Raw genomic sequence first — 144,179 nt, 5'->3', positions numbered from 1 at the left:
TCATTCCACCTGTAGACATACCAGAGAGTCAGACGCAGGAAAGTATGGACACTTGATTTTGTGGATGGAAGCAGTAGTAAGCATTTAGTATGCATTAAAATTCGAAAGACAGGATATCAGCTGGTGATCTCTCTGCGGGGGTCATTTCCCTCTGTTTGGCAAGAGATTTAAAAACCTTTAAAAATATTCATGTTCAATATTTTACAACGGAAGATTGTGCCTAAAACCCCAACTTCTAAGTCTCTTTGGGGAAAAGTAAGAGTAGCTGGCCACCCTGAACTAGAGTCCGTGGGTGCTGGGGCCGCAGTGTCCTTTTGGATCGATGGGCTTTCTCGTCTTCTCAAGCCCATCCGTTCTCCACAGTCTCACACAGGCCCAGCTCATAGACTTTATCACCCGCTCCTCACCAGCCCACTCTGTTAACAACCGTGACAATAGGGGAGTCCAGCAGCGTCTACGCCTCCATCTGATCGGGGTCCCTTGGGTGGTGGCAGTATTACTAGGCAGTGTGGGACCTTTAGGAGTGGGAGGTACTTTGGTTATTTGGGGGTGGGTCGCTGTGACCTTGAATGGAATTATGGACACTGGCTCCTTCCTCTCTTGTTTTCTGCCCATGCAGTAAACAGCCAACGACAGGTGGTACGTCCACCAGAGTCTCCTAGCAATGGGCCCATCTGATCAAAACCGTGAACCAAAGTGAACCTTCTCTCTGTAGAGTTGATTATCACGGGTGTTTCATTATACTGATGGAAAGCTACAAGCTCTGACAGCTCCCATCAGCCTTGCCCCTCCTCGAAGACTCTTCTTGTAGGCTTAGGAGATGTAGCCCAGGCTGACCTCAGTCTCACCGTATTCCTGCCTCAGCCCCTCCAGCACTGGGGTTCCAGGCATGTGTCTCTAGGCCCAGCTTTTGAGGTCTTGAAAAGGCACCAGGAACTCAGGCTCCTTCCTTCCCGCTCCATCCTAGGGTCTGCCCTGGGGTCCTAGGGATGCGTTGGCATTTGTTTATTAGGTGCTTACATTATGTCATAGCTGGACACAAAAGTCCCTTGTACTCTCACAGCCTCCCGGCCGCACACCTCAGTGGGCCCACTTCTGTTTCCATTCAGCTAATATCTAAGACCTAATCTTCCTTTGGAAAGATTATATGCTATCATGATGTGGTACATACCAGGAGCCCGTCAAGGAGAGGAGGAAAAGCTGGTGACAAGGGTGAGTAGAAGGATGGATGGAGAGAGGGAGGGAGGGAGGGAAGGAAGACATGTTGATGATGCTTGTCACCCTGTAGAATGCATTCAAAGCCTCTTTCTTTAGACCCCAGGATCTTCTCTGTTTTCCCCACCGTGGCACCCTCCTATTCTTATATAGTGTACAGGCTGGTGCAGATCAAGAAATGTCACTAAGAAAGGCAAGAATGAGCAGGTCTTAAAAGCATCCCTGTGCACCCGCTGGCCCTGTTAGTCCTTTGAGAACGGGGATGTATGGAATCATTCATGGCTCTAAGTCTCCCCCATCACCGTCCTCATCACGCCTGACAGGGTCAATCTGCACAAGCATTGCTTTGCTCTGAAAACAACGTTGTTCAGTGGCCTTAAAAGTAAGTCAATAGAAAGAGAAGCCTGCCCGCTTTATTACAGCTCTGGATCTCTTTTTCTTAAATAATGTTCAGGGAGGTCAGATTTCCCCAACAAAGATGGTTATCAGTTTTTAGCAGTCGCTCTTTTATAGGTTAAAATGTGTTTCCCAGAAACATTTGTTGAAATCCTGGACTTCAGCTCCTCCAAGTATGGCTTATTCGGTCATGGAGCATAATTCGTTAAGATGAGGTCACACTGGAGTAGGTGGGCCCTTAATCCAATCTGATTGGTGTATTGTAAGACAAGATGAGTCCTGGACACGTGGACACGAAGGCAGGGTGCTCTGGGACAACTGAGGCAGTGGGCAGACAGCATTGCAGCCCAGAAACCACAAGATTGGCAACTGCCACCAGAAGCCAGCAAGAGGCAAGGAGGTATTGACTGGTGTTGGGGGGAACATGGCCCACCTTGACCGGAGACTTCTGGCTGCCGGAAGTGGGAGGGAATGTTTCTGTTGTTTTCAGGTTTGTGGTTCTTTGCTGTAGCTACCTGATACAACTTCACCTTTGGATTTACAAAAGTCTTTCAAAGGGAATCAAATAAACCAGATAATTGATTTCAACCTGGGAGAGTTTGAATAAGAGTATTAGAAGCAAATACATACTCTTGGGAGATTCTAGAAAAGGTCTGATTTCTTCTAAGTTATCTTTTTCTTATCTAAAACTAAACCAGTACTAGTGGAGTCTGACAGGGTGGGAGGGCAAAATGACGTGGACTGTGGGCAGATATGTCATGTGGCCAAGGCCCACCCCATGACCAGTCCCATGGCCTCTCACAAGACTTCCAGAGGAAGAAGTCCCACTGCAGATGGTTTAGAGAAAGGAAACACGTAAGGAGTACAGTGAGGGTGAGGGGAGAACCAAGGAGGGTGGTGCTGGAAGCGAGCCTGCGAGAGAGACACTGATCCAGGAGGGACACAGAGAGGGGCACGCACGTGACACCAGCCGGGCAGGACAGAGAACAACCTTCGACCTCTGTCTTCCCATGCCAGGGCCTCCCATTGGCTGAACTGGCAGGGAGCCCAGAGGACACAGTAGCCTGGAACAGAGAGAGGGCAAAGGGTGGGGAGAGGATCCAGGGAAGCAAATGAGAATTTCCAGGGCAGCCAGGGATTCTTCCTTCTCAGCTTAGCATTCTCCTCCTCTCTGCCACTGGATGATGAGCACAGCAACCTGAGAGGGGCTGGGGGAGGGGAGGGACACTAGCTTGGTGATGAGTTGTAAGACCCAGAGGTAACTCCTCACAAACATCGAGCAAATAAACAATCGACTGACTGAACCAGCTTTCATAAGGCCCGCACGATATTTTGTTTTCTCTTGAAGTCTCCAATGATAGACTTGGATAAATTATGCCTCGGCTCCATGTCATAAAAGGCACAGAGGGAATTGTACAGCATATTAGAGATAATTAACTCCAAGCCAAACCAGGGCTGCCAGAATTCAGGAAGGATTCGAGTCAATCTTATCCGAAACAGGCACCGAGGCCCACGTACAGGAAGGAAAACAGAAGGCAATTGATTCAAAACATTCTGTACCTTGCTGCCTCAGGAGGTTTGGATGGAGGCATTAGTGCCTGCAACTAAAATAGCAGGTTCATCTGGCGGCATGTGACAGACGAGGGGTGGGGGGGGGTGGGGAGGGACACGACATTTCCTCTGCCCTGTGTAGTGGTCTAAAGTGGTGTCCATTATCTCCAGACTGTTAACGCAGAGGCAGCAAGATGGAGCTGGGTTCTGAAGGGGAGTTGGGACAAGGCTGGCTTCTAGCATCTCTAAGGGGTGCTATGTCTCAGCTCTCCTCTATCAGCAAGAGGGAAAGGATGGACCGACGGCACACCCGCCATGGTGGGCTGACAGGGTCGGAGGCCCCTGTGCTCCACTGCATTGCATCCTCAGCAAGCAGCAGAGACAGGGGAGCAAACAGACTCAAGGAGCGAGCACTGCATGCTTTCTTAACAGGAGGCTGAAAGAAATTCAGCATCCCACCATGAGTCAAACACACCAGCCAGGCTCTCAAGGCTTGGTCTTGATAAGCCTTAAAGAAATAGTGTTGCCATACCAGTACAAAGATGAACATTATCTGTGGGTGGTTGGGGGCTGGGCTGGTGAGGGTGAAGGACACTGGAGAAATCCACTCCTTCACAAAAGGCACCGAAGACTCTCTTCTTTCCCTTTGACACAGGTCCCCACGTGCCTGACACCACAGTACCCCGAGGGGACTCAGCCTTGGGGTGCTGCTCGAGTCTGAAGGGCGGTGGCACAAGAGGATCCTAGAACCATGATGTCAGGGCTGAGCTGTGTCCTCCCACTGCCCACCTTTCCACGGGAGCACTCCCAGCTCGGTAAGATGAAGGTGGCCTTCTTAGGGAAGCCATCTCGAGTTTGACATTTCCGCTCCTTTCAGTGGGGGATGTCCTAGCTGGAACTCTGCTTCAGGGCTGCCTCGTGCTTTCTCTGCAGGACTCCTACCGATCCCATGGCATCCTTCAGGTCCAGCAGCTCAAAAACCACTCCTCCCTGTTAACTGTGGCCCTGCCCTCACTCTGTCCCATCTTATCTGTCTCCTGCAGAGCCCCTGGGTCTCATTTGTGCCTCTTAGTTGGAAACAGTAACCCTTTCCCGAACTAGAGCACGGGCCTGGGGCAGGGGTGTGCCTGACTTCTTCACTCCACACCTCCAGGACTTAGCTCAGTACCTAGCATACAGAGGGCACGAAATAAGTCATTTCCAAACCATAGGCAGACAGCTGGGGTTCTAATGCAACCTAGATGCTTCTCAGATCTCTTTGTCTGCCTCCTTTGGGATTCAGGTTCCTTGACTCCTGATTCTGTGGCTCATGGATGTAACTTCCCTGGCAAGGTCCCCACTCCATCAGCGTGCTTTTTTTTTTTTTTTTTTTGCAGATGAACTCCTAAAACACAGACAAGCAGCACTTCTGCAGCAGCCTGGTCTGTCTCTCATTTCTTGGCTCAGGATTGGTGACTATGTTCTCTAGGCCAAGATCCTGGACACAGACCTGGAAGGGCCTTATCATCTCCCTCGGCCATCTCCCCTCCCCCACCAATGCTCCTACCCAATCTGATCCTAAAGGAGTAAACCAGTGTGGCAATGCTATCATAGTGCCCAAGAATTACCCAGAAAATGGAAACTGGGGCTCAGATGGAGCAGTGACCTTGCTATAGGCAGTAAGTGGATGATAGAAGAAAAACTGCGTTTCCTTTGTCTTCGTAGTCCAAGCTCTTTCCAGTAACCTATGCGGTGGGGACAGAGAACACTAGGCCAGATTTGGTGGGGACAGAAAACACTAGGCCAAATTTGAAAGTTTTCATTACCTCCTCGGGTGATCCAGAGTTCATCAGGTTAACTCTGTCTCAGTTTTCCCACCAGCAGATTGGGGTGCTTGGCCAATTTCTATAGCGTGTGTGTGTGTGCGTGCCTCTGTGTGTGTGTGTGTGTGTGTGTGTGTGTGTGTGTGTGTGTGTGTGTGTGTGTGTGTGCCTCTATGTGTGTGTGTGTGTGTGTGTGTGTGCGTGCCTCTATGTGTGTGTGTGTGTGTGTGTGTGTGTGTGTGTGTGTGTGTACAGGTTCATACTCCTTAAAAGACTGTGTGGAGGAAGTTGATATAAGGATAATAAAAAGCACCTAAGTAGCTTTTCCTTGACATCTAGGTTCAAAGATCCACCTAAATTGAGAATTTTGTAATTTGATCACTGTAAATACACAGACGTGTCCTTCACAAGAAGCCTAGTGTAAAGCACCCACTGTCCATTTGCTTCTCCACTGGGCCATCTATCTGTCCCCAGCTCCAGGACATCTGGTGCCTGTGGCTGATCCATTAGCAGCCTTGCCTGGCCCCAGAGAAGAGCAATCCAGGACACCATGAAATATTAAGCAGTCTTGACAGCAGAGAGCTTCCTTTAACTGGATTCTGTTAGGGTTGTGGGTTGGGTTACAGATGAGAGGCCTGACGAGCCAAGGCTTGGAAGTCAAAGGGCTAGCGCAGGGTTGACCACCACGGTGGGGATGCACACAGAGAAGCAGGCAGCAGCTTAAGGTTCTCTCCAGTGAAAGAGATGTAGAGTTGGGGAGCTCATAAGTCCTGCAGACCCCTAATGGAGAGGCCAGGCCTTGTGAATCTACTCCAGATCATAGAAAATCTCAGTCCTGAGTCAGATCTGGGCTCCAGTCCAGCCTGGCCAATTTATAGTTCCTATAATGAATTACTACAGTATGCTAAGACTCAGTTTCTCAGACAGCAAGTTGGGGAGAATCCACCCCACCTTCCAAGAACGCCATGAGACTTAACTGTTGTAAGGTGTTTGGAGGCATGTGGCAGGCATTCACGTCTATTATGTGTGTTCCCTCCTTCCATGTAATCAGGGGCTTCTTACTGTGTTAGAAGGTACAGCCAGGCATGGCCTGGTAGGTGGAAATGACTGTGTTCAAGGTCACCTGCACCGGAACCAAATCCATTTGCACTAGTCCCGTTTTAGTGCAAAGCAGGGTACTGTCTGACTAGACCTTTGACTTGGCAGTGAACTTTTAACTCCCATGGGTGCACAAGGGGTCTTTCAGCCTCAGTGTGAAAATAACCAATGTATTTGGAGGCCCCTCCCCACCACGGTGCCAAATCCACCTACATGCATGGACTTCCTCTCGTGGAATCTGGAGCATCAGATCATACTAAGTGTGTTATATGAAAAGAGTCAGAATAAGAGCTAATGCTTAGAACTGTGGGTAGGGTACTGTGTTAAGTGCTCCATCCACATTGCTTTTCTCAAGGACAAAACGGCCCACAGCATTCTGGCAACCAGAAAGAGCATATCTGCTAAGCGCTGATGGTCCTCACTGGCTTTATAGGCAGAGCAACCCTGACTTCAGGTTCACAGCTATAAAATAAATTGTTTCAACGGGACTGGGGAAAACTGGTCGGGGAGTACATGAGAGTGCTTTTAAGTCACAATAATGAAAATGATTTTTCCTGTAGGAATGCCAACACTGAAAGTGTTTTTATAGCTGGGCGTTCAGGACCATAAAATCCAAATTCTCCCAGCTCTCTCAGTGTTACATCACATTGCACCTTCCTTATCACCACCAGCTCTGACACTGGAGAAACATGCTATGTGTCCTCTTTTCCTCCTGTCAGCTTTCCTAGCATACTGTGATAAAGTCTCTCCGGTGAGGCATATGTTCACCGCAGCAAAGTCTTCCAATCTGTTGCTCTTGTGGTTTGGTGAGAGGGAGGGGGACCGTATAAAGCCAGTTGTAAAGTGTTTGTATAATGGACATCAGAATGCAGGAGAAGAGGAGCTTAGAGTTAAGTGGCAATGGTCTCTCTGAGCAACCTGGCAGCCACTGCCAAAGAAAAACTCTGAAGTCAGCAAACCCTCTGGGCACTAGTCCCGTTTTAGTGCAAAGCAGGGTACTGTCTGACTAGACTTCTGACTTGGCGGTGAACTTTTAACTCCCATGGGTGCACAAGGGGTCTTTCAGCCTCAGTGTGAAAATAACCAATGTGTTTGAAGGCCCCTCCCCACCACGGTGCCAAATCCACCTGCATGCATGGACTTCCTCTCATGGAATCTGGATGATTCCATCTCCATTTAAGAGCCCAGGGAAAGGAGGTGAGAGCCTTCCCAAACTCACACAGCAGGAAGCAGTGGAGCTGAGATCTCAGAGCAGGATTGAAGCCCAGCACACACTCCACTCTACCACACAGCCTGCTGGCTCCTGCCACATACCGAGAGTTAGTAAAGATACTAGGATATAGCTGTAATTAAGAGGGATAGACCTGAACCCCAAGGGATTCACTTTGAGACAGAGACTAAGAAAGCAAGCGAGCAGGTTCTGCTGGAGATGAGCCTTGTGGTAAAAATATTCAGGCTCCATCAGACAGAAGAGATGAAAAGATGAAGTGACTAACAGGGAAAGTTCCTCTGAGGTGGTGATAGTACCTGAAAACTGTGTGACACGTAGGAGTCAGCCACGGCAAAGAAAACAAGCGCAAAACCCAAAGGTTAGACCTCGCTCACCCTGGGACAGTAGAAACAGGAGCAGCATGGCCAGAGGTCATGAAGGAATACCAGAAGGGCTTAGCATAATGATGGACAGACGTGGACCACAGGTCTTGAGGACAGAGCAGTGAGACTGAACATTTGAAAACAGTGTGTATATGTCTGCATGCATGTGCATCTGTGTGGGTGTACGTGCTGTGCGTGTTGAAGTGGAACATGGAGAAGGTTACATGGAGATCAGGGAAGCAAAGTGATACTGTTCTAGACACCAAGGCATGCCTGGATGAGATCTGTTGTACTGAGATGGGGGAAGATGGGGGATCCATTCGAAACAAAGTCATCTGGATTTGAAGGCTTGAGAATGAGCAGCAAGGGACTCAGAATGATTGCCTTGAGCACAACAACTGCCTTGAGTTAGGTACAGGGCTGTCCTTCTGAGGCTGTTGTAGCAGGATGTGGGAGCATGGAAGAGCCCTGTTTCAAGGCAGGCATACCCCGCCTCTGCCCACATAGTAGGCAAGACACCCTCGGATAACACTCCTCTCTGCCCAGCGTCTTCCTGGAACACCAGCCAGCCAGGCCCTGCAGCAGCCAGGACACTGCGCTCTCTAGATTGGGTTCCTGGAAAAACTGTTCCATTATTGATAAGGAGCCCTCCTGACATCATGACAATATGAAGAGGCGTTTCCTTGCTGCCCTGCAGATCTGGGTTCTCTGGCTCAGCAGCTGGAGTGTGGGGGAGGCTGGGGAAGGGACAGTACAACCATGACATATAGCCAGAGGAAAACACCACAGAGGAACATGGCATTGTAACGACGCACACTTGCTGAACACTTGTTTCACATCTCCTTCCAAGGGACCACAGTCATCTAAGAACTCTAAGAAAAAGGTCCAAGTTCTCCCCCACCTCACAGAGGAGAACACTGAGGCAAAGAGAGGTTAGGCAAGTTGCTCCAGGCTACCCAACCTGCAACGGGAAGAGGCAGGTTTAAGCTCTCCCCATCTGGCTCCAGTTTGCAGCACCCACTCTGCTGAATAGTAGTACCAGGTGTTGGGGCTCAAGTCAGGAGTTGGGTCAGGAGCAAAAGACACTCTCTGCCCTTCCTTACTAAATGAATTCACTCCTAACTAATGAATTAGTTAGAGCTGGGTGGTACTCAGTGGTAGAGCCTTAACATGGCACGGGCAAAGCCCGGGTTCCATTCCAATCCCACATAAGTGTGAACTAGTGAGATGAGGTGATATGGGAAACACTAAGGCTGCCAGGCTTCGATATTAAGGGCTTAACTGTTTGCTCCAATCCTCTGAGTAAGGAATCTTGCCCTAAACCTGCAGCTAGGAAGCAGTAGTGCTGGGATGGGGACATGAGTCCTAACTCCACTGCACATACTCACGGATGCATATTGTATATAAAATGTCCAAGTTCACGGCACAGAATAGTAGTGTCTCAGTGAAGAGCACACACTGCTCCCACCCTCACAACAGCCAATAGAAAAAGTCACGCCGTGAGTAAGCGTCTCATCCTCTGACCTTGGGTGAGTGACTTTCTTCTTGCAACCTCACAAGAGAGGAAACGAGACCCTAGATCCGTTCCTTTAATCTTCTACCAGCTTGCTGCTTGGAAAGACTTGATTGTTTCTTCATAGTTGGCTGGATTCCACACTTTCCAATCCTCTCTTCTCTGCATGTCCTTCCCCGATCCGTCTACTGACTTTGGCTGAGCACCTGCTGGCCTGTGGGAGGCTGCAGAAAGATCTTTAGAGAAGAGAGGCAGGCCCACTCTCAAGCCAGCCCCCTTTGCTATCTCTGTGGCCTGGGGCAAGTTCTCTCACCCCTCTCTGCTCACTTATGGTCTACACCATCTAAACTGTCCCAGAGAAGAAGCAGTCACAGCTCTGAACATGTATGATATGCGGCTTTCTCCTCAGCTAGCTCAGGAAATACATGGTGGACTTTGAGAGCCTGGAAGGGTCCAAAGAAGGATTCCATGCAGACCTGCCTTTAACTTGCCTCCTGCCTAGAAAGGAAGATAAGGGGCAGCCTGGGACAAGGGTCACATAAAAGTGCAGGGAGACTGTCCTAGAGCCTAGCAGGAAAAAGAAACACTTGTCATGGTAGGTTATACAGAGCAGCCTAGAAGTAGCTTTTCCCTCCCTGTCTCCCTGCTCCAATCCTGCACCACCTACCAAAGGTTAGGAAAACATTTTTTCTAGATCAGGTCCAAACCTTCTCTGAATCCTTAGTAAAACAGGGCAGAAGACAATGAGTCTAGGGTTGGTCCCATCTGATGACAAGAGCCAGACATGCAGGTACGCCCTGTGGATCACCGCTGTAACACCCCCAAACCTCTGGCCCATTGTCTCCCAAACACAACTAACAATATTCCCCACCTTCAGAGTTGAAGAAACTATACGCAAGTACGGGGCATGTGGATTGTGTACAATAAGGATCAACTTTTAATATTTATTCTCTCTTTAAAAATTGTTAAGTTTATTATTAGTGGGGGGGGGCGTGCAGTACAGGTATGTGCATGCCACTGCTCCTGTGTGGAAGTCAGAGAATAATTGTTGGGAGTTGGCTCTTCCTCTAGGGATCCGACTAAGGTCGTCAGGCTTACACGACAAGCACTTTTACCTGCTCAGCCGTCTTACCTACCCTGTTCCCCCCCCTTCCCTCTCCGTGTGTGTGTGTGTGTGTGTGTGTGTGTGTGTGTGTGTGTGTGTGAGATTCTTCTAAGACAGGTGGATGTTACTGGCCAATATGTTGGCTGCTCCATTTCAGTACACTGACACGGGAGGCAGTTGACAATTATATTTCAACCGTTCCCCGAAGAAACTGCCAGCAGTGTGTGTGTTCTGCATAAATGGGAGAAAGCCAACCATGACAGCGCCAGGCTCCTTGCATCTAATGTAGAGCCAGCGTCCACCTTGACGCTGATCTCAAGCTCATGCTGCATAATGGGTTCTGTTGGGCGGACACTATCAATGCCCTTGTTGGCAGCACACATCAGAGGGGACAGCAGTTTGGGCATCAAAGACACTGAGACAGAGGAATAAGTGCTAGTGTTCTGCAGCAGGGGATGGCTGCACCTCACAATGATCCATTATCTGGTGTATGAATAACTAGTGGAGAGGAGCTCAAAGGCTCCAAACAAAATAATGATGGGAAAGGAAACAGGAACTCCTTGATTTGGCCAGGCCGCATTGTATACATGTATCGAAATATCACGCCACAGCCCACAGTCAAGTCTAACTATGCTAACGGAAATTATTTCAACTGCTCTTTAAAAAGTAGGCCTACAACTGCCAGCCGGCCAGCACACTCAATGATGGGCTCAGAGATGCACAAAGCATACATGCACAGAGGCTCTGGGGGCTCATTCATGCTGTCAGCCCATGCATATGCATGAAGTAACTGTTCAGTGACCAATCCAGAGACAGCTTCTGAGCAGAAAAGGACCTAACATTTGAGCAGGGAAGCGACCAGAAAACTTATTAAAACCACGTTCTGCCTCTTTTGTCTCTTAGAAGCTTGGTTCCTTTATTCGTAAAAGTGAAGGTGATAAAACTAGAGTGATTGGGAATATTAAATTAGAATACTGAAGTGAGAATGGCCTGAGACAATGCTTGAGAAGTAGTAAGGGCTTAATAAATGCCACCTAATTGGGAATCTGAGGACCACAGAGACATACAAACTTAACAAATACTTATTGGTATTCTACAATATGTCAGCCTTGTGCCAGGTTCTGGGCATATGGAGACAAATAAAACATGTCATTGTGTGTGTGTGTGTGGCGGGCGGGGGGGGGTTTCACAGTTTAACTGGACACACTCATCCCTCTCTATGATTCCTGAATCAATGGATTCAACCCAATGTCAAGAATATATGAAAAAAAAGCATCATTACCAAACATGTATAGACTCTTTCCTATTTTTATTTCCTAAATAATACAGTGCAATCACGATATATGCAGTATTTACATTACATTAGGTACTGTAGGGAATCTAGAAGTGACTTAACATACATGGGAAGATATATGAGGCTATATGTAGTACTGCATATACATATACATGGACTAGAGCATGTACAGATCTTGGTATGGAGGGCTCAGCACATGTCAACAACTCTCCCAAAGATACTAAAGAATGTCACATTTTATTTGTGCATATGAAATGAACATAAGTGAAGACAAGGCAGTTGTGAGGGACATGAAAGAGCTGGCAATCCTCTTAGCTGGCAATCTTGCATTGAAGAGCATGGCCATAGAGAAAGCTTGGGATCAAGACACAATTCACTTTGAGTGGGTTAACATGTAGAGGGACAGAAGACAATGTCAGACATCCAAGTTTGCCAGAAAAATATAGGCATGCCTTGGCCATCTTTCCACACAATCCAAAAAACATACCATTATCACTGGGGTTCCAAACTTATGTTTTACCTGGAAAATTTTCAGTCTCAAAGTAACAACAGCTTTCCTGGGCACCAGTGGTCCCGAGAGCTTCCCCTGCTTGTCTAGACCCTTACAACCTCTACTCTCTGTCCTCCTGCTCTGTGCCTCTGGGAAGCTGTTCCTTCTCCTGTAGGTCCTGATGAGGAAACAGGTAAGTTTGAGGAGATGGGGATGGTGGCTGGGGTATTTACACCTTATCTTCTCTCTTAAAAGGCCACAGTGTGCTGTGTGAGATCCTCTGCCAAAAGTCATACTTCCTGCCAGGTGGCTGCCTCCAGGATGCTCTCTATCCCTCTGCCCAAAGGCCCAGGGGAGGTGACAACACAGGGCTATTACCAGCCCCAGGGAATTGTCCTCTGACTCATGGGTGCCCCTCACCTTTGTAAATAGCTCCTTTATTAAACTCTCCTCACATCTTGCTTCGTTTGAATGGTACCATCTGTTTCCTCCGGGCCGCTGGCTGACACCTCTGGGTACCCAGCCTACAGGCTGCTGTGCTTTGTACATGTGTTTTCTGGACCAGTGAAAAAGAAGGCTGGAAATTTGGCCACCACAAGATTGTCCTTCCAAATCTTCTTCACACCCTGTTTGCCTGTTCAGCTGGGGCCAACCGTGGGAGCTGCTTTTTGTCCCAGTTCTTAGGAAAAGCTTTCTCCGGTCTGTTCTGGGACCAAGAACCTCGGAGGTATGTGTAGGGACAGAATTCACATGGGCCATGGAAACTATACACCTATCACACATGGTGTTTCTCAGGACTCCACAGAATCCTCTGTGCTAAAGCTCCCAGTGGAACACCCAGCACACAGTAAGGAGTTTGGGCCCTTTCTGGTTCCGTGATTGGTGTGGACGTCAGTTCCAGTGACTCCATGGATATTGCTCTAAATGCCTGCTCTGCTCTGTAGCCGCCTTGTTGTTTCTACATCTGCAATGTGTAGAAATGTAATTCGCATTTTTAAAATCTCCTACTAGTGCCAAGGTCCTCACACCATAGAGAAGACAGTGGCCATTGGCATAGTAAGCAGTCTGATTAGCCACTCGCTAACTTAAAGTTTGAACCAGTTTCTTGCCGGTTAATGCCTCAGTTTTCTCATGTGTAAATTGCATATATTACCTGCCCTTAGACTTGCCAAGATGAATCAGTGAGCAAAGCATGTGAAACACCTATGCACATGCATTATGATTACACCCATTATCCTAGCTGACCCTTAGGTCAGTCCTAGACCACATGAGATTGTCACAACTTTGCAAGTCTTCCTGACTGTGAAGCTTGGTCTCTTTCTATGGCCATGAGGCTATGCTGTGTGACAGAATTCAAGCATCAGAGTGAAATAAATCCACTAGCAATGGCTGCTGTGACCTGGATCATTACTGTGCACCAGGAACCTCAATAATGGCACTTCATATGTGGTATCCTGATTTCAGGTCAAAAACGATACCTATTTTCAACCCTATTTTCCATGAGAACCTGGGCACCCAAGGCTTGAGTTACACGCATAAGGGCATGCATAGAAAGGCCTCCAGGGGGACTGAAGGCTAGTTTCCTGACTCAGACTTCCATGCTCTTGACTACCAGGAAAAGACAGAAGCCACCTGGCTCTCCACTTCACGGATCCCCTGAATCCTTGTCTGCAATGTAAACAGTTTCCTACCATAAACCAGGCTGGCTCTCTGCTGTGACAGTGAGAAGCACAGCTTAGTTTAGTGCTGAGGCTGGCAAATGCAGCATCTGATGTAATCTACTCCATTATGGAATGTGCAGTGGCTCACATTAAAACAAAAGATGGAGAAATAGTAGGAAGACAGGGGTGCCTGGAGCTTTGGCAGCTGAAAAATGGCACTTGACATCACCAAAGCTGATCACAGCAGTCACCAAATAGGAAGCCTGAGAGGACCCAGGCCATCAGGATTGCAGCCACAGAGCATGAAAGGGCACTGACAAGGTCCCTTCAGGCTCCCACAGTCAGCCCAGCTGATGCCTCAGGGGACATCAGTGCAGTCCCCCTTTTCTATGCGTTCTGTTATCCCTACCTCTGTCTGGGCTTGTAGCATGCAGCAGAACTGGGGACATTCTCCTTTTCTCTTCAGGAAGCTTACTCACTATCCTAGTTTTCTTTCTGACAAAAAGCAACTCAGCAGGAGGAAGGATTAATCGGGCTTACACTTCCAGGTCATAGTCCATCACTGAAGGAAGTCAGGGCAGAAGACATGGAAGAACACTACTTGCTGGCTCGCTCACCAGCTGGCTTATGCTTAGCTAGACTTCTAACAGCCAGGACCACTTGCCCAGGGAATGGCACCCTCCACAGTGACCTGGGTCCATCTACAACCATTACCTATTTAGACAATCTTTTACAGACATGCCTAAAGACCAACTTGATAAGGAAAACTGCTTGATTGAAAGTCCCTTCTTGGGTGATTCTAGGCTGTGTCAAGTTGACATTTAATGCTAAGTAGGACTCTTGGATGAGGAGGGTGAAAAGTAATGGGGAAAAATGTGATGTGACTTAATCAGTTACAACAAGGTTGGAATAAGGAACAATGGTGGGTCAAACCTGGTATAAAAGATACTGAAATGAGGCTAATAAAGTAGGGCCCTTCCCGTGACAGAACACCAATAGGACCTTGAGGCAAGCAGCTACCATGATAGAGGGGCTAAAGCTTTGCTAGAACCAGCTCAACTATGCACTGGAACCTTCTGGTCCAGGGGACTTCCAGGATATGCAATCTGGATTCCACATCTGGCTCACCCCGAGGAACTGGCCTTTAGCCAGGGTCACATGACTCCCCCAAGTGATGATAGGATCAGGAAAAGAAATCAGCTGATTCAAGATAGACCAATCATAATCTCACTGGAAGTTAGAGCCCAAAAGAACCAGGATTTTTCCCTATTTTTTTCCTTTAAAAGTTTACACATGCGGGGGCCGGGCTGTGGTGGCACACGCCTTTAATCCCAGCACTCGGGAGGCAGAGCCAGGCGGATCTCTGTGAGTTCGAGGCCAGCCTGGGCTACCAAGTGAGTTCCAGGAGAGGCGCAAAGCTACACAGAGAAACCCTGTCTCGAAAAAAAAAAAAAAAGTTTACACATGCTTTGTACACTACTATAGCCCATGCCCAAAATAAGACCTGACACTAGCAGGTGCTATGTATTTGTTTTGGGCCCAAGTTGGCCAATTAGTCTCCCTAGAGAGAGCTGAAGTTCCTTTAACCCAGGAGCTGGGGCACCTATGCTGTGGAAAATGGATGGGGATGGGCAGAGGGACAAGGAGGGGGATGAATAAGGAGAGGGATGGAGGATATGACAAGCTTCCAAACCACTTTTCAATATTCTTATGATAACGTTCTTTCTCCTTCAGCTAGCTTCTAAGTCATTGCAATCACAGGAGCAATGTTTTCCTGAAAACCTTCCTCGAAGGGACTGAAGAGAATCCTGTGAACTCTACAAGTATTTTTAGCTGAGTGAACTTGGAGGCCCTAGGGGCAACTTTAGTGTATCCCCAGATACCTTGTCTGACCTGCTTCCAGGGGCAGAAGCGAGAGGGTAGCATGCCCCAGCTCCAGGGCCTGACAGCCTGCCTCCAATCCTGGTCCATCCCAGTCACCCTGCAGCGAGAGCCAGCTGATGGCAACTGCTCCTTCCTAACAAAGAGAGGCTGTCACTGAACTCTGCTCCACGACTGATTTTGAAAATACAAAGCACTTTGGACACGCCGATACTGGTTAACGTGAAGACACTGGACGAACCGGACTTCTTTTGGCTCCCACTTCCCATTGAAGGTACTCATGATGTGCCATGTCTCTTGCTCCTCAAGGAGAATACAGACATTTCCATGCACTCTCTGATCTTGGTTAGGTAATAACAATAATAAAAGGTCTGTGGTCACTTTAAGTCAGAGACAGCGCCTCAGTTCATCATGTAGCTCCTACTTGGGTCGCTGCCAGCAAGAACCTGTGGATCTGGCATTTCTGCTCTTCCACTAGCTTGGGGACTTATTTCTGGTCCCTCCAGGAATCACGTGAGGATAAGGAAGGAAGTTGGGGGGGGGATGGAAAAGCTCTTAATTGGTTGGTACTGTCAAAGGTTGGCTTTGTCCTCTCAGAGGCCAGCAGGTACTTTCAGTTGACATTCTCTTCCCTGGATGATCTACAGGGTTTATGGAGGCAGCCTGCCCTGGCCACCTGGGACACCAGCTCTGTAAATGTAGGCAGGCTTCTCATTTGACCAGCTCTTTTCATGCCCTAACATGCCTCTCCACTCAGGTACTTCCCCTAGACAAGGTACCTTCCTCCTAGAACCGAGGCCAGCATGCCTATTGCTGCTCTAAATACATGTTCTGGCCCCTGTCCCTGCTTTACCTGCCTCTGACCTGAGAATGTGGGTCATGCCCCTACTTCTACGCTGCCATCAGCCACTGTAGCTTCCATAAACAGGAAAAAAAAAACCCCTCAACTCCACCTCATGCTGCAGCTGCAGCCACAAAGCTATCCGAGAGCCTCCATGGACCAGGGCTGAGAACAAAAGAACATGCTCCTTCCTACAGCGGTCTTCACATACTCATCCCTAATCATTAACACTCCAGTTCTTATACTCAGACAAGAAGAAGCTTTGAGAAGTGTGTCACGGGTTTTTGTACTATACTTTTGAAAGTTCTGTACTCGGCTGGCCTTTCTCCTCTAACCTGTGGAGTGTAGCAGCTGTTAGAACCTGGTGCCTCTGTGGAAGCTTTCACTGAAAACTCTTCTTACATTCTTTTTTAAATGTGTGGCAGGCATGAAGCCCCAGGTTCAATCCCCAACATTAAAAATAAGAAAAACATCAGCATGCACAGCTAAGCTGGAAAGCTGAGGCAGGAGGACAACTTTATAACAGTGTTGAAGGCTGACCTGGGCAACAGAGTAAAACCTTGCTGCAAATCTATATAAAACGTTCAGAATATGTAAAGCTGAGCACCTGTCCTCACAGTCACTCTGCTGAGCTAAGGAGGGTGAGACTGTGGTCCAGCTCACCTGCGAACACACAGCTGGGAACTTGGGTCACATTTGTACCTACATCTGCCTGGCTACTTTCCATTGCTGCATATGGCCCCTCGATGAGGACAGACAGGGCCCTGCAGCCTTGCTTTGTGGGGTCTGGCATGTGGCCCCTGGCCTTGGATGGGCCCAGGGGCTCCAGTGAGTCAGAGGGTGTCCCAGAGGCCTGCTTGGAAAGACAAGTGAGACACAGAGGGAATGGAGTGTATGGAGGAGGCAGCTTGCGCCCGACTGGAGCCGGAGCCAGAGAACTGGCAGAGGAAAGCATTTCTTCCTTTGCCACACAGTCCCTTCTCAGCCATCCACACTGGCACACACTTGCAGGGCTACCAAGGCTCAATAATGAAACTCACACGAGGAAAGAGCAAGAGTTTGGCGCTCCCCCGTTTTCTGAACCCTAACCCCACATAATACAGAATACTTACACGCAATGCTCATGTGTTCGCATTTTCATAGGGAAGGCTGAGATGATAGCTTGCTAGCCTAGGACCACTTCTGCAGTGGGTAAAAGCACACCAGCTCCTTCCTTCTCCTCCCTGCCAGGTCACCAATACCTTCTAGTATCCATTCCTGGGCTAGCTAGCTACAGCACCATGAGGTAACCAACCTCCTCCCACTTATTCAGAGGCTCCAATTCCAGTGAGAAAAGCTAACGTGCAAATCCAGGCTAATAGAGCAAGGACGCATATGGTCTAGAGTCACATATTGACACCACAGTCATCCAAGGGACCACAAAGATCTTGTAAGGCTAATAGAGTGCTTGAAAGGATTCTTGTTGTCTAGTAATATCACGGGTCACATGTAGTGGACCTAGTGTGTGTGTCTGTGGTGCTGCAGGCATAAACAGATGCACTTTCAGGAACATCAGTGGGTAGTGCATTTGGTTACAGACAGTCCATAATTCCTGGTTGCATACTGGTTTATGTATTCACTGTACTATTCATTTGTCATTATTTTAGAGTGTGTTCTACTGCTTATAAAACAAGTCTTTGCTATAAAATTGGGCTGCTACCGCAGCAGCCACCCTATACCATATTTGTCTCAAGGCATCAAAAGACCACTCCAAGAACTTGACCTAGACCTACAGACACATTTCCCAGAATATCCTGCATCTCTGCTGTGGGGACAGAGTGGAGAGGAGCCAGATGAGCTCTGAGGTGATCTTGCAGATGTTTCATGACTGGTACTGACTGACCAGGCTAAAGACTGCCTGTCCATCTAAATGGATTCTAGCTCAATGTTGACAGAAGCAGTTTCATGGAAGACTGATACTCGTGCTCAGCCATGACTCATGTCCTCATTCAGCAGACACACTGAACAGGAGCTGCCCTTGCTAGGGAACCTGCAAAGGCAGAGAAGGAGAGGATGTCTACTAGGGAAATACTCAAGACCTCTTTGTTTTTAATCGCTTACAGCTGGATGCAGTCAGTAGTAGATGTCAGTTGAATTTACAAAAGAATACGAAACAAGTGAATGAAAGAAGTGGGGGAAGTGAATAGAGCCACAGTGGAGAAGGCTGAGGAGCAACAATAATGCAATAAAACAGCGTCAGTCGACTTCAGTGTTATTCCATCCTGCCTGCCATAGCAATGGCCAAGATGAGAGATATGAAGCTATAGGAATGCCTAGAATAGTCACTGATACATATTCTTCCAAAGGAATTTGTCTCACCCAGAGAAAATGACATCAGCTTGTACAGCCAGGCCTTTGTGGCCCCAAATCTCTTCTCTTAGGCCATATTCCCAGAGTGTAGTAGGGCAACTCAACTTAGGTGAATTGGGCACAGAAAGAAAGCTGTAAGGACATAGTTTGGTTTATGTGTGTATAATTTGCAAATAGCATCCTAGATGCAAATCTACTACTTCACTTAGGGTCCAAAAAAAACAATAATGAATTTGAGCCAGTTGTGGGAATCAAACAAGCCTATGCCATGCAAACTCAATACAAAAGATAGGACCCTTTGGGAGGTGTAGCAAGAGTTTTTCTCGGATTTTCTTAGACTGCCAGCCCACAAATAATGACATGGAGACTTATTATTAATTATGAAAGCTTGGCCTTTAGCTTAGGCTTGTTTCCAACCAGCTCTTATAACTTAATTAACCTATATTTTTTATTCTACATTCTGCTAGGTGGCTTGTTATATCATCTCCATACTACACATCCTGCTTCCCCTGTGTATCACTGGCAAATCCGCCTTTTTTCTTCCCAGAGTCTTCTCTCTGCCCAGAAGTCCCATCTACTCTCTCCTGTCTAGCTATTGGCCATTCGGCACTTTGTTACACCAACCACAGTGACACATCTTCGCACAGTGTAAACAAATATTCTGGAACAGAGAGACAACTTTGATAATATACAAAACAGTCCAAGCTATTTATGGAAGGTCACAGACCTGGTAAGGTGCAACCAGCTTGCCTGTAGCCTCCCAGTTGAGGGGTGGCCAGTTGGTCCATAAGCCAAAGGATCTTGGCAGCAATCTTGGTGCATTGGTGTCCTGGGGTCTTCTGATTCTCAGTGGCCAAAAACATCCAAATTTTATCTAAAATCTAATCTTTTTATTTCCAGCCCTGAGAACACAATAAAACTTAATAAACTGCTTCCTAGTTTTGTAGATGCTACTCACAGGCTCTCCACCATCCTGGTATTTCTATAATTAGCCTTCAGATCCCCAAAATGAAGGCTCTACAACAGCCTGGCTCTGAGGGTGGGACCTTCACCCTGACAGTCTGCACTTTGCAGCTCCGCCAAACAGAGTAGCCATTGCTGTGTGTGTCTCTCCTAAGACCACCAGCCCCACATGGCACCCAAATAACATTCAAATATTACCTTGTACAGAAAACAAAAAATGAAAGCAAACTGAGCTGCTAGCTACTTCATGTGTTTCTCTCAAACACATTTTATTAATATTTTCCTTCAAATGGCTGATCTGCTGAGGAATTGTAGAAAACCAGATTTGTATGCATTCATTAAGCCTCTATCTTTGAAGCATATTCTCGTACTAATTATTTTTTAACTAATTGGCATGCTTCATTCATAAATCAAGATTTATCAGTATAATACATGAAAGGAGAGAACATATTACTATTTTAACTTAGTTAATATGCAAACATTGTACTGTATATGTAATGACCTGCTTTTGTTAAGTAGCAGTAGCTGGAAAGAGCAGAGGCAGTTAGTGAGGGCACTGGCTTCCAGTCCCAGCAGCTCAGCACCAGACATTTAGTTTGCACCCTGACCTTTCAGGGCACAATGCACTCCTTCAAAAGCTAAAGCCTCCTGCTACTTCTGCACATGGAACCAGTTACACCTGCTCTGTTGGTGGGAGGTGTGGGGAGAGGTGGCAGTGAGGAAGGGTCTCCTCCCTCCCCTTTCTCTTTCTCTCTCCTTCCCATCCCCTACCTCCAGATACTGGCAAGAATAAAGCCCAAGGGAATGCAGCTCACTGGCAGAGCGCATGCTTAGCATGGATGCTGTTCTCAGCATCAAAAATGAGGGAGAAAGGGGCTGGAGAACTTATTTAAGAGCACACTCTCCTCTTGCAGAGGACAAGAGTTCCATCCCCAGCATCCACATCTGGTGGCCCACTCTCATCTGAAACTCCAGCCATAGGAGTTTATGACACCTCTGCCTTCATGGGTATCTGCACTCACATGCACATACCTATACACACACACACACACACACACACACACACACACACACACACACACATACACAAAAAAAAAAAAAAAAACAACAAAAACTAAAAATAAAATAAAGCAGGACGTGGTAGCCCAAGGCTTTAATCCCAGCTCTCGGGAGGGAGAGGCAGGTGGATCTGAGTTTGAGGACAGCCAGGGCTACAAAGAGAAACCTTGTCTTGAGAAAAAAAATTAAATAAATTAAAAAATATATATCTCCATTAATAAGGGATTCTACACTAATCTCCTGATTCTTCCCATCCTGTTGTGCCTGGTCATCACCAGAGTCCATCTGCTATGCAATAATTCCCTTGTTCTAAAATCCTCCCATAGGATTTCCTTCACATATGTCTCTTCTCACAAGTCTGACTGAAGCCATCACTCTGGGTTATCCAGTCTATAAGGAGTCTGGATTATCTCTCCAGGCCCTCTGCACACAATGTCTAGCTTAGAATTGGAGCCAAGCCAAGAGAACTGCTTTGGCCTCACCTAGAAGTGCATCATGGGGAGTGGTGGCTAGTAGAGATCACTGGTGGCCTTTCTGTGACACACTGGAACAAGGCCCAGTCACTTTCTTTCTGTCCAGCCCTGGAGCCAGACTGCTGAGGTCTCCACCCTGGGGACATCCTGATGTGGCACATTCTAGAGAGGCTTTGCTTTTGTGTTTGAAAAGAGGACATCTCCTCTTTTAAAATTTTTCACTGAAGAAGCTCTTTTTAGATTTTGGAATGCATGCTCATTGGAGAGAGACAGAAAGGGTAGAAACCTATCTTTTGTTTGTTTGTTTGTTTTGGTTTGGTTTGGTTTTGGTTTTTCGAGACAGGGTTTCTCTGTGTAGTTTAGGTGTCTGTCCTGGATCTCGCTCTGTAGACCAGGCTGGCCTCAAACTCACAGAGATCTGCCTGGCTCTGCCTCCCGAGTGCTGGGATTAAAGGCATATGCCACCACTGCCCAGAGAAACCTATCTTCTTAAAGTCTGGGGAAAAACATGGCTGGGCATGGTGGCACACACCCTTAATCAATCCCAGCACGGGGAGGCAGAGGTAGGCGGGGTCTCCGATTTCAAGGCCTGATCGCCACAGTGAGTTTTGGAACAGCCAGAGCTATGTAGAGAGAACCTGTCTCAAAAAAACCAATAATGAATAAGTGAGTAAGTAAGTCTGTAATTCCACAACCAGGAGCCAGTCAGCATGCACACTCACCTTCAGAGTAGCTGTTTCCTGTCCCCTGTGCTGTGGCAGAACAGGTCTGCTCAGCAGGAGGGGAAGCCTGGGCTTCCTCCATCTCTGAGCTAAGAAGGTTTTAGGTGAGTATGCATCACAGTCAGAGTCATGAGATAAACTTCAAGACTATGTCTGTGACTGTGATAGACTCCAGAACACCCCTCTACATTGTACAGTTACACTTAAGAGGTCATGTCAAAGTCTAAGTAAATACAGGGCCTGCTCAAATGGCTCTCCTTGGCACCCCACCACCCCAGCCCTATACATGGACTGTTGTGTGTATCTCACATCTGAGAGCACACTGTCTTCATATTTTTATATGTTTTAATTTTATTTTGTGAACCAATTCACAATTCAGTAAAAATTCTTCTATAGCAAGAGTTTAATAGCTACCCAGCAATCCACTATATCAACTTACCATTTAAGCTCTCATCCATGATTAGACAGTTTAGATGATTCTGTCCCCCTCTGTCACTGTAAATAATACTGCTTTGAACATCTTCTTGTGAATATCACTGTAAATAAATAGGGCTATCTTGTTTGGATAGATTCCTAAAAGGAAAAATTACTGGGCCATGGAGTAGGATCATTTTCTAAGTATCATGTTTCATGCTGTTCAATTTGCTTCCAAAGAGATGGTACTGAGCAATCATGGAGATTAAGGTATTTTCATTATTTTAACTAATCTTTAATTACACAAGTGATTCATGGAATACAATCTCCTTGCAAAAATATTTTAAAAGACTTAAGTCTCTTTTAGCGGCTTCTTCCAATGTCTGAAGCCTTTAGGGCTTAACAGTTTTCCATAACAAAAGACCTCTAGTGATGTACTGGCTCCATTATCCGTGTTTGAACTAATCAAAAATACAGCTCTGTAACTACAGCCATTCAGCATTTCTGTACAGGGACAGCCTCCTCAAGGGTAGCCTTCGCACAGGTGGACTCCACAAGAGGAGCATGTACATCATGTGTCGTGGTTCATGCCTTGAGCTGTGGACGAGGAGGTTTTTGCAAGGATATGAATATAGCCGATTCCTTTCCATACTTTTCCACGGGACAGACATCAGTCTCCTCAGCCATTCCCTACATGTACAGATTTGAAGCATCCTGGTCCAGTTTTCACAAACTGCTACCAACAATACCCTTTGACAGAACTGTTTTCGTTTTCTTTTCTCTGCTTGAAACTAAGCAGTAGGATTTCGGATTCATTCATGGGATAGGCACGCTTTCAATTTTAATAGATTTTGTCAGATTGTACGGGGTATTTAAAACTACTTTTATTGACGATTTAGGTGTAATTATCAAGGCTGTAACTGAAGTGTTCTGTTCTATAGGTTGCCACCTAAAGGTCTCTTCACACTTATTCAGCAGCTTTCCATCCCTATCTGCCCAGTCCCACTGTGGTCCCTGACCTGTGATGTGCAGCGAATGAATATGGGTTAGGTGCTCTTCATCCTCTTGGGGCCCCCCTGGTCATCTGAATCCTTTCAGCATCTGCCAAAGCCCTGCTCATCTTTCCAGACAGCACTCAAATGTCCATTCTTGGAAGCCTTCCTTGCAGATGAGGCTGAGAGGAAGGCAGTTAAGCTTCAGTGTCCCTGTGGCACCTGTATTCATGGGCCCTTCTTGCTCACTGCAACTTGGAATGTGGTTAACTCTATCTTAATAGTTATCTGGAGAGTTTGGGCTTTAATGGTGCATCACAATTGAGAGTCACCTTAAAAACGTGGATCACTGAAAAGGACAAGAATGTCTGTATGTGTTGAGAGGAAGGAACCAAGCACATATTGCTGTCTTCACAAGCAACACAAAAGGACCATAAAAGTTAAATAGCCGATGGCTGACTCTCAATGGTGATAATGAGTTCAACAGAAATGATGAAAAATTGGTAAGTAAGTCAGGATCTCCCACTTGCATACAAAAATTGACCAACATTCATCCCTTTGGAAAGCATCTATAACATTCTTAGTTCACCATTCCTTCAAGAAATCTAGAAGATTTTAATATGATTTATCTTTTAAAGTACACCACAGAAAATAAGACAGAAACCTGGTTAGTGCTCGGAATATGGAGAACTCATTGTCCTAAATTCCTAGCAAGGGTGTCAACTCTGAAAAGAAATGGATGAGGAAAAGAGACTAGGATTAAATAGAGCAAACATAACCGAAGTTGCCACTGTGGAGCTGGGGTGCTATGTAGGCTGCTTAGATTTGCATTTCTAAGCATCCCAGTTTATTTTGCCATGTGCATACTTTTAAATCAGAGAAATAGAAATGGCCAAAACATTTTTCAGACATTAATCGGGTTTCTAAGAAGAAAAAGTTAGATACTGTTACATGTATATGTATATAAGAGGAGAAAATTATTCCTCAATAACTTACTCCCCAAGTACTCTCTCAGATGAGATAGTCACCCATTGAGTACAGGGCAGAGGGTACGGTGGTAAACAAGTCGGGTACAGTTCCTACTGTCACAAGCTTCCAGTGCAGTGAGAGCCAGCAGTTCAAATGCCAGACAGGGTGGAGAGCAATGGGAAAGAAGGGACACCCACCAGCAGGGCAGCTCACCAGCTGCGAACATCTGAACGTTTGGGGAAAGAGGCTAATGGGAGCCCATCTCATGTGTTTAAACAGTTATCCCAATATGCAAAAGTACTACATCCAAGAAGCCTCCAAACATCAAAATCCATGGGTGGTCAAGTTCTTTATGTAAAATGGCATGGTATTTGCATGTAACCTACTCTATGGTGTGTTTCGTCACCTCTAAAGTATTAACACAATATAAATTCTGTGTAGTCTGACAAATATAATCCAGACAGTACTGCATGAAAATCTATCCATGTTCAGTGCAGTTATAGCTTTTTGTAAATATTTTTGACCAGCATTGATTGAACCCACAGATAAGGAAGGCAGTCAGCTTCTGTGTATCATGTGGGAGATCTCAGTAGAAGGAAATTAAGTATTTTATTTATATGCTGTTTGACCACTGTCTAATTTTGAAAATGGTATTCTTCAATTTTTCACAATATGTGTAAGCCTGTAAGTAAATGATAGCAGGGCTCCATGCCTGAATATTTGCTCAAACTTCATGCATCCTTTGCTGCCCAGTAGGAATTCCATGTAATTGGAATTTGATGTGTCCCCAGGAGCCATCAAGGAGGGGTCTGACATATGGATCTGCATGCTTTCTTCTCTGATGCTAACTTTGACCACGGTCTCCTTCCTCCTTCCCTGACCTGCCATCTTAACCTGGGCACATGGCTCTCACTACATCACAAATACACTGCTGTCATTATCTCTAGCCCACAGCTGTCACTTCAGAATTATCAGCATGTCTCCAGGTCCTACTAAAGAGCCTGTCAGATGGAGACACCTGGTAGATTTTGTTTGTCTTGAGGCGTAGTCATTGGTGTTTGGCATTCTCTAGTGACATGTATGTCCCCAATCAAAAAGTTAATAATAATCATGGTTGGTACACTGTTATAGCCTACAAGCTACCCTAAGAGCTTAGCATGTCTCACCTCATTTAACCCTCCAGAAAACCTCTTGAGCATCCATGTCATTGTTTTCCAGGTGTAGAAACTGAGGTCAAAGAGACAAAAGGACAGTCACAGAAGTCACTCAGCTGGTGATAGAGATGGGACTTGAACCATTACCCTATTAAAACATCTGTTTTCTTACCCAATAACCTAGTGCTTCCTGAAATGCCCCAGTCAGACACTTCACAAGGGACAGTCTCTTGCTTTGATTACAATATCTGTTGGACTCAATATGCATTTATTTCTGCATGTATTAGAAAACATGATAGATAATATATATGGTATGGCATGGCATATTGATCTTTTAAAATTAGTATCAGTGACACAAATTTTTCCTTTAGCTTATTTACTTATGTCTAAAACTTATGTTCACTTGAAAATAATGTTGAATAAGAGGCAGTAGAGTGATATAATGTAAATTATGAATCTGCCTATTTTAAAAGGAGAACTGGAAATAAACTGCCTCAAAACAACCCATATAGATTTAAAAGAAACACACACATGCATGCACATACATGCACACACACACACACACACACACACACACACACACACACACACACACACACCAGGAAACTAAATTTTAAATTCTCACCATTTATAGGATATAGAATGTCACCTAAGATTTAAACTGTATCTCAGATGTTGTCAAATGAGACTCCATATAGTCCCTAAATTTCTGCATTTGAAGAATGTTTCTTCCTTTTTTTCTCTCTATCTTTGGAGCTTAAATAGCTGAACAGATTAAAAATTGCCTCTAAATAAAAAATGAGCTAGGGACCCTGAGCTCTCCTCTGTTTCATTTCAACTCTGAGCAAATGGTGAATTACTACACCTCTGGACATGGTGGTTTCTAACTACCAAGCTGCCAGCAGCACCGAGTGTGGCCATAATGCTACCTATTTCCCTTGCTAAAATATTTATGCACTTATTAGACTTTACATAGGCTGCTGAATGTGAAGGTACTCCTGTGGGGGCTGGGTCATTTCAAGAAGCCCATTACTGAGACTCAACTCCACTACATTAGAGACCAGAGCATCCACTTATAGGTGATATTGCTCATTAATATTAGACAATTTCTGTCTCTGAGCTTGTTTTGAGGCAGTGATAACATTATGTGCAAGTATGCATGTGTGTAGATGTGCATTGGCTGGTGGTTTCTAAGCAATCCACTTCATTAAGAAGCAGTTTAACATGGAGGGTGTATCAATAAAGACCAGCTTAATGCAGCAGCAGCATTGCACCTAAAACGATCCAGCCAAGTGAAGCAATTATTATGTATAATGCGTTTTACACAAGGTTGAGATGGCTTACTGTTTATAAAATAACTCTCCGGGATTTATAATGACTGATCTGCTGTGAGATCCACAGCAGAGCAGAAGTTTTATGTGAATAGGAACTTCACATATGCCTCTAGGACACTGCCGTATCTCCCCTCCCCACAAAAACACGCTCAACAATAAAATGAGGAGTACTGCTTGTAAAACACTTCAATTTTTTTCTGTTTTCTTTCCTTCTTTCTAAATTCAACCTAATATGTATTACTTTGGAATTATGATTTGTATAGAAGGAAAAAAAAAAACACCTTAATTCCAAAAATACTCATTAAAGGCCTACAATGGGTTGATACAAAGAGGAGAGAGTCCCTGAGCTTGAGAGGCAGCTAGAGCTGGTGGGAGGTAAACAGCTGATTACACAGCAGTAGACAATGTGCTGAATGTATATGCTGACCTCAGAGGAGGAACCATCTCTGCTGGTGGCCAAAAAAGGGCACTTGGGAAAGGACCCTTTACGAGAAGACTCTTGGCAAACGGGCACAGATGCAAAGCTGTACCGTGATGGGGGTGGGCACGGGACATCTGTTCTCTCAGGACTCTTCCTCTGTCTGCAGAAGCTTACTGTTTCAGGTGGATTCTCCAGTTTAAGGGAAAGTGGGTCCAGATCCAGGCATAGGACTCAGCTCCCACCAAAAAAGCCTAACCATGAGTTGTTACAGGTGTGGTGGGTCTCTGGAAAAGACCCTCCAGCATGAGGAGAAATTAGACTCTTTGCAGCCCTGTTTCTTATTGCTGAAAGGCACTGCATGACTTCTGGGCCTGGGGACTGAGATCAACATTTTAAGATCTCAAAGAAAGCCAAGAACATCCAGAGATGCCATCTGGAACCCTGATATCACTGTCCAGCCAACATCAGCAAATACTCACATTGCCTTTAGGTGTCACAGAAATCTCTTCAAATGGTGTTGAGTGCTATTATCCACATGTTTTGTTATTTGTAGCAAATGACACTTATGGCTGAGTGTTCAGTTTGTGGAGATAAGTTTTGTAGGGTGCTGGGCAAGAGAGGGTCAGGTGGCAAGCACCAAGTTGATGGGCCCTTTTGCCTTGTCCTAAGAGTTTGGCATTGGCTTTCAAACAATGCAAGACTTTCTACTGGAGTATGTGAGGTAACTGTGGTAGCATAGATAAGGCAAGGCATTGAATCACCCAAGGAGAAACTTAGTTCTTCACTATTCTTTTCCAGTACTTCCCATTACAGAAAATATTTTTTTCACAGTTTAGACTAGAAAGTCTTAAAACTCTTTCCCACCTTATTAATTCTTGCTCCAAACAGAAGATCTCAAACTCATGGCCTTTGACATGCATACAGGATCCAGGACAAAGTCAATACCATTCTTTTGTTTCCATTGTTATCATTTTGAGAATCACCTTTTGGCTATAATAAGTGATACTAAGCAATGTTTCTTTGAACATATTTGTTGTTGTTTTGAAATAACCTAAGTAACAGAAAAATATCAAGTAAGGCAAATGGTGATTCCAGAATGAAAACCACCGAGGTTTGATCAGAGTTGAGCACATATGAAAGTTGCTGAAAACGTTTCAATCATGGAGTAATATAATTAGACTCCCCATAAAGATTTTGTGAGCAAAGCTAGGCATTAAGCCTGACAACTGCTTTGGCAAAGTAAAAAAATAAACAAACAAACAAGGTGAGACATGATCAAACTTGAACCAAAGGAGAGAGAAGAATATCAAGTGCTGTGGGATGTTCTGTATGCTGCGAATGTGTTGCTCTGATTGGTTGATGAAATAAAATGCTGATTGGCCAGTAGCCAGGCAGGAAGTATAGGCGGGATAAGCAGAGAAGGAGAATTCTGGGAGAGGAAGGCTGAGTCAGTAGATGCCAGCAAGCTGTCCAGGGAGCAGCATGTAAGGGCACACAGGTAAAGCCATGGAACATGTGGTGACATATAGATTAACAGAAAAGGGCTGAATTTAAGTGTAAAAGCTAGCCAATAGTTAGCTTGAACTAATGGCTGAACAGTTTTAATTAATATAAGCTTCTGAGTGATTATTTTACAAGTGGCCACAGGACTGCAGGGGCTTGGCAAGACCCAGAGAAAACTTCCAGCTACAGTCAAGGAAAAGAAAAGAACAAAAACCCAAGGACAGAGCAGGCAGAGCTTGAGATGACTTCTAAGGTTGGCTCAGGTGAATCATACCGTGAAGCGAGCTAGAGAAAATGTGCTGTGGAATGTTGTTCTGTATGCTGTGAATGTGTGTTGCTCTGATTGGTTGATAAATAAAATGCTGATTGGCCAGTAGCCAGGCAGGAAGTAGAGGCAGAATAAGTAGATAAGGAGAATTCTGGGAAGAGGAAGGACAGAGTCAGGAGTCACCAGCCAGACACAGAGGAAGCAAGATGACAAGGCACCAAGAACTGAGAAAAGGCACCAAGTCACATGGCTAAATATAGATAAGAATTATGGGTTAATTTAAATGTAAGAGTTAGTCAGTAATAAGCCTGAGCTAATGGCTGAGCAGTTATAATTGATATAAGCCTCTGTGTGCTTACTTGGGAGACGTGAGTGGGAGAGATTTGTTCCGACTGCCAGCCGGCTGGGACACAGGAAAACTACAAAAATGGGAGGAACTGGAGTAGAAGTGAAGGAGAGTGGTGTGTAATTGGCTGCATGAGTCCACTGTCTGTGTTAAACCCAGAAAAGAACATCTCCAAAACTCCAGTTCTCAAGGTGTTTTAATGAAATTAGCAATGTCAGCATCCCCTGGAAACTCACTGGAACGGCCACAGCTTGGCTCTCTCACATCTTCCAGCAACAAGTGTCCATGGACTGAAACTTCTGCAACCGTAAGCCCAAATAACCCTTTTCTCCTGATAACACGTGATTTGGCATGGATTTTGTTACACTAATGGGAAACTAACAACACCCATTGAATCAGAAAGTGTAGTCTAGCAGTTCTCTGGGTGGTTCCAATGCATGCTAAAACCTGAGGGCTACAGGGCTTGGGAGAGAGTGTGTACTGAAGACACTTGTGCAAAACTATCTGTATTCTTTTACACAAGCCCTTTTGTAAGGCTTTAGTTTCCTCAACTCTGAATGAGTGGCTATCGGACTGCTAGCAAGTTACTAAATCTTGCTGCTTCTGAGAGTCCAACCCTCAAATACCCACCTTACTTTAATAACAGAGCCTGAGTATTTTTTTAAAGATTTATTTATTTATTTATTTGTTTGTTTGGGTACTTTGTCAGCATGTACATCTGCACACCAGAAGAGGGCATCACAGGCAGTTGTGAGTTGCCATGTGGGTGCTGGGAATGAGCCATCTCCCCTGCCCCCAGAGTCTGACTTTTAACAGAGTACCTGGGAACACCAACGAAGACCATGCTTTCTGACTCTGTAGTAGGCGTGGCCATGTGGCCTATTGTGGCCAATGGGAGAGTGGACATAATGCCTGCGTCTTCTGAAAAGTCTCCTGGAGGAGAAGACTTAGGTCTCTCTTCATCCTTTTCTCTGTCCTCCAGTCTGGAACACTGTCACACATCTTGGCTCTAAGGGGAAGGCACATTTTGAGGACAGAAGAGCAATGAAATGGGAAACTTGGCTTCCTGATGAGCTCTGAAAACCATTCACTGCACCAACTCTGTTTCAGTTCCCACACTAGTCTATGTAAGAAAAGGGCAGTATTGTTTTAGCAATTCTTAGTTTGGTTTCTCCATGCTCTTACATCATCACAAAGAAGTCTCTTCTATCTTGCAATGTTATAAGAAGATGCTATGAAGAAAATGCAAGATAAGCCAGCCTTTAATTCCAGCACTTTGGAGGCAGAGGCAGGCAGATCTCTATGAATCCAAGGCCAGCCTGGTCTACAGAGTGAGTTCCAGGACAGCGGGGCTATACAGAAAAACCCTGACTCAAAAACAAACAACAAAAAGCAAGACCCTCTGTATCTTGGGACCCAGCCTGGGAATCTGTATTTGATGAGTTCCCATGGGCTAATGTTTGTTAGTAACATATGCTCAAAGAAGAAGAGAGCAAGAAATTCAGACACGAAAGAAAAGGATCATTTTTAGTCACCCTTTCCCATAGATAGATGGTACTTTTTTTTTTTTTAAAGAAAACAAAATTCAGAATCAACATTCTCTTTGCAATATAAATTCTGGTCATGAGGAAATCATTAGACCAATATACCAGTATTTGTGAGTTTCTGGACAAAGTGTAATACCTGACTCCCGGTTCTCTGTCCTCTAGACCCTACAGCTTGCCAGCATGTTCTAAAAAGCTGTTGTTTTTCCTGGCAGTGCAGGTAAAATTCTACAGCCTAGCTATGGGGTATGAGAGGGCAGCTACTTGGCAGGACAGTCATGGTTTTGATGCAAGAAGCAAAGTGTGTCTATTCAAAGCAATAAGTTAGATCTGCAGCCTGTCCACATAGGGAGCTGGAGCCCTGAGAGAATCCAAGTGTGGTAGTTTGTATGTAATTGGCCCCCATAATCTCATAGGGAGTGGCACTATTAGGAGGTGTGGCTTTGTTGGAGTGGGTATGGCCTTGTTGGAGGAAGTGTGTCACTATGGGTGTGGCCTTTGAGGTTTCCTATGCTCAGGATATGTCCAGTGTCTCAGTCAACTTCCTGTTGCCAGCAAGATGTAGGATTCTCAGTTACTATCCCAGCACCACATCTACCTGCATGCTGCCATGCTCCCTGCCATGATGATAATGGACTGAACCTCTGAAACTGTAAGCAAGCCACCCCAATTAAATGTTTTCATTTATAAGAGTTGCCATGGTCATGGTGTCTCTTCATAGCAATAAAAACCCTAAGACACCAAGTTATCCTGTGTGATGCATATCACAGTTTGTAAAGAGCAATTCCTGCTCTCGTTTACCTATGTCTTACAGGATCAGACATTTCAAGGGAAACATGTCCACATGCTGGGCCTCATCTTTTCAAACCAGTTGTTTAGTAAGGATGCATTGGACTGGCTGTTCCCTCCCAAACTATTTGTAAACTAGTACTCTGTGTTAGCATGCTATGGGAAGGTGGGAGGAAAATTCATAGACTTGCACACGTTGCAGAACACAAAGCAAGAGAAGTAAAAACAACTGAGCAATTAGTCATTAAAAATGATATGTTCTAAGTAAATGCACACCGTTTTCCAGCACTGACTCTCAGTGAAGAGCAGAAGCGGAATTTGAGAAAGATCTGTTCTGGGATAGGTTCCATCTCTGTCCAGCTCACCTTATGGCAGCAAGCTGCAGGCACTCCCGGAAATGACATAGAAATGAGGCTATTCCAAGAGTTATCCCATCCTCCATTCTTTCTTTGCTTTCACAGAAGTTGCTTTAACTCTTATAATTTTTATATTCATTAAAAAGTGTATTTTGGCATTTTATTAGAAAGCTCATTAATGTTGCTAGCCAAGTAGCTATTGAGTATTAATTTCCTGTGTGGTCAGACTATATACCTGTCTAGACTTATCTTCTTACTAAAACCAATAATAAGGACACCGAGTCCTTCAACTCAATTAGAAATCTCCTGGGCTGCTAAGTCTAAAAGGATCAACTGTTTTAAATATTTCTGAATGTGTGAATATGAGCTAATGCCATTTATGGTAGCTTCTTCTGTAGGGGTGCCATATTTTATAATGTGTCCCAGTGTTTTACAGAAAGGAAAGGTACCAAGGCCCATGTATTGTACAACTCTATGGGTTTCATTCATATACTGGTTTATGGTACCTTATGGAATTGCATTGGACACAATCTAAGTAGCCTTGGGTGGAGTCTATGATTGCTAAAGTCATTAGATAGGCCTCTAGATAGCTTGGGTGTGAGCTATTTGGAAATGGCTGGCAGTGTATGTTTCAAGAGCAGCAGTGAGGACATTAGAGCTCCAGGGGGCCAGTGTTCACCCTGTGTGATTGTGATTATGGGCTGAGATTTATGTCATCTGCCAAGATGTGGAAGAAAGAGGCTGGTGAAGCAGACATTAACACTGCTTCCTGGAAAGCTCCAGGTTTGGGGTGTGTCTGGTCTCAAGACCCAGGGAGGGCTGGTCAGCGGCTAGCAGGGTATAGGCATTTCCTAGCCTATAGCTTCTGTGAGGGTGCGTCTGTATACTAGACAGGAAGGGAGCTTTGTAAAATTTATTTTTGAACCTGGTAACACCTTAATGTTTGGGCAAAGTAAGCTTTTCCTGCAACTTGCAAGCTTCCTGGTGAGCACATTCATGGGAAGGACTCCTACCATCAGCAGAGTGCTCCAGCCAGCTCTTATCTGCAACTGTAGATCCCTTTAAAGATCCTAAATGGAGCTGCGGAATTGTTGTCATAGTTACCAAAGGACAGTTTCTGAGCTACAGTGTTTTCAAGAGGGTAGTTTCGGATTGAATATCCTGGGTTTCTGAGTATGCAACTGACTTAAAACAATGGTTTCCCCCTTCCTTCTCTCTTCCTCACAGGTCATGGACACTGACCACCAGTGATCATCCTAGTCTCAGCCCAGACCAAACCTTAAATGATCAGACTGATCTAAAGGTGGAAGCACTGACTATCGAGCTTGACATGACTCCTCCTGCAAACCAAGAGAGGTTCTTAGACACTTGGTTCATGCAACTTCTAGGCAAAAGATGCAGCTTCAGTGACTCTCTGGATTCAGTATGCTAATATGGAACCAACATCTTGAACACTGCATATGGGCACAACATTTACACAGACCTCATGTAATTCACTAACCTGGCAAGGGGTTGGAGAATACTGTCCACATTTTATCTATGGAGAAGGAAGGACCTGTGGTGGTGATGCCTAAGGCTGCACATGGAGTAAGTAGCAGAAATGGGATTCAAACTCAAGGCTATTAGGTTCTGAGGGCAGAAGAACTGATAGCTCCAAGAGACCCATAACCATCTACTGGACACAGAACATCCATCTATTCATTAAGTAAACATGTCCTGAGTCTGCTCTCAGCCAGATCCTCTACTGGTCACTGGCAACATATAAAGACACAGTCTCTGCCCTTATGAAACTAACCTACTGACAGCTAGAAGAACTTTAAAAAGAGGAATCTAAAAGACTCTAGTGAAGAGAAGTTAAGGAAATCATTCTGGAAGAAATAGTACTTGGCTGAGCCCGTTCAGTCTCAAGGTGTGAGTATAGGGGTGGGGGCAGAAGACAGGAACAATAGAGTAAGATCCAGAAATACCCATGCTCAAAGAACTCCCAGAACTGCAGAGGTAATGATGATACATAAACAAGGAAGGAGAATAAAATCCCTGAATGAGGGTCCACATAGGCAAGCCATATAAAAGTGTTGGAGAATTGAGAGACTAGATGCAGAAGGTAGGGTCAGGAAGAGCAGCTAAAGAAAGAGTGGAATAAAAGATAAAGATGATGATGATGATGATGATGATGATGATGATTCCTCTTCTTTGAGACAGGATCTCACTATGTAACCCTGGCTGGCCTGGAACTCACACAAACCCACTGCCTTTGCCTCCTGGGTGATGGGATTAAAGGCATGTGCCACCACACTGGGTCAATTATCACTTTAATTTTTTTTTTTTACTTTGTTAGAATTACTTAGGGCTCTACCCTAGTTTCACTTTTTCTTCAGTTTTCATTTCCCAATGAAAGAAAAGCATCTATTCAACACACATCTAAAGCTTATGGAGTGCGTGACAGTAGGACTATACAAAGACAGTGACGCGAGGTCCCTGCGTAGACAGCAAACAACCAATATGGCGGAACCTTGAGATGTGAGCTCCAAACCAAACAGCATAAGGAACTAAATTATTAATTCAGATTTGAAAATAGGAGCTGTCAGGAAAGATTTCCTTTTTGCTGGTTTATCCATTTATGTTTCCATTCAAGATTCATTCCCTGGTGCTTCCCATCTACACTGTCAACTCTTTAGAGCAGTGGTTCTCGACCCTCCTAATGCTGCGACCCTTTAACACAGTTGCTCATGTTGTGGCGACCCCCAGACATAAAATTATTTTCGTTGCTACTTCATAACTGTAACTTTACTAACTGTAATGTAAATATCTGTGTTTTCTGATAGTCTTAGGCGACCCCTGTGAAAGGGTTATTCAAACCTCACCAAAGAGGTCGTGACCCACAGATTGAAAACTGCTCATTTAGAGCAAGCACCAGTCCAGAGACATAAGCCTCCAATGCATTATACAAGCTCGAGCTGAAGCCATGTACAAGTGCAAGGTCGTGTACGTCTGTAAATGAAAATTCAGAAGGTAGAGTAGGTAGTTTAGGGGCTGACTCCTCAAAAGAAATAAAGGGTTTGCCAAGTGGAGACGATAAGGGCATGAAAGAAGGCATTAGAGATTACTGCCATAGGACAAGAAGGCTTGAACTACAGGTAACAGACAGCCATTAAAAAAAAGATATAAGTAGAACAGGACCGTGACTGGATTTTCGTTTTAACAAACAACCTTACGTTATGCTTGGAAGGTGGGATAGAAAGCCCAGAGTTAGTGGCTCAGCCGTGGACGCCTTACAGCATCTGCATCGCAAAGGAAGGGTGGGAGAGTAGGCGGTGGGGGTGGAGGAATGGAGGCTGAAGGGAATCCCTTCGGAGATGCACATTCTGGATAAGGACTACGCAGTTCTAGGCACAGCACAGCTGCCGGGAAAACCCTCCTCCCCTTCCCTCCCTCTGGGGAGGAGCTCCGGCCAGAGCACGTGATGCCTGGGGCACCCACCTTTACTCAGGGCAGGCCTCTCGTTTATTCTCGGTGTCATGGGTTGCCACTTCGACCCCCAACAATTCAGCTCAGTGTTTCAGTGTGCAAGGAGCCCGTTCTCTTCCGAACATCTCTCTATGGGTTTCTTGGGAAGCCTACTTTGGGAACATAAACCTCGAAGGAGTCTTTGCCCACAAAAAAGATGGCGGTACACTGCTTTCGCTGCGTGCGCGGACCCGGCTCCGGCGCCCGCCCCGCTGGGCGAGGCGCAGGCGGAAGGGGCGGCTCTGAGATGACCGGAGACCTTCCTGGGCGGGTCTCTGAGCTCTGGAGGCGTGGCCTGATCGGAATCGTAGCTTCGGATTGGTCTTTCGGAGGCTAGGCGGGGCCTCCGCAGCACCCTGCCCCTCCCTCCTCGAACCGGAAGTGTCTCTCGGTCTTTCCAGCTGGTTGTCATTTCACTCGGCTCGGTCCTGAGGAGAAGGACTCAGCCGCGGCTGCGGGACCCGGGCACCGGAGGCAGTGGCGGCGGCGGCGGCGGCGGCGACAGCAGAGGAAGACGAGGAGGAAGAAGCAAAGAAAAAGAAGAGCCGGGGGGAGTCCCCAACGACGACAGCTGGGACTGCGGGACCGGGGGAAAGTGGCGGCGGCGGCGGCGGCGGCGGCCCAGCAACCGTGAGGAGAAACAAAAGCCTTCTAAATTATAGTTTCAAAGCAGTCTAGGGGGAAAGAGAGCGCGAGCCCAGGGGAAGGCCTTGCTCCTTTAGAGTAACTACGGTAGCGGGGTTTTCCTTTTTGTCCATCCCCCTCCCCCCCACCTCATCCCCCCCTCCCCCCGGCGGAGAATCGAACTGAGAGAACTGAACAAACCGCCCCTGGGTCCCATGAGGGAAAAAAATCCCGGAGCCGCAGAGAGGGGAAGAGGCAGAAACCGCAGGACCTTCCAGGTCGCCCCCTTGCTCCCCGCACCCCCGGGCCGCCAGCTCGCCCTTGTCCAGTCTCGCTAATCCCTCCGGATCGCGACACCCCCCAGAGGGAGAAACGGGTGTTTCCAACCCCTTTCATGGGGGAGAGGAGGCCGAGGGGAGCCCAAGAACAGCAAACGCAGCAAGATCTGCACCCGGAGCCCCAGGAACAGTCCCAGAGGCCCACACTGCACCCTACAAAAGAACAGAAACAGGACCAGGAACAGCAGAAACCTCCCTGCAATCATCTTTCCTTTAGTCAAGGCTGATTTCCTCTTTGGCAACCAGAAATTCACCTCCCGCCCCAGATAATCTAATATAATCTATCTATATATAAATATATAATATATAATGTTCTTAAATTATTCCTGATTTTTTTAACCAAGCTGCCAAGAAAAGAACGTATTCTCCCCTTAATCCTATTCTAATTTTTATGTGAATCTAAACTGCTGAGGAAGACCATATGTGATTGTTAAATTTTATATATATATATTTTTACTCTGCACAATGCTTATTCTTCTATATCCATAGATGCTTGAGAAGCTGTGTTTATGTCATTCATGTACATTTTCCTTTGGAAAAAGAAAGCGCCTATTTTACTAACCAAAGACTTGATTTTTACCTTTTTCCTTTTTTATTCCCGCCTAGAAATAAGCCTAATTGGATTCATATCAATATTTTAAGAGATTTTTTTTTTTTAGTTGTTTTCCTTCCAGAGAGACCAGAATTCCAAATCAGAGATACTTAGGGTGTTAAGCTGTGATCTTTGAGTTAGCTATAAATAAGATACTTCAAGCAAACAAACAAATTTGAGATACGGCGGGGAAAGACTCAAGACATTAGATTGTCTTTTTTTTATTGTGAGATTCTGATCCTAAAAATAATAAATGGGGGATTACGGGTTTGGAGTGCTAGTGCAAAGCAATACTGGGAATAAATCTGCTTTTCCAGTCCGATTCCATCCACATCTGCAGCCTCCACACCATCACCAAAATGCCACCCCCAACCCTGCTGCTTTTATAAATAATAACACAGCTGCCAATGGCAGCAGTGCAGGGTCAGCTTGGCTCTTTCCTGCTCCAGCTACCCATAACATTCAGGATGAGATCTTGGGGTCAGAAAAAGGAAAAAGTCAACAGCAGGAACAACAAGACCCTTTAGAAAAGCAACAACTCTCCCCGAGTCCAGGTCAGGAAGCTGGAATACTGCCTGAAACTGAAAAGGCAAAAGCTGAAGAAAATACAGGGGACAATTCTTCAGAAAACAGCAATGGCAAAGAAAAAATACGCATTGAATCACCAGTGTTGACAGGGTTTGATTATCAAGAAGCCACGGGCCTCGGTACTTCCACCCAACCCTTGACATCTAGTGCATCGTCCCTTACTGGTTTCAGTAACTGGTCAGCAGCGATAGCACCTTCTTCCTCCACGATAATCAATGAAGATGCAAGTTTCTTTCACCAGGGTGGGGTCCCTGGCGCTTCAGCTAATAATGGTGCTCTGTTGTTTCAAAATTTCCCCCATCATGTGAGCCCTGGCTTTGGTGGTAGCTTCTCCCCTCAGATCGGGCCTCTCTCCCAGCACCATCCTCATCACCCCCATTTCCAGCATCATCACAGCCAGCATCAGCAGCAAAGGAGGTCTCCTGCCAGTCCCCACCCCCCACCCTTCACACATAGAAATGCTGCTTTTAACCAGCTGCCTCATTTGGCGAATAATCTTAACAAACCTCCTTCTCCATGGAGCAGCTACCAGAGTCCCTCTCCAACCCCCTCTTCTTCCTGGAGCCCAGGAGGTGGCGGATATGGTGGCTGGGGAGCTTCTCAAGGCCGAGATCACCGCAGAGGGCTGAATGGTGGAATAACACCCCTGAACTCCATCTCACCTTTAAAGAAAAATTTTGCAAGCAATCATATTCAGCTCCAGAAGTATGCTCGCCCTAGCTCAGCCTTTGCTCCCAAATCCTGGATGGAAGATAGCTTGAACAGGGCTGACAACATTTTTCCTTTTCCGGTAAGATGTTGTTCCATTAATAGATTAAGATGAATAAGAACGTTGTGTGATGGAGTATCTGTGGAATGAAAGAATTGGAATTGTCTGTTTTCACATTAGAGATCTTAGAAAATGAGTTGATTGCCAGTCTTTATTTTAGCAAATGAGTGTAATTGGAACAAAATAGTCACTTGTTTCTTGGGCTTTAATTTTTCCATTTATAATTACAGATATCAGGTAGTTAGTGATACCCTAATTAGTTATGATACCTTTCTTGTTTAACAAGAGAATTTTCTTCTTGCTTGAGGAAGAATGGTAATATGTAGCAGATATGTGTTTTGTTGTGGAAACTAGTGAATGTTTTCTGCCTATCTGAAGGAACTAACTAAAAATGACCTTTTTTTGACATTGTAAAGTAGGGATTCACTGAAACCAGCTAACTACTAGGTTGCAGTTTTCCTCCTGGTTATATTTAGACATGAACCTTGTAGTCTGAGCAGTCTGAACTGATGGATTCAGCAATTCCTCTTAAATCTCTCTACAAACTCTGACCTTTCTTGTATTAGTAAGGACTACTACTTAGGGAGAAACAGTAGATGATTTTTTTTGTCATGTTTAAAATCATTATTACTATTGCAGTTCTGGGTGTAGAACTCAGGGCCTTCTAAATGCTAACCATTTCTTTTTGAAAACCATGAAGATGTTGATTTCAGAATGCTGTGCCTTTTTTTTTTTTTTTTTTTTTTTGGTATGTGATGCCCTTCACCCACTTGTTTATTTTCCATTGTTAACACTAGGGGTGTAGATAATTAAACCATTCCTAAAAATAGATCCAGGCAAAGATCACTTGTCTTTGTTGCTACTAGTATATCCTTTATCTGGTAGGAGTCACATTGTTTGATGTTTTTGAACTAATGAACAGCCAGTTTATATCACAGAAATAAAGTAAAGGGAATTTCAGATTAGCTGAACATCACTTGCAACACTCACTTCATATGCTATAGAGTATGATCATTACTGTGTCCTTAGAAAATTTATAGAAAGGAATAAGGTACACTGAACAAGTCCTCACAACAAACCCACAAGGTGAGTTCTATAATTATCCCATTTACAGATAAGGAAACTAAACATGGGATTAAAATTATTTGTACATGAATGTAACACATGTGTTACAGCAAAAGGGTTATTTTAGATACAGTTCTGCAGGGACTAAAGCATATTATAAAATAGTGTTCCTGTTTAAGGGAAGTGAAAGTTTGCTAAAAGAGCTCCATGTCAGTCCAAGGAATTAAATAAATATCTCTTCACTCCTTAAGGATACAGGTGCAAGGCGTCTTAAAATATTTGGTCAAATTTAGTGTTTAATTTTTTTATTTTTAAGAGTTTTTTTTCTGTCAAAAAGTTGTTGGCATTTTGCTTTTAGAAAACATTATTTTTATCCAAGCTGAAGTGCAGTTGTTATGTAGTGACAGATAAATAGCTGTTCAAGACACTGACAGTGGCTTTAAAAAGTTGTTTTTAATATTCCTTGGAGCATAAATTTCAAGCAATTTAATGCAAAGGTGACTTATGAACTATTTATGTATTGCTAATTTTAAAAAACCAATACCTTGGGCTGGAGCGATGGCTCAGCAGCTAAGAGCACTGACTGCTCTTCCAGAGGACCTTGGGTTCAAATCCCAGCACCCACATGGCAGCTCACAACTGTAACTCCAAGACCCACCCTCACACAGACATCCATGCAGGCAAAACACCAATGCACATAAAATAAAAAAATAATAAAATATATATTATAAAAATAAAACAAAACTGTATCTTAGGAGGTGGAGAGATGGCTCAGCAGTTACGAGCCCTCAATTCCCAGCACCCACATGGTAGCTCACACCTGTCTGTAATCTCAGTTCCAGGGGACCTGACACCCGTGGCAAAACACCAACGCACAGAAAATAAAATAAATAAAGTTTTAAAAACACATACCTTTTAACTAGGTTGACCAGTGTGGGAATTGAATATACTTTTCTTTCTTATTTGCTACTCGTTACACTAACAGCAAATTTATGTGACCTCATGGTCACGCTCTCATTCTGAGCTTACTGACTTATGATAAAGAATTGTTTGGGGAAAATGAGAAGTTCAGGAAATAAAATATCTATAGATATGTGTCAGGTTTTCTCCCTGTGGTGCAGATAGGATGTGTTGAACATGTGGAATCCTTTGGATCAGTTTCTTTAGTGATTAAATTGATTGATTAAATGACGGACTAAGATTGATACTAAAAGCTGTTGTTAGAAACCCTTTCAGAGGGCTGGGGATTTTAGTAATAGAGCACTTGTCCGACCTGTATAAGGCTTGAATTTGATTTCCAGCACTGAATTTTTTTTCCTCTTGTTTTTTCTTGTCTGTTATGCTGAGGATAGAAAAAGGGTGGCCAGTAAACCTGGTTCAAATACAGAATGGCTGGTCGTGATGGTGCATACCTTCGATCCTAGCATTTGGGTGGCAGGCAGATCTCTGTGAGTTCAAGGCCAGCCAGGGCTACAGAGTGAGACCTTGTCTCCAAATAAAAAATTTTTTTTTCGCCGGGCGGTGGTGGCGCACGCCTTTAATCCCAGCACTCGGGAGGCAGAGCCAGGCGGATCTCTGTGAGTTCGAGGCCAGCCTGGGCTACCAAGTGAGTTCCAGGAGAGGCGCAAAGCTACACAGAGAAACCCTGTCTCGAAAAACCAAAAAAAAAATTTTTTTTCAAATATGGAAAGATTAGAAAGTGGATTGTTTTCTGCTCCCTATCTCCATCATTTTTGGTAGTGGGTTTAGTATGAGGTTATAATATTCATATGCAAACAGGATATCATTGTTATATTAAAAAGAAATTATCTGAAACTTGCCTAATATTGGGCAACATTTATTTAGTTAGAAATGAACTAGAATGTTTTTTACATTTGTTTACTGCAGGTTTGTTTTTGTTCTGTCTGTATCCAGGGTTTTTTCATTTTTATTTGTTTTGTATGTGTGCACACATGTACATGTGGGAGTCAGAAGATCACTTACAGGGGCCAGTTTTATCCCTTCCACCAAGGGGATCCAGGGATCAAACTCAGGTAGTAGCTTTTACCCAGTGTGCCATCTTGCCTGACCTCCTCCACAGTTTTTTCTTTGTCCATTTTCAACATTTTGTCCACATTTATGAGCCCTGACTATATATCCCAATAGCCCCCTAACTGATCCACCAAGGAGGTATATTTTGAGAAAAAAATTAATTAAAAATTGCTTCTGAGTTTTTACCTAGTCTAAAGCGTCATGGTATGAATTGAAAAGGCATAACTTGAATCCTGTTTTCAGACGCATTAGATTAATGTACATTTAATAATATATAAGTTGCCTTTTATGTTGTGTTTTGTATGTATTAATTCATTCAATAATCCTATGAAGTAGAAATTATTCACATGCAAGATTTGATCTTAACCATTATACTATGATACGTCTTTACAAAATCCTAATACAGATTTAAGTTGGGGGTGAGAAGAACTCCTCTCAGAAGCATGTAAGATGAAAGGGAAAAAGTTAACTATATGTAATGACCAAAAGCTGATTGTAAGTTCAATATAGTTCTTGCTACTACTCTGGAGGCTGAGGCAGGTTGGAGAGTCTAGAAGTCATGGCCAGCTTGAGCAACATGAGGCTTTCCATTAAAAAACAAAAGTTGGCTCATTGAGTTTTAAAAGTAAAAAATAATATGCCATATTTGTTTATCAACTCGAAATGTTAAACTTCATAATGTTGAGGTCGATAACTAAATTTTTTATTACATTTGTTTATTGTATTTATATGTGCATGCCAATGCCACTGTCCATGCATGGAGTTCAGAGGACTTCTCAACCCTGTAACTTTTGGTTATATTGTCCTGACTTCAAAATAAAGAGACAAGGCCCATATTCATGTGACTAAAGTATGATTTGACCCTTACATTAAGGAGAAAATAAGTCCTGTCTGTCCTGCCAGATACATCCTGGAGCTCCAATTTCCAAACCAAATAATAGATTGGGATGCCTGCCAGTAATTATATTTGAATATAGTACCTTATTGGAGTGATGCCTAGATCTGTCCTTACAGGAAAAGTAGAACAGAATTCCTTAGTCTATATATTATTACCTAAAGCTCCATTTATGATCCCATCTCCATTAGCTAAGAACCAGGAAAGTGACCACAAAGATTACCCACAATCTTGATTGGTAGAGAGAGAATTCAGGACTTTACTTAGTGCTCCATTTGCTCTTACCTTAGACACAACATCACAGGATTGTTAAGTTGTCTTAATTACACAAGTAATTCTTGTCACCATGATAACTTACTTGATGGTGTCAACTTAGTGTCCTTAAAATTTTGTATCACACTGTGTGCTTATAATCAGAAAGTAATTATAGTGCTTCGGGTGACAAGTCTTGGTGAATTAGTAAACATTATAACATGCGACCTCATTCTATTTTATCTTTTCTTAATTTGATTCTGAGAGATTTTTGCACAGGAAATCTTTTGCTTGACTTAGAAAGAAACCAATTTTGGAATTGTAAAATATGTGTTGGATAGTTCTAGCTCTGTCAGAATTGAAATACTGGAAAATATGCTGGCAAAGAGGTATAACTTCTTCCTCTTCATAGAGGGCTTCTAACTAGGTCTGTTATTTCCTAATAGAGTTGAAACTAACTGGGGTAGACCTTTTTTTTGTTGTTGGTTTTTGTTTTTGTTTTGTTTTTTGAGACAGGGTTTTTCTGTGTAGCTTTGTGCCTTTCCTGGAACTTGCTTTGTAGACCAGGTTAGCCTCGAACTCACAGAGATCCGCCTGCCTCTGCCTCCCGAGTGCTGGGATTAAAGGCCTGCGCCACCACCGCCTGGCAAATGAACAACCTTTTGTAGTTGTTGTTATTTTGTCTTTTGAGACAGAGTTTCTCTGTGTAGTTTTGTGCCTTTCCTGAAACTCACTCTAGCCCAGGCTGGCCTCGAACTCACAGAGATCCGCCTGCCTCTGCCTCCCGAGTGCTGGGATTAAAGGTGTGTGCCACCACCACCCCGGCTGGTAGACCTTTTTTTAAACCTTTCCCTCTGTGTTTCCCTCATTTTAAAAAAGATTTATTAATTCTTATTTTATGTGTCTGAGTGATTTGCCTTTATATATGTCTGTCTATATACTTCATGAGGCCTAGTACTTGCAGACCTGAAGAGGGCATTGGATCCCCTGGAAATGGAGTTATAGATGGTTGTGAGTTGCCATATAGGTGCTGGGAACAGAGCCCAGGTTCTCTGCAAGAGCCCGCAGCATAGAATTTTTAACATTATTTTGTATTGTTTTCAGGGAAGCCTTGAAATATAATCAACAAATTGCTCTGAAATCTATCAGGAAAAGCTTACTTATTGCAAGTCTAGTGAATATGGTTATTGTTAATTGAAACTAGGAAGGTGGTATTTAGTTCACTAGTGTAAGCTTGTAAGAATAATCTTTGGTGGTGCTCCCGGGAAAGAAATAGTGAAAGTACTGTTAAAATTAACTTAGGCTTATGTTTGAATTTTACAGTCTAAATTCATTTTTTCTTACGACTTTTCTGTCTTGATAGAGTGAAAATAATCTTGAAAGCCCTGTGGTGTCACATTGTTCCCAGGCTTTTGGGAGGTTGAGGCAGGAGATCACAGATTCAAGGCCAGCCTGGCACATAACCAGTCCCAGGTCACCCTGGACTATAGAGTGATACCCTATTCAAAATAAGAAAAAACTTTAGAACATGTTTTACTTTATATACTATAATGGATATATTAAATTTAGGATATATATAGTAAGCTTATATATTAAAATAACAATATATTAATAGAAACTATGTGACTTTTCATAAGAAGTTGGAAATAGCACCATAGATTTAAGTCGGATATTGTGGACTGGAGAGTTGGCTCAGTGGTTAAGAGCACTGACTGCTCTTCTAGAGGATCTGGTTCAATTCTCAGAACCCACATGACTGCTCATAATTGTCTATAACTCCAAGATCTGACACCCTCACACAGACATACATGCAGGCAAAACACGAATGCACATAAAATGAAAATAATTAAATTATTTTTTAAGTAAATTGGATATTGTGTGACTTTTTTTTTTTTTTTTTTTTTTTTTTTTTTTTTTTGGTTTTTCGAGACAGGGTTTCTCTGTGTAGCTTTGCGCCTTTCCTGGGACTCACTTGGTAGCCCAGGCTGGCCTCGAACTCACAGAGATCCGCCTGGCTCTGCCTCCCGAGTGCTGGGATTAAAGGCGTGCGCCACCACCGCCCGGCAACTTTTTAATATTATATTAACATAGATAATATTAGTATATAGTGTAATATATATTTTATAATTATTTTATTTTTGTATTTTAATTTTTAGCATAAATTTATTGAGCAATTATGTTATGAAATAGGTATAAGACTCTCACAAAAATGATTTGATAATGTATTTTATAATCTCTAACCTTTGCTCATATCTGAGTGATATTTAGCATGCATTTTTTTCTTAACATTATAAGCAAATCATAAACTAACCTATTAATTTAACTCCATTTTAATTCAGTATCTAATTGATTAAACTTTAAGGCAAACTAACAGATTCAGTTGTAGATATAACAGAAGTGATATGTAAATGTGACCATTATTAATAAAATAGAAATAGCCAAATTGGAAATTTGTGAATAAATTCTTTTTTTTTTTTTTTTTTTTCCGAGACAGGGTTTCTCTGTGTAGCTTTGCGCTTTTCCTGGAACTCGCTTTGGAGACCAGGCTGGCCTCATACTCACAGAGATCCACCTGCCTCTGCCTCCCAAGTGCTGGGATTAAAGGCGTGCGCCACCACCGCCTGGCAGTGAATAAATTCTTACATAAGCTACTTTGTACACTTACTTACACTCTGTGACAGAATGGTATCACCAAAGGCAGACTTTAAACCTCTGCATAGCAGAATTCTGGTCCTGCTTCATTTCAAAGAAAACCCGATCACTATACATTGCCCTGCCTCATGTTTATGGGCTGAATTATTAAACTTCAGCCTTAAGTTATTCAAATACTTCCCATATTGTGCTATACTGGGCTTGGACAATTTGAATTTGCACAGTATTTTTTTTTATATCCCCCAATCATTTTTCTACAACTAAAGTAAGGTATAGTTAATCCTTTGATATTATATATTTCAAAGCCATACTTGTATTTAAAATGTGATGTAACAATTTAAATAATAGTTCTTTCAGGAAGCCTACAGGGATGCATCTAGTTAGTAGGTTCATAGTGCTAGCTAGTAAAACATCTGCTGTCACTTTATTGTCCATGAGACTTCAAAAACATTTTTACCCCTAAAACAATCTTAGTTATGACAGATCAGATCTGGACTCTAAATATGGCTTTGCTGTTTATTAGTCATATAACCCAGGACAAGCATGCTACTTTTTCCTGATTATTCCCTTTTTTCTCATTTCTTTTCTCTGGCCCTTTGAAGAGTAAAATAAGAATATGTCTAATATTTGTCTTCCAGAAGATTCTGTTATTAAAAGAAAACAAGATTTTCAATAGCAATATTAGTCAGGGTCGGCAAGTTGGCTCAGCAGGTGAGACCACCTGTGGCCAAGCCTGACAACATGAGTTTAATTCCTGAGCAGCACATGGTGGAAGGAAATAGCCTACTCCTGCAGATTGTCCTCTGATCTTCATTTGTGCATGCCCACACAAGACACCCACATACACACATATACACACACTAAAATAAATGTCATTTAAATGTGGAAATCATTGCATGACTCGTATGTGATAATTGAACTTAATTTAAAGAATTTTTATAAATGAAGTATAATTTTAAAAATAAAATTTTTGAACATAAATAATAGTGGGACTCAGGCTACATAATAATCTTTATTTTCCTGAACACCAATAAATATAGTGTCTGACTGGTGATTTCCCCCTTTTTTAAATAAGGTTTTCTCCCTCATGTATTTTTTTAATTTTTTATTATGGAAAATTTTAAACATTGACTAGACAAAGTAGTCACCTGGCTTCGGCTGTCACTGGCTCCTCTCTCACCTACACCTCAGAACTCTTCTCTGCCATATATCTAGACGTGGTAGGGTTTCATTGTAAAAGTATACACTTCTCAAAGGTACAGAGTCTTTAAAGGGTACACAAAGACTCTTCCAAGTATCTTTTAAAGATACTGATGGCTCACATTTCTGTCGTCCCTGCTCAGCCTGTTTTCCCTGCTCAGCCTGGTGTTACTCCCACATACACCGGTTGCTTCACCTCTTTCTGGGCCATCAAAAAAAGCAAATAACCCAACTAAACCATCAAATCAGCTACTGCTGACTAGAAAATCCACTAGCAGAGTACAATCTTTAATCTTGGCTTTCTTCTAATTCTAGGCTGCTGTGGAATTGTGGGTATGATCTCTGGAAAGAATTAAAAAACAGGACAGGCCTGTGCTTTGGGGATTATTTTTCTGTTCATATTTTGTTTTTTAAAAGGAATTCAGAGATTGGGGGTCTTTTGGAAGCCTGTGTAGTGTATCAAACCTTATTCATTCATCTCTCTCCAATATATAGGTATTTACTGTTTTTGATGGATTGTAGGCTAGAAATATTTGACTATGGCAAGAGAAGGCCTTCTCGTGAAGAGTACAGTCTGGTAACTTTCTGTCTTCTACTTGAGAGCTGAGGAGTGTGTTCTGCCTAGGAGACTGTACAGAGAGGGATAAAGATGGGGTGACCTTGTTAGGTAGAGACTGAGCACTGACTGCTTTTTGTCATTGTTGTCAGGGTCACAAAAAAAGAGATGTTAAGAGTTATAAAACAGAAGTCTCAGCTTAGGCATAAAAAGTGTATTTTGGGTTTGCAGTCCCTCTCCTGCAGGACTGGGCCCTGAACTGGCCAAGCAGACATAGAGAAGAGGAACTCTGACAGCTATTTAGGGTCTTCGTGTGTCTGTGACCTGACTCAGTCTCTCAGGGCAGCGTTTAAATTTTGTTTACTTTCCTTAAACCAATGGCCTCTTGTGTTGAATAGCTTGTTAGATAGGAGAACATGTCCAGTGATATTTTTGGATCCAGAAGTTTTGGCTTATTATGATAACCTGAATGAAACCGGCCATGGTAAAGCACAGAAGAGCTAGGTTGTTCAGATATGCCAATAACCTGTTCTTAAAATGTGACTTTCACACTCTTTTTTCATATAGAAAAAGCCACAGAGGGAAGGCATGCAGGGATGTTCACTGGGTGCCTTCTAGCTGCCAGCCATTGTGCCTCACTGTCACATACCATGTCTCCTTTACTTCTCACCGGTTTTCTGTTGGTGTGGGTGTGTGCATATGAGTGTGCAGTGCAGTTGCCCTTGTGTACACATGCAGAAGCCAGAGGAGGACATTGGGTATCTTCAAGACAAGGTCTCTCACTGTACAAGAAGCCTCACCATTTTGGCCTGGCTTCCTGGCCAGCTAACCCCTGATATCTGACTGTCTCTACTTCACAATGCTGAAGTTACAGGCACATGAAGTTGTGCCCAGATTTTTAATTTTATTTTTTGGTGGACTTTAGATTTTATTTTTTCCTTTTATTGAAAATAGTCTTTTCTCATATAATATATCCTGATACAGTTTCCCTTCCCTCTGCTTCTCCCAGCTCCTCCCCACCTCTCCTATCTACTCCCTTTCTGTCTCTTACTAGAAAAGAACAAGCTTCTAAGAGATTACAACCTAACATGACAAAATAAAATGTAATAAGATAAAGTGAAAAACCATCATACCACATTGGACAAGGCAACCCAACAGAAGGGAAAGAGCCCTAAGAGCAGGATGTCTAGCTTTTTATGTGGGTGCTTTGAACTTGAGTCCCCATGCTTGCAGAACAAGCACCCTCACCCCAGAGCCGTCTTCTTGGCCCCTTGTCACAATTTTACAGAGATAATGTATTTCTTTTTATGTGTGTGAAATCAAGATTCAGTGACATTACAGTGCCAGGATCACTTATCCAGTAAGTAGAGATTTGGAATCAAATCTTGAATGGATTTTAACTATTTCTTTCTTCCAACAAGGTCAAAATGACTAAATAGCCAAGAAGAAGGGACTCCATTGAACTAATGGAGTCTAAATTGCCAGTTTGGTTTTTTTAATTCAAGTAAGTGGCAACAAGTTTTCTTTTTTAAAAAACAACTTTAAAGATTCTATAATACTCAAAATTCGTAAGTACACATGACATTTAGTGAAGGGGAAATAAAAGGCAATTTCCTTAAAGGCTTTCTGAAGAGATCTTCTGATTTATCAGTTCATGTGGGAACCAAATGGAGCTATGATCAGAGTGATTCAGCTATAGTTTAGAGCTCTGTTAGAATTATTTAGTAGCCTAATTAAGAACTCTTTACCTTCGTTGAAGGTGTTATGATGAGAAAGTACTGACTTAGAAGAGAGATGGCAAAGAAATGTGAGGTGCTAGTAAATGTATTTACCTTGTCCCTTCTTCACATCTGTAATTACCTCTTTGATGTCACCCCTGACACTTACCTGCATCCAGGCCATGCAGACACAACAAAGAATTTTATACCTTGCACATGTCAGTAATGAGCATTCTAGGTTATGATATGACTTACTTGAATAAATTTTTAAACTTCACCTCTGAAGCTTGACTCTACCACTTACAGTGTGACTTTACACTTTTTTTTTTCTAAAATGGAATAACAACAGTTAGTGACTTCATATGGTACTTGTAAGAAACTAATGCAGATTAATTTGTGTGAGAAATGCAGCTCAGAGCCAGGAGGAACAAGACAGCCTCTTGCTTTCCTAGTGCATGCTGTACTTGTGCTACAGGAAGCGTGCAGTCCTATCCAGAGAGATAATCAGCAGCCTGTCTGTCTGGTGCAGCATGGGAGTGCTGAGGGACTCAAGGCAAAGAAGCTTACTCTCTGCTGGAGTGTAAGGCCTTTTGGAAGTAGAGTCCTGAAGGTTAACTGTACAGTCACCTCTTTGTGATTTGTGGACACAAATAGCATTTCATCCAAGAAGAATGTTTATATTTTGGAAAATCTTGGATTAAAACTCCCATAGTTAGCATTGATTAAATATGAGCTCTCCCAGAACTTTCAAGCTTCCTATTTGTTTTGGCAGCTGACACACTGGCATAGACTTTCCTTTTGAACCAAAATATTTTCCTTTCCCTTCTTCACCAGGGAAAATTTAAGCCAGAAAGAGAAACTTCCCCAGCCTGATATGGATTAAGAGCAGGCTGAAAGTGATCATGGAAAGGGAATGAAGAAAGTAGCGAGCTGAATTTTGCCTTGGACTCTTAATGATCTGGTTGTATTGAATCAATTCTATTTTGTGTATCATGCCAGTCTGGTAGCACCCAAACACAGGGACCCAGGTTTATAAAAAGGGGCAATAAAGAGTGGTGGTAGTAGTGGTTAGCATGGGATATATTTCAGTGAGAAAATTTAGTCTGAAGATACTCTCTGAGCACAAAATGACATCCCGCACAAACTATCTAATGGGATTCTTTCTGTTGTTCTTTCTAGTGAATGTGGATATCCCCTTAAATAAGAGTGAAACATGAGGAAATTTGCCTTGAGAGTCTCTAGTCCTAGGGAATTCATAGAGGTAATAATTTCCCTCTATAAATGATTTTTAAGAAAAATCCAGAATGTTTAACAAATGGTAGGTACTGATGTTTTACACCAAGATTCAAGTATAAATCTGAGATCATACTGCTACACTTTTTATACAGGTAAACTAATGTGGACCAGGATATGCTAAATAGCTCTTTAATGATAGGACTTGATTCTTAACTCAGGAGGAATCTAACTAAAAGGAATCTAAGACTCTTACCTAAAAAGGAATGAGCATGTGCTTCACCTGTCTTTTTAAATAGAGAAGACTTATAGGACATTTGAGCAACAGTTTTGAGAGGAGACACATTATTAATATCTGAAGTCAGGTATTCTATGTTGTTGGATAAAAAAGAATGATATGCCTAAAATAACAGATTATAGATGCCAGAGATCATAGTGACAGTCTAGGTGCCAGATTCATTATTTTGTTTGCTTTTAACCACTTGCTTTCTTCAAGAACAGCTGCCCATTTGTTGAAATTGAACGATTTGTATTGCTAAGATGTATGCTGTATAGAGTTTGGAAATGTTCAGTCTGGAGAACAAGCCCCTTTCTTTATAAGGAAAGTTAAACTGTTTCTTGTAGCTCACTTAAGAGGTGGACTGTACCCATCAGGATCATAATAAGGATAATAAGATGCAAACCACACCCCCAAATAGCTAATGAAACCAATGTGTTGATTGGGATTGTTTACCATAGTAGTTCTTATGTGTAGTCCCTGACTTCATATGGAGACTTGTCAGAAATATGAATTATTACGCTCTTCCTGGACATACTGAATCTGAGGTGACTCAGTAATCTGTTCTTAAACAAGACCCCTGTGTGACTGTGAGGCATCCTCAAGTATAAGAACACTCCCATGTGATTCTGAGGCATCAAGTATAAAAAACATAGGCAATTGGACGTGGTGGCATGCACCTTTAATCCTAGCACTCAGGAGGCAGAGACAGGTGGATCTCTATGAGCTTGAAGCCAGCCTGGTCTACATAGAGAGGTCTAGGCCAGCCAGGCTACATAGTGAGACCCTGTCTCAAAAAAACAAGCAACAACATTTTGACTTAGATCATCATCTGAATGTTAAAAACAAAATGTGGCTTATAATTGTAGCTACATGATAGGCTGAGGCAGGGGATGGTGAGTTCCAGACTCTCAGAATCAGTTACTTACATGCAACTTAATATGAAGTGTAACAAGTAAGGTCTAGTGGTACCATGCCTGAAATTCTAGCACGTGAAAAGCTGAGGCAGGAGGATCAAGAGTTGGAGGCTATGGTCAGGCAAGACCACTCAGTTGGCAAGGGTACCTCTGCCAAGCCTGATCACCTGAGTTGAAGGAGAGAACCAACTCCTACATGTTGTCTCTGATCTCAGTAGGTGTGTCAGGGCACACATTCACCCTACCCCAACTTGCACACGAAGGAAAATGTAATCTTAACAGAAGAGAGCTAAAGGTCAGCCTGAGCTACACAGGGAGAGCCTATCTTTAAAAAACAAAACACATTCAACAAAACCTGTACAATTACAAAATAAAGTGAAGTCAGACCATTGCAGTAAAGATGCTTGTGGAGCCTTGAAAATGATTTTATATTCATGGGTAGTTATTAAGTTCACGGTTTTTAGAGCTGAAGGTCTGGGTTCAAATTCTGTTATATACATACCTGACATGGATAAAGTAATTCTGTTACTGTAAGCTTGTTTGTTCATCTATGAAAGGAGATAATTGAATATACAATTATATAAGGCTTTTGAGAGAGATGATTACTACTTGAAGTTAGCTGCCTGTATTATTACTATCAGAACCAGCCCTGCTGCTTTGGTGTGCAGCTGATAGCCTGCCAATGTGTTTGTCATAGGTGTAATGTGTGTGCCTTAGCTAAGTGTCATCCCTGCGGGGGCTTTGTTTCCTCATGTGTTTTTCAGATTTCTCTTTCTATCCTTGTCACCCTTACACATTTTGTTCATTCTTTAGTTGAGTAATATTTAAGTGCTTATTGTTTTCCAGTCATTTGCTGTATGTTTATGCCCTCAGAGTCCTTTAAACAAAGCCCCCCTCCCCCACTTTGTGCAAATACAGTTTTAGTGATCCTGTGGTGATTACCTTGTCTGAGGTGGTGTCCCCGGCTTTGGGATGACGTTGAATCACATCTATGTTGCTGAACTCTGCAGGAACCTGCCTATGCAGTAAATTGTATGAGTTTTCCCTAGTCTTAGTTTTGTTTTTAATTGTTAAATGGGAATAACACATTCTAACTTAGGGATTCTGAGACTTATAATTATGACAGTGCTAATAAAGTACACAGACTGACAGTGAGTACTTATTTATGGTGCTCAGTACAGAGAAGTTCAACTCTTCTCCCGAGGGAGACCGGCAAAGGTGGTTTGAAACAAATATGGTTGTTGGTTGCGGGGGAGGGTTTTGTTTCATTTTTACAAGATATTATTTGATCTTCTCCCTAGCAAATTGTATGGGTAAATTAAAAAAAAAAAACTTGTTATTTTGCTTTATATTTGCATAGTGGGCTATTAACCCTGTAAAGAGAACTGGGGCTATAGTTCTGTGGTAAAACATTTGTTTACCATATGGAAAGCCTTGGGTTCAATCTCCAGTACTAAGAAAAAAAAGGGTTCAATTCTTACTATCAGTGACTCTGCCTTTTGTAGGCTAAAAGTGAACTTTAAGTAGTGATTTTAATTCACAACTTTGGTTTTTGACATAGTTGTCAAAATTGATAAAATATACATCACTGAAGAGCCCAGGCAGTTAGGATATTGGCAAACCAAAAGAAAATCGACGGTGGATATAGCTCCTTACCAGAACACTTGCCTAGCACATGGAAAGCCCTGGATTCTATTGCCAGCTCTGCAAGTACAAACAAATGAAAAGCATTTTGTGCTAGGAAGGAGCGAGTGGGCATCCAATGAAATCCCTTCCTTTGCTGGACCAGGAAGGCATCGTGGAGGACAGCAGTGCCCTGAAGAGTTGAGGCTTCCTAGAGTCTAATGTGCATTGTGCTGACTTAGGCTGATGTTCATGTTTTGGCCATTGGCTCAAGGATAATCAAGAAGAACTGTCACTTGACAAATACTCTATTTTACAGTTACTTTCTGGGAAATGGATCCTAGAAACAAACAGCAATTATATGTGATCCATTTTGTAGTTGAAAGAGGGGGAAAAAATTGGAAACCAAGTCCTCCTTAATAAACTCAACCATTTGGTCTTTGATAGGAAAACTGGCATTGTTTGTTCTGTTCTTGTATGCTGGCCTTACTATTGTATCTGTACCCTTCTACGTACTTCCCATTGGCACAAGACCAGATTATTAAAAAATTAAATGTTAAAAATAGAGAAGATCACCAAAGGAGAAAATTAAGAATGATAAACTTCGAATCTCCATTGATAAGAAGCTAATGACAAAATATGTGACTTTTGAACCCCTTCAGTTACCACAGCATTGAGGAAACAAATGTTATATGAGTGTAGTTTGTAGTGAGTCTAATTGCTAATATGCTTGGGTTGTTTCACCCCTATTTCAGTGGGGTTGAAAAGAAGATAGTGCTTATGCCACTAAGCCCTCAGACATTGCATTTCATTGTTAGTGGTCTCTTGAGGCTCTTTCCTTCTAAAAGTGTACAGAACCTGGGAGTCTGTCTCAACACACTGTACCTGAGTGTCAGTGCCAATTGACCCAAGTTTATATATGGCCTTTACTTGTGAGCCTGTAATAAAATCACAATGAATTCAAAGAAAAAAAAATAGTATGGGTGTAAAAGAATCAAGGGGATTTTAATCTAAAAATTACTGAAATTTACATTTTTCATTTAGGATTCTAGTTTGGTATACTTTTTCAGTTAATGTCAGTGGTTATTCAATTTAGTAGCCCTCTATGTTCCAGGCAGTATACTTGGGGCCCAGATAGCCATGGATCTTTTACTAAGTTCTAGTGTCCCATTAGCAAACAGAAGCTTTCTTGACTTACTAGAAGTAGCTTTTAGAAAAGAAGCCACACAGAACTACTGTTATATTCTGTATCAGCTGCTGCTCCTCTTTTCTCTTCATTTTGTGATTGGCAAAATGCAAATTCTGGAAATCACAAGGCTACTACTGCTAGTTCCATGAAAAAGAGTAATGGAGTAAGTTGTTCTCCTATCCCTATTGTTTATTTTGGCAAATGAAAGTCAACAGCTGTAATGGGAAATGGGAAATATAATAAACAAACCTTAAGTAGAGAAGAAATACTTCACATGCTTAAAAATCACTCCAAGGCATTCACCCACATGTCGGTTTAGCAATCATTTTGAGCACCTCCATCCTGTAGATGTGCTTGACACATAACGATGCGGAAGGGTGGGCAGTACTCCTTAACCCAGTTCACAGTGTGGACACAAAGAGAATGATATTTCAACAAAGATATCACCACCAAGCTTCTGCCATCTCAGGTCCTTCTGGGCAGTCCTGTAGGGCAAAGTAGTAGGACTGTCTTAGCTCACCATTACCCATTTGAGATCAGTGCCATACTGGGGCGTTTGATATAAAACAGGTCCTGCTCATGGGACATTGTCAGAGGACATAACAGGTGAATGCTTTGTACTGGCTATGGCTTTGGTGATGACCCAGGGACAGGCATAATTCATAGTTCGCTGAAAAGAAGAAATATCCAGCTACTATGGATTGAGGTAGTGTGACTTGGTGTTGACTTCCAAACCTTGAGTTATGCCTCAGATCCACTTCACTTCCAAAAGAAATTGCAGTAAGGGTTTTGATGTTATGTTGCACTTGAAGCCTTAAAAATAGAGCAGTCTCCCCTTTTATACATTCTGTGCCTTAGAAAGTCTAATTTTGGCTGTATGTCCTACTTTTATGGGGACCCAATTGAGAAAAGAAAGCTGAAGAGGGAAAAGTCAGGAGGAAAAGGTGGGGAAAAAAAATCAGTTCTGGAGTGGCCCTCCTGTAGAGCAGAATCAAATGTTAAAGCACCTCACCCCAACCCTTGTCCCCATTCTCACCCCAAATCTCTCACCGAGAGGCAAACCTGTAATACTCTCTCTTCTAATGTGGATTTAGACCCAGATGTAACTTCACCTGGACTCCTAACCATGCAGAGTGTCAGCAACCCATGGGTTCAGGGAACACTGCTGAGTGTCTGGATGTGGGCAAGATGAGGAAGAGTAAAGTGCAAAGTGATACAGAAAAAGGATGGGAGAAATGTCAGGCTGATCAGAAAATAAGCTTGAGTGGAAGATATGCCCTGTTAGCCTAGAAGTTAGATATCAAAATGAAGTGAGGTTCCAGCAAGTAAAAGTGTGGTGGAACAGTCTAAGGTGTTGGTTTAAGAGACATTTGTTTGGTTTTGAACAATCAGAAATGCTGAGTTAAAAAGTAATTAGGAGCTATGTGGATTCTTAGCATTCATAGGGCCTGAGTTTACTACCAAGAACAAAACAACAACAGAAACTAAGTGAAAAGTCATGTGAGTACCTGCAGAGAAGGTTACAGAACCCTGTTTGTTAGGTTCCTGTGGAAGTCTCTGGAATGCTGTGAGAGTGGTCTTTGGGTAAAGGGTGAGGGCTCAGATATATGTATTATCACTTCCTCCCTGAGTTTAAAATGTTTCCATGCACTTTTAACTTCTCAAGCTAAGCTTCAGTTTTAGTTGTTGCTAGATAATTCCCTTCATCTGAGGAATGCTAGAGCCGTTGAAGTTATAACTTTTCTTATTTCTCACTGACTTGATTAAGCCAGGGGCCCCATGCTCTTTTTCTGTTAAACTTTAATGGCAGCAAAGTCAAGCCTAGTTTGGCAAGTAAATAAGTATTGAAGGGGGATTTGGGTTTTCTTGTTCAGGTATCCACTCTGATCATTGTCCTTTGTCCTCCATTGGAAGTAAGACTAGGTTCTTTAAGGAGCGAATGACTTGTTACTTTGGAGAGAGTAGGGGGACAAGAAAGCTCTGTCAAAGTGAGCAAAACAGTGTCTAGTGTCATTATCCATTATTACTCTTGGAGAGGACAGATAATATCAAAATTACTATTTTGGTGGGGGGGTATGCGCATGTATTTGTGGTGTAGTGTATGTCCTGGCTAAGGTAGGTGTGTACGTGTGTGCACGCCCATATGTGTCCATCATGTTTCTTTCCTCCATCTCTCTCCAGCTTTGTTTTTTGAGATAGGGTCTCTCACTGAATGAGGCTCATTGATTGAACTGGCTCAATCTGAGACTTACTGATTCAGTTGGCTGGCATTGAACTTAAGGGATCTGCCAGACTAATAGAGAGATATTGGAACAGTATGAAAAGGTTTGCCCTATTAGTCTAGTCTGAAGTAATGGAGAAGATTAGCTTTCTTTTACATTCATTACTGTTCTTAATGTAAAGGCTTGTTTTAATGGTTTATGCTTTATTAATAAAAGTGATGCTTTTGTTGAATTCTTGTCAGAAATAAAAGCAGTCTCTAATGAGCTCTGTATGTTTTTGTGGGTCTTGATGTTTTGGAAGTGCTAGAGTAAGTGTGCTTTTTGACTTGTGTCCTACTAAATGCAACGTATTTTCCTCTTATGTAGGTAAATGCTGTGGGGAGGGAAGTTATTAGGAACTAAGCCTTACACATGCTAGTGCTCTGCTACTGTGTTATCTCCAAACCTTAAAATGCTATTTTAAAATTGGTCTGTGTCTGTTTGTGTTTACAGGATCGCCCCAGAACATTTGACATGCATTCATTGGAGAGCTCACTCATTGACATAATGAGAGCTGAAAATGATTCCATTAAAGGTAAGTTGAAAAATGGAACTATTCTATTTTAGTAAATAGTTAACAGTGTATTATATACTTAGTCTGTTGAGCAGTATCATTATTATTAAGTCATTGTGTCTAGTAAGTTGTATCAATTCTACACATAAACTTCTTTTTGTTAAAAAGTCAAATTTATTTGATGGGCATCTGCAGTAGAACCCATCATGATACCAACTAAGAGTACTGAACAAATCCTCATTGCTAAGAGTGGGCAGTTAACTCAAAGACCATACACTTGACTGTTGTATCTCAGACAAAAACTTTCTGAGAGACCTGAGGTTCTTAAATATGACAATAACTACATACCATGTTGTAGGCATGTTGGCAACTTTTGGTCTAGTTTTACAATTTAAAAAATTGTCCACAGTTTCTGTTTAAAATGTTTTATTTTATAGAATTTTAGAATTTAATTTATAGAATTTTTTTTCTATATATGATATTTAAAAAGTTCCTCTTCCTTCTTGGCTTCTGGTCTCAAGTCTGTTAGTGACTAGCAGTGTTACATTCTTGAACAAGGTACCCAGTTTTGCCAGACTTTCTTACTACCCTCTTGCTTCATTCACCTCGGTAAGAGACTTGCAGTCACTTGGAGACTTAAAAGTCAAATACAGATGCATGGACCCCCACCCCATACGTGGACTATGGATTTGTCATGTTCTTTTCTAATGTGTCAGGAGAATTTGAGTCAACAGTAGGTGTTCTCAGGAGTCCTTGTGAAAACTACTACACAAGAGGCAACCTTTTTCTTTGTAAGAACCTCAGTTTACTAGGAAGCACGTTTCTTTTTTTAAAAAAGACATTTAGAATGTTTAGTATATTAGGTTAGTCCACCCAAGTTTTAATACATTTGCTCATTTATTTATTTGGTGTTTATGAGGCCACCTTGTGCTGGACATAGAGCTTTGCACTGAAGTCCAAGTGGCAAGGTAGCCTACTGCGGTGCTGACTAACCTAGCCCAATTTTCCCAGAGGAAAGCTTGTCCTATCACTGAGACAGTAGAGCCTTTAAGCATAAACTTTTTTTTCTTCCAAACTATTTGGGTTTGTTGTTTTGTTTTTGTTTTTATTCTTGAAATATGGTCATATCCACTGCTCCTTATTTTCCCCTCCAACTGCTTCCATATCCCCCAGGAGGAATCTTTGTGTGTCCTAGAGATATGTGAAATAATGTATGGAAATGTGTGTATCCATCTAATGAGGTCACTTGAAAATAAGGATATTTGAAATTGCTTAGGAATATTTGGAAGGTCCTTACTGAATGCCTCAAGGGATTTTGGGTGAGAGTTCCATATGTGAAGAGATATGATCTTTCTGAGTTTCTCAGAGTTTTCTATTTTTAAATATGGCTGTAATTCAGCTTTTTCCACTTTTCCTTTTCTTGTCATTAAAATGAGAGTCTAAGACCACTTTTAGCACCAGAAAATTCCACTTATTCAAAGTAACTCAAAGAGAATCTATGTCCGTTTTCTGGTTTTGTACTCTATAAGAGATGACCAGTTTGGGAACATGGAATAAAGGGTAAATGAGGGCTTCTCTGTGCTACCTTTTGTAACTTGCTTGTGAGTCTATAATTATTGCATAAGTTAATTTTAGGAAAAGTTTGTGAAGGACATTTATTTTTTAATTGTTTACTAGATTCTTATAGCAGTGTTTTTGAGAACCTCCCTTGTTCTAGACCAGTGGTTCTCAACCTGTGGGTCATGAACCATCTGGGGATCAAACAACCCTTTCACTGGGGTCACCTAAGATCATAAGAAAGCACAGATCTTTACATTATGATCCATAACAGTAGCAAAATTACAGTTATGAAGTAGCAGTGAAAATAACTTCATGGTTGGGGGTCACCACAACATGAGGGACTGTATTAAAGGGCCACAGCATTAGGAAGGTTGAGAAGCATTGCTCTAGATGATGGGAAAGGTGGGGAGAACAGCAGTAGATACAATTTATTATGTTACATTTCTAGGAAGCAAGCCTCTAACTAGTACTTAAATATATAGAGTTTTGCACATAATGAATAATTATCTGAAGAATTTCTTTGTTTTATCAGTTTTAGCCAAGATATTTAAGGTTACTTTTTCTTTTTTAGTTTGGTTATTATGGCTTAAACTCCACTTTTATTCTGCATTCCATATAAAATTTATCCTCACTGATATTTACTTATATCTCTTCAGCTAGCTCTGTATAGGAAATAAGAAGTTAAGTGACAGAGAGAATTATGTGTAGATGGTCTCCTGGCAGCATGAGGAGTTTATGGAATTGTGATTTCTAAGAAGCAGCATGGCACAGTGGAAAGAACAGCTCTGGAGTTAAACTGTCCTCACAGCTGTGCTGATGATTGTGAGGTTTAAATGACAGCATGTGTCTTGTCAAAGTCAACATATCTGCCTGGCTGTAGAAGACACTCAAGAGTTGAATCTACAAAGTCTTTCATCATGCTCATCACATGAGGAAGCCTGGTTCAGTTTAGGTTTCAGTATTAAATGAACTTCACAATTTTTTTTTTCTTCAGGAAAGCAAGAAGGAATCCACAGATGAAGACATGGCCCTAAAACACTAGTTTATAATTCTGCTTGGCTTTAAAAAGCCCTGAACATTGGGTCAGTGTAGTCTTCCCTAGCAAAATGGCAGCTCTGTTCAGGGCAATACTTCATCTCCAATAACTCTTCTTTGAGCTAGAGAGTTCACACTGCTGTGCTTGACTTGAGTAGTGAATCTATCTTCAGATGTTGTTTAAAACTAATCATGACCTCTAATGTCTTGAAAACAATCCATTGTCCTCTGCATCAGGTACTAAGTCCTCCTGCCAGCCATGTGTGCAGTAAGCCATTCTCCTAGTGTTCCTTCCTCAGAAACTGAGCAGAAAGCCACCATTCCTTCTATGAGAACATCATACCTCTTAGAAAAATGGAAATTTTAACTTGAGATTAGTTCTAAAGATTTAATCACACAAAGACAAGTTTTGCATTTAGGATAATTTTGTATTGAGGTAATTTCATAAAACATGAATGACCTCATTTATTTTATCTCTTATCTGTAGTTCCTCATAGATATGTTTGTGTTTAAATCATAAAGCCTAAAATTAATTTAGGAACAATAATGTGAGTCATTGTTGCAGCATATATTAGTTTAAATGAGAAAAAAAGGTTAGAAAGGAGAATTTGCATTTTCCATTTGGAAAAAATATTTCCTTGATACAGGGGCTTAAATTTTTTATTTTTGCCATCAACAAATAAGATACTTGATATGTCCAGGGGCCTTCAAAGATAGTTTTTGAATTTTCTCATGAATGTGTTGTTGATTCTACCTGGTTTCTTCAAAACTTTTAACAGATGTTCAAAAGGAAAACTTAGTCTTCATTTGATCATGAATATTAGAGCTTTTATGGTTTTTAAAATCACTTTTTAAATGCTGTTTTAAAACAATTTTTAAGTTACTGTCATTTGCTCCGTGGCAGGGCCTCAGCTGTCTGGGGAGAAAAAGTGTCCTCCCTAGGCTTTATCTTTGTGTCGTTGCTGAGGTCAGCTAGCAAGTCCTTAGGTTATTTTTATCCTGGAAACTGTGTATTGCCTTCTCCATAACCAGTGCCAGTGACAATCCACAGAAGCTTGTCCCCAGAGACCAATTTTGTTTTCTTTGCTCCACATCCAGACTCCTATGCCAAGAGCCTGAGTCTGTGAGTTTTGATCTCCCCATGTGTCACCTGGAGCATGGCTATAATGCTGTTAGATTATCAGGACCCAGCAATGCTCGCCTAGTTAGACATTCAGGTGATTGAAGCCAAATCCAAGCACAGCTGTTTTCAGCCTTCTGAAGCATAGGTTGGACACATGAAGTAGTCATGAACTATGTTCTCATATGTATATGTAGAAAATACCTCTGACAATCATGGAGCTTTCCCCTCAGCATGTGCAGGGAATAAAGGGAAGTAGGAATAAAGTAGGAAGTAGTTTGTGGGATGGAGTCAGATGTGTTGGCTAAAGACACAAAATTAGTACTTAAAATATGTAGGACACTTCTGTTCCATGTTAGTGGTGGAATATCTTAAATCTGATATATAAAAGCCATTTGATATCCAGTATGTTTCATTTCACTAGAAAGCCAAATTAGACCTCAAGATTACTACAAGAACAATGCAGTCCATAAGTCATTGCAGCACTGCAGATGTTCTTCAGATAGTGACTAAACTATGAGTCAATATCCTATTTTTCCTTTGACTATAATGAAAATGGAGTCCTTTACATTGTTTTAGAATAAATCTTGCTTTCAATTTTTGGAAGGAATGGGACTCAACATACTTATCAGCAATGATTCCTGTGTGTATCAGGCATAAAATGCTAAATCTGCATACTGTAAGCAATAATAATTGTTTGTAGTGTCTGTTTACATATCCCTTCATATCTAAGGAGCCTGTTAGATATATATGTGATGGGCTCATGTTGTACTGTTAAGCATGTTTCTGCCTCACTTGCTTCATACACTCACCTCATAAGGATTTAAGAACTGTGGGTTTAGTATAAGAATCTTCTACATTTAATTCCTGATTGCCAAGGGTGTTGTGACCTTCTACTTTAAACACTTTTGATGTTTTTCTCCTTTATATATTAAAGTTCAGGGTCTTTCCCTACTGTTTCCATCACTGAACGTTTTTTTTAAAAACGGAAAGCTTAAATGTGTGGGCAAGTGGTGATTCCATCTGTGCCTCTTTGTTGCTGAGCAAAAGAATTTATAATAATCTCTTTAGAAGGCAATCATGAAATTCAGTTGAAATTTAGTGCACAAAGCTTGCTTCATTAATTTCATTTAAGTTTTTTTATGTCATTATGAAAGAGTGATGGCTAGGATAATTATGTAAATTCTTTATCTTTGTCATTGGGAGAAAATGAATTTAGTGCTGCTTTTGGGAAAGATTAAATGATGACTGGCAAACTGTTTTATATACAGTTCTCTTAATATTTTTATAATCCAAAGTCTAGTCATTTAGTTCTCTATTTTAGAGAACAGATGTTATATACTGATATGCTGAGGCCTTAGACATGATCTCATGTAGGTACTGACTCTGAAGCCTTAGAGAAGTCTAGACTACCTGAGAGCTGTTGAACGAGGACTACAATTGGTCATTTATTTGTGTGATGTTTTATGAACCTGAAATAATTCTGCCATAAACAAACATTTCAAAAATTCAAGGAGTTCCCATGAAAACAGGTTGTGGCTTTAACATTATAATGCTTAATTTCCAGTTAGAAGCACGTATGCGTGCGTGCGTGCGTGCGTGCGTGCGTGCGTGCATGCATGTGTAGTATTTGCCCCTTTTCGATTTAAATATGTTGGCTCTGTCTATATGAAGACGAATCACTGCACCCTAACTTCTACCAGCCATTTAAAGGGTTAGACACGTTTCTCTAAGGAACATATAACAGACAAAATACAAACTGTATGAAGAACCAAAAGAACAGTGCAAACCACAACTAATTTATCTTGGATTCATAACCAAATTTCTCCTCCCAATTAAATTACTATTTATGTTATCAAGTGTCTTCTAGAAAATTGGGGTAATCTTAACTATTACATGTTTTTAGAATTCAGACTCAGCCAAGCAGCTTCCCTGCTTATGGGACCCAGCCTTCCTGAGAACACTGGTTTCTTCTGGTCCCCTTTGGATGACACCAAGTAACTCGAAGCAGCTGAGCCAGGGGAGTGGTTGAGGTTCCTGAGTAGAAAATCGCCATACTTCTAAAAGTCTCCTGAGTAATGGAGTGAGAGACACAGTAAAGAGTATAATTTAAACTGGACTACAATTAACTTAGTGTGCGGCTGTTTGAAATGAAGGGTGTTTTCTCTCTTACACTCTCCCTTTCCTAGCTGGGGACGTGGAACATCCTGAATAGCCTTCTCTTTGGATGGTGGTGCCTCAGGAAACGGGCTCAGCTGGCAGTGGCAGGGGTGGGGTGGGGTGAGCAACATCACCAAGAGTAAGAGGAGGTGGGTGGATTTCATTGGATCATTGCTGGGGAAGGGCCTGCTGAACTCTGAGCAGCTGCTTTTTTTCAGGCTTACTTCTGATCAGGATACCTCAAGCCCTGTGTAAGCAGAGGTAGACTTTGAACATGCTGGTACAATCTTTCATACTTGGGTGTTGCTACTGTTGTTCCTGTGTTTTTTTGTTTTGTTTTGTTTTTTTTGTTTTTTTTAAAGTAGGGGAGGAGAGAATCGGGAATTGCCTAGGAGAAAGGAAAATGTGATGTTGAACATTGATTTTTCTGGTAGAATTGGATCGACGTCATTATCACTGTGCCTCTGAACTGAACCACAGTTGCACAGAGCACACACATTCTGTTCACCTCTCAGATCCACTTGTCTCCTGCTTGCTTACACAGGGTGAGAACAGTGATCTTCTCTCGTCTGCTTCATACATCTATGATAGACTATTTGACACTTATTTTTATTCTGAAAATCATATATGCTGATGTCACCAAACAAGAATTTCTCTTATGTCATCCATGATGTGAGGTCATAATTGCTTGAGCAATCCCCTTATTTTCTTCTTGAACATTGAGCACAGAGAATCCTATTTTGAGTTTGAAAATTGAGTGGTCACAATCACCTTAAAACATTGCCGCAACTCTGTTTACCTGGGTGGCAGGTGAGGGTAAAGAGGGCCGGAGGTGGGGAAGTCATATTAAACCTTTTATGTTATTATAAAGTTAATGATCCTAAGTGTTTTCAAAAAGATTTATTTACCTCATAACATTGTTCTTTTCAGTTTCACTAAGGTTTTCATATCCTGTGGCTGCTATGACTTAATTTTGTTTGACATACAGTGGGGCAGTGGAGGGGGAAGGATTGCTAAAGGCATAGATCAAATTTGGTAAACACTTTTGAGATAACAAGCACTAGTAAGGGAACGCATTGGTGAATAATTTCCTTTACAGTTTTACACTGTCACCTTAAGTATTGGGTGCAGCTTAAATAAGCATGGATTATACCAGATGATTGTCAAAAATAGTAATATTCTCCATTTACAAGTGAAAGCTGAGTGACATTTTAAAGTTTTCAGATATTGTCAGCAGTTTGTCAGTGATAAATATTAGATACTCCCACTGTGTAAAAGAGAAAGGGGTCCAGAATTACGGAGCTCCATGCTGCTATCACTTCCTATCCATGTTAATATGGATGTTGTACATCTTTTGATGGCATCACTTATTTTTCTATTTTTTTTCCTTCTCAAAAGTTTCTATGAAACTTTTATATAGTGGTATTCAGTCTAGCTCATTTTCTAACAGCTTCTAAAATAATCACATATGCAAATATCTATTTAATAAGTGCTTTGTCGTCTCTAATGATCCTCAGGCCCTGATCATGTTGAGTAGTCCTGGCCTATGTTACTGGGGGGCTTTGGCAAAGGGAACCAAGTTGCCTGGTTCATACCTATCATAAAAACATTCCTTTTGCAGTTAACTTAACTACAGTAAGGAAAGAACAATCCTGTATATGAAGAAATGAATTCCTGGATTCAGGTCTGAACCCCCATAAAGCCAAAAGTGATCACATGCCCACCTGTTAACCCCAGCACTACAGGGTGTGGAGACAGGGATTTCTGGGCCTTGTTGGCCTTCAGTTTAGCTCCAAGTTCAGCAAGAGCCCTGTCTCAGAGGCATGAGGCAGGAGAATGATCAAATAGGACACTTGATGTCCTCCTCTGGCCTCTCTGTAAGCACCACCTGCTTTCACACTACACTAACACACACACACACACACACACACACACACACATACACACACATACACACACACTGCACTCATACACATGCATGAAATTTTTAAAAATTCCTAATCTGCACAGAATATTTACCTGAATGTTGTGTGCAGTTAATAACTTATCAGATGTTTATGCCTGATTTATGTTTCTTTTTTATTTCATGGTGCCCATGTACTAAGTACCAGAACTTAGAAGGAAAGCAAACAAACCACCACCACCAGTGAGTTTGCTGCTGTTCAGCAGTACAATTTGAATAAGCGTAACTAGTTTTAAACTGGTTACTACTCTGAAAAAGTAAAATACATTGGGATGGCAATGCTGCCTCTCGAGCTTCATTATTCTAGTTGGCTGGTTCTGGATTCAGTCCCACAGTGGTGCCCCATAGTCGTAAGTTCTCTCCAGTCCTGCCCTGTGGTCGGGACAAGTCTCTCCCTCCCATATCTTACATCTAAGTAAACATACAGAGGCTTATATTAGTTATGAACTGTATGGCCATGGCCTATGGCTCAAGCTTCTTGCTAGCTAGCTCTTATAACTTAACTCAGCCCATTTCTATTAATCTATTTTTTGCCACGTGTTCCTTGGCTTACCAGTCTGCTGGCATGTTGTTCCTTGGGCGGCAGGCTGGTGTCTCTCTGCCTCTCCTTTCTCTTCCTGTCTATCTGCTTGGATTTCCTCCTGCCTCTAAGCTGCCTTGTCATAGGCCAATGCAGCTTTATTTATCAACCAATCAGAGAAACACATATTCACAGCATACAGAAAGATATCCCACAGCAGTGCCCCCGATTCTAAAAGCCAGACTTTGTTTTATTCTGAGTTATACATGGTAAGCAGCCCATTAAGAACATTAGTCAGATTCTGAAGGAAATTTCTCTAGAGCCCAAAGGGTGGATACCAGTTGCTATCCATCAGAAAAGAGGAAGAGTCAGCCAATTAGAAGACCCCTTATTTAGTGACTGAGAAACTAGCAATGTAGTGCAAATCTTTGTTCTGAAGAACAGTCATGACTAATAGAAGTTTAACTTGAAACAAATCTAACAGTGTCTACTGGCTATAGAATTCCAAATAATAAATATCTGGCATGAATGAGTAAATAGAGGTGTTTAAGCCAACTGAAGCTGCCCCTGTGATCAGAAGCTGTTAGCCTATAATAGACATCTTGAAAGATTAAGAAATAATAAGAAACACATTTGAGATTGTGTTTAGACCTGGCTCTGATTACCAGTGGTGTGGCCTTGGGTTGGTGACTTTCCACTAGACCTTAATTTCCTCACCTGTAAATGAAAGGGTGGAACTTAACAATGTTTAAATTACCATCAGCAGTTCTGCACATTAAGTTAGAAGATTTGATAGTGTTTAGTATTGGGTAGCTTGCAGAAAGAATATAATCAGAAACTAGTCAGGGTTAAATCAGTTATGTGAAGGTTTTGTCTTAAGCAGTTGTTTAAATGTGATCTCATGAAAGATTTCTGTTCGGCACTTATGTACCATGGATCTCTTCAGCCATGGGTGCTGTTTGGTGGAGTGAATTCATTAGTGACCAAGTATACTAGTTAGATGATAAATGTGTCACTTTCTATATTAGTTACTTTTCTAGTGTTGTGATAAAACACCATGACCAAAGCAACTTGTAGAACAATGGTTCTCAACCTGTGATTCACAATCATCAGAAAACGCATATTTCTGATAGTCTTAGACTCTGGGACACTGCTCAGTAGCAAAATTAGAGTTAGGAAGTAGCAATGAAAATAATTTTATGGTTGAGGGTCACCATAACTATTAAAGACTTGCAGCATTAAGAAGTATGAGAACCCCTGAGCTAGAAGGAAGAGTTAATTTTTGCTTCTGGAAGGTTAGAGTCCATGATGGTAGCAGAAACAGCTAAGAGCTTACATCTCAGACCACCAGCAGAAAGCACACTGGAAATTAAACCCTGAAACCCGTTTCCAGTGACTGACACACCTCCTCCAACCTTCTCAGCCTCCCTAAACTGCTCTACCAACTGGAAACCAAACATTCAAATGTCTGAGCCTTACTAAAGTTTTAGTTGTTTGTATTTTCTGGGTTGAGGTAGAGTTAGGAGTCTTTTTTATGTAGTGAAGCCATTATGAAATAGAATATGAGATAGTTTTAGAGAACTTCTCTAATTGTTCTGCTTTATGTTCCTGCCGTTAGGATGTTCCCCAGTATCCAAAAGAACATAGTACTATAAAGGAAGAATAACTAGAGGAAGAGGTAAGGAGAATGGAAATGATATTGTCATCTCCAGCAAATAGTATTTTGGAGCTTCATTTCTCTATTTGAAGCTGTATTTGTCATTTGAGACAGGACTAGGAGAATAGGGACACCCTAGCATGATGAGACAATAGCCATATGGTTTGGAGGTACCCTTCATTTGGCTCCTGCTTCTCTATTCTAACTCCCCAAAGACTGCACATGTTCATATTCTGTAGGGTACCGTTTCACTGTATGTTTCTCCTTTGAAGTAAACTGGACATTCTCCATGGACAGCATTGTTGACATGCACATCCAAGCGGAAGGGCACTCCTGGCACCACTTCTTCATTCTCTGCTTTTCCTTCTTCATTCTCTGCTTTTTGGAGAATTGGCTCCAGCCTAAATCCTTACAGAAACTTTTTCTTTGAATTTTGTGATCTCTATTTTATAATCAAAAACGGGTAAAGTCCAGAGAGGCAAAACAACTTTGTAAAGTTACTCAGCTTCCCAGTAAAGGGAGAGAGAGTCCACATAGGAAACCTGGAAGCCTCTTGCCTCGGACTCAGTGTCTCAGGCATTTGTTGTGCGGCCACAAAGAAGGGAGCAAATGTAAGAAGATAATAAGCAGATGAGGCTTTGCATGCTTCCATGGGTGGGCATGAATATTTCCTAACTTCAGTTTAGGAATTCAATTTAAAATTTGTATCTTATCATGATTCATGATGAATTTCTCTAGAAGGCATATGGTCCTTCCACTGTCTGACTTCCTGTCACAGAATGGAGACTGGTGTTCTAGCCCCTGACCTGTGACTGATTCCTCAGGCTGCGCTGTCCTTCTGCAGCCTGTTCCCCAGGTGACTCGGGCCCATTGCTTTCCCTCCCCACCCCTTGGTCTGCTTTTCTTTCCTGCCCATTAGATTACCTTCCCCTCCTTCTTAACCAACTATGGCTGCTTTAATTTGGACAAGAAACATGACTTTTTTTTTTGTCTTAAATTTTTGTCATTAATCACTGGTATCATAACATCCTCTTAAGGCAAGTTATCCTGTAGCAATGTCCCCTCATTGCAGCAGCCAGAGCAAAAGGCTTCTGGCGAGGGTAAAAATAGCCTTCCTGCTTGCTGGGTTGTTGTTAGCTTTCCTGGCAGTCGGAAATCTTTTGAATTCCTTAATTAGGTCAGCTCCTTGGTAGCTTCTCTGCAGACATTCCCTTACTGCCTGGAACTCTTAGTTGCTTTTAGACCTTGCAACTTTACAGCTGCCTTGAACTACAGTCAGGTAGTCTTTCACTCTGTAGAAATGTATTCCTTTGGTTTTTACAATCTGTTTTCTACTGTCCTATCAGAATTTAAAATTCTGAATTTGAGGCTTTGGTACAAAAAGAAGGTGTTCCTTGTTTTCATTAACACTGAAAACTTAAGGCGAGTTTTGAAGTTTCCCCTTCCCAAAATCCTGCTACAATGCTAGTTATGATAAAAAGTCAGGCATTTGAGTTTTGTCTTCTCTCTTTTCTCAGAAAAGAATTACTTCCCCGTTTGTAACCAAAGACGCTAGCAAACTTCCATTTCTCTGGAGCCAAGAGATTCCCTGGATTACTACTGCCTTCTCCCAAATTCCAGTTTAGTACTTGTTAGCCAGCAGAACTGCCCTGCTCCCTTTCTCTCACAGGTGGAAAATAGCTGCTTATCTTTGGCTATTGTTGGAGAGGGGAAAGGAATTGCTGTTAATTGCTTAACTACTACTACACCATAGGGGCAGAGGGGCCTTATCACTCTACAGAGGTTATTTTAGGGCTATCTCACGATGCCTATAAAGGGAACTAAGGACTTCTGGTCCCTAACATCCAGCAATATGAAGTAAATTTCAGTTCAAAACTGTGATTTTTATCCTTTTTCCTCTATCCACCTAGGCAGAGACATCACCACTTGCTAGCTTTGCTTCTTTCATTCATCCAGCAGCTGATTATTGACTACATTCTGTGCCCAGGCTCTGGAATACAAGACTCAAAGTCTATTTTCCAAGAGTTTGCTGCCATATAGGAAGAGATAGCCTAAAAAGGAGTGTGATGGTTAATAGTAATTGTCAGCTTGACACAACCAAAATCACCTGTAAAGGGAGGCCCAGTGAGGAATTTTCCAGTTTGGCCTGTGAGAGATTGTGTTACTTGAGTTAACAGAAGTGGGAAGCCCCATCCTGAATGTGGGTGATACCATTTTAATGGCCTGGGCCCTGGATTGAGTGACTAGGAGAGAGCTAGCTGAGCACTAGGAAGCATGCATGCTTTCATTTCCTGGCTACTCTTGACTGTGGATGTACTTCAACTTCCTGCTATCTTGATTTCTCCACAATGATGGATTGTAACCTAGAATTAAGAGCAAAATAAAACCTTTCTTCCCTAAGTTCCTGTCTGTGGAGTATTTTATCACAACAACAGGAAATGAAACTAAGACCTCAGTAACACGGTAGGAGTGGTGCTATGGCCTGCACAGACTTCCATAGGAAATAAGACCAGTAGAGAACTGCCTATAGCAGGGCAGGGGATGGTAGAGGGAATGGAAGTGGAACCTGAGTGGTGAGACACTGGGGCATTCCACAGAGAAGGTAACCCAGAAGCAGAGGTTATGAGTTAGCAGGTCTGAATGCCTGGTGGATCTAGTAAGAGTAAGGAAATGGCTTTGTGAGCAGATAGGAGAGAACACACATGTAAGGATTTTTTTTTCTGGCTTCCTACTGACAGCCACATTCATCCCATAGAGGGTTTTTGTTTAGCCTGAACTCTGTGTGTATATAATGGGTTTTAAATGGGTCTTCAGAAAAGAGTAAGAGTCTGCAGCTGGCATCAGTGCCAGGTCTTCCTTTGTGATTTTACATAGAAATGCTATGAACAGTTGGTTACAGGAAAGATAGATCAGGAGACCAAGTGAGGTTGTGGACTTTGATTGTTAAACACTTTTTTTTTTTAATCATAAGGCACAGAGCATAGTGAGTACTTTCATTGCATTAGGTCATACTGACATTGGTTCTACATTTATGTAAGTATAAAGTTAGTATCGTAACCAGTGAATTTATAATGGGCCTTTAGCTTTTGTTATTGTTCTCTAGGTCTCCACAGCACCATCTTGCTAAAGTATCTGGCAGTATTGATTAAAAACAAAAAGTATGTAAAGGCCACGTGTTACTTTTAATAAGTGTTTGTGACAGTATAGCTTTGAGTTAGACATGAACTAAATAAAATTACCACTCTCAGAATTAGGAGGAGTGTCCTTAATCAAACAACACCTACAATGTATGTGTCCATATACAAATATATATGCATATGTGTATGTTATGGAAGTTAGAAAATTTAATGAGGGTTACTGAAAACTCCTTTCTTTTTTCTTTTGGAGTATCTAAGTTATTCTAGCTTGAGACAGCTTAAAAAAAATAACTAAGAATTTCATGCTACATGCGATTGTATAGGACCATATTGGCTATGTTCTAGACAGCAAAGCCATTATTTCTTATGTAACTTGGCTTGTAGCATGTTACAAATGATGCTAGCTTGACTCTGAAGAAGAGAAGGTCATTGTAGAACATTGATAGTTTTCATTGCTTGAGTTTGTTTGAAGTTTGTTTCATTTTCTGCTGAATCATCTGTAAGCAATATCTGGGTTTCTCCTTAGAAAATATTCTCCTTAGAAAAAATAATTCTGAAAGTAACCTGTACCTTTATTACTAATAAAATAGAGCATTGCCTTTTATCTCCTTGACAAGCTTGCTTAGTCCTAAAAGAGCATGATAGTACACACTGTTCTTTAGGACAATCTTCTCCTTATTAACTCTAAGTCCATCGTTTGCTAAGTAGTGCTTCTTTCCAACTCATAGATGCCCAGCATGGACCTGTTAAGCTGATGCACGGACCTTTTCTAGCTGTAGAATTTGGTAGTGTAGTTCCCCAGAGTCACACTGTATTGGTTGCCTATATTTGGCTAGGTTGAATCGTGTCTACAAATATAGCCTCTGCCTTCTGTATGATATGTGCTAGACTCTGGCTCCAAATGCCATAGCTGCCGCCAGAGACATGCTGTATTTCTGGCGATGGTGTCCCTTAGGATTGCTGATCAGGTAGTATTTTTTTTGTATTTATAACAGTCAATAGCAGAAGCCTTCAAGGATTGAATTTTAGCCATCAAATGAGTTCACTTGCCTGAAATCCTAAAAAGTCATTCCTTTTCCTTCAGGAACTAAATTATAAATATACCAAAACATGTTTATAGATAGATGAGTTATCAAAAAACTAACCCAACAAAACCACAGGCACTAGGTAATATGTATGTTCACATATCTCAATTATTTTTATTTATCCTTTATTCATTTGTGAAGTGCTGGTGTTTTAAGTTCAATAGAATGAACTTATTGAGTGCTTTCTGGTGTCTAAGCAGAAAACTTAGATAGGTTTTAAATAAAAAAGTTTTAGTCCCAAAGGGCATTTATTATTTAAAAAAAAGATAAGAGAATTATCCAGTAGGTGAAATGATTGCTTAAGACTGACTGTGGCTGTGTGGCTAGAAGTAAAATTTGGTGAGCTAATTTAAAGAGACGTTTCCATTTTGGGAAAAGTGTCTTGAAAAAAGGTGACCCTGAAAATATTTGAAAAAGCTTCTCAGAAAGCTTGTATCCTTAACAAAAACCAACATACAGATGTTTCCAACAGGTTAACTAATAATTGCCATACTTATAAGTGACCAAAATATCCTTTAGTAGTCCCATACAAACAATGTAATATTATTTGATACTAAAAGAAATGAGCTATTAAGCTCCAGAAAAGACATAAAAGTCCCAAGTAAGTGAAAGAAGCCAGTCTGATAAGGCTTGGTTCTATGATTTCAGCCACATGATATACTAGAAAAGTAAAAGCTATAAAATTAGCAAAAAGATCTAAGGTTGGGGTAAAAGGACAGAATGAATAGGTGGAGTACAGAGAAATCTTAGGATAATGAAACTACTCTATGATTCTGTATCAGTTGGTGCATGTGGAAACATGTTGTTATACATTTGTTTGAACACTACGAATGAAAGAATAGGACCTCTGAACTTCGGGTGTTAATGAAATGCTTATTTAGATCCATCACTTAAAAACAAATGCACCAGTCTGGTGCTAACTTTTGCTGCAAATTTTAAAAAAAGAACTCTAGGTAGATAGGTAGTACCTAGACAGATAGATACAATATCCAGTCCTTCACTGGGAATAGGCAGTGAGACCCACTGTGGATCTGTGGGAAGGGATAGTCAGGACCTTAGCCATGGAATAGGAAAGGGAAGATAATGACCAATAGTGGCAGCCACAGAGCAAAGAAGACAGAAGGGCAGAGGGGATAGCTTATAGAAGATTCAGTTCCTACATGGTATGAAGGGTGCTTTGCGAGGATTTCCAGAAAGGGAGAGGTAGTTGTTATCCGTAATTATGAATGACTTTTTAGATTCATTAGTTATAGAAAGGATTTACAGAATTGGGCAAACCATTGAGGAAACATTATGAAATTTAAAAAGAAAAAAAATCTCTTAATGTCCTGCTGATATTTTAAAACTTGGGGGAAAAATTCCTAATTGTTTTGGGAGGATGCCACACAGGTATTGTATTGGCCTCATGATCAAAGCTAGTGCTCACCTGACAGTAAGCTTATCACAAGGCTAAGCTAAAGCTGTCAGGGTAAGGCTTACTCTCATGTTCCATCTGGGGACACTGCCAGGGGCTCCCAGGGTTGTGTTGTGTCTTGGGTGCAGGGTTGAACTGGTATATTCAGAAAGCTAAGGAGCAGACCAGCTGTGAAAAGTCACTTACCTTAAAGTGGGGCACATACCTTAGCAGAGCCAAATTTTGGTGTCCGTGAAGCCGAAATATTTCTCTGTCCTCAGAAAGTACCCAAAAGATGTGTTTCTGTTGAGTTTGAACTTTGTTCAACTGGGCCAGCTGATGTGATCTGTCATCTGGCTTCCCTTTGCTGTTTGTAGCCTCTCTTAGCCCCAAGTAAGAGACATTATGGCTCATGTGGAACAGCCCCAGCTTCAACTACAGTGCTAGCACCAAAGAAATTAGGCCACATCCATAGAAACACAGAGATAGCTCTTCTCAGCCTAATTTTAACCAATGTAAGTGTTTATTTATGTATTGACTTCTTAGTTCATCTTTGGAAATGTTTGATGATGTAAGAAAATGGTTTTGATAACTCCTGTTAACTCATTTACTTAGAGGGTTGCATAGTGACAAAATCTAGACATACATTTCATTAGTAAAATCAGGTGAGGACCCTTCCCTGCAGGTCTTAAATGGTTCATGTCATATTCTTGTTTCCAGCCTCTCAAGTCTATCCATTAAAAAAAAAAAAATGCTGTGATGGGAATAGAATCCAAGCATAGTTTAAAGCAGTTTCAGTGGCATTTACCAGAGTTGGGTACTTGACCTGTATATCAGCATTAAGGAAATAAGCCAATATTTAGGCAGAAAATGAAATATCAAAATCAGTTTTCACTTTCTCCCTCTCTCTATTCTTCCACTCCTTCCCCCAAATAAGCTGAAATCTTAAGTAGGGCAGTTAATTTAATCTCAGAAAGCCTCTTTATTTGATTTTAAATCAGTTGCAAAATTTAGTCAGTTGTGGTTTTCCCATGTGGGACCCCAGGTTTGGGGCATGTATTCATTACAGGTTATGGCCCTCTCTTCCGGTGACATGAAGTGTTCCTAATGAAGTTCCTCTCAAAGACACAAGGTTTTAACATTGACACTCACTCCTGAAGATTTGGTGTTGGGTTGATGGCACCACATTAGAGTCTCTGTGAACGGGGTAGAGGCTTGCTGGCATTCAGAGAAGCCCTGCTCCAGCCTGAAGGCTTAGCCGAGTCTCTGCCTTTTCTCTGCTTTTCCATAGCCCATGAGACGCCCAGCTCTGTGAGGCCAGAATTGAGTGTTATCTCCTGAAGGAATTGTCATGCTTCATAGTCAGTTAGATATTATTATGCTACTTCTGACTGTAGCAGAGAATTAGCAACCTAGTTTTTCTGCCCATTCTTCAGATGAGCAGCAGAACTTGATGAGGGCTCTTCACCATTTTTCTGAAAGTTGGTAAAGATAAGCATGTAGGGTATGGGGACTTAAAAATGTTGCCTCAATGACATTTACTTTAGAACTTAGAGTGTACACAATATGTATTCAATAAGGATTTGTGGTCTAGATAGCTCTTCAAAAAGCAGAAATAAGCCGGGCGGTGGTGGCGCACGCCTTTAATCCCAGCACTCGGGAGGCGGAGCCAGGCGGATCTCTGTGAGTTCGAGGCCAGCCTGGACTACCAAGTGAGTTCCAGGAAAGGCGCAAAGCTACACAGAGAAACCCTGTCTCGAAAAACCAAAAAAAAAAAAAAAAAAAAAAAAAAAAAGCAGAAATATAATTTCTTAAAGGCAGAGAAATCCCATTGCCTTCCCTTGCCAATTTGTAAGACAGTTTATCCAACAATTTCAGCACTTTCACAAGCTCTTTTTTGGGAGTAGCTCTTAAATAGTGATTTTAGCTTCAAAATTTATGAACCATTTCAAACTTGGAAGCCAAGTGACCATGCATTATTGAGTACTTAGTGTGTTTGTGGTCTGTGTCAGGGCTTTGATCTCTTCCTAGAATATAAAAGTCAGACAGACTCTCCTCTTTACCTTTACTGTGCACTGCCCAAAACCTGAATTCAAACCTACCAGCATGCCTTTGCCTTTTTTCTTAGAAAAAAGTCACATAAGAAAATATTGTGATTAATTGCATCCTTTAAAAAGCAACAACCAGCTGGGCGGTGGTGGCGCATGCCTTTAATTCCAGCACTCGGGAGGCGGAGCCAGGCGGATCTCTGTGAGTTCGAGGCCAGCCTGGGCTACCAAGTGAGTTCCAGGAAAGGCGCAAAGCTACACAGAGAAACCCTGTCTCGAAAAACCAAAAAAAAAAAAAAAAAAAAAAAAAAGCAACAACCAACACAGATGAAAAATATTTCACATTCATGGAACAAAAGATTTCAAGATTGTTATTATAGATTGTCAGAACACAGTGGTATAAAGGACAGTACTTTGGGTGGTGACTTGGAAACAAGAATGACTCAGTAGTTACATAGTTAATATATCATGAATAGTTAAATATGAGGGAGACTTATTACCTTCAGATTCCCCCTTTGGTGCATCAATGCTTGATACATCCTCTGAATCATTACGTTCCTGAGAACAACAAATCTGTCCCAAAATACAGACTTGTAAATACCTTGCATATTAGAAGCCGTCAACTCAGCTCTGTTATTGAATAAGTTAAACCATCTATGAAAAAAAATTAGTAACGGCCTTCTTTTACCTTCAGGTCGTCTAAACTATTCATATCCAGGATCCGATAGTTCTCTGCTTATTAATGGTAAGTGATAATTGATTTACCCTAGTGAAGTACACAAAACTGAAGTTAGTATTAGGTGAGAAAATATAGTATTTGTGCTTCAACAACTGCAGAAGTGACACTTACTTGTTCTACAATGACAGTTGTAGTTTGCTATTAATCACCTATTTTAACAATAATTCTTGTCCCTCAAAATTGTGACAGAACCTCTTCTCTAAAAAATACAGAGAGCCACTTGTTTCTCCATTCCGAAATTAGTGAAGAGAGTGAATATGACTCCCATAATGACACAGACCGCTGTCCTGAAATGCTAGTTAGCTTCTGTAGATCAAATGCCAGGGGAAGAGAGGACAACCAGGGACTTAGAGTCAGAAAGAGGCAGCCCAAGACCACAGTGCTTTACATTCCAAGGAGAAGGTCATTCATTATTTACCATCAAGGATAGCGTGAAGAATGAAGATGTATTGGCCTTTACAATTCCTTTCATAGTGTCTCCTTACCTGGCCCAAGCACTACTTATGTGCCCACAAATCCTCCTTTTATGTGTGCATGCCAGAAGTAAGTTACAGGTCACAGGGAAGGCAAAGGCATCTACTCAAAGAATTTAAGAACTTTAAAGTACATATATATTTTTGATATCACAATTTAAAATAAATAGGTGGAATGCAGAAGTCTTTCTTTTCCTTTTTATTTGCTAGTGTATGTATATGTGTGTGTGTGTATGTATATGATTTATTTTTATCTATTTTATGTGTATGTGTCTGTATGAATATATGTTACATGTATGCCAATTCCTGTGGAAGCCAGAAAAGGGCATTGGATTCCTGGGAGCTGAAGTGAGCTGCTATGTGGGTACTGGGAACTGACCTTGGGTCCTCTGGAAGAGCAGGAACCACCCTTAACCACTGAGCCATCTCTCCAGTTCCTGGTATTTTTTTTCCAGATTTCTGTTAGTTTCAAATCTCTTTTAAGATCTCCTATCCTCCAAGAATTATTCTTGCTGCATTTACATCATTCCTTAAGCAAACAGGAACAAACAAACAAAACCACCCTGTCTGTGGCAGATAGTAAAGGAGGAGCTGAAAATGACTGTTATAACGAAGGGTTCCTTTTAGTTAGTACTAGAAAACGGTGTCCTGTGGAGTAGAGGTTGTTAGCCACCCATCCCCCAAGTCAACAAGAGAGTAGATGTATGAGAGGTACTGGGCCCACCAGATCTTCTGGAAGATGTGTAGTACACTAAAATCTCACTCTTTGATCACACTCAGGTCTCTTCATGCTGCAGTGGCAGAAATAATAATAATAAAACAACATCTATATAGTATAATCTCATAATATAATATAGTAGCACAAAAGTATCCAAGTTAAAACCTACCCCTACTGGTGCTGGCATAGGGATGAGGTGCATATCCCTTCCATGGAACAAGGTTTACCCTTTCCTGTAAGCTAGATCCAGGCTCAGATCTAGGTACAGGAAATTACAGTGAGCCAAGATTTGGGATATGGCTGAATGATCCCAGGTAAGGTAGTTGACTTTATCTATGTTAATTTCCTCATGAAGTTGTTCAGTTGGATCACTTGCCTGTAGGACTCATCTTTGTGAAGTGAAAAAAAAAAAAACTCTAGTAACTTTCCCTTAGATATCAACACATTTAAATTTTAAGATTCTTTTGTTATGCCATTCCTTTTTTCTCCATTAATATTTATTTTTATGAATAGTTTATTTTCAGTGACTATTACTTGGCAAAGGAAAAATAATGAAGATGACCTTCCTCCCCAAGTTTTATGTTTTGAAATTTTATTGGTCCGTAAACTATAGTGGGATGCCAGATGCTTCATTTCCACTGCTGCTTATATAGAAGTTTTATTTCTTATGAAAATATACTGACTGGGGGTTAATATCATCTCAAACTAAAAGATGTGACAATGAAGAAAACTAAAAAGATATTTAAAAAGGAGAAACTCTGGCTCCTTAAGGCAGACCCAAGAGTGTGAAGTCATGATTGCCATGGTCTCAGGTTAATATCCAGCTCCACAGGGTCCAAACTAGGTTGTGTCAGATGTGAGTGACCTGGTGTTAGTTTTAAGTAGGAAACCAGTAGGACCAGATGCCGATTTATTCATGTGTACTGAAAAATGAAACTTGTGGGTAGACCAGATGCCAGAACTGACTCATTCATTCTCCAGTATTAAAGTCAAATATATTAGAAGATTGTTTAAGTGGGGGCAGGAGAGATGGTTCAGTGGTTAAGAGCACATACTGCCCTTGCAGATGACCCAAGGCTCTGAAGCACTGTTACTTCATCTCCAGGGAGATCCAACACCTCAGGCATCCGCAGGCACCTGCACTCATGTGCACAGACTGACACACATAATTGAAATATAAAGTAAAATAATTTTAAACGATTACTTAAAATTCATGAAATCAGAATGGGTTAGAAAAAGACGACAGTGAAACCTTCAGCACCTTGTTTTAAGCATGGGTGTTGGCTATTCCTTCAGCCATTTTTATAAAACATCCTGGCAAATGGGCCTCTTCTATAATAAATCCATCTTATTGCACTGATTCTTAGTAGCTTTGCTCTGAGGCTAGGTCAGATTTGGGTGTATTTTATCTTGGAAGTCTGATCTGTGGGAGTAAATGTGCTTGATGAAGACAGGCTCAGGAGTTACAGAAGCCTCCCAACTTGCAGGGTTGATGATCACTTATAGCACCAAGCACAGAGTAAGTCAAACTAAAACCACTGATTTTTTTGGTTAAGAATATGCACACTAAGGATTTACAAAACGGAGCGACAACATCATGGGACTATTAAGATGAACCTGTAAAAGTTGTCTGGGGAACAAGTTTTCTCTTTGGTATTGAAATAAGCAACCCAAACCACCACTTTTAAATATTAGCTCCCTCAACTTTTTGCTGTTTTAAAAAATGGATAATAAAAGCTTGATACCATGTCACTTTATCACCAAGACTGGAAGGGCTTCAGGGAGCTGTTCTTCTGGTCATCATAGTTTATTCAGACTTTAAAAACCATGGGAAGTGATTCTGTCCATGAAGCAGTATGTTTCTATATCTTCCAGAGCTTTACCTCACTAGTGTCACCAGTAAGATCCCTTTTCCTTCCCCCTTTGAATTAAAAATAAGAGCTACTTACCTCTCCTTTTGAACATTTTAATGCAAAAATTTGAATTCTGATTGGTTTTTATTATGTAACTTATTTTGAATTTTTTAAGCAATCTCAAAACTTTGGGTGAGGAAATTGGGTTTAAATCCTAACTAATAAAAAGAAAAGGGGCAGAACCCTTTCCCAATTTGGGGCAGTTTATATTGGGATAACATTGGAATTTGCTTATACAATGATAAAAGGGCTTACTCATCCACAGATCACATGACTTCTTGTTTTGCTGTGTTTTAGTCACCCATTTTCATACTATCCAGTAACCTTCATGGATGAGTGCCTTTTCAAAGATGTGCTAGTGTAATTCAACCAATAGTGATTAAAACCTCTGCAATACTGCTCTAGTGTTCTTTCTAGGGACTTACATACCTCACTTCTGTGTTATAGAGGTTTTGTTTTTATTATTTTTCCTGGGTAAAATTCTTGGGCTTAAATGTATTTAAAAATCCAAACTTTCTAGCTACTTTTTGGATGCCATATTAGTGTATTAGTTTGCTCAGGGGGCAGTAACAAGCACACAGACTGTGACTTAAATAAGTTATTCCCCTACAGTTGTGAAGGCTAGTCACTTTTTGGGGCCTGGAAGTCAGTCACTTTGTGGGGCCTAGAAGTCACTTTGTAGGGCTAGAAGTCACTCTGTGGGGCCTAGAAGTCACTCTGTGGGGCCTAGAAGTCCAAGATGAAGGCATGCCCAGGAGTGATTTCTCTGAGACTTCTCATTGGTGTGATGATGGCTTCTCCTTACATAGTCTGTCCTCTTTACACATTTGCATCCTAGCTTCTTAGAAGGACAGAGGTCGTGTGGGGTTAGGGCCCACCAAAGGTCCTCATTTAACTTAACCCCTTTAAAGACTGTATCTCTAAAAGCCATCATATTCTGAAGTTCTTAAAAGTAAGACTTCAGCATATAAATCACCCACAATGAATGTCTTTTACTAGTAAATTTTATGTTTTATGGTTCTGAAACATAAGCTTGAAATGTTTCTTAGTTAAGTAAAAGTACTAAATATGAGCCAAACTTACCTCTAAGTTTTTTTCTTGTGTGACTTAGTTAAACACTACGTTAAGTGTTGACTGGAAGATTAATTAAAGTATTCATCCCTATGTTGAAGCTTAATTTTATCTAAGGAAACCACTGTCACTACCACCTCCATTAAAAAGTCTGTACTTTTGTTCTATCATTTTTCCTTTAATTTTTATTTTCAGTTCTCCATTCTTAACTATTTTAGCCCTTAGAATGAACTGTTTCAAAGTTAAACTTTGGGCACAAGAAAGATCCCAGAACAACAACAGAATGTTAGGTTTTGGAACTCGTTTATATATATTTTTTTCCTCTGGTGATGTCTGTTCATTTAGAAGCATCAAGTGTTTTCTTGTCCCAGAGAAGGAGTGTCGAGACCTAGCTTTTAAAGGCTATCAAAGACAACTGTCTCTTAATTACAGGTTTTAGAATGAAGGAGGGAGATTGTTTGCTTGGATGTGGGCAGAAATCTGTCAAAAAGGAGAGTGTAATTTACCTCAGAAAAATGTAGGTTATAGTCACATTCTTTGAATGCTACTGTACCAAAAAACTGATGTGACATAAGAAATTTTAATTACCAGCTATGTGTGTAAATTAATTTTGACAGCAAATTTATTAAAGGTTGATTATAAAATCACTTAAAATTATTATTTGCATCTTTGTTGGACTGTATGCCTTGATCTCGGATGTAGGCATCCTGTCAGCTTTTGGGATCTGTCCTCTTTTGTTCAAAGATTAACAACTATAAACTTTAGGTCTTTGAATTTTATCTTTTCTGTGTGTGTGTGTGTGTGTGTGTGTGTGTGTGTGTGTGTGTGTGTGTGTGTATGCTGTTACACAATACAATAATATTTGCACATGTTAAAAAGGGTCACATGATAGGTGTTTTCTTTTTATGAATATATCCTGATATGGATACTTTAAAAATGAGGGGGAAAGGATGCTTTTTAAGAAACAAATAGAAACTCACCTTTATAATGAAATATGTTCAGAGAGAGAGAACACTTTTTCTGTGCCTTCTTTGCAATTCTAGCCCACAGACTAATGGAGTATTTCATTAGAGGGAATTTGACTGTGAATATAGGCTGATAAGAAAACTACTGTAAGCAGTCCTGTAGAGGTGTTTTAGAAATGAATCACTTATCAATAGAACTAATAACATGGACCCAGAAATTTTAGACATTTATGACCATATGTTTCAAGCACATTTTTACTATTCTTGACTCTTGTTAGTTCTAGACATTAAATCATTGAAGACTCTATAAGTCCAAAGTAAGCAATAAAAGTAAAGGTAGGGCCATACAAATGGTATTCATTTTAACTATGATGGAGACTGGTGAGGCTTTAACCTAGCAAGAGGAGCATGTGTCTTTAAAAAATTGTAACAGTCTAGTAATACAAGCATGTATCTAATAAATAACAGTTGACACTTTAGTAACTTTGGGGAAATTCTTAGCATAGTATACTTCAGCTGACTTAACTAGAACTTTTCCAAAGCATATGTGTCTTTGTGAATTTTCCCCCTGTCACTCCCTTAGTGTTTGCAAAACATCAAATGACAAACTATCCTTTCTATTCATGAGATTAGAAATCTGTGTGGTAGCCGGGCGGTGGTGGCGCACGCCTTTAATCCCAGCACTTGGGAGGCAGAGCCAGGCGAATCTCTGTGAGTTCGAGGCCAGCCTGGTCTACAGAGTGAGTTCCAGGAAAGACGCAAAGCTACACAGAGAAACCCTGTCTCGAAAAACCAAAAAAAAAAAAAAGAAGAAATCTGTGTGGCATTTTCCCCAGGAAAGTCTGTGTTGCAAGTATTTCATGACAATGTGTATTCCAAATATAACCTGGAGTCGGTGGGGAAGGGGTGTTAGTATGTCTTTATATAGGATGGAGAAGCAGCATTTAGCATTTAATTACTACATGGATTCTAGTTGTGTTGGCATGTTCATCAAAGCTACAGTTTGTTTACTTTTCCATATATGTCACATGTCAAAATTCACATGTATAAAATATAAGTGAAAATAAAAAATATATTGTCATTTTTTAAGTTCTAAACATCATTATTTTTCAGTACTAAGTTTACACAGATTTTTCTGTTTAATTTTTAAAGTTTTTATAGTTGTAAACATTATGTATCTGCAGCCTATTTTCCCTTAATATGGGAAAAGATGTTCGATTAGTTTTCAAACATTAATCCCAGAATTTAACCATAAATCCCTCTATATTAACCATTAATTTCATGGTACATAAATAAAAACTGAGAATTCACATTTGAAGGATTTTTTTTGGCTTGTTTTTCGAGACAGAGTTTCTCTGTGTAGTTTTGGTGCCTGTCCTGGATCTCGCTGTGTAGACCAGGCTGGCCTCGAACTCACAGAGATCCTCCTGGCTCTGCCTTCTGAGTGCTGGGACTAAAAGCGTGTGTTACCAGGCACTTTATATTAGCTATTTATCCCTATCTCTTGCTGTTCTTGAAGGCTTTGGGGCTTTGTTAAATTTTTTTTTTTTTTAATGGAAGCCATGTGAATTTTCATTTCACTTTGTAGCTTTTGAAAGCTACTCTTTCAAATATCTGTTTTCTCAGGCTTCATTGAAGTAGCATCAATCTACTTGTTAAGATAGAACTTAGAGTTCCAAGTCATTCTTTTCCTGAACTCCTTTGTCTTTGAAGTGGTTATCTAAATAGAATGTTCTATTTATAAAAGCAGACACCCACTTTTGTCATGTCACTTGTCTTTCTAACCTCTGTCTGGTAAGTTGGAAAGTAGCTCTTTACCTGCTAACCCTGAACTTGATGGAATGAACACCTACCAGGCTTTCCTTGAGGAAGTCTTAGCACTGTTTTAGTCCTTTACTCCAGTAGTTCAGTGGAATCCAGTGCTTTGTAGTAATGGTAGAAATGTATTTTGGTATGAAAACTAATTTTATTTTGCAAAATACTCACCTGTTCTGAGTAAACTGATTTGTGTCTAGAAGACAGAGTGAAAGTCCTGGCAGTTTTTAGAGTGACATTTAACTCAAAAGCCTATCCCAATATCCTGTTTAAACACAGTCCCTAACCAAATCCTACTTGTACTACACTCTTTGCCTGAACATGGCAGAACCTCGTGGCATGGCAATCCTGATACTCCTGCTGTTTTTTCTTTAAGATTTCACCTATATTCCATCCCTGCCACCACCTTACATACAAGGCATTCTCCTCTGTCCCTATTGCACATACTACATAACCAGCAGAACTGTGTTCCCCAAAGACACCCAAGACTGAAGATGGTGTTCTATGTTTTCTCCTATACATGTATCTATCTGTTTGTTTGTTTATTTAATATGTGTATGTTTACCTGAATGTATGTTAGTGCCCACAGAGGCCAGAAGAGGTCGTCAGATCCCTTGGGACTGGAGTTAGGGATGGCTGTGAGCTGCCATGTAGGTGCTGGGAATTGAACTTGTGTGTGTGTGTGTGTGTGTGTGTGTGTGTGTGTGTGTGTGTGTGTGTGTGTGCGCGCGCACCTGTGATAAAGTTTAATTATAGATGAGGTATGTAAGAAATTAACAATTTAATTTTGTTGATTTTAATTTAATTAAACTGTAAGAAAATTTATATGAATATAGTCTTTCTCAAAATATCTCAGAAGTGACTAACAGGCAAGTAGCACATGCAGCATGAACACATTGGACAAAGAGATGATCTATATCTTGGACGTGATAGAGAAGGGAAGTACCAGGTTCCATAGTGCTACTCAGAACTTATAAATTGTATTTCTGGAATTTTCCATTTGGTATTTTCAAGTTGAGATGTACCATTGGCAACTGAAACCATGGAAAATGAAAGCGGGTAAAGAGAAGTCACTATAGCCATAAGAATGGCTCATTATCATTACAAATGGCTATGTGACTGTGGCATTTATGATCACTGGTTCCTTGAAGTCAAAGCCTCAGGTTGTTTTATCCACTATGCTAGCAAGACCATGGGGTCAGGAAACGATGAATTGAGCCAAAACCCTTGAACAGGGTGAACTCCAGTGCCAGTTCATTTCAGAGAGAGCATTTTCTCAGGGTGCTCTAAAGTTTATGCTGTTTCCTGTGATTCAATAATTGCTTTTCTCTTCCTTTGAACTGCAACTGACTTGATGACAAAATGCCAAACCTTAAGTTTTCAACATTTGGGACTGGGTTGAAGGGTTGTTTGTTTGTTTGTTTGTTTGGGGATACAAAACTGTTGAGGAAAGCCAATATATAAATTGCCTAAAATTTTCATTTGTTATGATTATCTTCTATTTGAAATGAACAGGAAAGTACTGTAAAACGAGTATTCTGTAATGGTGAGAAGTCACGAATTCAATATTGGTATGTTTACTAAATTGTTAGCTTGGAAATCTGACAGAAAATATAATCAACACAGCGCTAATTAGTGTAGATCATGTTGCACGAAGCCTTAGCTTCATAATGTCTTGGCCCTGGGTGATGACTACAGCCAAAGGTTCCTTTAAAACAAGTGAAGTTCAGTAAAGATTTGGGGGTCTTTGAAGTTCTTTTTAAAAATGCATGAGACTCATCACAACCATCCAATTCCTTGGTTTTTTGATGACCAGGAAATGAAGAATGTGGCCTTCTTTTTCCATTTCAAAAGCTCATAGATGAAATCTCAGTGGATTCTTTGACAATGTTTGAAAGGTTGTTTTTGTTTGTTTTTTTGTTTTTTCTTCTCATTTGACATGCAGCAAGGACTTATGGGCGAAGGAGAGGTAACATCAATGTTTCTCACTTTTGAATGTACAGTTCTATATGGAGAGGACTTGGGTTTACCCAGTTTATAATCTCTGTGGGGAAGGAGTGAAGGGCAGTGTATGGGTTTGACCTTTATAGAATCTCTGTGTTGTAGTTGGAGCTGTAGACATTCTAACTGAGGAGACTTAAAAGAGCTGGACAAATTACCTAAATGGTGGGACGGGGATTGAATTCTCTGTACTAGATATTTAGCTGACTTATAGCTAAAGATATATCTTTTTCAACTCCTTAGAAGAATTTAAGAATTTTTTTAAAGATTTGATTCATTAAAAGCTAGACTTGTCTAAAAAATATCTCTAATTGGAGAGTCATTTATACTTAAGCAACTTACATCAGCTTCTTTTACTAAGTAAACATGGTGTATTTATTTAGTTTAAAATATGATGAACTGAATAAATGAGTAGTTCTACAAATGCTCTAGAAAGAATAGGGAATTTTAAAGACTCATTTCCTAGAAGTTCCCAACTAAACTGAATTTTCTTGTCTGTAATACTTTGCTAGTTGATAAGAGAATAAGACCATTAAATCACTTAGATTTAAAATGTGATTTTTTTAAAAAAATCATTCAGAAAATAATCTCCAATTGTAGAGCCATTTGGGATCATAATTTGCTAATAGCACATAGGATGAATTTGTGACAGAGACGCTGTTGTCTGTGCTCAGGAGTGGAAGTTACAATTGTGGCAACCAAAGGGCATGCAAGAGCTCCAGTAAAGGAGGAGACTTGAGATCATTTCTAGAGTACAGTTGACAGTTCCTCAGAGAGCACCTAGAAGTTAAGAGCAGCCTGAACGGGGGGAGCCTGAGAGGCTGCAGTTCTCTGCACCTCTGTACTTTGCTTATATTATAGACATCTCTATTTTCCCGCCAGGTGAGTATGGGAAGACTTAGGCACACTGGTATTTCTAGTCTTTTCTGCTTTCCTATGTATTCCAGAGCATAGGAATTTTTAGAATAGTTTCTCAAAACAGATGACATCCTTGGTAAGCTGATAATCACTCAGCTAATATGTCTTTAGCATGCCTCCAGATCTTAAATGCTGTAAGACTAGAAGCTGAAATGGGTACCAACATTAAGTGGGCTTTGATATATCTTATTAGTTAATGTAAACTGAGTGCTCACTTAAAATTGACTTGCTCATTTTAAGTACATTCTTAGGAAAGTGTGCAGAAGCTGTACAATTTAGTCTGTTAAAGAAATTTATGTGACCAGCATTTTATAGCTAAATTTAATATTCCATGTCCTTGTGTAGGTTGCCATGGGGCACTGCCAAGGCAGTGCAGTCTGTTGCCAACAGCTTTCAAAAGAGTGCTCTCTTCTACTGTGCTTCCATTTCACGTGCTGAAGCTTCTGGATTCCTGTGAGATACTTGAGTAGCCCTCTGTTTAACCAACTACAGTCTCTCTGATTCAGTAGACTTTAAGGTGATAACAATTCAAGAGCATAAGTGATCCTGTAGGGAGCAAATAAAAGCAGCAGTTTTATCAACTCATGTTTTTCCTTGGTGTGTGTAGTAATCAGTGACAAGGAGCCCTTTCTATTAGCTTTCTATTCTGCTTTCTGTTTCAGGTCAGTCTTCACTGTTTCCGATGGAAGATGGATTCCTGGATGACGGCCGTGGAGATCAACCTCTTCATAGTGGCCTGGGTTCACCTCACTGCTTTACTCACCAGAATGGGGAGAGAGTGGAACGATATTCCCGCAAGGTGTTCGTGGGTGGATTGCCTCCTGACATTGATGAAGGTATATTCGGGAAGGACTGTTTGGAGCAGCATGCCTCGTGGTGGCCCAGGGGGAAGTTGTACCTAGGGTTTGCTGTCATCGTCCTTGTCTTACCTGGCTCTGACTCTTCAGTCTTGCTCACCTTGTTCTCTTGTCCTGTCATCCTATCATATGATAAGATTAGTTGCAGGACTGTGGGGATGAGCTGAAGCAATGACCAGATTCAATGGAAAGAGGAAGACCTCAGAGATTTCCCAAGGATTCTGTTGTGGACAACATGGGCTTAAGTGCTCTATTCTGTTCTGTCCAGTTTTATTGGGTTTTGGGGGTGTTTTTCTTTGCTTACTTTCATTTTTTCAAATTTTAGATTAAGCACAAACTTTTAAAAAATGTCTATACTTGTACTACAAGAAAGAAAATCTTAAAAGTGATTAAATTTCACATTTACATGTTCTCTAAACAGCTGCACTATTCTTGGGCTTGTTTATAGAAGCAAACAAGACAGAAGGCCCATTTGCGGAATCTACATTCTAATAGGGGAAGGTACATGAAAAGTATGAAAGCATCAGAGAGCAGGGTTTGAAAGCAAACAGTGTTAGGGGGTCTAGCATGCAAGGAGTCTTCTTAGATTGGGTGGCTAAGGAAAGTCACTTTAAGGAAGCAGTATTTGAGCTGAGACTTTGAATCGTTAGCCAGCCATACAAGGACCTGGAGGGATTCGTTACCCAGTAATATTGAGTTCACTTCTCGGTTTCAGTGACCCTAATAAAAATCACAGTGGCAGACCATCCAGCAATCATACAGCCTTGGATACTTTCTGTTTCTTTTGTCTTGGTTTTCTGAATGGAAATGGAAATAGACTAATTCATGTTCTAGAGAATAGAATTGATTTCTGTAAAAGTCTGTAAGATCTAATAATATTTAGTCATTTGTCACTTAGACTGAGATCAAGTTTATCAAGCTTCTAAAAGGTTGAAGATGATAACAAACACACTTGTTAAGTATCTTGATAAAACTGCTGAAATTTCAATTCCATTCACACTCCTTCTCCCTATCACATTCAGAATACAGAGCTTGAAAAATATTGTATTCTGGAGAATTGTAATTCTGGAGAATTACAGAATTTCTTTGGGACATGGGATGAGAAAGAGATCATTTGAAATTGAATAAGCTTTGAACCTGAAACAGAAACAAAACCAGAATTAGTACTTGAATACAACTTGAACAGTCCAAGTACTAGTCAGGTAGCCCAGTATCCTCTGACAATGCCCCTAAAGGAACAAAGTTGAAGTGCTAGCTTGTAGGCATGGAAATATGGTAAATAAAGATAGACCACTGAACACCTGAGAGGGTGCCAGGAGCCCTCGAGGCTGGGCTCCTCTTCTCTGGCAAGGGAGCCTTGGTTGTTACATTTGGATTTGATTTTCTTAAGCTGGAGCTGAGAGGGTTCCAGTTTTGCATCACATAAGCTGAAGCTTTTCCTTTCGTAGTAAGGATTATAGTTAGTTCTATTCTCACCATCTAGCTCTCCTTGCTCAGAAAAAAAAAATCTCTTATGAACCATACAACTTCCAAGTTAGCCTAGCAGCATTCTCCTGCAAATAGTCTTGTTTGAGCTAAGTTGTGCAGAAACAGGTATTTCAGAATAGACCACACTGTTTCACAGTTGGAGGAAGAAGCTTAAGACAAGCGGAAGAACAAGGCTAGGAAAACCCATGAGATGTTGGAGTTGCATTGGAAATATCAAAATATGTGTGTTGGCTTTATAATACATCAAAGTTATAAACATGTTTGTTTGCATGTGTATTCATTTATTTCCTATCTTTATCTGCTGAAGAAGATTTGGAAATAATTCATATTCTCTAGTTATAAGCATATGTATTTTTCTTTTTGCTGCTGAAAGGAACCAAGACTGGTTTATAAAAAAGCATTTTATATGTTGACACGATTTAGAGATGAGGCAGGAAAACAAGATGTAATGGAATCTCTTTCCTGAGCCACAAAGTGTCGAAGTGCTTTTTAAAACGACAGGGAAAGGTCAGCAGGTCCTGGGAACTCCCACTGGGCCTCTCAGGGAAAGGTAGGTAGGTAGATAGATAGAATCAAAATAATTAGAGAACTGGAATATTATAACCTGTTGAGTGAAGTAGGTGTGTATGGATATAAGAAAGAAAGCTTGGGAAGCTCAAGGTCAAAGCACTAGGAGGTTCCTTGCCTGTTCAAGTGTCTGCTTCCCAATAAGCCTTTTGATAATAGCCATCATTGTTAGCCCACATGACAGAAGTGGCAAAGGACCTCTCTGGGGCCTCTTACATGAATAAAGGTGCTAAATTGATACTATTGATGAGGCTTCTACCCCATAACCCAACCACCTACCTAAGGTTCCTTCACTAAGTTCTTATCACACTGGGGATTTGATTTCAGCATAGAGATTTGCAAGATGGAATGCACAAACATTTATTCCATAGCAGCATACTATAGAACAGTGGTTCTCAACCTTCCTAATGCTATGACCCCTTAATACTGTTCCTCATATTGTGGTGACCCTGACCATAAAATAATTTTTGTTGCTACTTCATAACTGTAATTTGCTACTGTTATGAATCATAATGTAAATATCTGATGTGCAGATGGTCTTAAATGACCCCTGTGAAAGGGTTGTTCAGCCTAGGGGTTGTGACCCACAGATTGAGAACTGCGGATATAGAATGCCTGGGAGAGCTGACAAAGTCTAGTGCTTCAGGGATATGGCAGTTAATGCAGCTCTGGATGGGATTCTTGATCAATAATAAAGGAAAAGATTTTGTTGGGTTATGGAAAGAAGTCTGAGCACTGGAGAGTAATTGGATCAGTATTGATTTCTTGACTGTGGAAGCTATATAGAGAGGTGTAAAAGAAAGCAACCTTGCTTTGAGCTGATAGTATTTGGGAATTATAAAACATAATGTCAGTTAAAGATGATGGATAGATAAATTGATTCGTATATGTATCTAACTAGAGGGAGAAAGAGGAAAAAGAAGAAGTTGAGGCAGATGTGCTGAGTCGTGAGTGTGATGAGTGCATGAAGTAATATAGGAGCTCTTCACACTGTTGTTGGAGATAGGTTTTTATAAAAAAGGACAGCAAGAAAAGGTGATATCAGGTGATGAGGAAAGATGGGATGTAGGTAATGAACACATGAGTCATGAAAGAAGATAGCTAATGTTCTCTAGTTTTACCTTTGTTATTTTTTCTTTCTTTTTCCTTTGTGTCTTTTCTTTTTCTTATGTGCTGAATAAGTACATAAAAATGTAGCTGGTAGTGAAAATTGGAAACCCCAAGTGAAGCTCCACAGCTTCACAATGTGTGTTGTAACTGGGTAGAAGTTCACTGAGATGTGCAGACTCTGGAACTGGGCACATATTTGTTTGAATGGCCATATTCTAGCTTTGGGATGTTTTATTTGTGACTTCATTGTGATAAAATGGTTTCATATTTTAAAAACTACTAAAACTGATACATGTAAATCTACTTTTTCGTCTTTCATTAGAGGAGATCACAGCTAGCTTCCGTCGCTTTGGCCCTTTGATCGTGGATTGGCCCCATAAAGCAGAGAGCAAATCTTATTTTCCACCCAAAGGTAATTCTTGAGGTTCCCATTATTGAAGTACATTTTATCCTCAGATTGTCTAATAGTAAGCATTTTCATAAATATTTACTTTCATGGCAAAAGTTTTCATTGTTAAATTTGTATTTTTCTAAATGTGTTTTTAAATTTTCTACCTAATATACTTTTAATTCAGTTTTAAATACACATTGCAAGATGTTTCCAGATACTACCAAATAGAGCTGGTGAGAAGACTCAGTATTTATGGCACATTTAACAACCAAGGTTCTGTCCCCCTGGACTCACATGGTGAATAAGGAGAACCAGCTCCTGCAAGTTGACCTTTGACCTTCATGCATGATCTAGACACACACACACACACACACACACACACACACACAAATGTTAAAAAAAAAGATATTAAAATGAGCTATTAATATGTTCAGACTTTTAGTAGGAATGTTGTTTTAATTTTTTTATATTTTCTATTCTTTTTCCCTTCCTTAATTTTACTTTAAGCTTTTTATCCTATGTATGACAAAGACAGGAAAGCCTCTAAGTCTTACTTTATGCTCCCCACACCCACCAGGCTATGCATTCCTGCTGTTTCAAGATGAAAGTTCTGTCCAGGCTCTCATTGATGCGTGCATTGAAGAAGATGGAAAACTCTACCTGTGTGTATCAAGTCCAACCATCAAGGATAAACCAGTAAGTTTAGCTTAGCATCAAATTGCCTTTTGTTTACGTTTCCATTCACCTGCTTTCTTACTATGTTTTCTACTTAAATTTATATATTTGAAAATAGAATATAACAAGTCTTAATATGTATTCTTTGGTAATTTCATACATGAATACAATGTATTTAGATTCCCTACCATCCCCACTCCAGCTTTTAGAAAACATACCTCCACTACGTCCTACTAACTACATCATCTCTCCCTCCTCCTCCCCCATGCCCCCTCTTCATCCTCTTCCTCCTCCTCCTAATAACTTACAGAGTCCAATTAGTGCTCTCCATATATATATATATATATATATATATATATATATATATATATATATATATGCATGGGTGTAGAATCATCCTCTAGAGCATGGTCAACCAACTATGGGCCACAGTACTGAAGAAAACTGACTGTCCCTCCCCTAGCAGCCACCACCTACCCAAAGCATTATGGATGGGCCCTATGTGAGCATCTGCCCTACCAATACTGGAGTTGTGACTGGCTTGATCTTATGCAGGCAACCATGGCTGCTACAAGTTGGTGAAGACATTATTTTTCAGCATCCTCCCCAACCTCAGCTCTTACAGTCTTCCATTCCCTCTTCCTCAATGTTTCTGAGCCTTTTGGATGAGGGAGTGTGACATAGATGTCCCATTTAAGAGAACACTTCACAGTCACGTGATTTGTGCACTTTGACCAGTTGTGAGTCTCTGTATTAACCACCATCCACTGCATAAAGAAACTTACCTGATGAGCAGTGAGATATGTTTAATCTATGGGTAGAAGGATAAATATTTAGAAGTCAGTTTGATGCTATGTCCCTTTAACAAAATAATAGTTGGTTCTTCTAGAGCCAGTGACCTACCCAGCTACAGTTTCTTGGCCCGGTTAATGGTATCAGACATGAATTCTGTCTTCTGAAGTAGGGCGTAAGTCCAATAGAAAGCTGTTGGTTACTCCCATAACATTCATGCCACTATTGTACCAAAGGGCAGATCTGCCAGGCTGGTTGTTATTGTAGCTCATAGGGTTCACAGCTGGCTAAGACTGTCGATGACTTTTCTTCCCCAGCAGCCTACAAAGCACCTTCTAGGCTATAAGTGGGAAGGTTTAAATGGAGACGAGGATGAGGGGATAGGGCAGAGGAGGGGTTGGGGAAGGACTAACACTGCATATATTTGAAAAACCATATGGAAACTATTTTATAAGCTTGTGTGTGTATACATATCCATACACACGCATACAGAGAGAGAGAGAGAGAGAGAGAGAGAGAGAGAGAGACAGACAGACAGACAGACAGACATTGAGAATGAGGAAATTAGAGTTACATTATACAGAGGGACGATGCTCCCACCTAAAGCCATAGATTATCAGACAAAAAGCCCAATGCCAGGTGTGGGATACACCCTAGGCTATTACCATTGCTCTTAGCTACCAACAAAAATTTGATGGGAAGATCTTATGACTAAAGACATCGCACACTCACAGGACATGGAAAAATCAAACTGATACATAGGATGTACAAGACTGCACAACCAGGCCTGGCTTAGGTACATTATTCTTGATTGGGCTAATGGGCACTAAAGTGTTTATCAAAATAATACTGCTCAATGGTTAAATGCGCTTTCTACCTTTGCAAAGGACCTGGTTCAGTTCCCAGCACCCCAATAAATAAAAATAAATAAATCTTTTAAAAATTCTGCAAATATTAGCAATATATTTACTTTGAAATAGTTTTTGAAACAATGTAACAGATTAATTAGTATCAATAGTAAGTTTGCATTTCCTGGAAATGTGCTGAGTCCTATTTTATTTAAATTTAAATTATGTAGATCTTGTAAGGATAGGTAAAATAGAGGTCCCGTAAACTGAAAAACAGGTAGTTAACTTGTAGGTAATTAAAGATGTATGGGTGTGTTAAGGGATTTGGCTTATAGTAAGTAAACAATTCATGGAACGTTCTTACTCTGAAATGAAGGGCAGGGAAGGCAGATTTTAAGCCTTTTAGTTTTTACAGCTTTATTGATTTGTGATGAAATAGGTTATTGTAAAATACTCTGCAATAATTTTGAACTTTTTTTTAATATGAGATTTTGGTTTACACATTCCTTAGGTGCAGATTCGGCCCTGGAATCTCAGTGACAGTGACTTTGTGATGGATGGTTCACAGCCACTTGACCCACGAAAAACAATATTTGTTGGTGGTGTTCCTCGACCATTACGAGCTGGTATAGTTAAACAGACAAAATCTCTATATCATTAGCACATGCATGACTTCCAGCTGAAATACTCCATGAGCTTTGAGTTAATGTGCAAGAGAGAGAGTTCTAGAATCCAAGTGTTTGGGTTAGAATTAATGTGTTCTGTTTCCTACTAATAGTTGAGCAACCTTGGACAAATTATGTAAATTTCTTCATCAATTTTCTCATCTGTAAAAATGAAATCAAAAGTGTGTGTACCTGTAGTTGGGGACTCAGTGAAATAACTGACACAGAGTGCTTAGGTGTAGCACTGTAAGATGCTAGTCATTGTTTGTCGTTTATCTTGAATTCCAAAGCCCTTTGTATTGAGATGTACAGTCACTTCCCAAGTCCTCGGTTTCTCAGCAGCTGTTTACCGAGCCCCTAAATACAACTTCAGTCCAGCATGTTTTAGACTAATAACTATAATGAAATTACATCCCAAATTACATAAGTAACTTGAGGTTAAGAGTGTAAGTAAGATAAAAGTAAATAAAAATATAGTTTTATGTTTTTAACATTTCATGGAGAAGATGCATTCACTATTTCAAGTTTTAAAAATAGAGTATCTCTTATTTATTCTCTACAGTTTCACACAATGTATCTTGATTACATCCACTCCAGCTTCCTCCAGGCACCTCCTCCCTCCATGTCCTTTCCTTGTTTTTTCTTTTCATTTTTTTGTGACCCATGGAGTCTACTTGGTGCTGGCTGCTGGAATGCTGGCTACTCTTGGCTTGACCTTGTGCAGATGACCCCAGCTGCCGTGAGTTCATGAGGGCAATGGCCCTGTCCTGTCAGGAGACAGCACTGCACAGTGCTCCTCCCATCCTCCTGTGCTCCATTCTTTCTACTTCCTCGGGGATGTTCTCCGAGCCTTGTGGGGACAGTTGGTTAGATGTCTCAGTTAGCACTGAGCACTCAGTAGTCACTTATTCTCCTTACTTTGACCAGTTATGAGTCTCACATTGACTGCTGCCCGCCAAAGAGCCTAGCTTCTCTGGGTAAGTTGAGGGCAACACTAATCCATGTGAAATAAACAAACTTGGGAGACTGTTTGACAGCACTGAGCAAGACAACAGTGGCAGGTTCCCTCTTGGGTCTGTGGCCTCCCAAGCCATAGGCTTTTGCCCAGGTTTACAGTACCAGGCATGAATTACCTCCTGTGGAGAAGGCCTCAAATCCAGTCCAAAAGCAGTTGGTCACCCCCTTACCCTTGTGCTACGACTGAGCACCAGTGAGCACATACTACCTGTCAGGTTATGGTGTAGTAGCATCCAGAGTTCATTGCTGTGTGATACCATAGATGGCTTTTTCTCCCATTGGCCTTCATAGCACCTTGTGGTACTATGAAAACTAGCCAGTATGTTGTTTCTTCAGCAATCTAGTTATGGTGGACAGCCCAAGACGACAGTGACAGTGTGTTGTTTAGTGGACCACTAGATGTCATTGATCAGTGACGCACAGGGAGGTTTCTCGAGCCTGCACTGAGATTTTCATTCCCTAGTCACTTCTGGCAGAAGTGTTGTCTCTCCTATGTTCAAACTCATTTTTTTTTTAGATTTTATTTATTTTTATCTTATGTGTATGGGTGTTTTGTCTGCACGTATGTCTGTGCACCATGTGTGTACAGTGCCCCCAGAGGCAAGAAGAGAGCACTGAATCCCCTTGGACTGTAGTTACAGACAGTTTTGAGTTGCCATGTGGGTGCTGGGAATCAAACACGGTTCCTCTGAAAGAGCAGCCAATGTAAGATGTGCTAGTGAATAACTCGATATAAGCAAAGGTACCAGACTTTGATGGTGAGGAGGTTCTGAAGGGCTCCCAAAGAATCTACCAGTTAACTTTCTAATGTTCAGTTTAGTAATCAATGCCTTGCTAACCAGCACAGACATGACAGCAGTGCAGCCTAGAGCAGACAAACGTAGGTGCCAGGCCCGGCCCTGTCACCTGTGTTCACGAACCTGCCACTGTTGTCTTGCTAGGTGCTGTCAAACAGTCTCCCAAAAGTTTGTTTATTTCACATGGATTAGTGTTGCCCTCAACTTACCCAGAGAAGCTAGGCTCTTTGGCGGGCAGCAGTCAATGTGAGACTCATAATTGGTCAAAGTAAGGAGAATAAGTGACTACTGAGTGCTCAGTGCTAACTGAGACATCTAACCAACTGTCCCCACAAGGCTCGGAGAACATCCCCGAGGAGGTAGAAAGAATGGAGCACAGGAGGATGGGAGGAGCACTGTGCAGTGCTGTCTCTGGACAGGACATGGCCATTGCCCTCGTGAACTCAGAGTGTTCAAATTTCTCAGAAAATTACTGCCTGTTTCAGAGGTTATGAAAATGAAGAGGGCACATTGTAAACCAGCTTACTGGGTGAATAAATACTCACCCAGCAAAACAATTATTATAATAATATTTGATTTTAATAATGACTATAATGATGCAAACTCAGAGGTCACATAAACTTGGTTTTGAGGAAACTGTAGGTGTGATCCAGATAAGTCTTCCTGATTGTAAATGCCTCTGCTCCTCTCTTTGTAGTGGAACTTGCAATGATAATGGATCGGCTGTATGGAGGTGTCTGCTACGCTGGGATTGATACTGACCCTGAGCTCAAATACCCAAAAGGAGCTGGACGAGTCGCCTTTTCTAATCAACAGAGTTACATAGCTGCTATCAGTGCCCGCTTTGTTCAGCTACAGCATGGAGAGATAGATAAACGGGTAAGTCCTGGACTGTGTTTGGAAAAATCTAGAAATGGTGCACCATCTGACTTAAGACCTGTGTTTGATGTACACTGGCACTGATATCCAGCACTCTGTGACACTATACTTTGAGGTCTTCATTGGTTATTATATTGTGCTAGTCTCAGTCTGAGCTGTAAAAACAAGTCAGTGGTGGGTTATGCCTGCTGTTTCAGGCCATGCATATTCTATGTCAGTGGTCGTTCGCTAGTATAAATAAAGAGGAAGCTCGGGCTATAGCTAGAGGTGACAGGCGGGATTTGCTGTAGCACAGTCACATGCCTGCTTGCTCTTCTTTCATACTTCCCTGTCAGTGTGAGTTTCAGAGCGGGGGGTTATCATTAGAAATGCTTAGGTTTGGTCCTCCCTAGGGAACTCCCTGGATCAGTGTTCAGTCCTTCTCTAGGTCCTCTACAGAGTCTGGGGATTAAAGGCTAACTGCCCTTCCTCATCTTCAAGTGCTAGGGAGTTCCATCCAGGAGTCTGCCAATCTTGCTATAGCATAGTTAACAACAGGTTATTCTAATGCTTGAGAGGCTCAGATGACGGTGGGCTGACTGAACGCTGGAACAGGCCCAGTTCTGTAAAGTCCCCTCTCACCTTTAGATTCAAGTAAATCACTCTCATCGACAAAGAACAAAGTGAGGTTTTAGGCTGTGAGGACCACAGCCACATCGTGTTTCACCAGAGTCCCACCAGCCAGGCTTGGCAACCTCTGAGAAGTTCATGAAGCAGAAAGCAAGCATCTTCTAGCCCACTAACCCTTGCAGTATGCTATTTTGTGGAAGATGGAAGCGCTTAGATGGTTTTGTTTACATTATAATTCCAGTAATGACAAAAAAATATATATATAGATCCACTAATTAAAACAAGGGTTTCTGAGGAAAACATCCTGAGAGTTTAATCTCATAATGCTCTAAACAGTTGGTTTTACTTTATGATTTCTAATAAAATTCTTCTTTTGCTCTTTTGTTTGAAAGTTTATTTGAGTAAGACAAGCATGTAAATATAGATATAAACATCTTAGGATAAAATGGACGATCTTCATTTCAGTAAGTCATTGCTGCCCTTCCCTGTTGATACCTTGACACAGGTGGGCTGAGGCACAGGATAAAAGCGTGCTTGCACATGGTCTGAAATGCCAACTCCCTCTTATCTCTCCATTGCAGGTGGAGGTTAAGCCATATGTCTTGGATGACCAGCTGTGTGATGAATGTCAAGGGGCCCGTTGCGGGGGGAAATTTGCTCCATTTTTCTGTGCTAACGTTACCTGTCTGCAGTATTACTGTGAATATTGCTGGGCTGCTATTCACTCTCGTGCTGGCAGGGAATTCCACAAGCCCCTGGTGAAGGAAGGTGGTGACCGACCTCGGCATATTTCATTCCGCTGGAACTGAAGGATGAATGGCTCCAGAGCTCGTTTGCAGGCGAAGTGCCCTCTTCTGTTAATTCCGACCCTTCCTCAGCCTCTTCACGCTGGCATGTCCTGTGTAGCAGTGTGTAACTAACAGTAGTAGAATGAAAAGAACAACCTACAACATAGGTATTTTGTAGACTCTCGTGTCACTACAAACAGTATGTTTAAACTCCTTTTTCACATTGCCATCATGTTGCATGCAAGTTTTCATTCTCTTGTTTTGCTGGAGGCCAAGAGTATCCAAACTTGCTGCAGCATTTTCTTAGAGGAGAGAAATATTAACAGAGAAATGAGACAATATTTTGAGTTTTTAATTGCTGGTAATGATATAACATATAAGAATACTTTATTGAGATAACCACCAACAGTAACACTATTGTCTATTCTGACACAGTCTCCCCCAGGGAAGTGCTCTTGCCGTTTCCTTTCCTTTCTTTTCTTCCTTATCTCTTCTATCCTTGTTCCTTCTTAACAGCAACGGAGGAAGTTAGCAGTTACTAACAGGAAAGAGTATGTCAGAACAAGCAAATGATGAGCAAGATTGAGCAGCGTAACTGGAAGGGCTTTGAGGCGGAGTATGGTTTGATCATGCCTCAAATGCATCATACATCAGAAAAAAAATAAAGCAGGCAGAGCTGAGTTTGTTTTCTTTGGAATAATTCTTAAAATTCTGAATGTAAGAACTGGGTGACTTTACTACTGAGGGGAGTGCATTTATTTACTTAACTGACTTCCTAGTCACAGCCCCAGGAAACCTACCAAAGCTAGAATTAATGATATCTGGTAGGAAAAGAAGAACAAATACATACATTTTATTTTATTTTTTTGCTCTATAGAAACTCTATAGCCTAATTTACTATGTCATCAGCTGTCAGCCTTTGCTCTCCATTTTGACATTGAAAACAACGTCATACTTAGACATACCTCAAGGATAGAGTTTTTGACTTTGTGTTACACTATACTTGTAGCCAAAACTGGAAGATAAAAACAGCATACAAATTGGCTGCCCATTGGCTTTGTTTTCCATTTGAAGTTACTTTGGAATCCTGTAATTTAGTTGTAACATAGAAAACGTGGGGGGGAAGGTTAAAAAAAAAAAGTCAAGTAGTTGCAAAGTGTTTTGCACTGTTGAACTAAGTAATTGTGTAAATCTGTGCAAAAGTCCGTATGTTTATCTTACTCTTCCTATAAAGTACAATACCATACACTTTCCGAACTTAGCATGGGACATAGTGTTTGAAGTGCCAACTTCATCAAGTAATGCATGCTTTATTATAAATACAACCCTAGCTTTGAAAGATGTTCTTATGTTTTTGAACAGTATGCTTCAGAGGTAAATTTAAAAGCGTCTCTTGAAGCCCTGGTCATGGAAGTAACTTTTTGTTTCATTGACTTTCTCTTATTAAATGCCCTACCGTAGTTCAAAGGATTACTATCAGTGTGCAAAGCATTGAACAGCAGCAGCCTCAGTGCAGTCTTGCTAGCTGTGCTGCCTAACAGTACCATCTTGGATCCTTCAGAACCAAAGACTTGCCCCGCAGTGCTGTGTCATCGCCTGGCTGGTGACCCCTCTGCTGTCTGTAGGAAAAGCAGCCCTTTATTTTTAACACAGGCTTTAATGAACTACATACACCTGTTAAGTTCCAAAGGTCAAAATGGAGGCACTTGCTGTCTAAGAGTCCAACAAAAGGAGGGAGCCGCCGTCCAAGACTCCCCTGCTAAGAGAACAGTGAAGCAGTCGTGCCAATGGAGAGTGCTCTCGTGTAGCTGGTCAGGGACATATTTTCTTTTCTCCTGAACTACATGATTCTAATTGGAATGTTCATTTGCCTCTTTTTCTTCCTTTACTGCTTGTAGGTGGCTTGGGGTGTGCTGTTGTGCCGTTCCTACCCAGTAAATGGGCGTGATGAGTTAAGAAATAACACTGCTTGAGAACTAGCTTTGAATAGTTTTCCCTTTGTACATGACCTGCTGAATTTCGGTACAGTGTTTTGTAGCTAACTTATTTTGTCATGCACATGATGTATATTTGTTATGCACTACTTTTGTATATCTTGTTTTTCCAACAGTGAACATTTTTAGGCACACTTTTCACTGACGGGATATCTCTTTATGCAATACCTCAATTTTTCATATTGCAAAGAGTAGCTTTTTGTACTTTTATTACTGAGAGATCTTCATATACTTCATTTTTTAATATAAATAATTTTAATAAATTTTATTTTCTTATATTCTGCTTTTTATACATTTCAGTGCTCTGCATACATTTTAAATTATGAATGTTGTGCACTGGCAATGCTATTTTAGAGTCTGCAGAGAAGAGAAAGCATGTTGCTTAAACACCTTCCCCAGCACCAGCTATTGGTGTACCTATAATTTAAGAAATAGTCTATGTAAAGTCACAAATTAATGAAAAAAATTCGCATGAAAATGACAAGATAACACTGTAGTTCCTAAAAAAAAAATTAAATGCATAAGCATAGGGTAGAAATTTAAAATAACAAAATTGTCTACAGCTTCTTACTAAGTTTTTTAAATTATTCATAAAATGCAGACATTTTGAGTGAATGTTTAACCATTTTTAATCTTAATTAATTGATGTTACGTGTTTGATTCAGAGATGTCTGCTCTTTTAAATTCTATATAATAAAACAAAATCGCCTGCCACAGGACAGGTTTGTAATGTTAGTATGCATGACTAATGTAAGAAATTGTTATTCTGCTAATATTTACTTGTGATTGTGTGACAAGCGTGTTTACAGATGATTTGGTTCCACTTCTTTACAGGGCATAAAGAATGATTATCTATTACTCTGAACTTTATGATTACATGTCCTTCAGATTACATGGGATTGTAGTTGGGAGTTACCATGTAACTCAAACATAATTAACATGTAATTAGTTTACAGGTTTTAGGGTATCACTTCAATTTACCAAGCATGTAGTTCTAGCGCACTAGCATGGCACCAGCCATGTATTTACAATGTAGTTACAGAGTAATTACATGGTTATTTTTGCAATGTAAAATAAAGTGTTTCTGATTATTTTCTATGTAAAGGAACTCCCCCTCCCACCCCCTGGCTTTGGTATAATATATATACTTCTCCATACACAGACCTCTGCAGAATGCAAACTAGAACTTGCAGTGAATGAACTTAGCATTTATGAGAGTGCTGTTGGAAAGACTTGATAATTCACCCCTTTTGTTTTGAAGAGTTGAATCTTCTGTTAAAAGGTGATTTAAAACTTGAATGTGATGAATTGTGGCAAGCTCACTCCAGTTATGTGCAATACTTATCTCACACTTTGGAAGATCTTTGCAGTGTAATTCTTTGTTTTTAATTGCAGACATTTAAAAATGTCATTTTCTACTGTTAAGAGTAATCCTCTTTCTTGCTGGTGTTTCTAAAGAAAAGAATCAGAAATCAATCTTTCTACTAATGTAAATTTGAGATTATTTTTAAAAATGGAATAAAAGAGGTTTTGGTCATTTGCTTTATTTTATTATCTTATTTTAAAGCTACTGTGATTGATAGCATTGTAAGAATTGGGACAATATTGTATTCAACTGTTTTATTTTTTATATTTTTAAAATTTAAAGTATAATTAGTTTTTATAATTTCATCAGATTTTTGTTATATTTTTTTGGAAGTGAAACTTTTAGCAAGTGGGTGTCTAGTTTTTACTAATCCCTGATTTCCCAGTGATTGCTCATATTATCAGAAGGAAGCGTTATTTAAGTGCGTCAGTTAATTGTACTACTTGGCTGAATTTCCATATAGTTTTTACTGTGTATGGGGAGGTTGTAGTATTTATTCTAGCATTTTAAATAAGGGTAATTCATTTTTTTATTAAAGTCATTTTCACGTTAAGTTCCTATTTTTGTATGTTCTACTCTTAAGTTATATAACACAGTTCCTTTTTTAAAAGAGTTCATTTGTTGAAGTGCTAGTGGAAAATTAATGTTATTAAATAGTTTGCAAATGACTATTTATACCAGTATGCATATAATTTTTAAATATTTGTAATGTGAGATGTTGAATGAATAAAACTTTTAACTCAGATTTCTTTTACTATACTTATTTCTTTTTAACATAAGTAGATTCCCTGGTTGGGAACATAACATTTTTAAAACACTAGGGATGTCCTGTTAGGTCCCTACCGAACCAACCAGTCTGACAAAGTGTTTAGTCATCTGAGTGCTCGGGCCAACATTCCTGGCTTATGTAAGTTGTAAGAGCTGGCAGCTCAAGTGTCTTTGGCCTTGCTACTAGTTCTCCTGCTGCCCTGTGGTGTGTGTGTGTGTGTGTGTGTGTGTGTGTGTGTGTGTGTATGTATGTGTGTGTCTGGGGTAGGGTATCAGCCTACGATCTACATGTTCTCTCTCTCTCATGGAGATTGAACCCAGTACCTCCCATGTGCTAAGCACATGTTCCACCCCTGAGCCTCATCTCTAGTCTCAAAACAAGTCTCCTTTGTCTTTGAACACTCAGTTCTTTTGGAGACTGGTGTCACAGGCTATGGCCTCTGGGGTTATAATCCCATAGCTCAGGAACTGTATGTGTTGTCTTTTATTTGGTCCATGTCTCAAACTACCGAGTATTGTAATGTGTCAACATTTCTATTTTAAGATACTTTAAACTGTCAATGATAAATTATAACAAAATATATTCCAAGGATACCCGGGTTATGAAGTAAGGTATCTGTGCTTTCTTCCTGCGATATACTATTCTCAAGAGTAGGAAGGAAGATCTTACTGGAGACAAATGGACTGTGAGATGTTTTACTTCTTAATTATCTTTCAGCCACTGGGAATCGTGGGGAAGTGGGCCAGAGGGTGGACTATGCCCGGGAGTTCTAGGTTACAGGAGCTTCGGCCACATGGGTCCTGCTTTCTCTGGCCACATAGGTCCTGCTTTCTCTTAATTGGCAGTTTCCAAGACCGACTTCACAGTATATTGAAGCTCCCCTAGGAAGCTCGTGTTCCTTGTTAGTCATACACAGAGCTGTTTCTGTCATCAAGCCCTGTCCCATGCCCAGGCAGTCTCCTTAATCCCACTCTCAGCCTGTAGCTGTTTGGACTATGCTTCCACTGACATGGACCAGCACTTACCACAGTTGCCACAGACACAAACACATCTCCACATAAGCCACCAGCTTTGAATCTGCCATCCTGGATATGCTCTCTGCCTTTCTGATCATATTGCCTCCTTAAAAATTATCATTTGAAAATTTCCCTCAGTATTCCCCCGTCCCTTGTATTCTGAGGATCAGAACCGCTGGATCTGGAAAAGCAAGAATTGGGGATTTATCTAGCCATTCTGGGTCTCTCTGATTAGAGAACATTCTGTTTTGACATGCCTGGAGTCCTCTCTGGATATTTTTAAGTGCTAATCTTTCTCTAGTCCAATTGGGTGTCACCACTGGCCATCTGGGATGTCTTACTGTGACTGCCCATGGTGACAGAATTGGAAAAGTACAACTTGTCTCAAGGAAGTTAAAAATGAGCATCAGCATCGAGTCCAGGACGCAGCCAAGGCAAAACATCCATGTTTTGTGTGGCACAGCCTCTGATTAGGTGTCTGGAAAATGGCTAGAGGCAGATGGAGCCTGAGGGGGGTGAGTTGGGGAACACATGCTGGGGTGTAAGCTTGAGCTTGCTTTGGCCTTTGCCTTCTATTTCAGGAAGTAGAGCTTTGATGCCATACAAATATCTGTAAGAGATTGTTTCCAGCTCTTCTCCCACACCTCTGTGATACCAAACAGGAGAACAAAGAACCAGGCAGACCTAGAAATGAGTCCCCATAATCCACCAAAGGAAACAAGGCATCTGAACTTGTTCTGAAATAAGTCACCCATAAAAGTAGCCAAGAAGTAGGGAGAGATGGGACCAGTCATTTAAGGATGTAAAGTGGCACACATGATTTTAGATAGGACCTAGCAAAGACTTGATGCCTCCATATTTGGTGGAATGGAGACACACTTCATATGAGAGGGTCACCTGATGCAACACCTTTGGTCATCAACGGTAGGAAGATGTAATGACTGTGACACTCGGGGGCAGGATGGGAGTTGGGGAGGAAAGTGGAGTGGTCTTAATTATCAGTTGTCTTTCATCAGCCCTAACTACAATGACCAAAAGATTTGGCTCTGGGGAAGGGATTAGTCCCAGCCAAGCACCTGTACCATCAGCAAGACTCCACCCTCAGAGGGCACTGCAATGAGCATTCAGTGTGCTGTGGGAAGGCAGGAGGTGCACAGCTAGGACACAGTGAAACCTAGATTCCCATTCCCATGTGTCAGGCCCCCATGCTTTCCCTGTGATCCTCAGGACCATCACTGCCACCGAATCACAGTTAAAAAATAAAATTGGGCCAGGCAGAGGTGGCACATGCCTTTCATCCCAGCACTTGGGAGACAGAGACAGGCAGGTCTCTGTGAGTTCAAAGCCAGCCTGGTCTACAGAGCAAGTTCCAGGACAGTCAAGGCTATACAGAGGAACTCTGTCTCAAAATAATTAACTAGTTAATTAAAAAATAAAATTGGATTTTGTTTTGATCTGTGTGAAAGACTTGGAATTTTTTTAAAGTGTCAAGTTCCTGAAATTCAATAAAATATTTTTATTAATTAATAAAAGCAACAGCAGGCCATGTGAGTGAGAGTACTCAAGAGCCTCAGTGATTTGGGGGGGCTTTCTTTTATGGGCTTTAAGTGGCGGAGTTTGGTTATTAAGGGTATTTGAGGGTGATTTTTTTTATTGCTATATTAGGTCATATACGCAATTTCCTATTTTTCATGTTACTCCCATAATACATCTGATTTTAATCATATCCATATTCAGTTATCCATTAAGCATACAATGATGGTCAATAGGGTTTTTCCCTAAAAATTCACATAGGGAACACAATTTGTCTTAATTCCATGTGCCCACAAAACTAGTTCATGCCAGTCTGTAAAGCAGGCTTTCAACCAGACACACAGATTGCAGGTCCTATTTCACATTTTTCTAAATTTCTAACTAAGAAGGAGAAGCTTTACTAAGTTAGTTCATCCCCATGAAAATTAAAGTCACCAGGAAGTTATGCTGGGATGATGCACACCATCTCCTGAAACTTCATTTGGTTTGACAGATGTACCTTTAACTATAACAGGATAGTGACTATGTGGGTGTGTAGTTTGAATGCAATTGGCCCCCATAATCCCATAATCTCATAGGGAGTGGCATTATTAGGAGGTGTGGCTTTGTTGGAGTGGGCATGGCCTGGTTGGAGGAAGTGTGTCACTGTGGGGGTGGGCTTTGAGGTTTCCTATGCTCAGGATACTGCCCAGAGTGTCAGTTGACTTCCTGTTGCCTGCAAGATGTAGGACTCTCAGCTCCAGCACCATGTCTGCCTGCACACTGCCATGCTCCCCATCATGATGATAATGGACTGAATCTCTGAAACTGTAAGTGAGCCACCCAATTAAATGTTTTCTTTGTAAGAGTTGCTGTGATCATGGTGTCTCTTCACAGCAATAGCAACCCTAAGACAGTGGGAGTCAGGTTCCCCTAGATTGTTAAGGCATGGCTCAATTTACCAACATCACATTGAAAGACTCCCGAAGGTAGTCTTCCCTCTGGAGAGACCCTCGCCCAGAGATCACACCGAGACCACAAGTCAGATGCAAACAGCAAGAGGCTTTATTCCGGAACACGGGTACCCGGGGCGACACAGTCCCTCCAGAGGCTGAAGAGACTGGCACGCCGACGGGCTGGAGTGGAGGGTTTTTATAAGGTCGGGCAGCGGAAGGGCGGGTACAGAAGCAAGAAGCATGTTTTACAGGGTTCTGATTGGACGACTCATATGAGGCCATGTTTTACAGGGTTCTGATTGGACGACTCATATGAGGCCATGGTTTACAGGGTTCTGATTGGACGACTCATATGAGGCCATGGTTTACAGGGTTCTGATTGGACGACTCATATGAGGCCATGGCTTACAGGGTTCTGATTGGACGACTCATATGAGGCCAGGTTCAAACTCAGGACAGCTCGTGGTTTTTCCCCCGAGCTCGACACGCCTGCTGACCTGGCTCCCATCCAGGGTACAAACTGTCCCTCCGACCCTCCAGTTCCCTGTTCTGGGGCCAGGTGGCCGACCGCAGACACCCCGCTCGTTCCTGCGCCCATGTCCTCCAACTGAACCCTCCCCGTACTCCTCAGGCCCTGCTCAAAATGGCGTCAGGCCAAGCAAGCATGCTGGGGCCCCTCAGCACCACCCCAGAAGAGTCCCGGGGTCCCGGCCTGCACCTCCCTGCAGGGCTCCCCAGTCCTCAGGCCGCGCCACCCCCACAGGGTCCCCAAGTCCCCAAGCTGCGCCACCCCGGGGGCACCCGGGCCCCAGTCTGCACCGCCCGGAGGGTCCCCGGCCCTTGGCCTGCTCCACCACGCAGGGTCCCCGGCTCTCGGCCTGCTCCATCCCGCAGGGCCCCGGGCGCCCGGGTCGCGGCCCGCACCACCCTCGCCGGCGGCGGCACCGGGCGCTGGCGCCGGGCAGCGGCGCCGATCGGGCTCGAGGACACGGCGGGCCCGGGCTGGGAGCCTGCGGTCTCCGCCCGCCGCGCTACGACGCGGGGCCCGGGCGCGCGGGCCGCTGCGGGGCGCGCATGGCGGGTGCGGGCGGCTGGCGCGGGGACGGGGATGCGGCCCGGCCTGCGCTGCCCGCGGCTCCGCTCCTGGCGGCCTTTCAACATAGGTCCCAAGAAAGGATGGCCACCTAGCTAAGTACATGGCTGGGTGCTGGTACTTGGGTGAAGAAAGAGGAAGAGAGGGGAGAAAGGAAAGGGGAAGGAAGAGAGAAGATATATAAGTCACAGACATTTTTTTTTTTAGTTCAAACAAAATCCCACTGAGGAGAAAAGTTTTGATTTTTTTTCTGTAAAACTTCATAACCAAGCATCTTACACATGTCATATTTTTTGATACTCTCCATAGTCTCTATGATACCACAAAAATAATTCTGAAATCCACACAGCTAGGGGAGAGTTTTGTACTATGTCCTTGTGAATTTTTCAAATCAATTTTTCCTTCTGCACTGCAATGTCAGCAGGGTCAAAATAAATTCCTTTTGGAAATTTCTATTCTTGATTTTGTATATATATTCATGAAAGAAAGAGTTCGCCATTTTTAGAGTACTGGGGCGTTGGAGCAGGCACAGGCTTTTGATCTGTACAACAGCCCAAACAGCTGCTCTTGAACAGATGTGATGCAGTACAGCCTGGAAGCAGCAGCTAGAGTGTTTGGACCTGGATTACATCGAAGCACCTGCGGAGGCAGTGGGCCACGCCCTGTGTCCCATGTGCAAGTTCCTCAAAGTTCCAATCATGACATTCTATAAGTGCAAAGGACACATGTGGGCTTCGACTTAGTCTCATAAGAGGCCTTAGTAAGTCAGACTCAGCACCCTTCCCTAAGGGTGATAAGGGATGTGAGGGAATGGGCCCTGGGGTGGAGATCAGAAAGAATGGGGAACATGGGAAGAGGAAGAAAGTGAGCATGCATGCTCATGCACCGAGGAAGAAAGTGGAGCATTCATGCACATGTACCGAATTAGGGACAGACCACCTCCACATCCATCACAGCCTCGCCTTGCCCAGTGTGGTACGATTTCACAGAGATGCAGTCACTAGGCATAAGGGGGTAACGGGAATCCTCCTTGGCTTTCCTCACACCCACATTGCACGTCAATATCCTTTGCTCTCCATATGAATGGTGAATGAAGGCTTGCTACAGGCTGCATGTCCAGCCTGTTAACCTTTGTCACACCAGCGGCACTGATGTCACTCCTGATGTTATCCCTCCACTTAGAGTCCCTGCCCCTGTGCTAGGTGAGGGCATGAGCTACTGCTGCCGGTGAGAGCCCTCAGATGCCCCCTACCCAGATTGGTTTTCTCCTGTGGATACTCTGGTCCTCCATCCCTGTCAGCCCACCACAGTTGTCATGGTGACAAAGAGCACTGAGACTCTAGGCTGCCAAGTGTTGCTATGCAGGGCCAGCTAGTGTTTCTCTCTCTCTCTCCTTTCCCCCATCTCTCCACATACACACTCCTCTATCCAGATCAGGAGTATTCATTCCACTGCATGGGGATGCACAGGGCAGCAGAGGGTGTGAGTCTGTGTTGGCAAACTGTACACAAACCCCAGAAGGATTGTGTTCTGAGGCTTTAGTTTTCTGAATGTTTTCGGGTTTTGGGGGAAAATGTAAGAAAGAGGTAGGAGGTGCCAGAATGTAGGCTTGTGACCCGGGGTGGCAGATCAATGATACTGCCTTTAAGGAAATACAAATTCTTGTTCTCTCCTCTTTGCCCCGTGAGTGCAAGATTTAGGTGAAGATGGACCTAGGCACAGTAGGAAGGATTGAGTTGGGTTTGGGAGTTGGACAAACCTGGGCAAAACCCCAAAGCCTGGGATCACTGTGGATATGGCTCTGGGTGAGCCTGGGTTTCTGTCCCTAACCTGCCTGCCTATGACTGACCAAGCAACATGACTATATTAGGGAGCCCCTGCCGACCAGCTTGTGCATCTCTGGGTTGAGGTGATGATGAAGTACTCACGAACGCACCTGAGCCAGGAGCACCGGCAGCCCCCATTTTCACTAGCTTTTAGTCCATGTCTGGCTGTTGTTGGCAGCAACTGCCTGCAAAAGGAAAGTCCCTCCCCGTCTCTGAGATCACTGCCTATGCCACCAGCTTCCGGCAGCTGGAGTGGACACAGCTCTGGCTTGCCATTGTACAGCAGGAACAGATGCCCACTGCCTGGAGATAAAATCTCCATGTCTTCCCATGCCCTCCTACCTTTCAAGGTCTAGCCTGGGCCTCCACCATAAACTCCCTTATTTCTTCTTGATCACAGCTCCAACCAGTCTTCAGGGGCCTCTCCCCATTCCTCTGAGGCAAGTGCTCTTGGTGGTGCAGGGCCTTGCCCCTGCCTGTCTCCACCTACCCATTCCTGACTTCAGCTCCACACAGAGCTGACTTTGCATCCTTCAGGGCTCAAATGAAATGACCCCTCATCCCTACCCCACTTCCTGAAGCCCCCTACGTCTGTTCTCTGCTGCTATCACAAAATGGCACAGACTAGAGAAATCATAAGCAGCAAGTTCATTTGGCTTACTATCTGGAATTCTAAGAACACGGTGTCTACATCTGCTAACCCTGTCAAGGGCCTGAGTACTATATCCTAACACGGTGGGAAGACGAGGGAGCTGTCCTAGTTTCCACTGCTGTGATAAACACCATGACCAAAGCAACCTGGGAAGGAAAGGGTTTATTTCAGCTCACAATGGGAGTCCATCCTCCAGGGAAGTCAGGGCAGGGACTCATGGCACACACCTGGAGGTAGGAACTGCCACAGAGACCATGGAAGAGTGGAGTTTACTAGTTTGCACCTCATGGCTTGCTCAACCTTCCATCTTATAGCACCCAGAACCACCTGCCAGAGGCGGCCCCTCCCACATCAGCAATCAATCAAGAAAATGCAGCACAGGCTGGCCGACGGGCCAACCTGGAGGGAGCATTTTTCTCAACTGAGGCTCCCTCTTCTAAAATGACTCTAGCGTGTGTCAAGTTGACAGCAGACAACCCAGCGCAGGTGTACACAGGATGGGGTTAGGGAACGCTGTGTGGGTCAGAGGACAACTTTGGGCAGCTGAGTCACGTCTCTCCTTCCACCTTTCCATGGCTTCCAGGGAGCACACTCATGTCAACAGGTGTGCCCAGCAAGCGCCTTTACCCGCTGAGCCATCTCGCCTGCCCACATCCTACCTCTTAATACTGTTTCATCAACCACCAATTTAACCAGAGATTGGGAGAAGACATTTCAACCACGGGAATCCCTCCCCCATCTCCACCTTTCCTTTGTTAGCAGTCTCCCTCGGAGAGGCAGCCACTCCAGGCCCTAGTAACCGCCACACAGTACTGGTTTACTTTGTCGGGAGGGGGCAAGACAGAGGCCATGCTGCTCACGCCTTCATGGTCCCTTGTGTGTCTTGCTTATGGTGAGGGGTTAATAGATGTTTACTGAGTTAGTGACTAGCACGATCCTAGAGTTTAGTTCCCTCCCTAGATATGCTGACAAAATGTCTAGTGAGAGATTCCTGTGCTGAGAGGAGAGTCCAAGGCTCAGACATTTTTGCCAGGTGTTCGGGAGAGTACGTGTAAGGCCCTGAGGCTGATATGCAGAAAGCATGTCCTCCCCCCCCCCGCCCCCCCAACAGCTGCCCCCAGGATGCAGGTAGCATTTCAGCAGCTCTACAGACCTGAGACTGCATTTCTTACCAGCTGAACTGTGCTCTGCCCCATCTCTCAGAAACAAGTGGGCAGCCGCTCGAGAAAGCCTTGGCTCTGACCTTAGAGGATAAGGTAAAGATAGGGACCTGGACAGCTAGTGAGCCTGGGTGGGCCATGGCAGGCCTCCTGAGCTACTCCTCACCCTGGCTTTGGGGTGAGAAGGGCACACAGACAATAATAGTCGGTTCCTCCCACCATGAGCAGACCAGCCACTCCAGGCTGGAATCTGCTTTGGTTCCAAGTTGGCCTTAGTCCCAGAGAAGGTTCTTTGTTCAATCTCATCCATCTCTCTCAACAGAAAAAAAAAAAAAAGAAGAAGAAGAAGAAAAAAACAACAACACCAGCAAAACCCACACATTTGCCCCTAAGTAGGAGCTGAAGACACTGAAGGGAAATATATAATATATAGACAAAGAAAGCATCTGTCCTCATGGCCTCTCTACTCTTGAGACAAGGCTCAGGTTTGAACTTGTGCCTCTGCATACTCACGTGTGCTTGCGTCTTTGTGCCTGTGGGTTTGCTGCTGTGGATGTGATCTGGTGAGTCATCTCAGTTCTCTGAGCCTTCTTGAGCTATAACCAGCCACACTCAATATGCAGAGTTGTTGGGAGCATCACAAGATGATGCCTTGTGTGCTTCAGATCAGACAGGGCACATGCTGTGTAAGGAGGTGTGCTTAGGGGATGCTGACCAGGGGAAAGTCTGCACATGCTCAGTACAGATGGTTGAATCTGTAGCTGGATAGATCTGCAGAAGTGGAGCCCAGGACTGGGGAACGTCCTCTATACCCGGAACCACCTGTCTAAAGTCTGCATTCGGTGACTGTTAGCTACAGCTGTCAATCTGCAAAAGAGAATGTCATCAAGGAATTCTCTCTTAGTCTCTCCTCCATCTATCAAGGATTTGTACTGCTCCCAGGCTCTGACTATACATACCATGGGAACAGACGCAGCCAAGTCCTCACCTTCTTGGGATTCACATTCTGAAAAGAGACACCTAGTAAAGCAAGAGTGCACATCCATAAACTAGAAACTAACAAGCACGCTGAGCAATTAGATGACGTTGTAGAGACTAGAGCTGGGGACAGGAACCAGGGGCCACTTTTCTTGCCTTTGGTACCAGCGCGTCCTCAAGGGCATCTACGGAACTGTGGAATTTGACTCCACACTTACTTCCCGTCAAAGATACATCTCCCTCCCATTCAACCTCCAGAATGTCACAACCACCAAGGAGCAGTTTGTCTCTCCACGCAGTTCTTGCCTTGGCCTTGGCCTTTGCACAGGATTGCTTAGCTGCTGCGGTATTTGTTTGAGTCCCTCCCGGCGTTGTTGGGAAATCTTCAGTCCGAGATTTCTTTATCAGCCCAGGGAATACCAGAAACCCAGCCCCAGGGACCATTGCCATGAGGCTGTGGGACAGTGTCTCAGGAGAAGGGCTTCTGTTACCCTCGGTACACTAAAAGTTCTGGATGAGTCCCCAGATGGTTGGAGAAAGGATTGAGGTTGCAATTCAGGAGACCACTACTCAAACTAAACCCTGACTAGCCAATTTTACTTCCACTCAGGAAGGTGCTTAGCCATCCCAAAGCAGAAGAGCAAGCCACCCAGTTGAAACGGCTTCCATCTTTTACTCCCAAGGCAAGAGGGAGCTTGGCTGCTCCTGGTTGGCTGAGGTTTGACCTTAGAATCTAGACTCAGCTGGCCTGGAAGAGGAAGGGGAGGCCTTGAGAACGAAGGTGGATGTCTGGACAAGGAGGTGGTTCAGCACAGGGTATTCATGAGGAAGGAAAGAATGCCTGTGGAGTAGGGAGGAAGCTCGCACACCTGCCTGCCAGACTCACTGATAGGGAAAGGTGGGGCCTGCTGATTGGAAGGTGTTTGGGTGCAGGGTTACCTACAGAGAAGCAGAGGCAACTGAAAAGGGGAGGCACCACTGAAAACCGTACCCCACCACGGGCCAGCACTCACACACGCTGCAACCCTGGAGCTCTCTGGATGGCGTGCAAGCAGCTGGGCAGGTCCAAGAGTCTCCTCTCTGCCATTCCTCTGGTTAGAGAGCCTTCTGCAGGCGCTGCCTCCTCCTTCCCAGGCCATGGTTTGCTGCTGCTGTACACTGGGGGAGGGAGGGGCTTGGTGAATCCTGCTTGTTTCAGCTTCCCAGGACTTGTGAGGTTTGCCCGCTTCCTGGCTTCCTGATCGCAAGAGCCTCCCTCTTCTGGCCAGGAGAAAGCATTTTAACTGCGAAGAAATTACCAGCCTGTGTGTCCATATACAACAGCCATTTTATCTGGAGTGACGCACTATCTACGAAGCTGTGATTTGGTTTTGCTTTCCTGATGGCTGTTTGTCTGTCTTCCTTAGAAAGGTGTCCATTCAGATCTCTTGCCCATGTTTGAAGCTGTTTTCCAGCTTTGGGGTTGTTTTAGCTCCTTATATTATCATTGTATCAGTTTTATGTTATTGTAAACACTCTCCCAGCCTGCAGATGGTCTCACTTTGCTCAGAGTTCCTTTGCAGAAGCTTCCAGTTTAATTTTTTTTTCCTATTTGTCTGCCTTATTGTTTGCTTTTGTTTGGGGAGTTTTTGGAGTCTCCCGATTTAAAAGTCTTGGCTCTCACTACATAGGCCAGGCTGACCTCGAACTCATAAAGATCCTCCTGTCTTTACCACCCAGCGCTGAGATTAAAGGGGTGCACCACCATGTCTGGCCTCTTTGTTTTTGCTTTCGAAGTCTTGTTCAAACACCCTTACCTGATCCAAGCCATGCATGAAGTGTCCGTTTTCTTCTAGCAGTTTGGTAGTTTGGGGCCTTACATTTAAGTCCTCAAAATACTTAGTTTTGGATATATGTACGGAGAACCACTAAAAAGAGGCTCTGAGGGTGGGTCATGAGCTGACTTATCCTCACTCTGGCAGTCAGGAGGCACTAGGTTTCCGGGGTCGGGTAGATAGACTGTGTGGGAGGCAATGGCAGTGGTCTGGGTGAGTGACACTGGCGGACTTTAGTGAGTGATGGTGGCTTGACCCAGGATGCTGGCAGTTGCCTGCGAAGCAGTTGAAGGAAGTGTGGGCACTGGGGAAGACACACTAGAACCAGCTGGTGGTTAGCAAAATCCTGCATTCTCTGTTTTGAAAGGAAACACAGCTTCTAATGCATTTCTAACCCCTTAGCAAAGGCAAACTATTCCAGAAGCAACCAGAGCCTGCTCTAGTATGCCTAAGCTAAGAGGACCCTCCAAAGAGTGTTGCTTGCAATGGGTGGTATCCCTTCAAACAGTTCTCCGGCTTAGCTGTTGATTCAGCTATTGGAGGGGTTTGAACGGACAGCCTGTCGGGCGTGGATGACTCTGTACCTACTCTCCTGAGTTCTGAAGTCACATCAGAGCTCTAATACTTCTTTGCCTGTTTGACCAGGATTCTGCTTCAACAGCAGCGTGTGGCACTTGGATGTTCTGAAAAGATTCTACTTCTAATTAAGCATTATTCCGATTCAGAGGAGGGCTGTGGGAGGCAAGTGAGATCAAAGCGACGGTGTGGGCTGTCTAATGAGGAGACTGAACTTCAAAACCAAGAACTTAAGTGTGTGCTGGTCCAGCCAGTGCTGTCAAGGTCGTTTCCAGCTAGTGGGTCTAAGAGAACTGTCTCTTACTCCCCAGAGGGGAGTTCAGTTTCCAAAGCAGAGCCTTGAGCTGGGCCCTCCGGGGCCCACAGCCCTCTCATTTACAGGGGTCAAAAATGGAGACAAGTTGACCTTAACCTAAGACTGAATGACAGCCTGAAGAGCCACTCGCTGACCTGAGAGTACATTTGAGCCATCCGACACCTCTAAACCGGGATACTGCACCCTCTGCCTGTCACACATGAAGAATCCAGGCTGTAAAGGGAAATCATTTCTCAAGAAAAGTACAGTTACTTCACATTGAGGGCTGACAACGTCATTCGTTTAAAGTAAGCACTGAAAATCTGTCGTGGTTGCGTTAAACCAGCAGGTAAACAAAACCTTACACTCTTCTCCATAGCATTGGACCTCTTGCCAAGGGAAGTCTTGGGGCTCGCTTTGGAAGGTCGGGGCAATTGGTAACGGAGATCACTGCAGCCTTCCGCCACGGACACTGCACTCTTCTAATCAGACTATATCCATCCTCAGGAACAGGATGGTGACGTCTGGAAATACATAGCAGATCCAGTGGAGGGTGAAGGGGACAGATGAGTTAAGAAGGCCCTTTTCTGGCTGGGCGGTGGTGGTGCACGCCTTTAATCCCAGCACTCGGGAGGCAGAGCCAGGCAGATCTCTGTGAGTTCGAGGCCAGCTTGGGCTACCAAGTGAGTTCCAGGAGAGGCGCAAAGCTACACAGAGAAACCCTGTCTCGAAAAACCAAAAAAAAAAAAAAAAAAAAAAAAAAGAAGGCCCTTTTCTGACAGTCATGATGATGTCACCTTGGGGGCAGCATATGTTCCTATACTCACTGCTGGCTAATGGAATGCATGACAAGGAATGTCATCTTTAAAATTTTTGTTTTGGCAAAAAAAGAAAGAAAAAAACAGGATAGCCAAAACAATCCTGTACAATACAAGAATTTCCAGGGGTATCACCATCCCTAATTTCAAACTATATTACAGAGCTATAGTAATAAAAACTGCATGGTATTGGCATAAAAACAGGCAGGTGGATCAATGGAGTCAAATCAAAGACCCAGACATAAACCCACACACCTATGGACACCTGATTTCTTATAAAGAAAACAGAAATATACAATGGAAAAAAGAAAGCATCTTCAACAAATGGTGCTGGTCTAACTGGATGTCTGCATGGAGAAGATTGCAAATAGATCCAATTCTATCACACTGCACAAAACTCAAGTCCAAGTGGATCAAAGACCTCAACATAAATCCAGATACACTGAACCTGGTAGAAGAGAAGGTGGAGAATAGCCTTGAATGCATTGGCATAGGAGATAACTTCCAGAACAGAACATCAATAGCACAGACACTAAGATCAACAATTAATAAATGGGACCTCATGAAACTGAAAAGCTTCTGTAAGGCAAAAGACAGCATCGACAGGACAAAACAGCAGCCCACAGAATGGGAAAAGATCTTCACCAATCCTACATCTGATAGACAGCCAATTTCCAAAAACTAAACATCAACAAACCAAATGATCCAGTTGTGTTTTTTTTTTTTTTTTTTTTTTTTTTTTTTTTTTTTTTTTAAGGAGAGTACAGAGCTAAACAGAGAATTCTCAGTAGAGGAATCTCAAATGGCTGAGAAACTCTTAAAGAAATATTCAACACCCTTATCCACCAGAGAAATGCAAATCAAAACTACTTTGAAATTCCATCTTACACCTGTCAGAATGTCTAAGATCAAAAACAAGTGACAGCTCATGCTGGCAAGGATGTGGAGCAAGGGGAACACTCCTCCATTGCTGGTGGGAGAGCAACCTTTATGAAAAACAATATAGTAGTTCCTCAGAAAATTGGGTATCAATCTACCTCAAGACTCAGCTATACAACTCTTCGGTATATACCCAAAGGACACCCTACCACAAAGACACTTACTCAACTATGTTCATAGCCTCTTTATTCATAATAGCCAGAAGATAGAAACAACCTAGGTATTCCTCAACCAATGAATGGATAAAGAAAATGTGGTACATTTACACAATGAAGTAATACTCAGCTGTTAAAAAATGACATCATAAATTCGTAGACAAATGGATAGAACTAGAAAATAATCATCCTGAGTGAGGTAACCCAGACCCAGAAAAACAAACATGGTGTGTGCTCACTTGTAAGTGGACATTAGCTGTTAAGTAAAGGATAACCAGGCTACAATCCATAGACTCAGAGAGGCTAGGTAACAAGGAGGGCTCAGGGGAAGATGCACAGATCTCCCTGGGCAGGGGAAATAGAATAGATTTTGCAGGTAGACTGGGGGATGGCGGGGATGGGAACAGGAGGGATCAGGCTGGGGGGGGCGGGCGTGGAGGGAGAGAGTTAAAGGAGAGATGGCTGAAACTGGGGGGCAATGTGGAAACCTAGTGCAGTAGAAACTCCCTGGAATCTACGAGAGTGGCCCTAGGGAAGACTCCTAGCAACGGGAGATGCAGGGTCTGAATCGGCCATCTTCTGTAACCAGGCAAGGCTTCCAGTGGAGGGACTGGGACAACAGCCCAGCCACAAAACCTTCGACCTACAATTTATCCTACCTGCAAGATGTGTTGGGGCGATGGTGGCACAGTACTGGTGGGAGTGAGCAACCAGTGACTGGTCCAACTGAGGTCCACAAGAGGAAGCCCACACCTGACACTCCCTGGATGGCCAGGAACCAGAGGCTGGATAGCCCAGAGACAGGACAGAACCAAACACAACTGTCCAAAAAAGAAAAAAAAAGCTAATGAAATGATTCCTAACGACACTCGGCTATACTCATAGATCGGAGCCTAGCCCAATCATCAGAGAGGCTTCCTCCAGCAGCTGATGGCAACAGATGCAGAAACCCACATTAGGCGGAGCTCGGGGAAGCCCGAGGAAGAGAGAAAGGAAGGATTGTAGGAGCCGGAGGGGTTGAGGACACCAGGACAACATGGCCCACAGAATCAACTAAGCAGGGATCATGGGGGCTCCCAGAGACTGAAGTGGCAATAGTCTGTGCTAGGTCCTCCGCACACATGCTGTGGTTGTTTAGCTTGGTGCTCTTCTGGGACTCCTAAGAGTGGAAGTGGGGGGCTGTCTCTGACTCTCGTCTCTGCTCTTGGGACCCTTTTCCTCCTAGTGGGTTGCCTTGTCCAGCCTTGATATGGGGTTTCGTGCCCAGTCTTTTTGTAACTTGCTCTGCTGTGTTCGGTTGATATTCCTGGGAGCCCTGCTCTTTTCTGAAAAGAAACGGAGGAGGAGTAGATCTGGGGGAGAGGGGCAGTAGGGGGGTGGGGCGGGGATGGGGGGAGTGAAGAGAGGGGAAACTGCTGTCAGGATGTAAAGTATGAAAGAAGAATAAATAATTTTTTTGTTTTGTTAGAATATGTTGGTTCTACATAATAATGGATTTCATACATGCACGCTCACATGCATGCTTCCTCCCCACCCTATGCTGACCACCTCCGGCTCCTCCCAACTAGCCCCTCACACTCTCATGGTTGTGTTCAGGGGAACTCAGCCCGGCTTCTTTAAGGTTATGAGTGCGAGTTAGTTTCCAGAAGCATGGCGGCTACTACACTGAAGGAAGGCTCTCGCTGTTCCTCATCTCTGACCTGTGTTAGCATCAGGTAGGGGTGGGGCCCCATGAGCTCTTTGCTCTTACTTCTTGCCTCTGTTTGGTGAGAATGTGGGGGAAGGAGCAGCTCACATCTTCTGTGGCCCAGAACCACCTCTCCCCTCACTGTCCCTGGCTTCTATGTCCTAGCAGCACGCTGTCTCGGCCAGCACTGGCCCCTCCCTCCCCACTCTCCCACCCCGCCCCAGTCCTCCAGCACAGGGCGGGGTCATCCGCCTTGATCATCCCTCCCACGGTGCAAGCGGATGAGAAATGCGCTTTCTCCAAACGCCACTTCAGAAAGCTCAGTCAGAGAGTTGTGGGTTTTTTTGTTTTCATTTTTAATTCAGACCACTTATTTTTTGGTAATAAAAATTGAGTCGTTGCTTCAAAGAGAGGGGTTTTAAACAGAGGCGATTTTATCTGGAGACCGTGACTGCCACCTGGTGGATGATATTAGTTGCGCAACTGCAAAAAGGCTTTGCTTTCAGAGTGGACCATTCCTATTTCTCCATTGTCTTCTGGATGGTCTCCTTAGAAGAGCAGTTGAGTTGGAGAGGACACAGAGGCGACTGCGACACTGTGTGCGAGCGCCATTACAGACACAGTCTGAAACAGGGTGAGAGAATGTGGGTGCTGGAGGCTCGCTCCCTGCATTTGAACCCTGTAGTTCTAGAACTTTCTGTGGCGCTGACTGAGCTGTTTAACCACTTCTCTGTTTGCCTCTCCCTTATCTGTTAAAAAAAAAAAAAAATCTGCCAGTAGCAGTCCCTACCTTAAAAATAATCCTCCTCCCTCATCCAAGGTTTCGCTTACCCGTGGTCAGCCTCGGAGAGCAAGAAATGCAGAATCATGAGCCATTCTAGGCAGCCCGATCTCACTCAGGACATGAATCCTTTTGTCCGGCTCACGCTTCCTACCTGTTTAGTCATCTCAGGACTCCAGCACAGCGGGGCTTATTTTAAATAACCCTGTTTTCCTTTACAGCGGCCCCACGGTCCAAGAGTGGTGACGCTGGTAATTCAGCTGTGCCGGACCGAAGCCGGATAGTACGCCGAGTAAAAGGGAGAGTTGATCATGTGTGTATGGAAAGGAGGAAACAGACTCTGTGTGGCGGGCTTGGTAGTATCCAAGTTTTCAGGTAGCCAATGGGTGTCTTAAAAGGTTCCGCCTGTGGATAGAGGGAACCCCAGGGCCTATGTTTCAGGACAGCTGTAGGAATTAAATATTTACTCCATAGAAGCACCTAGCACTGACCTGCATCACAAAATCTGCTCACAAATGTTCCTTGGTGGTAGCCCAAGGCCCTCCCCGCTGCCTGCCAGGGAGGAGGCTGCCCCACGAGGGAGGCCCAGTGACCCCCATAAGTGACCCTGCACCACCTCCTCCAGCTCCCCAGCTCAGCCTCCCAACCCCCCAACAAAACCCTTCTTGCCACCCACTCAGAACTCCATGCCTCTTCCATTAGCTCCTCTGGCTCTGAACGCTCTAAAGCACTGCTCACTGACTGCCAGGGACCCTCCAGGGTCTGACTATCCTTATGGTGACCCCATGCTTCCTCTCCAAAGTCCCGCTCTCAACCTAACAGACACCCTCCAGCTGCCCCATGAGGCCTGGAGACCCAGGCTAGCAAGCCTACACCTCAGCCTTCTGGCCCCTCTCTGCCTTGGACTCCCCAAAGCCTCACTCACCCATCAGGGACCACATGCCTCTTCTCCCTGCCCCTTCCTGTCTGGGACTACCTCCCCAGCCACCTGCATAGGACTTCCTGCCACTGCACAAGACTGGGTACATTTGGCCTGTGTTGTGGGCCAAAACATAACATTAAAAAAGTAACCAGCAACCTAACTCCAGATGCCTCATAATATAGCAATAAGGAAAAGCAAGACAATATAGCTTCCTCCCTAGGAATCACTAGTCCCATAGTATAGTCTCAAAGGGAGGACCTGAGACAAAATGCAGGAACCAGAGTTCAAAAGGACAGTTGTAAACATGTCCAACAAATTCAAAGAAAACACAGGTAAATCCCTGAATGAATGTAAGGGGATACAAATGAGCAGACTGAAGCCCCCGAACACACACACACACACACACACACACACACACACACACACACACAAGAACCCACAAACAACTGAATGAAATGAAGATATGAGTGAACTCGGTGTAATGTTCTTCCAACTGAGTTATTTTGGGGTCATGCAGGCCAAGTAACAGTCAACAGAGACAGAAATACTGAAGGAGAAAAAAAATAATCGGAAATGAAAACTTCAAGTAAAAACTTCAGTGGAAAGCCTCGCCTAAAGAATGGATCATGTAGAACACAGAATAGCAAGGCTTGAAGGCAAGAGAGAGGAACTGGATTTTCAAAGAAAATGATAAAAATATAAAAAGCCCATGAATAGAATATTCCAGATCTTTGCAACACCATGAATAGACCAAATCTATGAACATAGCAATGGGAAAAGAATTCCAGAGCTGGGACAAAGAAAATACTTCCAATAAAATCATAGAAGAAAATTTCTCAAATCTAGAAAATTGATGTCTGTCAAGGTATAAGAGACACACATGACACCAAAACAGACAGGACCAGAAAAGATATTCTATGTACTATATTATAGTCAAAATCCTAAATATACAGAGCAAAGGAAGGTCATTGAAAGCTGCAGGAGAGAAAGCCTGTGCCACATAGAAAGGCACACTCGTCAGAATAACAGCTGACTTCTCAATGGAAACTTTAAAAGGCAGAAGAGATTGAAGCTTGTGACTTAAGCCTTGAAAGAACACAGATGCCAAGCCAGACTACTTACCCAGTAAAACTATCTGTTACAATTGAGGGAGAAAGAAAAACTCCCCATTGTAGCTAGAGTTTTCCTGCCTGGCCCACAGTCAGGATAAATCTCTGCCACCCGCCAGTCCCACAACCGCTCAGACCCGACCAAGTAAACACAGAGACTTATATTGGTTTCAAACTGTATGGCCGTGGCAGGCTTCTTGCTAACTGTTCTTACAGCTTAAATTAATCCATTTCTATTAATCTATACCTTGCCACGTGGCTTGTGGCTTACCGGTACTTTACATCTTCCTTGTCCTGATGGCGGCTGGCAGTGTCTCCCTCACCCAGCTTCCTGCTCTCTCAATTCTCCTCTCTGTTAGTCCCGCCTATACTTCCTGCCTGGCCACTGCCAATCAGTGATTTATTCATTGACCAATCAGCAACACATTTGACATACAGACCATCCCACAGCACCCCATGATACAAACAGGCTAAAGAACTTTGTGATCACTAAGCCAGCCCTACAGAGAGTGCAGGATGGAATACTTCAGAATGAAGGGGAGGACACACACATCCAAGACTCTTCAATGAAAAAACATACACAATGCTAGGATAGATGATGTACTAACTGAGATCAAGAAAACAAACACCATAAACATCAACAAAATAACAAGAATTAATACATACCGTTGGATAAATCTGAATATTGATAGGCTTAATTCTCTAATTAAAAGGTATAGACTAGTCAATTGGATTAGAAAACAGAATGCATCTTTTTGTCATCTACATGGAACACACCTGTCTTAGTGAGAGTTTCTATTGTGGTGAAGAGATACCATGACCACAGTAACTCTTATAAAACATTTAATTGGGGTAGTGTTGTGGGATGGTCTTTCTGTATGCTGTGAATATGTGTTGCTATGATTGGTTAATAAAGAAGCTGCTCTGGCCTGTGGTGAGTCAGGTTATAGCCAGGCAGGAAATCTAAGAGAGAGACGGGAAGAAGAAAGGAGAGTAGTAGGAGATGCCAGCTTGCTGCCCAAGGAGCAACAAGATGCCAGCAGACTGGTAATGCCACGGCCAAGTGGCAACAAACAGATTAATAGGAATGGGTTAATTTGAGAGGGAAAAGCTAGCTATCAAGAAGTTTGAGCCATAGGCCATACCGTTTGTAAATAATGTAAGCCTCTGTGTGTTTACTTGGGACCAAGCAGCTGCAGGACACCGGTGGGAGAGATTCTTCCCAATACAGGGTGGCTTGCTTACAGTTTCAGAAGTTTAGTCCATTATCATGATAGTAGGGAGCATGGCAGCATGCAGGCAGATGTGGTGCTGGCTACATCTTGATATGCAGGCCACAGGAAATCAACTGAGATACTGGGCCATATCCTGCACATAGGAGACCTCAAAGCCTGCCCCTACAGTGACACACTTCCTCCATACCCACTCCAACAAAGCCACACCTCCTAATAGTGCCACTCCTTATGAGATTATGGGGCCAATTACATTCATTACCATGACACTTCCAACAAGACCCTGCCTTAGTGTGAAAGGATGGAGAGAAGTATTCTGAGCAAATGGGACCAGGACTCAAGCAGGCTCTGCTCTTCCAGTATCTAACAAAAAATAGACTGAAAGCCAAAACTAATCAGACAAGGAAAGATTCTTCAATCTGATCAAATGAGCAATTCATTAAGAGATGTGACAATTTTACACACACCAAACTCAGGTGCACCTAATTTCATAAAACAAATACTACTAGACATTGAAGCCACAGATGCCAACACATTAATGCCAACACAGTAGTAGTGACTTCAATGATACACTCACACCAAGGGACAAGTCATCTAGATAATAAATAAATAGAGAAACAGTGGCACTAAGGGATGCCACTGAGAAAATGGTTTTAGCAGATATCTACAGAACATGCCACCCAAGCACAGCAGAATGTAGACTCTTCTTAGCTGTCTATAGAACATACTCTAAAGTAGATCACATACTAGGATGCAAGGGAAGTCTTAATAAGTACAGAAGTTAAGGTAACTTCGTGCATTCATTCAGACCACAATGGAACAAAATATCATCAGTTGCTGGAAATCAATAGTAAAAGACACTACAGAAAATACATGAACACATGAAGATTGAATAACACAAGACTGAGCAACAAATTGATCAATGAAGAAATCAAAATGGACATTTAAAAATTTATATAATTAAATAAAAATAAGGATACTACATACCCAAACCTACGGGGCACAATTAAGGTAGTGCTAAGAGGGAGATTTATAGCTCTAAGTTCCTTAAATCACAGAATGAGAGACATCTCAAATTAATAACTTAGTGATGAACCTTAAAGCACTGAAAAAATAAGATCCCATTTATTTTTAACTAAACCCAAAGGTAGTAGCTATAAAGAAATAACTAAGGCCAGGACAGAAATAAACAAAATAAAAATGAAAAAGATTAAAGAATCAATGAAAATATGAGCTGATTCTTTGAAAAGATGGATAAGATTGACAAACCCTTGGACAAATTAATAGAAAGATGAAAGATCCAAATTAATAAGATTAGATATGGAAAAAGGAGACATTACAACAGATGCCAAAGGAACTGGTTAAGCTAGAGTCATCAGAGAGGAAGGAGCCTCAGTTGAGGAAATGCCTCCATGAGATCCAGCTGTAAGGCATTTTCTCAATTTGTGAACAATGGAGGAGGGCCCAGCCCATGGTGGGTGGTGCCATCCCTGGGCTGCTGGTCCTGGGTTCTATATGAAAGCAGGCTGAGCAGGTCAGGGGAAGCAAGCCAGTAAGCAGCACTCCTCCATTGCCTCTGCATCAGTTCCTGCCTCCAGGTTCCAGCCCTTGAGTTCCTGTCCTGTCTTCCTCCAACAATGGAGTGTGACCTGGAAACATAAGCCAAATAAACCCTTTCTTCTCCAATTTGCTTTTTGGTCATGGTGTTTTGTTGTAGCAGTAGAAACCCTAACTTAAGACACCAACTAAATTCAAAAAAGCATAAGATCATACCTTTAAAAACCTATACTCCTCGACCAAACTGGAAAAAAGAAAAGAAAAGAAAAAGAAAAAGACTGTCTGAATGTCTTGATGATTTTGACCTAAGTGGAGAAAAACTCAAAGCATCCCCACTAAACTAAAGACTAACAGTGTCCACTCTTCTCATCCCTATTCAACACAATGCTTGACATCATAGCCAGAACAGTAAGATAAGATGGGGAAACGAAAGGAGTACAGAAGTCAAGTGTCTCTAGTTGCAGGCAACGTAATTCTAAAATCAGGGAGAAGACAGGAACGCCCACTCTCTCCACTCTTATTAAATGGTGTTCTTGAAGTCTTAGCTAAAGCAATAAGACAAGATAAGGAAGTAAAATATATGCAAATAGGACAGAAATAAAGTATCTGTATTTGCAGATGCCATAGTTCTCTGCATAAGAGACCAAAAAGACCCTCCCAGAGAGCACTCTTGGAGTTGATAACTACTTTCAGCAAAGTGCCAAAATACAAAATTAACATACGAAAAATTGTCTTCCTATATATCAATAACAACTGCTGATGAATGTGGGGAAAATTGTCTCAGAGAAACACATTGAGATAAAGCTAACCAAGGAAGTTAAAGAGCTATCCAGAAAGACATTAGAAGATGAAAGGACCTCCCATGCTTATTGGAAGAATTAAATTGTGAAAATTTCTATTTTACTAAAAGCAATCTACAGATTCAATGCAATCCTCATCCCATCAAAATTCCAACACCATTCTTCACAGACATTAAAAAAAAAATCTTAAAATCCATATAGACACCAAAAGATTTGGAATAACCAATACAATCCAGAGCCAAAAAATTAATAATGCATGAGAAATCACAATATCTATTTCAAACTATACTATGGAACCACAGTAACAAAACAGCACACTACTGGAACAAAAACAGACACGCAGATCCTTGGAATGAAAGACTGAAATCTAGACCCACACATCTACAACCAGCTGGGTTTTGACAAAGATGAAAAACAATATTAGAGAAAAGACCGCCTCACCTACAAATGATGCTGGGGAAATGGGATGCCCACATGTAGAAGAATGAGACTAGATCCCCATCTCTCACTCTGCACAATAATCAACTCCAAATTGGAACAAACAAACAAAACAAAAGCAACCTTCTCGTAAGACCCCAAACTTGGAAACTGGGAAAAGCAAAGAAACCAAACAAAAAGAAATCAAACCAGCTAATCAATAAATGAAACAAAATGAACAGACAATTTTCTAGAGACGAAAAGCAAATGGCCAATAAACATATAAAATTACTCTCCCTCACTGGCCATGAGAGAAGTGCCAGTCAAAACTACTTTGAGATTTTATTTTACCGTAGTCAAATGGAAGTTGTTAAGAAAACAAGTGACAACAAGTGCTGGAGAGGCTGTGGACAAAAGGGAATCCTAACACACCGCTGGTGGGAATATAAACTATTCCAACCTCATGGAAATAAGTGTGGAGGTTCTTCAAAAAATTAAAAATAGATCTAGCACATAGCCCAGCTACACCACTTCAAGTCAACGTGTCACACACATACGCTTGCACATCAATGTTTACTGCAGCACCATTCACAACATCCAAGGTATGGAAGGAACCCTGGTGTCCAACAGAGGAATGGACAAAGAAAATGTGGTATCTATAAACAATGAAAAAAATTCAAAAATTCAACCTTAAATAATGACAAAATTATGTCATTTGTAGTAAAATGGAGACAATCACAATAAGTGAATAAAGTCAGTCTCAGAGTGGCAAGTGTTACTTCTCATTTGTGATCCCTAGATTTTATATAATTACCTAAACTCATGCCAGTCCACGAAAGCTGAAGTAAAAACACTCAGGGAGAGAAAGGAGACTAACTGGAGGGGAAGGGGAAGAGGCTCTGAGGGGAACGAATGATCAGAGAAGGAACTTAGGAAAAGCAAGTGCAGGGAGCCGTGTAGGAACGAGAAGGCAAATATGAGATCTAACACAGGATAGAGCTTAGGCACAGAAGAAAAAACACCAGCTGCAGAACCCTATTCATATGGGATAAAAGATCAAAGAAAACAAATAATGAAATTACAAAACGTAAAAATTGGAAAAAAGCAAAATAGAGGAGGACAAAAAGTATCCTATGGTCAGTTGATGTTTCAACTTTGCTGGGATGAATGTACCTCCCTGCACTGTGTTCCACGGCATCCGCCTCAGCTGCGTGCTTCACCCGCTTCAGCTGCGTGCTTCACCCGCTTCAGCTGCGTGCTTCTTTCTGGCATTCAGCATGAGCCCATCTTCCATAAATGCTTTTCAGTGTGTCGGAGGAGGAGCACCTGGGCTCGTGTTTAATCATTGCTGTTGGGGTGATCTTCCTGTCTTCTGTGGTATTTCCATGGTGTTGGGGTCCTCCCTAGGCTAGCTAGTGGAGGAGATGAGTCCCTGATTTGGGAGATGCCACAGTAGCAAATTTTCTGCTATCTGTTGGTGACAGTACTTCCTTTGTCCCAGCCTAAAGGGAAGTGGTAGAGCAGGCCACGACAGGCCTACTCAAGCCCCTACTCGGGGGCTGGGGAGTTTTTTAGGCAGACTTTTTTTTTTTAAAGACTTAATTTGACAAAGAAAAACCTTGTCATTGGGGAAGACACCTGCATGAAGTAAAATTTTGTTCCAAGTAACATTTGTAGAGACTGTGATCTAGAAAGTGGAGGTAACGATGTAAAATTCTGGTGGCAAGTTAACAGAGTAGTTGCAGGTGGTCAGCCGAGGCCAGCATTTAAAGAGGATGAAGGCCCTGTCAGTGGAGACTTTGGGGTAGCACTTGCAGAAATCTACTGTGCATGAACCAAATGGAACTGTTTTTACAAGCACTGTAAAGTTTCCTGTAGGAAAAGCATTTTTTATTTTCTACAAGCACGTTAACTTCAGAGCGACAGTGGCATAGAATACCAAACAGGAGAGCTTCCATGCCAGACAGCTAACTCCTTCATGACAATAATAAAATCTTTTTGTCTTCCCTTTTTTTGTGCTTTTTCTTTCTTTTTTCTCTTCTAATCAACCCTGTTGTTGTAGCTGCTTCTTAGCAAGACTGCGGAAAACTAAAATTGCAACCACTGCACACAACACTCTGGTAGTCATGATGGTTAAAGACTCCGTCTCCTGGAGACAGCACCATGTGACATTTCAGACACTGCTTAACAAGCAAGGTGCTCACAGATTTTCCTGGCTTAGAGATGTTTACAACTTTCCCAATCAGGTCCTCCTCACATTTTTCTTAAAACTAACCTAAGAAAAATGTTGGTTTTGGAGGGACTGTGCGTAGTCCAGGAAGTTCTACCCAATTTCATTCCATGCATCAAAATCCCACAAGGACTAAACAGACAGACACAATGACAGAACCTGGTATTGGGTCTCAAATTCTACTCTCCTGAGTGACACCCTCTGCAGTCAACACCATTTCCACAGCTGCTGGGGCAAGCTCACTTAGAATTCCCAGGGTTTAGTCTGAATGAACGATTCCTTAGCCCTCTGGAAAACCTAGAGTATATAAGTAGCAACCGTCAGAATTCATATGTATTATACAACGTACTGCTCCATTTGGGAAAGCAGTATTAAGAAATTCGGTTTCTTCCTGGGAATTCCGGTGTGTGCACCCTTGGCGAGAAGGCTTCATGAAGTTTTGAGTTGGGTCAAACCTACTGTGGTTCTCTCGAGCTTCAGCAGGGGAGCCAGGGCTTCTCAAAAGGCAGCAGCACCATCTGTCTTCAGCATGAAGCGTCCCTGGGGGACAAACACGCCATTCTTCCTGGAGTATTGTCAACTTTGGTCACACTCATGACTGAACGTTGCACATCTTTACAGCAGTTCCTCAGTCCCTTTGAAAAATAAGTGCAGCTTCCATCACCGTGAGACTAGCAAACAGCCAACCACCACAGAAAATCAACTAAATTCAATTTCTTCTCTCCTGCCCACTCTGCTACAGATTTTTCCAACTGTGTTACTAAAGTTCAGGGTCTTTCTCTTTTCCTATAATTTGATATTAACTTAGAAAAAAAGACTAATTAAAAACTTCCTGGTCATTTTTTGTGAGCAGAAGTTGAATATGAGTCTGTTGCAAATAGAGGTGGATAACGTTCAGTGTTTCATGGTTCACAGCTTTCCCATTTGATACGGTTGACCACGAGCTAGCTGCTGTGGCCAGCCATATTGTATAAGCCCAGCTGTAAGTGAACAGCACGACTCCTGTACAGAACTATGTAGGAATCTGAACCAAGGTAAGACTGCAAGGGAGATGGGTGTGAAATTCAACTCCACATCAGACATCTGGAGCCCAAGACACGGGTTGGTACTGTTAGCAAACGTAGCCTCGAAGTCCTTGAGATGGTCCCCCCCTTGCTGTTGCCCACTCTGCAGTTTTGAGGGGGACACACTATTGGCCAATCTGTGGGTTTCCTGACAGGAGCATGACAAGGGGGTGTCTGAGGCTTAAGACAGTGGCTGAAGCATATGAGGAAAAGACATAGATGAAGACAAACGTCTGTGTTTAAAAGGAGAAGCACTATAAAAATTACATGATGGAGCCAAAGCAAAAAAATAATCAAATAAATAAAATTCTATGGGGTCCCTTTTTAAAAATGGCTCCATAAATACAAAAAAAAAAGGACTATTAAAAAAATATTGTAAAGATGGCAATAGTCCCTTTTGTGTTTGTCCCTAAATTGAGGCTCTTTGTTGAGGCCACATGCTCTGGAAGGCTGGAAGGGCTTCTGCATGTAGCATCAGACAATCACGCGGAAGATCCCTTTCTTCACGGCCACTTAGCCTTACTTATCTTACTTTTTCGGTAGGGCTGACATGAGTGACTCCATTTTGATTCTGATAATGCCGTCTGATGTCTGATTGCCTCTGATGACATCGCTGATGGACCACCCTGTGGTTTGGTTGTCACTGCTGTAAGATAAATAAGGCGTTGTCAGAAAGCTGTGTCGGAGAGCACTCGCGAGGGCTTCAACCCTGACTGCAGCCGCTGTAACGAATCAGGACTGTGGACAGCAAAAGAGTTAGACCGGGCTCGGGTAGAGCCCTGAGGACTGTCAGCAGCTGCCAAGACACTCTAGTTATTCCCATGGCACATGGCATTTTAAGATAAAGATTACGATGGCCAAAAGCCTTAGAAGTTCCATACAATTTTTAAATCATTTCCATCAAGACCTAGAACATACCATTGTGAAACAATAGTTGGTTGTTTAATCAGGGTACAAATCAAATCATTAAAAAAAAATTTGTTTTTTCAAGGAGATACTTCAACCCCCACCTTCATTTTGGTGGCCATGGGGATGTTGCAGGAATCTTTCTGGATAAGCAGTCTGACAACAGTGACAGTGAAACAGAGCAGATGTCACCAGCGTACCAAAGCCAGGACAGCTCCTGAAAGGCCTCAGTCCAGGGTCCAGTTTCCACTCACATTTCACACACTAAAACCACAAGGAGGGGCGGGCTAGCAAGCAAGACTTTGCAGAAGCATGTGTGGCAGCCAGCAGGCTGTTATGAGCGATGACCCATTGTTTCAGTGACTTCCCCAGGTCGTCCTGGTCCAGGGAGCAATGAAGTCATGCTTGACAACAGGCAGACCAGCAGGGCTTCAAGTGAGTCACTAACTACATCAATAAATCAGTATCTAATCATTGTTGTGTTCTACCTTGTTCTACCGCAGGGATTCAACAACATTTTACCACTGAGCTATATTCTCTGCCTCATTTTTACTTTTTGAGACATTAAGTTGTTAATTGAAGTCTTTACTTACATGAAGATTCAAACAGAGTTTCTTGGCATTTATCATGTAGATACATCATATAACATTACCCCAAAAGTGGCTGATAGAAACACAGAGAGAGACAGAGACCAAGACCATGTAACGTTCATGTTAAAATTTCAGTCATAAGGCATCAGTTATGAGTCTCTGCAGTCATCACCATTCACTGAGAAATGAGGCTTCTACAATAAAGGCTAAGAGCAGCACTCATCTAAAACCAGATGGTGACATTCTTAATCTGATCAAGGACCTGTGTCTTAATGTTCTATTGCTGTGACAAAAACACCATGACTAAGGCAACTTATAAAAGGAAGCATTTAATTGGGGGCTTGCTTACAGTTTTAGAGGGTGAGCACGTGACCGTCATGGTGGGTAGCATGGCAGCAGGCAGGCCAACATGGCACTGGAGAAGTAGCTGAGAGCTTACATCTGATCCACAGGCACCAGGCCAGTGTGGGTGGGGCAGCTGGAATAGGATGGGCTTTTGAAATCTCAGTCCACCCCCAGTGACACACCTCTCCCAGCAAGGTTACACTGCCACGCCTGCACGGCAATTGGGCCCAAAACCTGGCGAGGGAAGTCAGGATGAACACAGCACACACCAGTCAAGTTGCAATCATCAGGACTCGCTTTATTCTTTCTTCCCCATCTTATATACCTTTTCAGGAGGAACAAACAAAATTGTTTATCAAGCACCCAGGGTCAAGGAATGGTCAGCATGCCCCAGGAAGCCACAGCTGCCAAACCATGAGATATACCAAACAGCAAAACATCCGCAGAACAGCCTGACCTCAGCGCACTCAGAACAGGGGAGGTGGGGGCAATCTTAGAGGGGTCAGAGCCATTCTGATTCCAACAGTTACACCTTCTAATCCTTTCTAAACAGTTCCACCAGCTGGGGACCAAGCATTCAAACATATGAGCCTATGGGGGGTCATTCTCATTCAAACCACCACAATCGGATAAAACAAAAACAGAAACTAGGTAAACGTACCTAGAATGTACATTTCACAAAAGATGTATTTTCCTAGACATGGTTAATACTAGTCCTAAACCAGAAACAAATGTCCAGAAACAAACAGATACTAATACAAGGGTGCTCTGAGTGTCTGAAAACCCACCCAGCTTTCTGCTGATGCCTTGTATGCTGCTCCGCATTTATTCAGAATTCAATAGAACAGGTGCATTTGTTAAGTGTATGTTAAGGGGGACTTTGTGTGTGTGTGTGTCTGTGGGTTTGCCTTTTCAAGCCCCTGCAAAACATGACTTGTGACCATTTCCTGGGAACCCAGGAGCGGTCCTGGCCAGAGTCCATCTTCCTGGCCAGTATTTAGTTAAAGCTTGCTTCAAATTTGGCTTAAGATTGTGGTAGTGGCCTCATTCTAGACTGGGGGATTAACAGTAGCAAGAAAGAAGTGTCTGTACAAGGCAAATTTTACTCACGATCAAGAGGTGCACTAGGAAGTGTAAACACACTTTGGGGGTGCAGTTGGTTTTTATTCTAACTTAGGTGGTGCCTGTGTCTTTTCTTCTTTGGCTGGGATCTGACCTCACAAGCTCATTCAACTGGCTAGTCCGAAAAGAATTGGTTTATAAACTGGGAAGTGGTGGTGCATGCCTTTAACCCCAGCACTCCATAGACAGAGGCAGGTGGATCTCTGTGAGTTCAAGGCCAGCCTGGACTACTGAATGAGTTCCAGGACAGCCAAGGCTAGACAGAGAAAACCTGTCTTGGAAAAATAAACAAACAAACAAAAAAGAATGGCTTACAGGAAATGGAGGAGGAAGGTGAAAGGGGTCACTGGTCCACTGGAAAAAAGGTCGCTGCTTCAGGCCATCAAATTCCTAGAACAGAGCCATGGGCCTTTGTGTAAAAGTTTTCCTGGGTGGAGAGGGTAAAAACATTGTATAAAAGCCTTCCAAGGTGGGGGAGATAAAAAATTTTTTTAATTCCTTGTCCTAAACACGTTTTATAGTATCTGATAGAAAAGACCATATTTGATATTTTTTACACCCCAGCCCCAAATGATGTGGCCTCAAATTCAACCTCTTTCTAGATGAATGGCCAGCCTCCCCACTGAGGACCTTCCTGTTTCCCCCTTCATGGTGGCTTTCCTTGCCTCCTAACTTCTGGCAGAGAGGTCCTCCCTCGCTGCCTAGCGTCTCTCATCTCCTTCATTCCTCCCTCACCTCGAGCCCGGACTTCCAGGCCACTCCTCAACTTCCCACCCAGTACCCAGTACCCGGGCTCCGGCAGTCGGCAGGACTCCAGGTGCCCGGCCCCGCCCCCATGTCGCGGCTGGAGCCCCGCCCACCCCTCCCATTGGCCCGGCCCCCAGCGCCTCTCCCCTCCCCCAGCCCGCGTGCGGCACGTGGTCTGCCCCCGCCCCCCGGGCCCCCCGCCGCCGCGCGCCCCCCAGTCCCGCCCCGGTGGAGCTGCCTCCTCGGTCGCTAGGTCTCCCGCCAGGAGGCTGCGATGGTCCCCGCAGGCGGCCACCACCGGCCCGATAGGCCTCCCGTGATCTACGTGACGCGCTTCGCCTCGCACCGGCCTGGCGTGTGGCCCTTGAGGGGCCCCCGGGGTCTCCGCCTTCAAGGCCCGGGGCCCGGGGCCTGCTGGGCCGTGGAGCGAGCCGCCGTGGAGAGCGGGCCCCCGGGAGGAGAGCTGCCCACCGGCTCCCGCGCCCGGGTCGCCGCCGCCGCCGCCGCCGCCACCCCGGCCTCCACCTCCTTCGAGCTGCGGAGGTCGGGGGCGTCAAGAGCACCGAGGGGCCTGGAGCAAGCGGCGCGAGCAGGTGGAGGGCTCCGCGTGTCAGAGGGCTGGTGCCGAGTGGGCGGCTGCTGCCGCCGTCGCGTGAACGCGGCCTTCAGTCAGTCAGGCTCGCGCCAGCCTTCCTTTCCGTGTGTCTGTCATGCCTTAGGTCAGCCTTCCTGTCAATTTCCTGTCAGACTTCCTGTCATCCCTTATGTCAGCCTTCCTGTTAGCCTTCCTGTCAGTCCTCGCACAGCATTCCAGTCAATAGGCAGCCAGGCTCAGCCCTCCTGTCAGTCTGTGTTGGAACCATCAACTAGGAAAATCCCTCTAACTTACCTAATGGGTGGCCTAAAAAGGGGCTGCAGGACATTTAAGATAACCCAGAGACCTAAGAGAAGTTCTTGGATGTAGCTGCTTCAGTCCCTCAGGGAGATGGGAGTTTGGCATGCTCGTTGGTTATTCTCACTGATTACGTGAGCTGGAGAGATGGCTCCGTGGGTTAGGAGCACTGGCTACTCTTCCAGATGACCCAGGTTTGGTCCCTAGCACCCATATGGCAACTTAAAACTAACTCCAGTTCCAGGGGATCTGACGCCCTCTTCTGGCCTCTTCAGGCATCAGGCACCTAAGTGGTGCAAAGCAAAACACTCATACACATAAGATAAAAATAAATAAATTGCTAATTACTTGATTGTATACACACACACACACACACACACGTATGTAGAACAGACATCTTGGAAGATGTTGAATCATCCTATTAAAACATAAAAGATGTAGTTCTATTTGCTCAATCTACTTTTGAACCTTTCAGGAATGTTTTAAATAATTTTAAAAAATGTATTCACATGGTACTCACACTTTTAATCCCAGCATTAAGGAGGCCGAGACAGGTGGATCTCTGAGTTTGAAGCCAGCCTGGTCTACATAGAGAGTTCCAGGACAGCCAGGGCTACACAGAGAAACCCTGTCTCAAAACAAAATTATTCATTATAGATTTTGCATAAATCTAGATAAATTTATTCCCTGGTATTTAATCTTTCCTATTGTAAGTGGGATTCCTTACTACATAATGCATTAGAAATGTATGCAAAGCCTATCATTTAAAATCTTTAGCAAGGATTAGTTTATGTGTGTTCTGAAGAGGTTTGCAGAATTACGTACTTCATACTTTACAGCCAAGGTACAGAACATTGCAGTCATCTCAAAAAGCTCCTCTCGGCCGGGTGGTGGTGGCAGACACCTTTAATCCCAGCACTAGGGAGGCAGAGGCAGGCGGATCTCTGAGTTCGAGGCTAGCCTGGTCTACAAAGCAAGTTCCAGGAAAGGCGCAAAGCTACACAGAGAAACCCTGTCTCGAAAAACAAACAAACAAAACTCATCTCCTTTGAGGGCATGGCCTTACACCTATACTTGGGTTTTTTTGTTTGGTTGGTTAATTTTTATTTTTTTGGGAGGTAGGTGGGTTTTTTGTTTGGTTGGTTAGTTGGTTTGGTTTTTGGTTTTCAAGACAGGGTTTCTCTGTGTAGCCCTGGCTGTCCTGGAACTCGCTTTGTAGACCAGGCTAGCCTCGAACTCACAGAGATCTGCCTGCCTCTGCCTCCTGAGCAATGGGATTAAAAGCATCTATCACCATGCCCAACTCACCTACACTTTTAAAAGCAACCTTATTGAGATTTTTATTAACAATTCACCCATTTATGGTACCCAAGTCAATGGTTCTTACATAGCCACAGAGTTGTGGATCCGTCATTAGCATCCATTTTAGCATACTTGGTACATCACAGAGAAACTCTGTACCTCTTAGCAGGCATCATGTCCCATCACCATTGCTTCCACTACCTACTAATCTTAGCCTAAGGAAGTACTAATCTACATTGTCTCAATAGATTTACTTACTTTGGACATATCTAAAGGGAATCTTTATATGTGGGCTTTTCTGACTGACTTCTTTTCCTTAGGCCTATTCAGTTTTGCATGTTAATTTTAGATCCTACTAATTCACTGGCCACTTTTTTATTATAGTTAGTTCCATCACTGATTCTCATGATTCTCATATATTTTCCAGTATATATTATTTGTGAATTTATTTTTGGAGACAGAGTCTCACTATGTGTCTCTAGCTGGCCTGGAACTCTCTATGTAAACCACGCTGGCCTTGAACTCACAGAGATCTACCTGCCTCTGCCTCCCAAGTGCTGAGATTAAAGATGTGCACCACCATGCCCAACTGGTGTATGTCATTTGTAAGTAAAGATAATCTTATTTCTCTTTTATTCATTTTTATGTCTACCATATTTTTTGTCTAATTATACTGGCTAATACATCTAGCTAGTGCAGGGTGAATAGTTGTAAAGATAATGGACACCTTACCTTGTTCTTATTCTTAGGAGAAATGTCTCTAGTGTTTCTACATTAAATAAAGTACTGGTTTTAGGACTAAGACTATATATTTAGAGTATGAAAAATTATATCTACTTTTATTATCTTCAGTAATTTTTTTTATTTTTTTTATAAATAGGCTTTATTATAAATAGGCTTTAAATTTTGTCAAAGGCTTACTGTGATCTATGGAGATAATGTTTTTCCTTAGAATTAGTAATATGTAATGTGATATATATAAATAGGTTTCCAAATATTGAACCAATCTTACAGTGTTGAAATAAATTTCACTTGCTTGTGTTGTATTATTTTTTAATATACTGGCAGGCTCTAATAATAAGTTGCCTAGAATTTTTTTATTGACGTTCATCAAATATAGTGACCTGTATTTTTTTCTTTGTACTTCTTTACTTGATTTCGATATTGGAGTTATATTTACTTCATACAAATAATTGGGAATCTTTCCTTCCTTTTTATGTTCTAGAATAGTTTATGGAACATTGGAACTACATAGTCTTGATAAAATTCTGCAAAACCATCTGAGCCTCAGGTTGTGTGGGATAATTTCTTAATTTCCTCTGTGCCATGGAAACTGGTTTGTTTGTAGTTTCTGACTCTGAGACATCAATGTTTGGTAACATATATTTTCTTAAGCAATTACACACTTCATCTAGGTTTCCACATGTGTTTCCACTGAGGCCTGCAAACTAGTGTGTTTTAAAGTTTACCCAGCCTTAACGGTCATTCCTCCCTCAATAATTTGTTTCTGTTTTATGTATGTAGGCATGCACTTTCTCCCTTTGTACTGATGACATTAGTATCTTGTTTATTTTTAAAAGAAGATTTTGATTTATTACTTAAGCATTTTTTCTTGTTTCTTCCTGATTAGTACCAACTTCTTAACCTTTCTTGTGCTTTCTTCTTCTTATACTAAAAATTGGGTATTTTTATTTTTTAATAATTTCAAAATACATTTCAATTTTTTTCTTATATGTTGAACATACCCCCAAGCCCTTACCCAGTTCCCTTCTTTCAACCCTTCTTTTATTCCCTTAGACAATTTTACTTATTTTCATTTAATCTATATACACATAATTTTATGTGACTATATAAAATCTAAGAATGACAAGTGAGAGAGAGAATGCCATACTTATCTTTCTGAGACTAGCCTAATTTCTTTTTTTTTTTTTTTTGGTTTCTCGAGACAGGGTTTCTCTGTGTAGCTTTGCGCCTTTTCCTGGAACTCACTTGGTAGCCCAGGCTGGCCTTGAACTCACAGAGATCCACCTGGCTCTGCCTCCCGAGTGCTGGGATTAAAGGCGTGCGCCACCACCGCCCGGCGACTAATTTCTTAATATGATTATGTCCAGTTGAATATATTTCCCTGAAAACAGTGTAACTTCATTCTTCGTTATGGATAAAAAAAAATCTGTTGTTGGACATAAAGGTTCTTTCCATAACATAGCTGTTATGAATACTTTTGTATAAACATTGATGTTCAAGTGTCTCCATGATATGTTGACCTGGGTTTTTTGGATAAATACTCATTAGCTGGGCTATATTATCGATGTTTTTTTTTAATTTTTTGAGGAACCTCCATACTGATTTCTATAGAATTTGGCCTGATTTACATTTCCACCAGATGTTTATAAGGATCAGGATTCCCTTTGTCTACATCTGTGCCAGAATTTATTGTTGTTTTCCTCTTAATTTTTTTAAAATTTATTCATTCATCCTTCCATCTTTTTATTACATGTGTGTGTCAGCCATGTCATGTGTGTGCATTAGGAAACAACTTGCAGGAGTCGGTTCTCTGCTTCCATGTGGGCATCAGGGATCCAACCCAGTTTGTCAGGCTTGGTGGCAAGGGGTCTTTACCCTCTGAACCACCCTGCCAACCCTGTTGCTTTCTTAATGATTGACATTCAGACTAGGGTAATATGTAGTACCAGTGTGATTTTAATTGGAATTTCTCCAACGGCTGGTGAGGTTAAGAGGTTTTTCATATGTTTATTGATGGTTTCTATGTCCTCCTTTCATGATTTCATTGTTTTTGGTTGGGTTGCTTTCTTATTGGTCAGGTTTTCAGTTCTGTGTGTATTCTACTTACTATACCTATATCCTGAAGTATCTTCTCCACTTTTTCCAGTTTCAGATTTTATATTAAGGTTTTTTCCCCAATTTGGAGTTTTGGTTTTTTTTTAATTTTTTTATTTTTATTTTGCAATACAATTCAGTTCTACATATTAGCCACGGATTCCCTTGTCCTCCCCCCTCCCACGCCCCTCACCTTCCCCCCAGCCCACCCCCCATTCCCACCTCCTTCGGGGCAAAGCCTCCCCCGCGGACTGAGATCAACCTGGTAGACTCAGTCCAGGTAGGTCCAGTCCCCTCCTCCCAGGCCGAGCCAAGCGATCCTGCATAGGCCCCAGGTTTCAAACAGCCGACTCATGCAATGAGCACAGGACCTGGTACCACTGCCTGGATGCCTCCCAAACAGATCAAGCCAATCAACTGTCTCACCCATTCAGAGGGCCTGATCCAGTTGGTGATCCCTCAGCCATTGGTTCATAGTTCATGTGTTTCCATTCGTTTGTCTATTTGTCCCTGTGCTTTATCCAACCTTGGTCTCAACAATTCTCGATAATTGGACTCCCAGAGATCCACCCAACCCCATCCAACTACTGAGGGATCTGGATGGAATTGTTTTTTTGTGTAGGGTAAGAAGTGGGGACTAGTTACTGTCTTCTACATGTGGGTATCCATTTCCCCAGCACCATTTCTAGGTGAGGCTGGCTTTCCCCAGGACTGTCTTCAGCTTTGTCAGAAATCAGGGACTAGCTGTGTTGGTTTCCAGCTGGACTTCCTGTTCTGTTCCATCATTTTACATGTCTTCAGGACCATGCTGTTTTTGTCACTGTGACTCAGTCATGTGACTTACATGTATGTTGATAGTATCAGCATTATTCTTTTTTTGTTCAGATTGCTTTGCCTCTCCTGGATACTTTATGCTTTCAAACGAGTTTTAATATTGTTGTTTTCTACTTCTATGAAGAATATTGTTGGAATTTTTATCAGGTGTGTGTTGAATATGTAGATTGAAAATCAGGCATTTCATTTACTTTTTAAAATCAGGAAGTATTTAGTATGGTTTTAACCACTTTTAGTACCACCCACACATCTCAATATGTAATATTTCCACTGTTGATTTTTAAAACGTTCTATAATTTCATTCTAATTATTCTTTTCACACTGATACTGCTTAACATATTTTAAAGGTTTTAAATCCTGGAACCTTCCTATTCTTTTGGTTTTATTAGCGCTTTCTAGTTTTATTGTATTGTGACCAGAGAATGGTGTTCCCAGTGTCTCTACTGTCTTACAGGTTACTGGTGTTTGCTTGTAACTCAGTTTATGACCTCTCCCTTCCCTTCTTCCAGAAACCATGCCAGGATGACTTTCCTCCAGAATCCTGCTTTTCCCTTTCACCTGAGTCTGTCTCATCCAACTGCTTGCTTGGTACATTGTGTGGGATTTGGGCCTTTAGATTACATACTTAAATACCTTCCCTGAACTTCATGTTCTGATCTGCCTTGTTATTTATTTAGTTAGTTAGTATTTTCAGATACAAAATGGATTTAATTTGGCTTTGTAGCTGATAAGAGGCTGGAAGACTGCTTCAAGGCAGTGGTAGTAGTCCAGTAGAAATTGAAAGGCTAGAATTAAAGCTGTAGAGGTAAAGGGGCAGAACTGATAACTGATTGGAAGGGAGACGGAAGAGTTGAGGCTGTGGCTGACATATCTGCACTGGGCCACTGTGTGAATAGCAAAGCTATTAACTTCCATGACCTCCTTGCTGAGCTTATAAAACCAGGAATGCATTTAAGGGGTGGGTACCCTGAGATAGACGTGCACCTGAGCTAAGCCAAAGAGTATAAAGTACTTAGGTTTACTTAGTCTTGGTTTTATTTGATTAAATTATCATCGTCATCATCACCATCATCATCATCATCATCATCATCATCATAAAATGTCTGTGGGAAATAAAAATGAATTATTCATCCATTTAACAACATTTAGCATCTACTGTGTTATAAACATTAGGTCAAATGCTAATGGCAAGATGGATCAGGTGACTATTCTGTACTCCAAGGACTCCCATGTGAATAATTGGTATATAAGTCAGTAGGTGTGAGTGCTATAAGAAAGAGACCTGATAAGGACTTTGATAATCAAGTTCAGGGACAGAAAGAGGGACAAGACAGGAAATCAAGAAGGCAAAATTGGAGAAATTTCTGGTGGGATTATCAAGAGCATTGGCTTTGAAGTCAGACAATCATGGCTGTGTTAATTACTGGAAATATAATATTGCCCATTTTAGTTATCCAGTCTGATTCTTAAATTCATCACCTTTCAAGTGTGGATCATAGTTTCCGCCTCAAGGGGTTGCTGTGAAGATGGGGTGAAGCAGCACATACGGAGCACCTAATGTGGTGTTTGACGTGGAATAAGCACCCAGTAAATGTTGGCACAGTGAGCCCAGATGGCTTGAAGGAACAAGAATGACTAACAAAATTACTAAACGTTTACTGAATGAATGAAAAACAAGTTTTTGATTAAATCGTAGAGTGATTTTCATTTCTATAAACCCTAAAGATGTTTAATTGGTGGGATGATGTCATCCTTGTGAAAGTCAGGCTGGTAAGCCATCCTCAGATGTGCTGGTATTTAGAAAGCCAAGGACAAGCTGCAGGCAAAGCTAACATTTCAGGCAAGACTAATAGATCAGGCTGGTTCCCTCTCACCGTGCTTGAGAGATAGTCGTATGTTACAACTAATTAAAGATGAATAATATATTATGGAGGTGTACAGATGAATACTTTGGAAATGGTGAATGATCTGGGGATAACAGAGTCAAGGAAAGTATCATGGTAGAGAAAGCTATTTGAGATTTTCACATGAGACTGAGAGATGGACAGGTTACAGGTAGAGAAATGTGTGAGCAGATGGTTGAGGAAGGATGACGCTTGCCAGTGACCAGGAAAGAGCTACAAGTACAGCATGCTAGGGTCAGAGCATAGACAGCAAGAACCAGAGGAAGATCAGAAGTGTGAGCTGGGACTAAATCCATGGTGTAACATACACCGGTGCCCAGTCACAGGAAAGGAAGAAATGGAAGAAAAGTTTTTCTTGTGCACATGTGTTATACTTCTTGCTGTATTTTTAGACAGATTCCATGGCCCCTCTCTTACCTTAAGAATGTAGGTACAGACTAGATAAGACTTACAAGTAGGAAACAGTGGGAACAATGAAAACATACCACCCTGAAAGCTGTGGTGTTCAGAGGGGAAGATAAACATGAGCAGAGCCTGTCAACTTGACTTGTCATGCCATATCTGCATGTGTGTGCTAGTGTACTTAGTGTATTTATTTCAGTAAGTAATTTTCTCCTCTTAGCTAAATTTCATTAGAACACTACTCATGTGTGTTTGCTAAGAAGAGAAAATAGTTACAAGTTAATAGTGGCAAAACAATATTGTTCAATTGTAGTAAATAGGTTTCCAGCTAGAAGGTGTCTGTGTCATACAGCAAGTCTTGAAGATCTCTAAATGATGTGTGGACAAACTCAGACTTTCTCTGTTACTGGAAGACTGGAAGAGTTGGCAAGGGAAGGGTTTCTCACAATGTGACTTAATTAAGTTCCTTCATCCTATGTCTGTGTCCCACTCAGAATCAGTGGCATGTGCCTCACATGCCATTTGGGAACACATTTTAGTTCATTCATCAAATGTAATGTATTATGTACCTAGTATCTACAAAATAGAAACTGGATTGCCAGAGAGAAAAATACACTTCTCGGGGAAACTGTGAAGTTCTGTGACAACCCAGCATGGTTTGTAAGATCCAAGAATGTTCCCTGGAAATCCAACTGTTGAATGTCTAAAGGAAAGCCAGGTATAGAGGGTAGTATGTCAGGAATGAGTGGGGAGATTTAAGGTAAGTGTGCTAAAGGCAAAGGGGAATCAGAAAGTTCTCCAGGGAGCATGTGCTTATTGCTGTTTTCAATAAGAGATATCACCTAGTTATCATATAACACCAGCATGAACATCCCCCAAAGAGCTTCTGAGACATTATTATGGCCCCTGTTTTCAGATAGTGCTTTTTAAAATATGTACTAACTTTGAAATCTTTTCCTTTCTAAAAAAAAAAAAAAAATAGGTTTAAACCAGAATAATGCAGCTAAAGAGTTTGATTTCCCCATACCACTGAATGAGGCCTCCAAAATAATGAAGGAAAGGAAAAAGGTATGTTGCTATAAAGGAAAATTAACAATGTTTAAATTTTAGACCTTCCTCTGTGAGTATAGTGTACAAAAGTTTCCAGGACAGTGAAAGTAATTCCATCTCCTGAAAAACTTAATTTTCTGAAATGAGGAAATAGGAGAAACTTGGCAAAATTGAACTGAGCGTGGAAGTATTTATTAACTATGAAGAATAGTTCTGGTATATGAAGGTATAAAATGCATTTTAATCAAAATATAACCTGCCAGGAGATCTTTTTCAAAGCATACCCTGTGTTCCATAGAGTATTACTAACTGCTATATATAAAGAAGTATAGGAAGAAAATCGCAGACTTCATAGGAAAGAATCCATCTACATTGGTGTCATGTTGCTCTTTCCAAAGCAAAGAACCTGTGTGACTGTTTAGCCAGAAAGATGACAAAGATGAACTTTATTGCTGAACCCTTTGTACCACTGGTCGCCAATTGTCATGGTAACTCGGGCATTTTGAGCATATTTCAGATAAGTGGCTGTGCTTATCTATGATTGCCATTTTACTTTAAAGAATTTATTAATTGAGCATGACACATAAATTCATGTTTGTTTGGTGTGTAGCCCATGCACGGTCTAAAGCAGTGCTCAGGGCGACTAGCCCTTGTACCAAAGATATCTGAAGTAAGTAGCAGTCTTCCACTACACTAAGACCTCCTTCATTCCATAGCCGATTCTTTCTGGGTAAGGAGAAAAGAACATGGCCAGTGCTTACCTCTAAGCATCGTGTGCCATGCACTGGGATAAGTGATTTGCATACATGCCCTTCATCCTATTGTTCAGTATGTGAAGATGTTTCTAGATGACATTTAAATGCTTGTCAAATGTCAAACTGCTAAACAGGAAAAAAAAAGTCTAGATGTAGCTATTTTTTATAGGGTTTTTTTTTTCTATTCCAGTATATTCATAATCTCTAGTAACTTTGGCTGACTGTCTCCTAGGAGAACTAGTTAATTCTTACCTAGAATGAAATACATTATAAACAAATCTCTGCCCAGTGTAAACAGAGGAGTAGAAATTCAGTATTTTTAGTACCTTTTGAAAATTGAATGTGCTAAGTGGTTAGCAAGACTTTGCAGACATTTTTTTTCCTTTTGAAAGGCAGCAAAATCCAGGAGAACTCATTTAAGCACTGCAGGAAGGGAACTCAGGAAAACTGAAAAAGAAGAGGTCAGACACGTTAGTGACCCCTGGGGGACATTGGCGGGCTAGTTCCGCAGTGCATGACTTCACGCTGATGATGTGGACTAACATGCAGCCCAGCAGAATCTCTCTGGATTACCTCCATCCAAAGGCATTGCACTTTTGTGCCCAGTGTTCCTTGACTGTGTTTATCTTTTTAAGGTCTTAGTGTGGAAAAAAGTACACAAAGTAATTTCCAGAATGATTGCAGAAAATGAAAAATACAGACACAGACTGAAGTGCCAAAATTTATCTAGTGAAGTAAGTCAACACATTTTAAATTTATTTAAAAAATGAAGTTATGTAAGCATTGTAGCTTACCTTGGATTGCATTAGATTTCTTAACTGCCGATATTAAAGTGTAGGAACATCTGAAAGCATAAAGCCATGCTCAGGCAGGGGATTCAGGGTAGAACCTGAGTATATATGTAAGGGTGCAGAAGGCAAGCATTGGCTGGAATTTTCTGAGCAAAAAACACACATGTCCATTAAATGTATATTTGAATGTCAGTCTTTAAACACAAGTTACAGAACACCATGTTAGTGAAGAACATGTTAACTCTAATATAAAACTACACATTATATCAACTTCTTGTCATTTCCTTCCCATGGATGCTTCATGCCAGTGTAACTCATTTAACAGTCTGCCCTTGGCACAGCCTCATTCCTGGAAAACAACTCATGAATTGAATCTTGGCCTAAGTCTGCACCAGCGTTTAGTAACTGATACTGTGGCAAAACAGTGAAAAGCTGCAGGTTTTCAGACTGGCAGTGTGGCTCAGCGGGTAAAGGTGCTTGCCAACAAACCTGATGACCTGAGGTCAATCCTCAGGAACCACATGGTGGAAAGCAAAAAGCAACACAAGTGGTCTTCTGACCTCCCCAACACACACACACACACGCACACACACACACACAGAGTAAATAAATGTGATTTTGAAAGTTACAAAAAGGAAGTTGTTGGCTTTCAAAATATTAACTGGAACAAAATTAGCATAACTAATAATGAATTGCTAAATCAAAATGGTTGTTTTCATTTCTTCACATATAGAATATGTCCTGTCACAGTAAGTAGGCTTCTGTGAGGTCTCAGTACTTAATGACAACTTTTGAGTCATTAAATTTACAGTCTTTAATTTGTGAAGAATGCCTTAATTTTGTAAGTAATATAGTTGTAGAATGCTGCACTAATAGCACATTGCTTGCAGTGGCAGCATGCAAACCATGTCCACACTCACAGCACTCCAGTTCACTCTTGGTGTCCAGTAAGAATGGGGTTGTGTTGGGAGGCAGTAGGAAGGAGGAACATAGTCAAAGTGTCTCAGAGAAAAAGGTGTTTGAACAGCAATATGCAGAGAAGCTGGGCAGTGTTCTACTCACTGTGGACCCTTGGACTTGGCAGGGTCTTTTGAACCTCAGCTTTCTATGAATCCAAAATCATCTGGTAAAAATTATATGCCAACTTAATATGCCAGGCTTTCCAAAATAATATAGACAAAAGGTATCTTTCACATTTGTTATTTTACCTTAAGTTTTGAACTGCATTACATAACTGTTTATAAAGCTAATATGTTGCAAAAGTGTAATGTAATTTTTATCTCTTAATATATATTTGTTGACAAAAGTAAGTGTTACAGGCCAACTTGAACTTCTCTTATGTTGTTTCTAGATTCGAGTTAATACAAGGTGAATGTGAATCTTCCTGTCGTCTCTGGTGAGAATCCACTGAGATGACTGATGAGACCTTTCCCTCCCTTTGTATCCTGCTTTCTCTAACCTTTGGAATTAGCCTATTGTTACTTCTAACCTGCTTCCTTCCGTAACCCAGTGTTTGGCACATAGCACACCTTGTTAAATTTTGTTTGACATTTAAATTTTCACTTAGGCCCCATCTCTGTTATGCCCTTGAAACTACTCTCTCCATGATCTTATCTCCATGAAATATGTGTGTGTATGTATGTATATATATATATATATACACAGACATGTGAGTGTGTGATTTTTCTTGTTTTATATGTCTCTGCTCTGCTTTGTTTTCTATCTCTTGGAATGTGTTGTCATATGTAATATGACCTCACCACTCCTCTCTTAGTTTGCTACAGTCATGTCATGATTCTCATTCTGTCCCTCTGACTGCATTTTCATTCATTTTTAAGTTGCTGTCCTAGGAGTAATTACTCATACTATCATCTCTTCACACATTCACTTCCGAACAACTCACTGTCTTTTATAGCCTTAGCGACTATTTCTATCCTCCCCATGGCCTCTGATAGTTTCAGCTATTCCATAGGTACTTACACAGTCTACAGTCTACATGAGCATATAGTCTCCCCTTGCTTTTTAGTTGCCCCTGGTTTCCAACCACACGGCTTCAATTCACATATAGATGAAGAAAACTTCATCCAGTTTTCTGAGTCTTAATTTACAAAGACAATCAGACTTTGTAAATGAGAAGATGAGGCCAAAGCAGTGTAAGGAAAGTGCATTTTAGACCAGAACATGGGCTGAGACAGTGTCCGTGAGAGGATGGGTTTCCTCATTTCTCTTACAAAGCTATTACAAAATGGAAATATGCAAAATTCTCATGAATGTCAGGTCGGTACAATAATTCGAAGTTTTATTTCTTTCCTAGCTACAACTTAATCACTTCATGAGATTCCAACAACCTTGGAATGTGGTTGTGTGTTCTTCAAGTGACTAGTAAATCCTCCTGCTTCCATCTGGGCAAATGGCCTAGGCTTTGCATGCATCTGAGAGCCACAGTTTCCCTGAATACAGGCTCATCCAACTTCTTTGGACAGTGCTAAGTAAAGTTTCACGTTGCTTCATCCCTCAACGAAGTTTCAAATGTTAGTTCACACAACTTAAATATATTACCAAATGGAGCATGTTTATAAATTTGACTGCATGACATTTTGTGGAGAGTGTGGACAGAGCTTTTCGGTGTAGTTCAACCTTATACTTATGTTTATGTGACCTGTCAACTCTTCATGGAAACACAGCCTGTTTTGTCAGTTCTGTCAGTGTTTATTCATGTCACTGTATGGGTGTCATGCTAGATAGTGTCCTGCGTTCTAGAACAGTGCAGCTCTAAAGACTTTCATGGAAATGAATGTTCTAAATGTTGTATTTATTGTTTAATAAATTCTGGTGAAATATATTAAATCTATTTTGTTGAACAGAATATAAATACAATGTGAAATTTCTTCTGAAATATCATTGAATACCAGGTGTGATATCATGACTTGTTCAGTGTTTCAGATTCTATCAGGGTGATGACCTCTTCATTAAAGCCTGAGACTACAAGTTTCCAGCTTGGGGACATATCTACTGAGCTATGGAGATAAGATTTTCACATTTCCTCCTTTCTCTCCATCTCGTCTTCATAAGTCTTGCTTCTGGTATCTATTCCTGGTTCTTCTTTTTCTTTGCTTAAATCAAAGAAGTTTTATTTTAGCCCAGTAGTCTGTTCTTGTGGCACTGCATTCTGAGAAATGCGCCACGGATGATTCTGCTATCTTATGAGCATCATGGAGTGCACTCACACAAAGCTAAGTGGCTTGAGTCATCACTGAACATGGCCTGCTGCTGCAGTAAGGATTTCCATAAATGTAGGATGATCCTGCTGCC

At 42.1% G+C, this 144,179-nt stretch overlaps 2 protein-coding genes and 1 long non-coding RNA gene across 10 annotated transcripts; 2 read left to right on the top strand and 1 right to left on the bottom strand.

Moving 5' to 3' along the window:
• The first annotated feature begins 36,408 nt into the window (after nt 1–36,408).
• On the top strand, nt 36,409–100,776 carry Cpeb4 (cytoplasmic polyadenylation element binding protein 4). Of its 4 annotated transcripts, XM_052758906.1 has the most exons (10): nt 36,410–38,535; nt 56,837–56,918; nt 75,270–75,320; nt 84,215–84,238; nt 85,851–86,024; nt 89,533–89,622; nt 90,179–90,297; nt 92,428–92,542; nt 95,093–95,274; nt 96,465–100,776. In XM_052758906.1, exons 1-10 carry the CDS (start codon nt 37,411–37,413, stop codon nt 96,690–96,692), a joined length of 2,190 nt encoding a protein of 729 aa, XP_052614866.1. In that variant the 5' UTR covers nt 36,410–37,410; the 3' UTR covers nt 96,693–100,776. The 4 variants fall into 4 exon arrangements, with proteins under 4 accessions (XP_052614867.1, XP_052614866.1, XP_052614868.1 ...); XM_052758907.1 differs by lacking the exon at nt 84,215–84,238 and having other exon boundaries at nt 36,409–38,535; XM_052758908.1 differs by lacking the exon at nt 75,270–75,320.
• A 15,826-nt stretch (nt 100,777–116,602) lies between these two features.
• Nucleotides 116,603–130,555, bottom strand: LOC128122996 (uncharacterized). Of its 4 annotated transcripts, XR_008222550.1 has the most exons (6): nt 130,446–130,555; nt 129,668–129,779; nt 126,922–127,035; nt 124,269–125,960; nt 117,109–117,463; nt 116,603–117,026 (listed from the first exon to the last, which is right to left on the bottom strand). It is a non-coding gene; the product is annotated as an uncharacterized LOC128122996 (long non-coding RNA). The 4 variants fall into 4 exon arrangements; XR_008222547.1 differs by lacking the exon at nt 130,446–130,555 and having other exon boundaries at nt 129,668–130,188; XR_008222548.1 differs by lacking the exon at nt 130,446–130,555 and having other exon boundaries at nt 116,606–117,026; nt 125,785–125,960; nt 129,668–130,188.
• CUNH5orf47 (chromosome unknown C5orf47 homolog) lies at nt 130,294–143,814 on the top strand. 2 transcript variants are annotated; one of them, XM_052758904.1, is made up of 5 exons: nt 130,294–130,818; nt 139,254–139,339; nt 140,712–140,810; nt 142,219–142,263; nt 143,182–143,814. In XM_052758904.1, the coding sequence occupies exons 1-4, from the start codon at nt 130,374–130,376 to the stop codon at nt 142,237–142,239; spliced, it is 651 nt and encodes a 216-aa protein (XP_052614864.1). In that variant the 5' UTR covers nt 130,294–130,373; the 3' UTR covers nt 142,240–142,263; nt 143,182–143,814. The 2 variants fall into 2 exon arrangements, with proteins under 2 accessions (XP_052614864.1, XP_052614865.1); XM_052758905.1 differs by having other exon boundaries at nt 130,294–130,692; nt 142,219–143,814.
• The last annotated feature ends 365 nt before the right edge of the window (nt 143,815–144,179 follow it).

This window comes from Peromyscus californicus, unplaced genomic scaffold, assembly GCF_007827085.1.
Source record: "Peromyscus californicus insignis strain IS unplaced genomic scaffold, ASM782708v3 Scaffold_3__1_contigs__length_106647218, whole genome shotgun sequence".
Lineage (NCBI taxonomy): Eukaryota > Metazoa > Chordata > Mammalia > Rodentia > Cricetidae > Peromyscus > Peromyscus californicus.
The sequence above is the reverse complement of the archived record's forward strand: the minus strand, read 5'-3'. Positions and strand labels throughout refer to the sequence as shown.

Bases quoted from the DNA above. Each gene is read 5' to 3' on its own strand.
- CUNH5orf47 (XM_052758904.1), top strand. From the start codon at position 130,374: ATGGTCCCCGCAGGCGGCCACCACCGGCCCGATAGGCCTCCCGTGATC. The intron at 130,819-139,253 runs GTCAGCCTTCCT...AAAAAAAAATAG, and splicing joins GTGTGTCTGTCATGCCTTAG to GTTTAAACCAGAATAATGCA. The intron at 139,340-140,711 runs GTATGTTGCTAT...TATCTTTTTAAG, and splicing joins TAATGAAGGAAAGGAAAAAG to GTCTTAGTGTGGAAAAAAGT.
- Cpeb4 (XM_052758906.1), top strand. From the start codon at position 37,411: ATGGGGGATTACGGGTTTGGAGTGCTAGTGCAAAGCAATACTGGGAAT. The intron at 86,025-89,532 runs GTATATTCGGGA...GTCTTTCATTAG, and splicing joins GCCTCCTGACATTGATGAAG to AGGAGATCACAGCTAGCTTC. The intron at 95,275-96,464 runs GTAAGTCCTGGA...TCTCCATTGCAG, and splicing joins ATGGAGAGATAGATAAACGG to GTGGAGGTTAAGCCATATGT.